The 143,834-nt window shown below is 47.3% G+C and overlaps 1 protein-coding gene across 6 annotated transcripts; it reads left to right on the top strand.

Annotated features, from left to right (window-relative positions):
• The first annotated feature begins 27,082 nt into the window (after nt 1-27,082).
• On the top strand, nt 27,083-130,352 carry LOC149873551 (uncharacterized). Of its 6 annotated transcripts, XR_016442304.1 has the most exons (7): nt 27,088-27,674; nt 54,040-54,115; nt 57,516-58,006; nt 86,618-86,671; nt 107,366-108,114; nt 110,914-111,011; nt 127,318-130,352. XR_016442304.1 is itself a non-coding variant. In XM_090046941.1 (5 exons), exons 1-5 carry the CDS (start codon nt 27,570-27,572, stop codon nt 127,387-127,389), a joined length of 795 nt encoding a protein of 264 aa, XP_089903067.1. In that variant the 5' UTR covers nt 27,083-27,569; the 3' UTR covers nt 127,390-130,352. The 6 variants fall into 6 exon arrangements, 4 of the variants coding, with proteins under 4 accessions (XP_089903067.1, XP_089903047.1, XP_089903057.1 ...); XR_016442306.1 differs by lacking the exon at nt 110,914-111,011; XM_090046941.1 differs by lacking the exons at nt 107,366-108,114; nt 110,914-111,011 and having other exon boundaries at nt 27,083-27,674; nt 86,621-86,671.
• Nucleotides 130,353-143,834: the final 13,482 nt, after the last annotated feature.

Genomic DNA, 143,834 nt, shown 5'->3' with positions numbered 1-143,834 from the left:
TACAGGGATATGAGACTGTTTCTGGCTCCTGGTTTACTTCCATATACTGTTCTGGACCCCCTTGTAGGTTTGAGACTTTCACTTGTGAAGTGGCTTGTTGGGGCCTTTCTGCCTAGTATTAATATGGCAGCACTCACAGCAGTGTCTAGGCATGAGTGTGAATGTGGGCCAAGTTTGTATCTATCCAGCAGCAGTGCACTTAGCCTCATTGCACTGCCCTGCACTGGCTGCTTCCCACACCCATAGCTGCATAGGTATGTCTATGCAGTGGTGCAGTTAAGCTAATCAGTATGAGGGCAGGATGTTGTTACTAGATGCATCTACACAAGACCCTTCAAGCACATCAGATTCAATCTACTACACATTAGCTCAGTGGGTGAAGCCTGTGCTAATGCACAAGTAGATTTAGCCTAATGAGCATTAACATAATTAAAAAAGCATTCATCTGCGCTAATACGCAGTAGTACTGATTACAACACTTAGCTACTGTCATTACAGGTACTAAATGTAATGCACCATAATTATGGCGCATTAATGAACTGCTCACTGTCACTCAGCAGCACTAATTAGCCAAAATTTTCCTTTAGTGGCGCTCCCTTTGCTTCTACAGGAGGAGATAGACATATGCTATATATTTTTATCCGAACAAATAAGTTATTTGAGTTTTTCTTTCCTCTTTGCAGGACTCAAGTTCTTTTACTCTTAGGGGGTTTGGGCCTGTTCCTGCTTCCATACAAGTTGATAGCAAAAGCCCATTGCTGTTCTTCTCCCCCTCCTGTAGGAGAAGGGGCAGGTACAGGATGTCTTGAGCCTTCCAGCATGTGGCAGTTTCACAAGTAAGTGAACCAAGGCAATTCCCAGATGCATGTTTTTTAATATAGATCAATGCATAGTTATCAGCTATGTGTATGGCATTTACCCTAGAACAGGGGCGGCCAACCTGTGGCATAGGTCCCCCAACTGCCACAGGCAGGCTGTGCGTGGGGCATGCAGCAGGTTGGGTCAGGGACAGGCAGCACAGTGGCAGATAGGCCAGGGAATAAGAAAGCAGAGCCTCAGATCAGGCTGGGAGCACAGGGCACAGGAAGCAGAACAGCAAATTGGGCAGGGAAAAGGGATCAGAGTGGCACTTGGGGAGGATGTGGGGCTAATTTGTGGCATGCCTGCCAAAAAGGATGGCCTCTACCCTATTACAGAATCAGTTATTAGAACAAGAATCCAATACTTGCAAGGCTGGAAACGCAAGGTTCAAGGTTAAAGTAAAAAGCTGAAGGAAAGAAAGAAACTTGGAAGTCAGGACTGGCGGTTAATACTCCTTGCACAATCTTAACTTCAGTACAAACATCTCTTCTTCACTTTTTCACCAACAAATCCTTTCCATCCAACAAAATCACAGTATTTCTTCCACACAAATGTGGACTGCCAGTCCTCGCTGCCCAGACTATATATCCTGATTAACCATCCACCCTGCTCCAAAGCACTGTTGTCCTCTGCTTTGACTAAGAGATCATCTCTTCCCCACCATCTACATTCCCACAGTAAGGAACTTATCGTATCACGGTTCATGGATTTGAAGTAAGGATGAGAGAAGGCCAGATGTGACAAAGATACCATATTTATTTGCATTACAGCCCTGCTTGTATAATGGCCAAATCCCTGAGTGTGGCTGCAACATGTTGAGAAATGCTAGCTATGTAATTGCTGCAGCCACGTTGCTGAAGAAACAGACTCAAAAGATATTTCTCTTCAAGGGTGTGATTTGTTGAAAAATGGAATGCACCTATGCAGGAGACCCACACCAAATGGTGCATTAGTGCTGCTGCACATTCAGTGTCACCTATAAGATCATGCAAGATAGAAGAGTACAGATGGATGTTCAAACATGCAGTTCCAACTTTTGTTTAATGTCATTTCTTCCTTAGTCTCACTCCTATCTTGTAACTGACTGAAGAATCTGGGCCATAGCGTAAAACAGGGCTGTCCAACTGGTGGCTTACAAGCTACGTGCAGCCCCCAAGGAGCTAACCTGTAGCGGCCAGACTCCTAGTCTGGGTGTTGCTCCCCCCATCACTCTCCTGCTGCTGGGGAGTCTCCGGGTCCCCCTTCCTCCTCCAGCTTCTGCTTTCTATCGCTGCTGCTGGGGTCAGGGTGCAGCAGTCTGCAGGGCTGAGGGAGCCAGTGGCTGAGCAGTTCAGGGGAACCCTGTGTAGTGTGGGGCACTGGTGTGATACAGTGTTGGGGCTGTGAGCTGCACTGAAAAGGCAACCCATGCAGTGTTGCATGGAGCTTCTCTGCCTGTGCATGTGGCTGTGGGGCTTGCACAGCTGCTGGCCACTCAGAAGTTGGACAGCCCTGCTGTAGGAGATGCTACCCTAGAGAAGATGGGTAACAAGAGTGTAGCCTGGGTGTACAGGGGTTTGTACTCCCCTCTACAAATGAGGGAATTATTGGCAGGTCAGTGTGCTGTAGCAGCCCAGCGGCCGCCTCCATCCCCTATAGAGTTCAGTCAATTACTTAACTATCAATTACTTAACTATATACAGATTTATTATTACAACACAACCATTACAGGATAAGGACATAGATTATATATATGTACAAATTTACAAAACAAATAAAACCTATACTATATATATATATATATGTATATATATGCATATATACACCCCCCCCAATTGTTATTCAAAAATACAAGAGAACAACAGATCCCAGTAAAAAGGATACTGATCAGGAAACCTTATAACTATTAATATACAAGCTATTACTTCAACTTATTTATGTAAACTGTAAGGCACAGTCCACAAATATAACAAGCAATCCTTAGACTACCTGGGTGCCCTCCAGGGCAGGAGCCCCACTCCCAAGGTACCCCTACAGGAAAGGAAGTGAGGGAAAGAAAAGAAAAGGGAGACCCCAAAGTCTCCTAAGTACCCCCTATCACCCAGGAGTGGCCCATGTGGTGCCCCTTCACAACCTGGGGGGTCCCTCCCCTGTGGGCACCCTCTCTCCAGGGTAACTTACTACTCCACAGTTCCGGAGGGTTGCCTCCCATTCTCCAGGTTGAGCTGTGTTCCCTGATGGGCTTTCCTGCTGCCCAACTCTGCTGCCACTGGCCTGGCTTAGGGCCACGTGCACTGCTGTGTGTAGTGGGCGCTTCACTTTTTGCTAGGGCTTGGAGGACCAGGCAGCCTTGTGCAGCACCTGGGCTCAGTCTGCTCTTGGATGCTTTGTGCAGCACTGTCTGCAATGAGCTGCTCCATGTCAGTAGCTGTAGACCCGAGCCACCTCAAGCGGTTCCCAGGGTCTCTCACCCTCCATGCAGCACTTCCTGCACTGAGCTCCTGATCTCGTGCGGAGGTTGTGGACCTGAGCCACCCAAATGACTCCAAACATCCTGCTCTGTGCACTGGTCTGTGCACCATGTCTCTGGCCGAATGCCGAAGGTTGCAGACTCAAGTCACCTCACACAGCTCCCAGGGTTTGGATGCTGTGCACTGTGCTGCGCACTGAGTGCCTAACCGCTGGAGCCGTCCCCCACACCCCACTGATGAAAGTCTTCAGGGGCTCTTCCGGGCTGCTGCTTGGCCCTGCTGAGCAGCTCTCCTCAGCTCTTCTAAGCCCCACTCTCCTCTCTTCTCTGTCCCCGACACATCTTCCTCGTGCTGGACATGCAGCTCCCTTTATACTCTTCAGGGCTCTGCCCCAATGTCTTCGGACCTGACAGTGTTGCAGTCTACAATCAGGTCCGCAGGAGCTCCTTTCCCGCTCCCCTCAGGAAAGGGGCAGACTTCACTTCTCTTGCTGTCTCCTGATTGGTGGATGGGCTCCACCAATCAAAACAGCCTGAGCCTCAACCCAAGCTCCAAAAGGTAAGCCTGCTACAAGAGGATAAGACTAGCCTCACTGTAAAGACTTTCACTTGGAAGTGTCATATTCCTTATAAATAGGCAGAAAGAAAAGCAAACCCTTCCTCGAGGACAGGGCAGATTAAGGAGCAGCTACTACAGGCTGTGCTTAGAACCCCAATTCTGGAGCTGCATGATTAGCTCATTCTCAGCTTTCACTAAAAATGGCTCTAAGCCTTAGAGATGCAAAGAAAAGCTTCCCCATGTGAGCTGGCCATCACTGGGACATGAATGAGTCTCAGCTTTGACCATTAGGTTTCAGAAACCAGAGGTGAATGCCCAGTGGCAGCTGGACACTGCCCTGGGTACCGTGGCTTTCACACCCCATTGCTCTGGTGCAAAAGCTATGCAGGGTGAGGAACAAGGGGGTCAGATCCATTTTGTTCTCCACTGCAGATGCAGCAGCCCCTATACGCCCTGTCTCTGGCATCATTTGCACAGGTTAATTTGCTGTGAAAGTACTCCCCAGACCAGGAAGGAGAGTCTAGCACCAGGAGCCCAGACTGGGTACATATGGTTTCCATCATTCAGAGACTGGGCTGTTGACTGGGCTGTTTCCATCATTCAGAGACTGAGACAGTGTGGGCTGTTGTGCTTAGATGCTATTGTGAAGAGGGAGGTATAAATACATAGCTAGAAGATACCAGAAGCAAAATAACATATCTTTGCGTCTCCCTCTGAATTTGTTCGGGTAGTACATTTAGAGATAGCAAGCATGCCCTAAACTATGGATAAATCATACATATATGACAAAATTAAGTAAGTGTATGAAAAGTCTTTTGAGAAAAGGAAAGAGAATCTAGGCCCCCTGCCCCCACTCTTTCTCGACAAGTGTCCTAAACCATAGGCTTACATAGTCTTATTCTTTTTCTCTCTGGCCACATGAGTATTGAATTATTTCTGGACAGCAGCACAGCTTCCCTCCCTTCCCTATTCTCAGGCTTGATCCCTCCCTCAGAACATGAAGGGGCTAGACCCCAAGTCCTCTGTTTCCTGTGTGGGTGACCTAGTTGCTATCTTATTACGGAAAGATAGGAAGCAGCTCCCTCCTCCTCCGCTCATGGCTGTGGCAACTGTGTGCTGTGTAGAGCTCACACTGTGAACGTCCACTGGATTAGGTCAAGCAGGGGAGTGCCTATTCTGAAAACCCCAAACAGGTGTCCATGTGAACGAAATGCTGAGCTACTCTGCCCTGCTGAGATGGTTGAAATTCTGGGCATGCACACGTGGGGAAAAATGAAGAAGTTTAGTTACCAGGGGAATGTTGCTGGTGAAAATATAGAGGCCTACAGACTTTATGTATCTAATGCATTAGATACTGGGTGTTCTGAGGGTCACACTTTTAGATTTAGGCACTGAAATCTGCCTGAGAATATGATATAGGATGAATATGATATACAGAATGAAAAAGGACTAAGCTACGTGGGTTAGCTTTCATGTGCTGAAGGCCAAGAGCACACACCTTAGCAGGTACTGCAAAGCAAATCCCTGCCTCCTTTTACCTCCAAAGGCCGCATCTACATGAGACGCTGACTGCGTAGTTGTTACTGTGTTACTGTGTAGTCATTTAGTACTTGTTTATACATATACTTGTATACAAGTATTGTATATACTTGTATACAAGTACTTGTTTATACATATACTTGGATACAAGTACTAAATGTAGTACTACAAGTCATGCCAAGGAACAGCTTTATGGAACATGATGCTGACTGTGCAGAAACTCATGACTACTGTGCAGTAGCGTTGCATCATGCATCCTGCCACATGAGGCTACTGCGCAGTAGTCACGGGCTACTGAGCAGTTAGTGTCTCCTGTAGACGCAGCCACAAAATAGTTTATCTGCCCACACCCAAAATCCCACTTTACCAACCGAAGTCCTTTTGTGGATCTGGAGCCTGGTCCTCTAACGCCAAGACCCTTGGCCTCCATTACCTGTGCTAACAAAAAACATCTGTTAGAGGGGTTAAGAATCCTTATTTTTTCTAAACAGCAGATCCCAGCTAGAGGGCAAACTGCTCATCTATATGTTGTAGTCATTATGATTCATGGAACAATCATTACCTGTTTTTAATTAAAGTATTTTTACAAAGGCTGCACATCATTTTGTAGGTAGTGAGACACCAAAAAATGAGAGAAACACGGAGAAATTTAAACCGTGGTGATTTTTTAATGAATAAAAAATGTTGACTAATTTTCTTCAGATCTTGCACATAAAGCTTTCTTTGCCCTCAGAGTAAACATAATACATATTATAGCCAAAGCAATGATCCTAGTAAAAAAGACAGAGGGTCTGAATAATGCTTTTTAAAAGAAGTGGGTTGTAATCTTTACTGTAAAGGTATTAGTTTCTTTCTATAAGTAAATAATACTGACCCTACCAACCTCATAATTTCTTGCTCAAGGTGCTTGGAAGTCTTTACTAAGCATGGGTGGTCAATTTTTGAATTTTGTTTCTCATCTGAAAGATGGTACTTGTAGTAACATGTGTCAGGTATCCAGGTTCCTGTAGTAACACGTGACATTTTTATGGAGAAATAGGAATGGTTCCTTAGTTAGAGATACAGCAAATTCTCAGAGTTCAGTGCTCTAAAGTGCATGTGCTTTGGCAGATCTATCTCTCTATTTGCCTCTCATAACCCTTTATCAACACTACCATCTTGTCTCAGCTCTTGTCTTAATTTGATTTTTACCTCAGCTGCCCCTGCTGCACTGGGTTATCTATGTTGGTGCACTGTGTTTGCTGTGGACTCAGAGGGTACTTGCCTAGTTGAGGAGAGACACCCAGTATGAAGAGGAAAATAACTTGAATCTTCTCGGCCCAGTGACAGTTGAATTGTGGAGAGAATCATTGATTTTGCATGCTCTGAGACCATTGTAAAGGGCCCATTATGATAACATCAAGGCTAGGGACAGAAGTTGAACACAAACTGGTTTAAGTGCTCAGAAACTGGTTTACACCTGTAACAGAACAGAAGTTCAGTGCATATAAACCAGCTTCAAAATGGCTGAAACTGGCTTAAGTAAACCTGGTTGACTGTAGTGTCAGACTTAATTGATTTAGGTCAAACCAGTTTATGAAACTTCTGTTCCAGACCCCTTCCTGGTTCAAGTTAAATCACAGTCCCCCAGCATCCCAGCATGCTTTGCAGCCCTGGGCTGGGCTGTGCTGTCTGCTTCAGAGAGAAGGGCTAGCCCTGCCCTCCTGCTCTCTAGGCAAAGCAGTCTGGACTGGCTGACCAAGGGCGTGGGGGTGGGAAACCTGGCTGGGTACCACAGCTGGGTCTGACTGGCGAGAAGGCTGAGGGGGGATCTGGTGGCCATCCATAAACTTACCAGGGGGGGACCAGCAGGGAATGGGAGAGTCCTTGTTCCCCTGAGCACTTCCTGGAGTAACTAGGAATAACGGCCACAAATTGACTGACAGTAGGTTCAAGCTAGACATCGGGAAGCACTGCTTCACAGTCAAGGCAGCTAGGATCTGGAACCAACTTCCAAGGGAAGTGGTGGTCACTCGTACCCTGGCGGTCTTCAAATGGAGGCTAGATAATCACCTTGCCGGGGTCGTTTGAAGCCAGCGCTCTTTCCTGCCCATGGCAGGGGGTCAGACTTGATCTGCTCAGGTCCCTTCTGACCCCACCAACTATGAAACTATGAAGGGGGGGGCAGCTCCTGCCAGACCTGTCCCTGCTGGAGCGGAGGGGGCAGGCGGCGGGGCATGGGCAGGCAGGCACAGGCAGAGGGGATGGAGGGGGGTTTAAACCCCCTCTCCCGCTAGCATGGGACCCCAGCCAGGGTCTGCTTGGTAGGGGGCTGGCAGGAGACCAGCAGACTCCACCCCTCCCACCGCTGGCAGAGACCGAAGCAAGCAGTTGATAAGGGGGAGGGGGCATAATTCCCCTCAGCCCTGCCAGGCCATGAGGGAGGGCGAAGAGGCTGGGGAACCGGGGCTGGAGGGACTGGTCCCCTGCCACCTAGGAGCACAGGGTCAAGTCCTGAAGGGTCAAGGCTGAGAAGTGGGAGGTGTTGCCAAAGACCTGATACAATCATCACACATATGTGCTGGAGATGGAGCTAAGGGAACCAGATGCTTGGGCTGATGTGATCAAAGAAAGCAGAGAACTACATTTACATGATAAAGCAGAACCTGTAAAAGGTGAAAAGGTGGGAGACTAGAATACCTAAGCAGAGACAAATTAAAAATTATTTGGGGAGACTGAGCACATGCACACACCCTCCCCCACAAACAGGCAAATTTGTGGAAGGGCCGTTGAGTGGGGAGGGCAGATCGAGGTCTCTGCAGTCAGGGAGAGTGTGGGACACAGGCAGGGGCAGGGTCTGGGGTGAATGGGGCCCTGGCTGGACCAGGTCATGGGACAATAGGAGCCCAGGCAGCTTGTCCAGGGGTGCAGGGGGGCTCCTACCACTGTGTGCACCCCGGCAGAGGCCCAAGGCGCATGTGTCCCCACAATTTGTGCATGGGGCGGAGGCGGCTGCTGCCGCTGTGGCAGCTGCCTTTGAGAGCCATATGCATCCTGCTGTGGGGCAGGCAGGGGCGCAGTGCAGCCCAGCTGCAGCGGGATACACATGGCATCTTGCTGCTCCTGGGACAGTGGCAGCTGCCTCTGCCCTGTGCACAGACTGAGGGCACATGTCTCAGACTGTCCCATGACCCAGCCCAGCCATGGCCCCATTCATCCCACCCCTGAATCTGCCCCACTCCTTCCCTCAATGTGGGGGCCTCAATCTGCCCCCCTCCCCCAAGCCTCTTTGCCTTCACAGAATAGATAGACTTATACTTGCCTTCTGTGCTGGGCAGTCAGTGATCCATGTGTCAGACTGTGATCCTGGCTGCATGTGCACCCCTCCCCACTCCTGCTACAGCTGCCCAGAGCCCGCAGCTGGGCTGCCTTGCAGCCCTACCCGCTGCCCTGCACTTGGGGGAGCTAAGCCTCATTAGCCCCAGCTTTCCACCACCTATGCGTGAGAGTCCTGCCAAAGGTGCTATAGGTGACAAGCATACTAATGTCAAGGCACCTGAGGGGCAGAAAGGGGTGCAAGTACACCTCTACAAACCCAAGTAGAGATGAGGCCTGTAGGATCTCCACTCCAAAACCTAAGACCACCTGCTGGTTCCCCAAGAAGGACTTTCTGAATACCTTGCTGTAAGGAGACACACTGCCTTCAGGATTACTTAAGACTTGTGCAAGGCTTTCTCTTGTCTTTTTGGTTTATTACCTTCCATTTTGTTAGATTAAGTTGTGTGCACTCTCACTGTGTTTTACTGGGCTGTATCTTAGCTTAGGCAAAAATTTTTGGTTGTTCTTTGTTGTGTGTTTGAGGTTACAAATTGCTGTGTTTGATACATGGTCGCTTCAGAAAAAGGACTATTCTTGTTCAAGCTTTTATTAATTCAGTGCCAATATCTTTTCCCCCACCCACTCCCTCCTCAGCCTGGCAGGAACTGCCCTTCCCTGCCTTGAGCAAGGTGTGGGGTGGGGGCAGAAGCTTGGCAGGCACTGTCCCCTGCCCAGGCAGACCTGGGTTGGGGTGTTGGGGTCCTGTATGGGCCAGGGAGCAAACCTAATCCCCCACCCTCCAGTGTGCTGACCCTGGGTTGGGGCCTGGCCATGCCCCTTCCGCTCAAGCAGGGAGGAGGGAAAAGCCTTGGAACTTCAGTCCCTTCCCTTTGGCAGTGGGTGGGAGGTGTGCTTTAGCACCCCCCAGCTTCTGGCCTGGGTCACTGGAGGCATGTGGCTGCATTTCTTGAATCAAAAATGTCTGTTCACTTGCTTCTCAGATTAATCTCTGCAGCTTAGACTAACCTGCAAAGACTGAGTTGATTCAGCCTTAAGCTTTTTGACTGTCTGTACTTAGCCCAAGAGACCAGAGCAGAAGTCAGTCAAGAACATAAGAAGTGTCATACTGGATAAGACCAATGGTCCGTCTAGCCATCTAACAGTGGCAAGTAGTAGATATTTTAGAGGCAGGGTATATGAATAAGACATAACTAGAGCAGGGTTTGGCAACCTACAGCCTGCAGAATCTTTGGATCCAGCCTGCAGAACCGTGGCATGCTATGTGGCAGCTGGGTGCCTGGGCTGTAGCGGAGAGGGAACTCTCCCTTCACCAAGCCAAAGCTGAGTGCCTGGGGCTCTGCCCTATGTGCTGCACTAGAGCAGCACGGGTTCCAGTGGAGGGGGGCTATCCTTGCGCTGCACCAAAGCTGCGCAGCAGGGAGAAGCAGTGGAGACAGTGAAGCCTAAGTACCTGCCTGCCTCAAACCTGAGCTGGGTCATTTTGGGCCCCTACCAGAAAACATTGCTGATTTCAGGTCTAGCGTATGCATCTCCTGTTGCTCCCTCCCTGTATGGCATCCAGCATTATTGGTTTAGGGATGTCAGAGGACTGCTGTATTTAAAGGCTCCTGATGGACCTGTCCTCTGTAAATATGTCTAATTGCTTTTCAAACCTAGTTATACTGTCTCCCTCTAAAACTTCCTGTGGCAATGTGTGAAAAAAAAAAGTACTTCCTCTTGTTTGTTTTAAGCCTACCTCCTGATAATTTTGGTTCATGTGCCCAAAAAGATCTTTTACCAACAAATGCCAACGTCCGACTACCAAATGTGATGGGCTCTGCAAAGTTCCTTTTTTAGGTGTATCAAGGAGAAAAAGGAGGCAACTGGGGAATTACAGGCTTAAAGAAAAGGAGGCCCCCAATACCTTTGGTTGAGCCTCTACCTTTTATTTTGCAGACAATTTCTTTCACTCCACAGGCCTCAGAGACATACAACCACATCTTTCCAACCAGCATCTGATCCTGAGTTGATTTTTCTGTGACCTGGATGTGATGTACATACACCCTATTATACTGAGATTTGGATCCCAGTCTCCAAACCTCAGGGAGTCCTTCCCCTCCCCATGAGACGCTCTCCCCCATAACTTGGACCAGAACCCACCAAACCACAGCTGGCCTCCCCTTTGCCATTTCTCCAGGTTAAAAAACAAAGCAGTTGCCCTGAAATGTACATTTCAAAAATGGAATTAATAATAGATGGATGATGGTCATAATGAGAAGCCAGGGCACTGCTAATGGGTTCTAGACAAGGCTCCCAGTAGATGGGGCTGGAAATGTATGTAGTGAGAGGCCCAATATGGAAGCAGGCATGTAGCAGAGTGGGAACCTTGCTGAAATCACTCCAGTGATTAAAAGAAAGAAGCTCTCTGGACTCTGCCTGACTGTCATGCCAGCTGTGGTAGGAGTATAAATACATGGGAAGGTGCGGGGACAGCAATTGTCCTGGTCCACTATTTGCTTGGAGACAAATGAATGGCCCCATGCCCTCATGGGGCATATGTTCCTTATGGTAGGGCACCTTCCCCCCAGGGCACCCATTCCACAGCAGGGACCACCGAGACTGTCTTAACATTTTGCTCCTCTACCTGTGCTGCTGCAGATAGGGTAAGATGTTGGCTGCTAGGAACCCTGCTGATGCCACACATTGATGTAGTGGGTGTATATGTTATAGGTCCTCATCCCTGTGCCAGTTCCCAGAGGAATGAGTCTGGGAAAGCAAGACTGCTTTAGTTCAAACGTTAGCTCTCCAACCAGCAATGACAGAAGATGGGTAGCTTAATAAAGCCAGATGTGTTATAATAAAGGTGGGGACATACTGCGGTGCTGCTAAGATGCTGGTCTTTATTACCTGGAACCAGTCACATGGCATAGGCCAGGATTATGAGAGACTGCACCCCATGGTATGATGGCATCAGTGGCAGCTGCCCCCAGTGTCACAACTTCACTCTGTCTTTTCTCTTTAAAAACATATGAAAACAAAATATATCAGCCAAAAAAAACCCCACATCAGACAAATAGCTTTGTCACTCGGACATATGTAGAGCCGACTGGACACCTCTCAGTTCCCACCACCTCTGTCCTGCAGTGGCTTCCCAGCCACATTCCCTCATGCTCATGTTTTCTGTACAGTTGTTGCACTCAAGTTTTTTGTGGGGGAAAGCAAACCCCAACTTCACTGGGCTTGGAAAGGGGTGGAAAGTGTTGTAGGTTAGCTAGGGTGTCTAGCAATATGGGCTAATACCGCTGGCATGGAGCCCTGCCTTGGTTTTGCCCAGAATACTGCCACAATCACCAAATTAAAGGTAAAGAAATATAACATTTATTAGCAACAATAATAATACTCATACAAATCTACTAGTATATATACATTTACTTTACAAGAGACACCACAGCTTCTGCAGCCAGCAAACAAACTAACACTCAGACATGCTCACATGTACTAAAGACCCCCCTATGGGTTTGGTAACTCCACAGGTAATACAGTAGGCTCAAGCTCTTCTCCTGTCTCATCAGGGAGAATAAGGCATCTCAGGACTCTCTCTTCTCACTATGGAGACAATTAATCCTTGGGTAAGAGAATGGAAATGTTCTTCTGATAGGGCTCTGAAGCCCTTCTCTCTTTGCTATCATCCTAGAGTAGCTGGACTACTCCAACATCCTTAACCAACACGCTCTTCTCACCAGTACGGAGACGCAGGCCTTACCCTTACAAAGAGATCCCCAGATCTCCAGAGGCACACAAGGACACCAGAACGTAGCACCGATGGAGATCACCACTCTCCCAAAAAACATATCTTTGCCTATATCTGCATGTAAAACCATTCGCAGCTCGCAGTGCTGGCCCTTTGTTACATGCTCCTGCTATGGCTGCAACGCTTCTTATTACGCCACTCAATGTCACCCAATCAAATCGTGTTGCCATTTGTCACTCATACAATTTTTCATGTTACTTGCTCTCAATCAAGGGGACTGCTTGCATTTACTTCAGGATTCTTCCCACCAATTGTTATGGTACTACTTGCACATGCCTGCTTCTCCTAAATGGGTCAACAGGTGAAAAAGTTACTTCTTCCAGAGGGTTCCACTATGCATGCACACACCTCATGGTACTGAAATTTTATCAGCCTACACAGTCCCATTACAACCTGGAATCATAGAAAATTAGGGTTGGAAGGGACCTCAGGAGGTCATCTAGTCCAACCCCCTGCTCAAAGCAGGACCAGCCCCAACTAGATCATCCCAGCCAAGTCTTTGACTAGCTGGGTCTTAAAAACCTCCAAGGATGGAGATGCCATCACCTCTCTTGGTAACCTGTTCCAGTGCTTCATTATCCTCCTTGTGAGAAAGTTCTTCCTAATATCCAACCTGACCCTCCCTTGCTGCAACTTGAGACCAGTGCTCCTTGTTCAGACTGCTCAGTTGCTGAAATGGGTTCATCACCTCATTTGGTTGACCTACCCTTGTTGTAGCTTCTAAAGGAACTGCATCTTAGGTGTTTTAACCTCTTAGTGAGGATAACCCAAGAGCAAGAACACTCAGTGATGGGCAGGACCTGAGTCCATGTGAGACACCTACTCAGGGCTAGCGCATGAATTGCCCATTGTATGCCTCTGAGCTCATGATACAAAGAGCAATGGGGTAGGCCATGTTACTTCTGTTGTTCACATTACAGTAGTGCATGGATGTCTCGCTCTTCCTTTTATACTACACTGACAATATTTTTATTCACGTTCTTCTCACAAACAGTTCTTTCACCCCATTTTCTTCTGACAGATCTTGAAATCTGACCGACGCCAGTGGGCAGCATGTTGGTGTCTTCTATCAGTAAAGATGATGGAGTTGCTCTGGGGTTTACCTGATTTTGGCTCAGGGTCCCTCTCCAGGACAGCTCCAGCCTCACTTTTCATCTTGGTTTTGCTTCCCTTTGCAGTGCTTTTTCTGTGAGGGGCATTAAATGAACCTCAGGGCAAGGCAGAGGTTGGAATTAAGCTTTGCAGCTTCTCTTTCGGTAACCTGCTTTGGTGCAATGAAGAGAGATGTCCAACAGATGGTGCTTGAACCTTCTGGCCTGGAGTGTATTTCCCATAAAGCCTGGGATATTCAATTCAGAGCTTTCTCTGAAGAGTGGGATGCACCTTGGCTTAGTGAGTGAGGAAATGGAGGCAAGAGACCTGTTTAGAGAGTGCTGTGGGACAAATACATTCCTGAATGAGTCCTAGAGGAATTAAGCATCACTCCTCTCACAAGAATTCTTTGTCTGGGCCTAATTGGTGCATAGGGTACCCCTACACATTATTAGCTTTCCTCAGGAGATTCCTGATCTTGCATCTCAAACAGCAGCAGTGTGAGTTGCAGCGGGTATCAGATTGTTCCTTTGGGGCACAACAGGCAGGAGAACAGAGAGTATCTTGTGCCCCAAACTAATCCTTGCTCTACAATCTTCCAACTTCTGTCCCTCCCTGGTTTTCCTGCTTTGTCATGGCTCTGTCTAGGGAGCACTTCTGATGAAGGAGGTGAGGTGCAGAGGGTTAAGACATGTCCCTCCCCAAGACAGTATCAACCAGCAACATGGATCTCTCACTACATTAAGCCACGATCCTGGCTCAGCTTGTATCACTCTTGGCTTGCCCATTTGACTGCAATGCTAGATTTGTCTCTAAACTAGTAGTTTTCAACCTTCTTTCATTTGTGGACTCCTAAAAAATTTTGAATGCCGGTGCAGACCCCTTTGAATTGTAAGTGTGGGTATTCACATACTTTTGATCCACATCTTTCACGGACCCCTTAGACATAGTTTATGAACCCCCAAGGGTCCATGGACCGCTGGTTGAAAACCACTGCTCTAGACAGGGAGTTTGCTGCTCACGTCTTTTCAATCTCCATTCCATCCACATGCCATGCAGAGAACAGGATTGGTTGCAACTGTGAACTGGGGCCCACTGGACATTAGAATTGTCTCCAGGCCTGGGTAGGGCTGGTTGTGATGCTGTACATGGGGATTTTGGAGTGGCATCACAGAGTGCCCAATCTGGGAGTCACAGTGCTAACCATTCTACAGTCACTTCTCCTGTAAGCTCCAGCGCTTTCTTCCAGCATGCATCAGGAATTGTGCTCTTCTCAACCTTTTTGGAATGATGCTGGTACTTACCCCTGGGTTTTACTACAACATCATGCATCATTCACTTCCTTTCTGTTTTTGTGTGTGAAAGATGAAACTTAGCCCCTGTGATTGAGTTTCGCTTTGAGATTTAGATTTGGTTTGAACCCAACTTCCAAATCAAAACTTAAGAGGTGAGAAACCCACAAGAGCCAAAACCAAAACAAACCAGGGGAATAAACTCCCACCCTCTACCTCCCCTGTGCAAAATGAAATTTCTTTTCTACCTAGGAGAACTTTTACAATCTTTGAATTCTCCTCAGTCTGAAGAAGGATTTTGTATCCAAATGTTTACAAAGAAAGATTTTTTTTTCTACTATTTAGTTGGTCTAATAAAAGATACCACCTCTGACCCAAGAGCTTTGTTTATCTCTGTTTCTTAGACCAACACAGCAATAACTTCTGTACTATTCATTCCATCCAGAAAGAGTACAGACCAACTACAGATGCTCCCTCAGCCTGACGAAGGGTATTTGTACCCGAAAGCTTGCAAAGAACAATTTTTCCAACTATTTGAGTTGGCCTAATAAAAGATATCAGATTTACCCAAAGAACCTTGTCTATCCCTGAAACATGGAAGATATGATATCTAGCCATTTGGAAATGTAGACTTCATTGCTAACTGTGATGGAGGGTGTCTCAAGGCTGGGTCACGATTTCAGCCCGCCCGCCTGTCTCTGGGCTAACTACCTGTCATGCCTTGATGGTAATCGTTATGAGAGATGTCACTAAGGCGGGAGGCTACCCATTGCTTTCCCTGGTGACAAGGGCACACACAACTCTGACCTTCCCTTATTGTGTCCCATGCCTTGCAGATGACAACCTAAGTTGATGAATAGTTCCAGCCTAAAGCTGGGGCAAATTCTGACCCTTGCAGGGCCTCTAACATTCAACACATGCACTCTGCCCTCCACCAGGCCTCTTTCACACCATCTTCTCTCACAGGGCCTCTTGTACTCCGCCTGCTGTCACCAGGCCTCTCACTTCCCAGACCACTATCAACCTGCCTTATACCATGAAGCATGTCAGGTTCCCCCTCAGGCCCTACTCTATATGGCACTTTGGGCTTTGCTACTCACTCTCCAGCCAGGGTACATGCAGCACTTCAGGCCATCTGCTAACAGACCTTACTCTACATGACCCACAGCCTTATGCCATACTCCAGGCTGAACGCAGCCATTGGCCCCTCTCATGCACAGCACTTTGGGCCACCAATGTGTACCCTACTCTATGTGGGCCTTCCCCTTCACTGGGGCTGCACTCTCTCTGCCCCCTCACTGAGGCCACCAGGGTCTTTCACCCTATAGGGCTCAGGTGCTTCTCCCAAGCATGCCTGGCCCTCCTAATGCTGAGGTCTTTCACCATGTGAGCTCTGGTATCTCTTTCTAGGCGTGCCTGGCCTCATACCGTTGGGCTCTTTCACCCTACAGGCTCAGTGTGAGGGAGTGGGGCCTAGGAGCGGCCGTGAACTCCCTAGCACCCCCCTACTGTCACTTAAGGTGGACTCAGCACCCTCTGTTTCTCGCCCGCCACATCTTTGCTGGTAATAAGTTTAGATGGGAGGCTGCCTCTATCCCCTGGTGAACGGTGCGTGTTACTACCCCTGCTCCATAAGGGGTGCCTCAGCGCACCCTTGCCTTAAGGGCAGTGCGTGCCTCCTACCTCCCCTTTAGCACGCTCCAAGCCTCGCAGCTGTTCTCTGGACGTTGTTTGGTCCCTTGCCCTCTGGCGCCCTCTCTGGCACCCCTGGGCCTATCACGCCCTGGTGCCCCTCTCTGGCACCCCTGGGCTTGCCACACTCTTGGCGCCCCGAGGCTGTCCTGCCCCGGCACCCCTCTCTAGAACTTCTGTTGTTACCAGTGTCCCTGGGCCTGGCATGTAGCTGCCGCCCTGCTACCGGCGCCCCTGGGCCTGTTGCGCCCTTGGGCCACCACTCAGCCTGCTGCCCCACTCTGGGGCCTATGCCGCACTTCCCGTGCTGAGGCTACAACCCCCACTCACCGAGCACCTCTCCGGCACTCGTCCGCTGTGCCGACTGATGCACACGCTCTGTGACCCCCGCTGGGCACCAGGAGCCCCCAAGCCACTGGGGCGCTCCTGTGAGGCCTCCTCACGCCCCTACAGCCTCACCCAGTCCTCCGGTTCTAACCATAAATAAACCAAACAGTCAGCCAGCCGGCTACAACACAACAAAAGGCCTACCGGCTTATAATCCAAACTTCACCCAGTGCTAACTCTCAGTCATACTGCTGTCCGTACTCTCTCTCTCTCTCTGCCCCCTCGCATCATTGCAGCCAGTCAAACCACCATCAATGACCCTGCTGCTCAGCTCTCCCACCGAGCTGCAGCTCCTGCAACTGGTAGAGGGGAACTGCTGCTAGGCCCTGGCCTGAGCTGTTATAAAGGGCCTGGCCCTGCCCCCTTCCGGTCACCTGACTGGCTGGTTGCCATAGCAACCCACAGCTGCACTGTCCTGCTGATTGCCATGTCTCCTTCCACTTATCTAAGGCACAAGACACCTCAGTGCTCCTGTGACACTCAGGTGCCTCTCTCTAGCCCTATGCCTGTCCCTACCTCAGGGTGACCCACCAGGATGTGGGGGCTGGGGTTTTAAGGCACCCCTACCCCTCTTTCACTGTGGAGGTAACTGGCCTGGCATTTCTGGGGGACTGTCCCACTACAAACAGCCCCACCAGACATACCCAGGACCAGGAGTCTCCTTCTATCCCCATAGCTCCTTCCCTTACTTCCCAGATGTTCCAAGCAGCAGCCCAGCCAGGTCATAGAATCACTGAGTTGGGAGGGACCTAGACAGATCATCGAGTCCGACCCCCTGCGATGGGCAGGAAGGAGCACTGGGGATGGGAGGGGTCATAAGACCCCAGCCAGGTGCCTATCCAGTCTCCTCTTGAAGATCTCCAGGGAAGGTGAGAGCACCACCTCTCTGGGAAGCCTATTCCAGGCTCTGGCCACCCTTACAGTGAAGTAGTTCTTCCTAATATCTAACCTAAAACTATCCTCCCTCAGCTTGTGGCCATTGTTCCTGGTGACTCCAAGGGGGGCCCTGGTGAACAGACTTCCCCCGAGTCCCTGCTGCTGGCCCCTGATAAGGTTGTAGGCAGCCACAAGATCCCCCCTCAATCTCCTTTTGCGGTGACTGAAGAGATTCAGGTCCCTCAGCCTCTCCTCATAGAGCTGGCCATGGAGGGCCTCAACCATACGAGTGGCCTCCTCTGGACCCTCTCCAGGTTCCCCACGTCCCTCTTGAAGTGCGGCACCCAGAACTTTGCCCCACAGCTTGGTGTCATCAGCAAACTTGAACAGGGTGCTCTCCACACCCTCGTCCAGGGTTGCTAATGAAGATGTTGAACAGCACCGGTCCAAGGACCAAGCTCTGGGGGACTCCGCTGCCCACACCCTCCCAGATCGACATTGACCTGTCCAACACCACCCTCTGGATGCACCCCTGGAGCCAATTTGCCACCCATGTGACCGTGCATTTGTCAAAGTCCCTCAGCTTGCCCACCAGAATTGGGTGGGACACTGTGTCGAAGGCCTTCCGGAAGTCCAAGATGACGACATCAACTTCCTCCTTCATATCTAAGCTCTTTGTTACCTGGTCATAGAAAGAGACCAAGCTAGTCAGGCAGGATCAGCCTTACACGAACCCATGCTGGTTACCCCTCAACATCGCTTCCCCTGCAGGGCTCTCACAAATGTGGCCCTTGATAATTTTTTCAAAGACCTTCCCCAGGATAGAAGTGAGGCTGACTGGCCTGTAGTTGCCAGGCTCTTCCTTCCTCCCCTTCTTGAAAATAGCGACCACATTGGCATTTTTCCAGTTCTCAGGGACTTGGCCCAGGCACCAGAAGTCCTCGAACAGCCATGCCAATGGCTCTGCAATGACACCAGCCAATTCCCTCAGCACCCACGGATGAAGGTCATCCGGGCCCGCTGACTTGGATACACCTAAGTCCTCCAGGTAATCCTTAACTAGGTCTGAACTAACAGTCGGGGGACTCACATCCTTCCTGGGCCTCTCTACGCTATCACCCGAGAGCACCCAATTGTCAGCAGACAGGTGCATGGAGCCAAAGAACTTGTTGAAGAGTTCTGCCTTCTCTCGCACGCCCATCACCGACTGCCCTGCCCTGCCTCATAGGGGTCCAGTGTTACCCCGAGGTGTTGCTCTTTCAGCTGTCAGCAGCAGGCCGCTGCTCCACTCAGAGGGCCTGGGTCAAAATGGAGGCTGCTCCATCCCACTCTTCCAATACCAGGGCCCTCCTGTGGTCATGTGCTAGCTTCATCAAAGCTAGCCCACACCCGCCAACTGCCCTACTGCAAACATTAAAGTGGTAGGCACTAAAGGTACTCTGCCACACTAACCAAGAAAAAATAAATGTTCACCTCCTTGTCTGACATTGGACACCTCCAGGGACGATGCCTGCCTAATCTGCACATCACAGAGCAACACTCCTACAAAGGGACTCTGAGGTACCCAGGAGAATAAATTTCCACCCTGTACCTGCCCCGTGCAAAATTAAGTTTCCTTTCTATCTTGGAGAATTTTTACAATCTTTGAATTCTCCTCAGCCTGAAGAAGGGTGTTTGTACCCAAAAGCTTGCAAAGAAAGAATTTTTGGGGGGTACTAATTATTTGGTCTAATAAAAGATATCGTCTCTGACCCAAGAGCTTTGTTTAAAACCAAAACAAAGGCATACATGAAACCTTAGGATCAAAACCACCAAATTCTTCATAGCTGTAATATTTTGATTTCTTACTGAGCAACAGATGAGACTCCAGCCCACTTAGAGAAGTGGTTCTCAACCTTTTAGACTCAAAGTACCCCTTGTTAGACTCAAGGCACCTCTCCGTAACTTCTGTGAATTGAATGGCACCCCATTACGAAAACAAATATATTGATTACAGTGCTTATCTTCTTGCAGAGGGGCAAGGTAGTGGGGGTGGGGAAATAGTCAGGCAGGGACAGCCTCAGCCTGCCCTTACTTCCTTATCCCTTCACACTTCTTGCAGCATTCTTCAAAGGTTCCCACGGTACCCCAGGGTACCTCAGCACCCTGAGAATCACTGGCTTAAAGCATGGGCGACTGGTGCCTCCTGAGTCTGGGGGGGGGCACCTGTAGATGCCGCCAGCAGTATTGGTGGCAGGGGCAGAGCTGGCAAGCACCTCCAGATGCCGCCAGTGGCATTGGCAGCAGGGATGGCCCTGTCGGGGGTGTATATGTCCCCCCATGGACTCCCTATGTCCCAGGCTCCCTAAGCCTATGGCTTAGATCATGATACCAGGAACCAGGAAGCATAACTTCTAGTCCTTTGTCTTCCACCAATCTCTTGTGTCACCTTCAGTGAATCACTCTTTCTGCACCTTAACTTGCTAGTTTAGGGATATTACTGCTATTTATCCACTGGTGGAAAATATTTTGCTGTCTTTGAATGAAAGTCAGACTGGGCAGATTCTGTAACCCATAAGGCAATTAAGGAGCAATATCCCAAAAGCCAATGGGAACACTTGTGGGAGCAGTGGTCCTGCGCAGGTAAGGGCTAGGACAGACAACAGTCACTGTAGCCACAGTAGTATATCTGATATCAGTTTTGTACACTGGTGTAAACTAAACGAGTTTCAGAGCAGACAGGCTGTAGCCAGATTCCCAAGTAGCAGGATGTGCTATTATAGCACCATGCCACAAGAGGGCAAGGTGCAGGAAATAGCTTGTTTGCCTATAGTAGGAAGGGGCAATTATTTTGGCTGGAGGGTTATTTAACAAGTTTTGGTGAATTGTTGAGAGCCACACAAATAAAATTAACAGTGAAGTTATCATTTTAACAAATTATAGATATAAAAAAATCCAAATCATATGTTAAAAGTCAAACATCTACTATAAAATATTTTAATTGTAGTTCAAAAATATTTTTTGTCGTGATTTATGTTCATTTCCTAGCCCCCTGGATCTGCTTCCATGTCCCCTATGATCTGGGAGTGCCTGTCCTGTTATGATGTTATCCCCCTCCCCCAGGGAACAGCACCCTTCTTGCACCCATTTCACAACCAGGCAAAGTGAGGCTTAGAGGTTTGCTGACTGTTCCAAGGTCACACAGAGTAGCCATAGCAAAGCTGAGCCCACATCTCCTTGGTCCCATCCTCATCCACCCTCAGCAGGGGGCTGAAATGCCCCAAACTTCGCAATATTATCTTGATCCTAAACTCTTTCTCCTCTTCCAGATCTACTGGGCTGGAGACATAAGCTTCTCCTTGTACCTCCCCAGCTTCTCTGCTGGGGCTCTGATCCCCTTCCTTCTCCCTCCTTCCCCAGCCATGAGCCTGCCCCAGCCCTATCCTGCAGGATGGGGAAGATGAAGCTGACTTGGGATCTGGGCATGTGGGACAGCCACGCTGCGAGCACCCTCAGCACCACCACAGGCTCCCAAGCCACAGAGAGACAAGGTGCTGCCAGCCCAGCCCGAGTGGCAGGCCAGGGACTGAGCACAGCTCAGGGTGGGCAGGTGGGCAGGGCTGCTTCCACCCAGGGTCCCCCACAGCACCAGCATAGGCCTGAGTCAGAGCTGCGGGGGCCGCGGCACAGCTTGCCCAGGGCCTACCTTGTGATGCTGGTGGGCAGGCAGGCAGGACTGCTTCCACCCAGCATCCCCTGCAGCACCAGCAGAGGCTGGAGCCAGAGCCACTGCTCACACTACCCATCTCTGGGCTGGATAGAATCAATTGGTGGGCTGCATACAGCCCACAGGCCATATTTTGCCCACCCCTGACCTATAGCCAACATCTTCCCCCAATCTACCACTGATTCTGGGAGGAAAATTCTACACTGGATTGAGTGAACTTGCCCTGGTTTGGGGGTTTATGTCATTTGTTTCTCCTTTTTTTTTGCCTTGATATAAAGGCTAATTATACTGGGAGAAATAACTCTCCTGTTCAGTCCCTGTATAAGCAGCGGGAGCAAGTTTATACTACTCATCTTAAATAAATCATAGGATTACACACAGGAGTTTTTACCTGTAGTTTTGTCCCTATGTACAGAGAATATAGCCAGAACAATCTAGACCAGGGGTTGGCAACATTTTTAGCCAGAGTGCCAAAATCACCCCAACCTCCGCCTATGCCTCAACTTGGTGTGCCAGAGATGGGGGAGCTGCAAGGGGCCCAATCCTCATTGCTGGCAGTGGCGCATGCTTCCAGGTGGATAGTGAGGAAGGGGCCAGGGTTACCCTGCCCCAGCTCCTTCCCTGCCGTGTGCTGTGAGCCGTGCATGTACTGTCTGCCACCACAGAGCTGGTGTTGGGGCTCTGGAGCCCAGCACAGCTGTTTGCAGCCTCCTGGCTGCCTTCCACAGCTGGCCTGGGCTCTGGGCAGTTGTAGGAGATGGCTGGAAGGCTGCAAACACCTGTGCTAGTCTGTGCAGGCCCAGCACCAGCTCTGTAGCAGTGACAGGTGCACATGTGCCTCTGGGTGGACTGTGGGGAGGTGCCATGGTTGTGCTGCCCCAGGCCCTTTCCCAGCCATGTGTCCAGAGGTGCACGCACAGCTGCTGCAGCCATGGAACTGGTGCCAGGGCTGCAGAGCCTCATGCAGCTGTTTGCAGCCTCCTGGCTACAGCCAGCCTGGGCTCTGGGCAGCTGCTGGGAGAAGCTGCCCAGAGTTGAGGTCGGCTGTGGCGTGCTGAGGAAAATGTCCTTGCGTGTCATCCTCTCGCACACATGCCAGGGATTACCGATTCTTGATCTAGACACTCTTAGTACTTGCTGAAATAAGAGTCTATGTGAGAAAGGACTGTGGAATCAGACCTGGTGTCAGGACAAATATTATTACTATTATTGGTCTGTCTCAGATTCAGGCCTTGTCATAAAGGCCCTGCCCTTTACTTTTGCATGTTTCATTAGCAGTACTGGCCCTGCAGTCATGTTAAACCCTAGCCCAATACTGAACCTGTTGCACTGATTTTATCACTGTTGTTCTGCGCCCTATTGGGCCAGTGCAGGGTTAGACGGAGGCTGTCAAGTGTCCACCTGTCAGATGGCAGGTTCTGTAGTATCTGGCAGACTCTTTGGAACAGTTGTTATTTTATCCCTTGCTCTGCCCTGAAGCAACCAGCTGGGCTCTGGAACTGCCTATCTGGCTTCCTGGAAGGAAATATGAGCAAGGCCAGTCCAAGCCCAGTGCAGCCCAAAAACAATCAATTTTTGTAACAAAAAATTACAGTCATACCCTGTAATTTTAGCTGCCTGAGTGTAGCCCATTCTCCTTATTCAGGGAAAGTGCCTAATTTTGGCTCCAAGGCCTAAACTAGGAGCAGCAAAACCTTCAGGAGCTGGTCGTATCCAACCAAGAGAATCCTTTGCAGTGACATTCATCAGAATAAGAAAACAAACGGGGGCTTTCAGGCTTCAGGGCATAAGCTGATTACCAGCAGGGAGTCAAGAATAATTCTTGCCCAGTGTAATATAGTATTGTTCACATTTGTGGAGGCTTTATGCCTGCCTCTGGTATTTGGTATTAATCTTTGTTGGAAGCAAGATGCTGGATTAGCTGGACCAGTTGTCTGGTTCAGTATTCCTGTGCTCCTGTGTATGTGTAATACACAGCAACAAATACCTAAGCCAGTGATTCCCAGCCAGGATGCTATGACGTCCTTCAAGGAGGCTGCCAGGTACCACACAATGTCAGCACTGTGAGGTGTGCAAACATGATTCACAAGATATGTGAATGGAGTCCAGAGCGTTAAAAACATCCTGCCCTGTTGTGGTCTTTCTGAGTTCTTTCCAACAGATGAATTGCTCTATTATTTTTCTGGAGCCAAAAAAAAAAAAGAGTGCAAGCTAAGAGGTGGCATTTTCTGCAAGTTGCCTTGAGGCTATTGTGGGGTGCTTCAAGTTTAAAAAAGTTGAGAGCCACTGACTTAGACACAGAAATAGATCCAGGATTTTACAAAGGGGTGTGTGGGAGCAGCAAACGGTATTGCAAGAGTTTTAGCCACTAACCAGGATGGGCAGACTTTACTGTGGGGCAGCAGCTGGGGATTTTTTAAAGCCCCAAATGAGGTAAGAATTCTTCCCTTTCCCTCCCTGCTCAGAGACATGTTGCCTCCCCTCCCCTTGCCTCCTTCCCCTACCTGCCACTGCTGCTCCCCACTACCCTAGGGCTGAGAGGTGCTTCAGCTGGGCTGAGTGGGTGCTGGGCTCAGCCCAAGACAGTGGTGGGTGGGTGGCTTCTCCTTCATCCTCCCCCCGCTTGCTCCAAGGCTGGCAGGGAACACCTGCCTGCCACCACTGTCCTGGGCTGAGTCCAGCCACCATTCAGTCTGGCTGGAGTAAAACAGGAGTCTCCCTTATTTTTAGGATAGCGGGGCTAGTGGCAGTGGCAAGTAGGGGAGAGGGAAATGGGAGTGGGTGTTCCTGAAAGGGGACATGCCTCTGAGCACAGAGGGGAATGGAGGGAGGGAATTCTTACCTTCTTTGGGGACTTAAAAAAGTTCTCAGTTGCTGCTCCTGCTGTGTGATCAGAAGTGGGGTGGGGGTGGAGGAGGGAGGACGTGCCCATGCCTTTACCAGGATTTGCTAAAGTGTAGTTCTGGACCCTGATTCTGATTTCTGATCTTTTTAACCCTAGACCAGAGGTCAGCAACATATGGCCCATGGGCTGCATGTAGCTCATGGGGCTTTAGGGCTTTCCCTTTGCCTGTGCCTGTACTGAAGTTTGGCAGTGAGGAGCTGGCCCCTGATTCTGATTTCACTGGGCACATCTACACGTTCAATTAATGCATTTTAGGTAATGCACATTAAATTTAGTACCTCCATTGTGAGGTACTAGAAACATGTGCGTCGGCCTATTCTAATGCACATTAGTTAAAGAACACTTTCTTATGATGCTTTAACATGCATTAAAATAGGTTAATATCCATTAAAGTGCATGTGTAGATGTACCTGGTGTAAATTTGGAGTTTCTCTACTGGAGATATATTTGAGAATGAATCAGGCCTGTGGAGTGTGATATAAGCAGAGTACTTCTTGCATGCAGTGCACTAGATGCAGTTGTTGAAGTCCTCTGCATCCAGCACCATGTCAGGGTGCTCCACTGGAAGAAGAAAAGGTTTTGTGATGCAGCTATGGCAACTATGGTGTCCCTTTAAGAAAGATCCTTTGCTAAGTAGAGCTGAACTCAGTCCCTTTCCTGTGAAACTAAGATGTCCTTTCACTTTTCCACAGTCAGCAGTTTATCAGTTCTCTTTCCTTATCTTGTTACAGGCGTGTTGGCTGAGAACAGAGGATTGATATTTTAACTGCACAGGGCTTCCTTGCGATTCTTACGCTGGCTGAGACCTTCTCTGCATTTCAAAACTTTTCCCAGAAGGAGGTGGGGGTGAAAAGCCTGATTGGTTCAAGGGGTTGGTAATAGGCAATAGGGCCTTTCACCTAGAACTTGATGGTTTAAAGCCAGAGTATGCTGGTACTTATGGAAAATCCTGTGTCATCATTACAGATGGCCATATGGTAGCTTGTGTGAAATGTATGGGGGGTTTCCCATGAGCTCCAGCTGGCAAAAATACCCCTGTCATACTACTGTTAACACCTCTGTGGGCAAGACCACAAGTGGGGTCCAGCAGAGGCATAATGAACAGGGTTTGTGCATGGGAAAACCCTGCGGGAGAGCGGCAGGTAGGGGGGAGTTGTCACCGAGCACTGAAAAACCAGGGCAGTTCTGAGAGTGCGGTGGGCAGGGCACAGGGGTGTTCCCTACATGAGGGACTCAATACCAGTCCTCGGCTGCTGCTGCTCGTCCTGCTGCTGTGGCCGAAGCATAATCTGACTGCCCAGGCTGTTGCTCTGACAGCAGCAGTGTGGTGTCTGTGTACCCAGCAGCTGCTGAGAGAGCAATTCTGTGGAGCTGCCTTTGCTGCTATGGTGCCAACTCTGCTGTGGTGGGGGGCAAGTGTGACGCCCTTCCTAAGTTCATGCCTGAGGCTGCTGCCCCACTCACCCACCGTTAGTTATGCTACTGAGATCCAGGAGAATGGGTTATGGATGCTGGACAACCCTCTTACCCTGGGAAGGGGGATTAGGTAAGTAAGTCTTGTCACTGCTCCTGCTGTACCTGCTCTGGGGAAAGAAGACTTCTGCTGCTAGGCTGTCCATGTGGCACAAGGTCAACTGGATGAGTCAAGGGGTTGGCAAGGGGCTATGAAATCTTTCAGTCCTGGGCCAGAGGGTGAGATGGTTGCTTCATGTGATGGATCCTTCTCCTGTGTGGGCAGACTGCTAACAAATGTTCCATATAATGCCAGATACGTCTGTCTACCGGACAGAGTCCCTTTCCCCTCTCCCCCACTGCCTGCTAGATAATATGGACTTCCAGGCACTTCCAGTATGGGCTAATTCAAGCCAACAGCCTGGCAGAGAAAGGCTCTAAATCCCATTAGCAACCCTAGAGCCATTCCAGCCTTCAGACTCAGAGAGGGACTCCTTCATGAGCTCTGCCTTCCAGTATCCTGGTGGCTGGGCTCACACGATCCTGCCTGCTCAGCCTTCCTAGAAGCTCCAGTCTTTCTCTTTCCAGAACAAGGGCCTGCTGCTCCTGAAAGTAAAATAAAAGGAAATCCAAGCATTTTCTGTGTGCCAGGGGGAGGGGGGCTTGGAGAGCTGATGGGTTTCCTGGATTTCAGGCCCTACCACGTGTGTTGCTTGCTGCTATAAAGCATCACAGGCAGCAGTGTGATACTGTACAGCAGGATCAGACTGGATATGAGAGAGAAGAGTAGGGACAGTGCTAGCAGAAAACCACCTTGATGCTTCTGTTTCTAATTTTCCCTAGCTATAGAAACAGTTCCTTCTGCTGCAGGGAATGAGCTCTCCTGAAATACCCATATGCAGACATCCCCCTTCAAAGGCTTATCGTGGGAGGGGGTGGACATGGGGAACCTGTTATCTTGCCACTCCAGGATCCTCTCAGTGGCTTGTGGGGAGGAAGGGTGGCTCTGTGCCCCCTTCGGTTTCCCTTTAAATGGAAGCCCTGCCCACTGAAATTGACACAGTCCTCCTTGACTGGCCAATGGGAGCCTTGGCTGGGTGTTCTGTTTGTTACAAGTTTCACATTGCTGGAAGACAGAGGGAGAAACAGAGAGCTAGTGTGTGTGAGAGGGAGCGTGGATGAGGGGGGGAAGAGGGAAAGGGGGGGTGCGACAGAGAAAGAGAGAGGCGAGAGATGCCTGTTTGGAGCAGCAGGCATCAGGGGGAGAAAGAGATGGCATTTTAGACCATTATCATGAGCAGAGCCCAGGGCCTCTGCTGAAGATCTGTTCCATCTCTTAATAAACACATATTGCACCAAATGTCTCCTGTCCCTGGCAGGACCTTGCCAGCTGGTACCTTCACTCCTTCTGAAGCCTGAAAAAGCAAGGGGAGTTTAATTTTCCTTTTTCCTTTTCCCATTGAAAAGGGAGTTACATAGATATATATTTTAAGGAGTGTGGGGGGGGGGGGAGGGAAGCAGGGACAGAGCTGGAATCAGGAGAGCTGCAGATTTGCTCCTTTTAGGAGTTCTGTGTACCTGGAGGTGCTGCATGTGAGCTCTTCTGAGTTCCTCCAAGCCTAGCAGCAGCTGTAGATGTGTGCCTGTGTGTATGCTTAACCCTTTCTTGGCTCCTGGGATTAATACCATGCTGAAGATCCTCACTAAAAAGCTCAGGAACCAGAGTTTGAATGAGATTCAGCCTTTCCAGCTCAAGGTAAGAGAAACTCTGGGCACTTTTATTTGACACCCTATAGTTAATTGATAATAGGGGTAATAAAAGCTATTCACTTTCAACATTCAATACTCTGGGTCAGTTTCCTCTTGCCCAGCTCAGAGTGAGTCATGGTAGGCACTGGCCTGTACTATATGAATGTTTTTAGCCTGTTACTTTGAACATAGGGCTACCTTTGCCAATACGGCTTGTACTAGAGAAGTGTGGGGGTGGCGGAGAATGGAGGAAGAATCATACTAGCTTTTCAATCTAGTAGTAGTATAAAGTAGTTTTAAGTGGTGCATATTTTCATGCTGGGATAGTTACTTTGTAGGATGGGATAAGTATGTGTGTGCACATGTGCACATGTATATTTATAGTGCTATATATCTATTTATATTGCTGTTTATCTATATCTAATCACCAAGTAATGACTAAAGATCTAAGCCAGGTGGAAAGACCTTTCTTTTGAGTACTGTTTCATTTCTCTCTGCCCCGGCTTTGAAGGCCTTAACCAGATAAAAAGTTTGCAGCTTGGCACACTTTGCTGATCAGTTCCTTTTTCAGCCTTTCTGCTTTGCTTCTTTCATTTTGTAAGGGAAACTAGGGACAGCAAGCTAAGGACAATAGATATCTAAGCCCTTTCCTGCAAAATGCAAGGAGGAATTTATTGACCACTTGCAAAAACATGGAACGGTGGTGGGATGAATACAAAAAGGGCCAGATTCTGATTTGGTGAAATCAGTGTAAATCTGGAGGAACCCCTTTGGAATCAATGGGATCACCCTTGATGCACACTGGTGTCATTGTGGGTAGAGCCTGGTTTGAAAGCAAAGAAGGGTGCTGTGAGAAGTTGTAGGCCTTACTGCTGACTCTGGGAACTGGGGTTGCCTTTGCACTGGCTTACAGTGCAGCCTTTTGTATGCATTTGTGCTTCTGTATCATAGCTCTGGTTAAGTGGGTTGTAACTTTATAAGAAATGGTCTGGGATTTTTTTCAGGGTGCTTTGTGCTCCATGCATCTCTTTCTTCTTTGCTTGCAGATTCTGTTGCTTTTAAGGAAGGAGGGGGTACAACAGCCCTTAGAAGGGGAGTTTGTTGGGACACAAGCAGGGCATTACTGTGGAGTTGTGATAGATTGATCCACTGCAGGACAGGCTCTGTGCAAGGGCACTGAGTGGTGGGGGGAAGCTCTTGCTAGAGCTTTTTCTCCAGGCCTTTTTGGTTGTAACTACCTCTTGTTTTTACACCCTGTTTCTCATTCAGAAACTGGAAGGTCTCTGGGGGCTACAAATTAGACATTCAGAACCTGTCTCCCATGAGGGCCCATAAAGCTTTTAGGAGTCTTGTTCACACAGAGAAACAAGTGTGCTTGTATGTGTCTGCATGTGTCAGCAGCCATTTTATTCATGCTAGTGCCAACTTTTGCTGTGCAAACAGGTGGGCTGCATTTTTGCTGTCCTGTTGAAAACCCAGCCTTCAATTTGCAAGGTGTCTTCAAAGCCTGATGCACAGGCCTTTGAAGGTGCCATTGCAACCTGGTGTGGTTTCTGCTACAATGACTGGCACAAATATGCCTGGGCAGAAAGCCAGATTTTCCAAACTGTGGGTTCAAATATCCCTTGTAGGTCACAGGGGAACAATGAGGATGCTCAGCACCCCAAGGAGGGGGAAGTTGCTTCAGCCCAGAGTTCTCAGCTGCTTCATGGGGCAGCATACTGTACTGTCCTTTGTGTGTCCAGCCAGATCTCTTAGCTCGAGTGGGCTTGGAGGGAAAGTTACAGAAAGGACACATGGAAGGAGCTGTTCCTGTGTTGCACATGACACAGGGATGACAGTTGTGCCCAGTTTGTTGCACATCCACAGAGCTTCTGGCCCCAAACAGGCCTTCTATGTTTTAAACCCTTTACAAGTGTATCCATTTCTCCTTGCCCTTCTGGATTTGCACTTTTTGTAGTATGCGGGATGCATAGACTGGTCTTATTTGGCTCAGATTACTTGCCCGAGGCTGTTTTGAAAATCTAGCTTCCAAGGTCTAAGGGTTTATGGTGGCAATGGGCTAAGCCCGAGTAGACCAGCTGGGATAAAATAAGAGGTGATCTCCATCCAGAACCCAAAACGACCAACTCCTGAGGTTTTGGGTTTTTTTAAAAGGTTGGCTGTTTTTTGCCTCTCATCATACCTTGTGTCCACACTTTCTGACGTAACGGAGGTATCTTCATCCAGGGCCCAGGCGATTGCTATATGTCTGGCCGTACTAGAAGTAGGCAGTATTAAAGTCTGGGGAAACTGTTTTCTGGTCTGGATTACCAGTTTGGAGAGGCTTGGACCAGTGCATTTTGGTGCATCTCAGAACAGAAGCTCTGAACACCTAAAGCTCTCCTGTTGGCACCTCCTTTATTAAAAAGCTTTCTACATTTGACCCGCATCTCCCTAGTGGCAGGCCTTAGTGAGGATATGTGCTGCTGTCACACCAGTTGATAGACTTACTACTGGGCAGATGTTTCTGTTCTCAGCCCGGAAGTCCTGGGCTCTGTTTCTCCTCTCAGTGGTGATTTCATACCTATGGCCACAAGTCCTTTACACAAAGCTCTTCATACGCTTTCACCTGTGTTGCCCAGTTATCTGGCATTATTTGCTAGAGATGAGGCCTAATTCCTAAACTGAAATACAAATGTAGAGCTAAAGTCCCATCAGAATGCCTAGCTTGAGGTGTCATTTTTCATTGCAGTTGGTGTTGGTGTCTGTCTGCTCTGCAGTAGCAGGGCAGGTGAGAGCTCTCTAGGGGAGCAGTGGGGAGTGAGGAAGGGAGTTTGAACTGGTACGTGTCCTACTGACTGAAGCAAAGGCGAGGTTTGCAAAGGAAAGGGAAGGATTAAGAGGTTCTTTTTACATTGCATCTCAGGAGCTTTTGGAGAAGAGATGTAGCCAAGCAGGCCTTACCCACTCACTCTGTCACAAGCACCAAACTTGGAAATGCAGGGTTGAAGCTATTCAGTGGCACTCCCTGCATGATAGACAGGGGTCTCAACTTATAGGGGTTGGGCACTACAGTTCTGGGTTTGATGCATGCAAGTAGAAGCAGATGGGCATGGCCTGCTGAGGGGAGTCCCACCCCAAAAGTGCTCTGAAAGTGGTGTAGACACCCACGGGGGCCAGGGCACTCATTAGCCGGGCCTCCATTAGGCTTCCAGTATTGCATCCCAAAAATTAGGCATCTTAAATGATGGCAGTTGTTTTCACCTATGCTTGTTGCTGTGGAGGCTGCTGTGGGAAATTTAGGCCAAACTGTACAATGCACTTTTAAACAAAAATATGCCTGGAAGTGGCACCGACTGTTGTACCTAGACACACAGAACAAGTGAGATACTGGTAACTAAACACACAAAAATGTACAGTGAGAGGAGAGTGGCTAATTCTGGCTAAACATATCTGCATTTCCACTTGTGAGACTTCTTTTGTTCATACAGATGCCTTTTTTTTTCATCCACAGTTAACTGTTTGTGCCCCTGCAGGCAGATTTAGAATGAATGGGTTGCATTTCAGGAGGGTTGCCAACCTGGATTGCAAGCTGTTTGGGGCAGGGAGTGTCTGTCAGCTGCATGTCTGTACAACGGCCATTGAACCAGGGCCTTGTTTAGTGCCCCTGGGTGCTATCACAATGAAATGCTTGGTCTCTGATGTGCAGAAAGTAATTTGTCAGAAGGTGTGATTGATGCAACCAGCTAAGCCTTTTACTAATACTGTGGCAATACTTAACTTCATGGACACAGTGATTCCTGAATCAACAGCAAAAATAATATTTGAACCCGTAAATATTTTTGAATGATCATGTATCTGGAATATTAATTTCTGTTCTGAATGTAGTTGCTCTGTTTCAGCCCATGAAGTGAAGGCAGTACTCCTCTGGTGCTTTGTTCTAGCCTTAAATTTACAATGGAGCAGTATGCTGTGGTCACTAAAGAAGTGACCACACCAGCTGCTTTCCTTACAGGCCTACACCAACCCTAGTACATTCCCTCCATTCCCCATATGGCAGAACCTTTTATTGGGGTTCTAGTTTCACTTTCCTCCTCACTTATTCATTTTCACACACCCATCCATGGTCCCACCAAGCCTCGGGACCTCTTGCCAACCTCCCCCTGGCACTGGCCAAGCTGGCTGTCTATCTCACCAGGAAGGAGGCTCTGGCCGGGAGGGTCCCCAGGGACTGCAGGGCTGTTTTCCTGGGTCTCCTCTGTTTCCCATCTCCGAGCAGAGCACCACTGGGCAGTAGCCACTGGCTCTCTGGCTGCCTTTGAGAGTTGGTTGGCACTGTCTGGGGTTCTGTGCTCACCCTAAGGGTGCACTTTTTTTTTAACCTTTGACCTACCTGCACGTCCTTTTGTCATTTTTTGTCCCCAGTATTTAGTTGTTCCTGTCCCCACTAGTCCCCCCCCCCCCCCCGGTTTGTAGGGGCTACTACGTTACATGGCCCATGCCTTAGACAGGACAAATAGGCCTACTCTCAACCAGTATAGCCATATCATCACACACAGCAGTGCTCTTACTCCTTCATTTATATAGTGATGCTAAACAGTGGGGGTAGAGTATTTGCTTTCTGAGTTTTCTTGTAGCCTTGTTGCGTTGTGCTCAACTATCCCCTGGTCTCTTATCAGAGTCCTTATTCAGTTGTTGGAAATCTTGATCATTTGTTTCCGAAAGAGGTCATTCCTCCACCCCTTTCTGTTCCCTACTCATACACACTTAGCTCATCCCATCACGCAGAATTCACTTCCTTAAGATTACCAGGCTCAGCTGTAAAATCATAACCAGAGAAGTTCTTCTTTATTCTTAGTTGGAAACTTTACACAATACTTTGGTTAATTTTTCATTTCAAGAATTACATTTTGTGAGGCAAGAACCCACAAGATACATGCCTAGATTTAAGCCTAGGAATACGCATAGGCAGCATTCTGATTCCCCTTTTTGCACCTAAAAGGCAGTTTTTATGGCCTTTTTGGCGCTTATGTGTAGCTTGCTATATTGGATGAAACGAAGCAGGGAAGTTTCTGTTCCATGGGAAGCATGGCTACAGGGAAGAACCCAGGCCTGTTTCCTCCCAGGGTAGCAGCCACCTCATCAAGCCACAGACACTAGTGTGAATGCAACCCTCTGGCCACTCATCTCCCTTACTTGGCTGTCCTGGGGACCAGTTTCAAAAGAAGCACTGGATAATGCCTGCCCTGTGGCATGGTGGTTAGAAAATCCCATTGTTGCTTGACTTCAGAACCTGGGAATTTAAGGAAAGTAAATACTGAAGGACTGGAAAAAACATCTTGAGAAATCAGTAAAGCTATCCCAAGTTATACCTCATGAAAATACAGGTGGGATCTTTCCAAATCAATTTCTTTATCCACATGTCAAGAAAAGTCCTCAGATACTGACTCATGATTTTTTTTAACCCTAGACCAGGGGTCAACAACATATGGCCCATGGGCTGGATGTAGCCCACAGGGCTTTAGGTCTTTCCCTTTGCCCATGCCTGTACTGAAATTGGGCAGTGAGGAGCTGTGCCCTTACTGCTGCCATTCCTCCTAACCCTCCTGCCACCCCAGCTGCAGTGTGGGCCCAACTTCAAGCTAGTGGGGAGCTGTTCCAGGGCCAGGCAGCTTCCAACTGTGCCTGTACTACAGCTGGGAGGCAGGTGTGGGGAAAGGGAGAAGTAGCAGCAGCATGGACACAGCTTCCAGCTGCCTGGCCATGGTTCAGTTCCCCACCAGTTGGAAACTGCATCCACACCGATGCTGGGGAGCAGGGGGTTGGAAGAAGTGGTGATGTGGGTACAGCTGCCTGGCCCTTGCATGGATTCAGGCAAAGCCCCTTGCTGCTGATGCGCTGCTAAAACCCCCTGGCCCATGTTGGACTGGCAGGGGCAGATTAATGCATAGGCTTATGGGGCCTGGGCCCAGGGGCCCCTGCCAATCAGGGACCCCCAGGATACTAGGGCAGCATGGCCCAGGTGGGCACCCTGACTGCGGGCATCTGGGGCAGGCAGCATGTGCCTCCTCCCCTCCAGCCAGGACAAGGCTCCCTGTGGGCGGTGGCAGTAGGTTCCTGGGGCTGTCTCCCTGGAGGCAACATGGGCAGCCCTGCTCCTGCTCCCACTCCCACTCCCTGCAGGTGGCTGCAGGCATCAGCGCTGCTGGGAGAGGATGGGACTGCCCTGTCCTGCCCTGGGGCTGGCAGAGGGGCAGGTGGACAGCTGGAGGCAGAACTTGTGCCCCCATCCCCCTCCCAGCTGGCCCTGGTCCCAGCCCGTCCCACAGTGCTGAGGGACCACGGTTCTGGCTGTGCGATGCCTGCCACGTGGAGGGGCCAGGCTGGGGCCACGGTCACCTTCACCTGAGCAGCGCTTGCACCCCCTGGTTCTTCCCGGACATGCCAAGAATGCCAGGTGGGCCCAGCCATGGCCTCCTGGCAGCCGCAGAAGAAACCTGTCTTCACCGGGTTGTGGGGCCTCCAACTTTCTGTTTGCCCAGGACCCCAGAAAGTCTTAATCTGCCACTGTGGACAGAAGCGAGGTTGTTTCTATGGCTTATAAAGGTTGCTGACTGCTGCACTAGACAATTAAAAAAACCCCACTAGGATACTTTTCATTTTGGTTTGGTGTGTGGTGCATTTCTTTTTAATTTTCTGTTCTGGCAGCATTTCAGTGGATCCTAGGTGTTGTAAACCTTTCTGCTTTTTAACAAAACATTTATGTTTTGGCCTTGGATCGCCCTGACCGGGCCTATTTAAGAGCTACTGTGTGGACATAATGACTACAAGATCTGCTAGGTCAAATACAGATGCACCATTACAAGCCAACATGGAGCAGCACATATCGTATGTTTACCATAGTTATTTCCTTTTCCAACTATCAGAATAAGAAGTGTATAAAGAGAAGGCAGGACAGAGTACATGTGACTGGGTGTCCACTAGGGCAATGGGGCAGGCTTTTTCTGGCAGGTGTGATGCACAGTAATCCCTCCCCAAGTGTCACTCTAATCCTCTTCTCCTACCCAACCTGCTGCTGTGCTTTCTGCTCCCCATGCGTTGAACCTCACTTGATCTTCTGCTCTGCTTTCTGCTCCCTGCCCAATATACCACTGTGCTGCTTCCCTTCTCTATGTGCCACACATGGAGGCTGCCCATGCCACTTGTGACATATGTGCAGCAGGTTGGCCGCCTCTGCTCTAGGGGATTAAAAGAAGTTGACAGCTTCAGTGTGGTATCCTGTTCCTGGGAGAGAATGCCCCCAGGGTGAAAGGACTTGTACAAAATTATGTTCCTTTCCCAATCTGAGGGGAAGAAGGATAGGCATGAGAGTCCTCTTCTCTGTTCCCCTACCCTCCCCCAACCCCATGTCCCCTCATTAGCTTAATTTAAATTCCTCAGCTCCTGTATTCTGTCATTTCTGTTAATAATATAAATTTAGATGTATATAATGTCTTGTACTTCATAGCGTTTTGTGGACAGTGTTCATACAAGAGTTGGGGTGCAGCCCTCTGTAGAGTGGAGTACAACAGACAGCTGGCACACAGCATGCTGCACTACTGTGTGAAAGGACAAAGGACACTTGGACAAAAAACAATTTCTTAAAAAAAGAAATGCCCTGAGCTCTGTAATGTGTATACAGAGCAGACAAAGAACTTGGTTTCTAAGATTTCCATGGAGCAAGCTGCATTGATGTGCCTTGGCGAGCTGATGAATTGAACTGATGCTACCTGGATTTGAACCTCTGGTTTCAATTCAGATCAATGGGTTTGGCCTGATGATTAAAACAGGAAGGGGTCCCCTCCAGCTTGCTTTATTCAGAAGACTGCCACCTCCTACCCTTTCCTGATCAGGTCATTTTAATTCTTCACGTTATTTTCCGGCTGGAGCAGGTTTTGGGAGTTTTTTTGAGTGATGATTTTTATTATCTGCATTGGAGGCTGCAGTTTGCAGCTTTGTACATGAGCATGAGGCTAAAGAGGAAACCTTTGAAGGGGTACTGCCTTCATTGAATGGGGAATATCCAGTCTGAGAAGGGAGTGCCAGCTGGCCAGCTGGTTGCTCCAAAGTGGTGGGAAAGTGTCTGCATTTCAGCTTGGGGGAGGGTGAGAAATCCTCCTTGCCCTGTCACCTAATTATTACACATGAAACAAAGTGTTTATCACAGACAGTTGTCTGAGATCAACTTTGTTACTCATGAGCATGACACAAGACAGCATGGCTGCTAAGAACGCATACTGCTGTTGGCACCCTGGCGAGGGACAGACATTATACATAAACCAGTTAAAATGATCAGAAACTGGTTTAAACCCAGAACAGAACAGACATTAACTGCATATAAACCAATTTGAAAAATGGCTGAAACTGGTTTGAGATAAACCTGGTTGAATGGAGTATCAGACTAAACTGATTTGGGTCAAGCCTGTTTATGCAATGTCTATCCCAGACCTCTTCCTGGTTTAAATTAAATGAGAGTTCCCCGGCATCCCGGCATGCCCTCTGGGCTGGGCAGACGCCTCCCCTTTGCTCCCTGGCTGGAGCTCCAGCAGAAACTTGCAGGCACAGTAGGGTCTGCCTGGCTTCTCTGTTCTCCGCTTTCTCCCTTCCGTCCTCCCCCCAACCTTGCTGCTTAAGCAGGCATCCCTTCCTCCTCTCTCCCACAGCATGGACCATAGCCAGCATGCGGTATGCTAGCTAATGCTGAGAGGTGTCTGTGTAAGGCAGACAGGATAGTGTCTACTTAGGGCTTTTTAGAGCTAATCAACAAGTCAGCTGGTAATATCCCTGCATTCCTTCCTTTGGAAAAAGCTGTTTAAGAAGAGGTTGAATTAATGAGTGAGGCTTTGTTTTCTGATGGGGTGCTAAAATGCTGATAACAGAGCTGATAAATGCTCTGTTATCAAGGAAGGATGGTGGGGAACCCCTTCCTAATCAGAGCATCCTGCTGGGGCCTGGCTATGCCCCCCTCAGCTCAGCACGGTAAAAGAGAAGGGAGGGCTGCTCTAGTACCCTCCAGCTTCTAGCCTGAGCCACTGCAGGCATGTGCCTGCATTTCCTTAGTCCAGAGGGGATGTCTTCATGGTTACAAACTGATTCAGCCTATCCAGGTTAGACTAACCTGCAAAGATTGAATTAATTCAGGCTTAGGTTTTTGAATGTCTGTCCCTAGCCCCTGGTTGCTGGGGTCGGCAGTGGTGTCAGAGGTGAATGCATTCGTGAGGGAGAAAGCCCAGGTGATGGCCTGAGGGGATGGAGGGATGGATCCATAGATTGTTTGTGAGGATATTTTATCCATAAAACACCCTTTCAGCTGGTTTTTATGGAACAATACTTGCTCAGGGGAACCTGCCTTCTGACTGACTTCAGATTAACACAGCTAACTACTTCTCTCTGCTCAATGAGAGGATTACGATACATCCTGTTTCTCCTAGGCTTCATAGATTTCATAGACATTAGGGCTGGAAGGGACCTCAGAAGACAATTGAGTCCAGCCCCTTGCCCAAATGGCAGGAAGTCAGCAGAGGTCATAGGATCCCAGCAAGATAGACATCCAAATGTCTCTTGAAGGCGTTCAAAGTGGGTTTTTGAACCACCTCCGGTGGCAGTCCATTCCAGACCTTGGGGGCTTGGACAGTAAAGAAGTTCTTCCTGTGTCCAGCCTGAAACTGTCATGGAGGAGTTTGTGACCTTTCGATCTTGTCATAATTCCTCTTTAAACACCTGCCCTGGGAATCCTGTTGTTTGGGACAAACAAACTGTTTAGCCTATTCCTCCACACCTTCTCACCATGCTCTGGCACTCCCACCCCCTCCCCCATTTTTGGAAAGCAGGCATAGTTGGCGAGCTGGGGACTTGGCAAGTGGGCGTCTAGTTTTGAGACTAGGAATAGATGGTCATTTGAGTCCATGGCATTCTTCAGTCAACCTGCAGGCATGCCACAGCAGAGTGGGGTGGCTCTCTCGTGCAGAGCAGTGGAACTTTTACTTTTCACCTGAGAAAGCAAGTCGAGGGCTGTAGCTCAAGGGGTTTCATACTCGGTTCAGCTGGCAGCCAAATTCTCTGCCAGCATCAGGGGGTTAACATAGCAGCTGCCAGGTGTAGGGACAGGCTCATGCTGTTGTACTGTAGCTGCTGCCACTGGCCAATTGACAAGGGTAAATTCAGCAGCAAGAAAAGGGCTAATGTATGGCGGAGGAGAGGCGGGGGTGAGAGGATGTCTACCTCCTGTAACTCTTAACTCGCTGGCTGCTCTGTTAACTCACTGAGTGCTGCCTGCACCAACACCGTGGTTTTGCTGACTATGGTAAGAAACCCTTTCACGACAGCCATCAGCTTTGGGAAAATCCGGTGAGCCAGATGACCAGCCTCTGGGGGGCCGTATCCAACCAGCAGGCTATCTACTTGTCACCCCCTGCTCTAGCTCAGTGCATCCTATTTGCAGTGGTCACCCTGTTGGCTTGTTGGGTTACTAGCTACCTCTCTGGTATAGCCTGAGTCTGACCTGTAAGGATGTTGCAAATCAAAAATGATCCCAGTTTGTTGTGGGTATGGCTGGGTTGTGCTGCAATGTTTGGATGTAACTATGCAGTCCTCTGACACACAAGCCTGTTTCCTCTGGACCAGACAGTGTATGTGTGAATGGGAGGGGGTTTTGACTGGCTCTTGTGCTTAAAGTTCAAATTCTCCCAAATGGAGAGCTAGTGGGAGAGATCTAGTGCTCGGTGGAAAGGATGTGGAGCCCACTAGGGTCACCTCAAATCCCCAAGGGTCCTGTTTTCCAACAATGGTCTCTCATGTGAGCTGAGATTGCTCAGTAACTAACAGGCTCTGAGTTTTACTTCAGAGACAACTTGCTCAGACACACCTGAGGACTGATCCAGGATGACAAAACATACAGCTCACTTCTCCGTGAAATACTAGAGGCTTGATGTAAATCGAAAGAGGAAGGAAAACTTGCATCCAGTGGTCCCCAGAAGGGTTAAACTGGGATTTATTTGGGATGCCAGAAACATCTGTGTTGCTTGGTACAATGCATTTTCCAGTCTGACTGTAGGATACTGTTACTCGTGTTTGTGTGTCTGACTAATGTGATTCTGCACGGCTGAGTAGAGGTGATTGTCAAGCAAGATCTCCCAACACAGGGAGCTTCTTATCAGCTAATAAAACATCCCTTGGGGTTGGCAGGTGCCCTGTCTAGATCTGAGAAGGGGGTGGGTGGGTTGGAAACACTGTTATCAATTACACTATTTGTGCCAAATGCTGTAAGGTTGTGATTGTGCTTGTTTGACCAAGGGGCCCAGGATATATTGGGGAGTCATTGAAAATTGTCAAATGAGCTGATGTCCTACCAAGTGATCTGTGCTCAGCACAAATATTTAATAAGCAGGTTAGGGTGGTAATGTGGATACTTGTCCCAGAGGAGGTGGCAGTGTGTGTATTGAAAGTTTGGGAACCAAAGGAAAAAGTAGGGTGAAATTCTCTGATGGCAGCAGCACCTTTCCTCTCCCCTACTCTGTGGCCTCATGAATCGATGTTAGTGCTGTTAGAAGTACTGAAGTTGGCATTCTCCAAGTTCGAAGAGCCGCTTCTCCCTGTTTCCACCCTTTTGTCAGCCTGTTCAAAATACATCCCCTCAATCAGCTGGGGGGGGTGGATTTAGGAGGTCTGCAGGCATCACCCATATCCTTTTCCCTCTAACTTTTTCCTTCTGCTAAGTGTGCATGGCAACTTACTGTGGAGTCCTTCCTATGGTAAATCCCCTCCCTGGTTCTTCCTGAGCTTGCAACCTGCTGTCTGTGTGCTTGCATGATGAAGGAAAACAAAAGGAGGAAGCTTGTCTTCCATGACAGTCCTTCAAAAGGCAGCATGAATAATCCATAAGTCTTTCAGCCACATGAGCAAAACTATGAGCTTTAAAATACAGAGATGGACAGAAACCTATTGTGGGGCTCTATTAATGGCTGGCCAAGGCCAGGGTATGCTGGGATATTTTCTTCAGGCTGGATGTGAAAGGATGGGGTCTATCAAAGGGGCTTACTAGAAACCAGGTGCTTGTATGCGACAGGGGGAGACGTGGGACAGTAAGCATGACTAAAAAAGGCAAGAGTAGAATCCGACAAGTCTTTTCTTGTCCTTGTGAAATTGCTTTAAGAGTGTGCTGGCCAACTTAGGCTACCAATGTGTGGGCTGTGTGAGGACGCTTCTTCCTTGCTCTTCCCTCTTTTGGATTTTCTAGTCACCATGAACTATGGTGAATTCCACGAACCCCTGAGTTTGGGCATTATAACCTTGTTCTGACCTTCAGGAAGGACAGCCCATAGGTTTGAGGGAACTGAGTGTTATTTATTGTTATTCACCCTGCACAGTGGGGGTCAGAAGTGTGTAGTGCATAGAACTGGAGCAGTGCAAGTGTCGTTGATCATGTGGCCTTCCAGAGTTTGTGGTCGGGGGATTTAATGATCTAATGCCAGGAGGTGTCAAAGAGCAGGTTCTTGCATGGGCAGGTTCTAACACCCTGTAGTAACAGGCCCTTCAGTCTTGTAAAAACAAACTCAAGGGAGATGGTAACTTATGGACAAAGCCCTTGGTGAGGTTCTCCCTTAGCTTAATTGCTAGAAGTTGGTGGTCAGATCCCTGGTCAATGGAACTTAGCATAGTTCTGCTGTTTGTATCAGCTGAGGTTGTCACCTTGTGTGTTTGGGAACAGATGATCCTCATCACCCATGGAAATGATGTATTCCATGCAGATATGGACCACAGGATCATTAAAGCTAGGTGCCACTCTTTTTATGTTTTGGCAGTGTTGTTGCAGTGTTTGGGTCCAGAGAATATGTGAGAAGCAAGATGTATTGCCTAATAGGCAAGGCTTTGGGCACACAATGTCTTTCCCCAGCTCTTCCTCAGGTTTTCTGAGGAAGGGCATTTCACCTCATCTGATCTCTCACCCAACTTTGGAGGTGGTCCAAGATATGATGTTAGACAATTTTTGCTTCTTACTTTTTCCAAGAGCAGCAGTGACACTTTCTGAACTAGTGTCCCCCTTCCATGAACAATGCCCTGATTGATGGTCCCAGCCTGGGAGTGAAGGCTCATTGGGAAGAACGTTTGATTTAGAGATGCTGGTTGTCCCTCGTGAGCTGGGGTTGGGAGGTAGAAGAGAGGGCAAGAAAAAGTCTGTTGAGAAGGCAGGGAATCAGACTGTGCATTGTTCCTTGATGAGCCATATTTTTGACAAGTTATTCAACTTCTCTCTGGTAGCCTTGCAAGGTACAGGCCCAATGGCTGCACTCCTTTCAGAATGCAAACTCATGATTCACCCCACTTTTACATCGGGACTCCCAGGTTTCAGCAGCCCAGTTTACCAATCGCCTCTCTTCAGTGGGCCCAGTTAGGTTGTGCAGTGGCTACAGACTTCTCTTTGAGCATTGAGGACAAGAGGCGAATAAAAACATTTATTTATGTGTCCAAAGGAGTGCAGCAACTGGAGAGAAAAGAGTAAAAATATCAAGTGGTCTATGTGCATGTGTTTGTGTGTGTGCCCCAGAACATCTTACCTTAGCTAGGCCTTTCCCTTGCTCATTATTTAGGTAGGCCAACCTAGGCCTGGTACTCCTGCACTGCAGGGGATCAAATTTCAGTGTCTTTTTCCCCTTCAGCTTCAGAGCTGAAGCTTTTAACAGAGGCATAACAGGGCAGCTGCACACCCTGGGCAGCAGTGGCATGGCCAGCTGCTAGTTGCAGTGGTGTCTCATTTCATTTTATTTTTTTTAGCCTCCCATCGGAAGTGCCCCCCTCCCAGTTACACTGCTGGCTTTTAACAGTTACCAAGTTTTTTGTTCAAGGATACCCACCGCCACCTTTTCCTATCCCCTCCCCCTCCCACCTGCTGCCCCCAGATCTACCAGTCTTTTTGTTTCACAAAATGTGTTCCTCCCCAGGAGAACCAAAAGGTGGTATAGTTCTCCTGTGCAATATGAAGTTTTGTTTCTACCTGGGAGAAATGTTATGATCTTTGAATTCTCCTTTGCCTGACAAAAGGGATTTGGGCCCAAAAGCTTCCAAAATCTTCTTTTGCAACTATCTAGCTGGTCTAATAAAAGGTATCACCTGTACCCCAAGAGTTTTGTCTGCCTGTGAGGGGAGCAAACACTCAAAAGAATTGGCACCCGCATTGTTTAACTATCAGAGACTGGGCTAGCTACAGCCATTGTCAATCCTCTTGCATCTGTGTAAAACCACCCAGGACAGAGTTAACTGTTTGCAGCCTTGTAGCAGGCAGCATGATAGTATTCAGATTGCCAGAGGCACACGTCATATTCATAAAAAATACAGTTGTCTCCCACACTCTTCACAATGTGACAGGCCTGACGGAGCAAGATCCTCAAGGCACACATGGGCTCAGCCAACCTGTCATTGGTTTCTCCAGCTTAGCCAGATGGTGGCCCTGTCAAGCAGCACAATCTGCAAGGGTTACAAACACCAGGGCCGAATGCCGCCTGTTATGAACTAACGAGCGAAGAAGTTTGAAGGCAGAGTGGAAATAATAAGAGGGGAAAGCTTTCTTGAATACTTTCCTTTTTGAAATCGTGGCTACTGATGGACCACTTGCAAACCCAGATCCTGGTCTTCCTTGGCTTCAGTATGAAGTTCTGGAGCATGAACCAGATACTTGGATCCACACCCCAGCTCTGGTTCCTTCTTTTTGGTTTGTGTAGTAACCCATTACAAGCCACTTCCTTAGAAGAAAATGATGCAAAACTCAAAAATGCAAAACAGGTGAGATTAAAAGAGAACTTGGTAAAGAAGGAAAATGAGGCATTAATTTGATGGACTGATTGCATCACTCCTGTTTCCATCTTTCTCTTTGCCACTTCATGGCTCAAACCTGCCCTGTGGCATCACAAGATCTCACTTGCTTTTCCCAGCATCTCTCTAATCTAGGGGTTCCCAAACTTTTTAAATGCGATGGATGACACATTAACTGAATATTTGGTGGACACCTCCCTTCCCATTTGTAATTGTACGACTTCCCTGTGTCAGTAATCTCCTACTTCGGAAGAATTCTGTAGGGAAAGTAAATAATAAAGTATGGCTGCCTTTAATTCAGCTTAGCAGCTGAGATGGAAAAAAGCTAGCCCCATGTGCCTTCTTTTTACTGTGGTGTTTTTAGGTGTCTGTCACCATAGCATCAGCAGTAACACTGTGGTAGGGCTGAGCCAACAAGTGGATGAAGTAAGAGCTGACCAAACCCCTTTGCTTGAAATCTAAGGGGCTGGGGTTTGGAAATGCGTTTTCCATTGCTCAACATCAGTGTAATCACCAGCTGGACTGTGGCCCCTTTGGCCCTCTCAGACAGACGCGCCTTTTTCCCTTGCAATCCGTGAGAATGGTCAGCTCAGCTTAGCCTCTGCATAGGGTGCAAAACTGGGCCTTAGTTTAGTAGGGCCTGGGGAAAGAGCTCTGCAGCCCAGACCACTGAGATAAATTTCCCTCTAGGAAGCCCGCAATTCAGCAGGGGGCTGTTACAAGAGGTGTCTCAGTACTGAAACCCTACAGTCTACAGTGCAGGCTTAAAGCAGTCTGGGGGCTGTAGGCTAAGGGTCTGGGGGAAGGGGAATTTATGCACCTGTAGCAAAACCAGCCATGCCAGCCTTCTGCTGTCATCAGTTTGGATGGAAAAAGCTTTTTCTTGAGGAAATGCAGAACCCTTGCAGGGGACAGGTCAGCTAATAAAAAAGTGAGATAGAAGTTGATATTAGCAGTTAATACTTGCCCCTTCAGTCATGAAGTTGGTTTATGTCATAAATGTATTTATGGAAGTCCCAGCTTCCCATGGAGACAACAGCCACACCATGGGGAATCTTGCAAAGAGTGGCAGCTGATCTGGCTCGTGCACCCGCACATGCAGACACTTGTATATTCCTGGTGTTTCTCTCTCTCTCATCCCCCCTCGCTCCAAGTGCAGCCACATGCATGCCCAGGTACTGACATATAGACACTTTCCCACACAGTCGCGTGGTTCACATGGAGGACCAAATGTAACCCCATGCTCACATTTCCACATAGACAGGAACAAGCACTTACACGTGCTATGTCACTCCCTGATGCACTAGGGTTCCTACAGACAGCAATAGGTGCACACTCCCAGAAGACACTTCCTGTTGCATTAGTGTACTAGTCGGATGGGCACACAGACATACCTGCGGTTGGATGCATCATGGTCCCCACACTCAATCCCACATATAGCGTGGGTGTACACGGGTATGTACTCCCTCTTCCAATTGAAGGGTATTGTTAGCTGGCAGGTATGCTGTAGATGAAACTGCAGACTACTCACAGTTTCCCTCTGTCCCAAAAGAGCCAGGCCAGGACAATCTGGAACTTAACTATATACAGATTTATTGATATACATATACACAGGGTCTAGGGAAGGTGATATTAACATGTACTTGCATACACACACACACACGCTCTCGCTCTCTCTCTCTCGCTCTCTCTCCTTATATGATGCTTTATTCCAAGGATCACACTACCTCTAAAGGCACCGGGCCCTGCACAGGTAAGCAGCTGATCTGGGCCAGGTATCCCACAGGAGAGTACAGGTGAACAATAGGTAAGTATAGGTAAACACAAGAAAACAACCAATAAATACAGATAATTCCTAAACTTTAAACCCAGGGAGCCTTCTCTTGCTTAGTCTTCCCTTGCAGCCTCACCACCCAGAGCAGCTTCCCCCTTCTCTGTGGGAAACCCCTTGCCGTGTAGCTCACAACTCCATTGCCCTGGGTGGGAGGTGTCCATGTTCTTGCATACGAGCTGGCCCCCTCCTGTTGAGGCCCAGCTGCCTCTGCTCCTTTGGGTCCGCCGACCAGCGCGGGGCCCTGTGCACCGTTGTGTGCACCGAGGGCTCTGGCTTCTGCAAAGGTTTGGAGGCCCAGGGTCCTTGTGCAGCACTGGGGCTCAGTCCACTTCCGGACCCTCTGTGCAGCGATATCTGCACTGAGCCACTGGCCCCATGCCAGCAGCTGCAGACCCAAGCTGCCTTGAACAACTCCCAGGGTCTGGGCTCCATGCACTGATCTGTGCACTGGGTCCCTAGCTGCCTGCCAGGAGTTGTAGACCCGAGCTGTCTCGAGCAGCTCCCAGGGTCTGAGCCCCATGCACTGCACTGTGCAGCGACTGGGGCTGGAGTATTGGACTGGCACGTGGAGGTCTTTGGGGCTCTTCCAGGTGCTGGCTCCACCTGCCAGACGGCTTGTCTCCAGCTCCTCTGCTGCCCCACTCCCTTCTTCGTCCCCAGACGCATCTGCAGTGTACTGCACGCAGCTCCTTTTATTCTCTTTGGAGGCTCCGCCCCCCCCAAGTTCTGCCGGACCTGTAGAGTACAGGTTTAAACCAGGTCTGGGGCTCTCTTTGCCATAACCTGATTGGTGGACGGGGTCCACCAATCACAATGGAGATTCTCTGAGCATGGACGTGCCAGGCTGTATTGGTAAGCACACTAAATGCTCTCATGCTGAACAAATGGGGCCTGAGGACCATGCTGGACAAGTGAGGTCTTTGGAAGAGAGAGAGATGGTTATGTCACCCTGCTGCTGTCCCTCTTCAGCCTCCCCTGCCTCATAAGAGTGTAAACTTTCCTCCTCTTTGGTAAATTCCCTGATGATTATCTGCCGAGTAACTTCTGTTCACCTGGTAGTCACTGGATCCGCTTATGATCAAGGACTAGACCAAGGAGAACAACACATTAACAAGGTGGCTTTTGTCCCTGTTGATTGCAAAGCCTCTTCCTGTGTTTAAACCAAACTCTATTAGGGATCGGCGAAAGACCTAACGTGGGGGAGCAGATTACCTGTCATGTGCCTACCAGGGCAGTGCTGCATTTTCCTCTGAGGCTGTTGGTGCTGGCTGTTGTTGGAGACAGGCTACTGGACTCAGTGTACCGTGGATCTGATATAGTATGGCAGGTCTGAAAGTCCTTACTGAAGCTACCATCACCCCCCCTTGTGCTCAGCTTGCTGTTCTTGGAGGTGACTTCCATCCAGCGGGGAAGGAGCTGCGAGCACTTCCTGGAAGAGAGGTCTGGAGTGTGGGAAGGGCATCATATCATGGAATAGCTATTAGCTTTCCTGGTGAGATCATGTGTGGGGGTTTCTAGGCAATAAATGTTTGTTTGCAGTTCCATCACCCATTCACCCTACTACTTTATTTCCCAAATTTTATATCAGAAATCCAGAGAGGCGACTCAAGGCAACCAACTTATATATGACATAGGTGAGGGAGAACCTGGCATAGAAAGAGACATTCATATAGAGGGAGGGCTAGTCAAGGTAATGGTGTGTTTCATGGCCCTCAAACTACCCAAGGATGTATCAAATGCCCTAGCTGAAGGCAAATGAATGGAAAAGGTGCCAGCTACGAGATACAGGCTGATATGCAAGGGAAGGATGGAAACCAAAGATAACGTTATTAATACACTGACTTGCACTAGTTTTCAGATGAGCTTTTAAACAGTTGCAAACAGAAGTGGTTAAATGCACAAGAATGTTCCTGCAAATCAGCATTTGTGTCCACGCACCAGGGACTGCGCATGCAAAAGCCTGCATTTGTCTGCCTAATAGGCACCTCCTGCCAGAAAAAGGCTTACAGAATGACTGCACAAATGGGCATGCAGGCAGGTTTTGCTGGTACTTTTTCAGAGACTGGCTGAAACTGTGGGCCTGTATGTCTAATTTCTTTATGCCTGAATACACAGGTTCATAGGAAGCTTTCATTTTATTTGTTAATATCAATGTGGTGTGATAACACAAGTCTGCCTGACTTCAGACATGGAGGAAGTAGCGACTTACACTGCAGAGAGATGTCCCTGCACTGTGGCTTGTAAACTTTTCTGCATCCCTGATATGTGTGAGCTGGAGACTTCTATTATACTGCCTTCACATGCAGAAGTAAATGTTGTTTATGTTTCAGGGAGCAAAGGAGCTAGTTGGTACCCTTGATTTGAATGAAATTTTCTGTCACTTGGATGTCATTATTCAGTTTTTGTGACATGGACAGAGGTTACTATACAGGCATGAGTTGTGCAGTGGAGGATAGGGTTGTGAGGCTAATGCAGTGATTCTCAGTCAGGGTGCCACAGCACCTTAGGGTACCTTGAGTCTTTTTCAGGGTGCTGTGGAATGCCGTGCAATGTTAGTGCTGTTAAGACATGCAACCATGTCATGCAAGATAAACCCAGAGATTTCAAATAGGAATGTTAAAAAAAATCCTGCCCTATTGTGGGTTTTCTGGGTTCTTTGCGACAGAAGAATTGCTCCACCACTCTCTTTCTGTAGCCAAAAATCAAGTGAAAACTAAGAGCTAACATTTTTCAAAGGGTACCTTTACTTAAGCAAGGCGTGCCTTGAGTTTATCAAGGGGTGTCTTGAGTCAAAAAAGGTTGAGAACTACTGAGTTGATGCCATTTTTAATAGAATGGTTCTTAAGAGAGCACAGTCCTATGGGCAAATATCAGGAGGATTTAGGAAAGAACATCTTTTCTCTATTTGCTACGGGTTGGTTTATGCCTTGTAGTATGACTGCTTGTAACTCTTCCACAAGACTTGCTTGATTTTAAAATTTTACTGTAACATTGGAAATGTTAATTGTCCAGATAAAAGTCTAATCTTTTTGTTTTGGGGGGTTTTTTCGGCTTGCAAAGGTCTTGGTCATCATGATACCTTGGGGCAGTGAGTTCCATAGGCTAATAGTTTGCTTGCAGAACTGCCCCTCTGTTTGAGTTAAGGCACATGCCTTGGATGGTACTGAAGGTGGGGAGGCACCTCGTACTGCTGCCTGTAATGCGTCAGTTCTGGAGATGAATGGAGGATTTCAGTTTCTGGGTCTGTCAGTCGAGCACTTTACCTGAACTGTCCATTTTTTGATTTAAGCTGTAGAGGATTTTACTAAGCCAAAAATAGAGATTAACAAAACTAAAATACAGGTTCAGCCGGGCTGAATAATAGCTAGAGGTCACAGAGCGGCAACAAGATGTTTGAGTGCCCTGGAGGAGCAGCTGCACATGGGGTAGAGTCACTGGCTTTGCTGCCAATGGTGCAATGGAGGCCCAGCCAACAGCATAGCTGCTGCTATCTCTGTCCTGTTTCTCAACCCTCTCCTTGCCACAGCTGGCTCAGTGCCCAGGCCTGGCGCCAGTCATCTCCCTGCCCCCCACAACTTCATTATGCTACTGAAAATCATGTCTTCAGTAGTGTAAAGTCCAAAGAGGAAGAGCAATTGCTTTGGTCTATGGCAGGGTACAACTGCACTAGATGTGATAGGCTGAAACTGAGCAAAGTTACAATTTAGGCCAGTGGTATTCAACCTTTTGACCCCAAAGGCTAGATAAGTGGCACCAGGCTGTCCACTGGTCCTTTACACCAGAATCGGGCCTGGCCCCGTGTACCAGAATTAGGCCCTGCACTACCCAGATCAGCTGTTGTCCTAACTGGCTCCCCACCACCCCAGTCAGATCCATGCTGCCCCATGGTGGAACAGCTCTGGATCAGCTGGATCAGTTTTGCACTGTCCCAATCTGTCCAGCACACCCAGCCTAACATAAAAAGCCATGCTTTCCAGATCTGCAGGGCTCCCCATGGGTCTGGAAATTTGGCAACAGGGGAGTGGCAATTAATGCTACGACATCTCCCTGAATGCCAAGTACTGGGATCCCTTGGGAGCCCCAGTGGTCAGAAGACATGGCTTCGTGGGGTTGAGCACCCCTGGTGTTGGCTGAATGTCAGGTGGAGGGCCCTGTGGGTGTGATCAGCTAGCCTGTGGGGTAACTGCCAAGGGGAAAGCAGGGAGATAGAAAGGATAACTTATTTTTCACCTCTAATTGCTATGTTTCTGGCACGGAAAAGTGAGTGGCGGTTTTGCAAATGATACGTGCAGCAAGTGCAGTTGCTTTTCCACAACTAGGGCTACAGACCTGGCTGTGTCAGTGAGATGATTCCTTTTTGAGTGTAGAAGCCACATCCCTCTTGGGAGGCATTTATATTGCAGTATTTATATTGCAGGACTAGATGATCTCCTAAGATCCCTTACAATCCTACTTTTCCATGATTCTATGTGAGCTGCAAGTGGAAACAGCTCCATAGGTTTAGTTTCCTAACCATTAAAAGCAGTTTAGCATCCCCAACCTTGAGCCGCAGCAAATATTATTTAGAGAAGGATTTGGCAACCAACTTGCAAAGCCATTGGGTCCAGCCTGCAGACATGAGGCTTCAGTAGCATTTGGTGGCTAGGAGTTTTGGCAAGTCACTTTCCTGTGCTACTGTGGGGAAAAGCAGTGTTGGCACCTGGGTCATAGCACCTACCCAGTCACCCATCTCTGACCTGAGCTAGATCCCTCTAGCCCACAGCCTAAAGATGTTGTCAGCCTCTGGTCTAGAGAAGCATTACAGGAAGTTGAAGTTATTTTTGCTTTGAGTATGAAACTGGTGGGAGGGGGAATGTGGGGACGGACATAGTAGAGGCAAAGTAGCTGTAAAAGGATTTTGTGTTGTGTAGATTGAATTTGTATTGAGTATCTCACAGGATCAGAAATAATTCACAATAGTGAAGGCCAACCTCTTTGGCAGGTGTGCCACAAATTAGCCTATACCCTCCCCAGGTGCCACTCTGATCCCCTTCCTCTACCCAACTAGCTGTTCTCCTTTTTGCTCCCTGCCCTGTGCTTCCTTTCAGATCTGCTTCTCTGCTTTCTGTTCCACACCCTGCGCTCCCTGATCATCTGCTGCTCTTTTTCCTGCCTGTCTCCTCCCCAGTGTACTGTGTGCCACACCAAAGAGGCTGCTTTTGCTAATTGTGGAACGTGTGCCATAAGTTGGCCACCCCTCATGTGTAAGGCTTTCTAATCTAAATCACTGGTTCATATCCAGCCAGCCATCCTTGTTAATTATCTCACATCATTATTCTCACTCTTTGGCTAAATACAGACAGTCAGAAAACCTGAGGCTGAATCCATAGGTGATGTTTGCCACCAGATCGACTGCTGAGGGACCCCCTCCAGTCAGCAATTGGCCACTGGTGCCCCCCCAGGACCAGGAGGCACCAGTCGCCCATGGCTGAATTGATTCAGTCTTTGCAGGCTAGTCTAAGATGCATAGCTTGAACCAATAAGCAAGTGAACAGACATTCACTTTTGATTCCAGAAATGGAGCCACATGCCTGCAGTGACTCAGGCCAGAAGCTGGGGGGGGCGCTAGAGCATGCCTCCCTGCTGGGCTGGAGCGAACAGCTTGGGCCAAGGATAGCTTGTCCACCTTTAAGGGGGAGGGAGGTGTAAAGCATCCTGGGATGCTGGAAGACCATGAGTTAATTTGAATCTGGAGGGATTTGGGACAGACGTTCAATCAACTAATTTAACCTAAATCTGTTAAGGCTGATAGTACATCCATCAAGGTTTATCTTAAACTGGTTTTGGCCATTTTGAAAGCAGTTTATGTGCATTAAACTTCTGTTGTTTAACAGATATGAACTGATTTCCAATCACTTATACCGGTTTATGTGTAATTCCTGTGCTGGAAGTGCTAGATATCACTGTCATTCTTTGAGGAAAAATGCCAAGGATTGATTTGAGGTTGCACAAAGAAATGGGGCTGAGACCCCTTCCTGGGAAACTTGGGTTTGTTCCGGTCTCCACCTTGCCTGGGAGCAGCATGAACTAATGATGAGAGGTCTTGGCTGGGTGGCTTGAGACTTTTAGTTTCTGTTTTTGGCTCTGCTGCTGTCTTTCTATGCGACCTTGAGTATCAGTTCTCCCTTCATCACCTTTCTCCTCCCATCTTTTGTTTAACAGGTAAGCTGTGCGAAGTAACAACTGCCTCGTAGTGACTATGCCTTTCATGCACAATTAGCTGTCTATATGAGTTACTCTTCTTGAGTTAGCTGAGCTTGGGTGAGAACAAATGTGTGGTGAAATGACACTCACAGTGCTGCCTCCGTACTGGTGCTGCACTCACCTAGATGTAGCCCTAGGGCTTCCAGAAGTGTAGCCCACAGTTCACAGTGCTTCAGGGAGCTGAGATGCTCTGATATTCGTTCCCAGTTGGTATTGGTATAGCTTGTTTGCTGTTTCTGGGCTCACGGTGGGAACGAGGGTGAAGACATTGAAGGGCTAGCAGTACTCAAGTGGAGCTAGTTTGTATCTGTACCCCCAACTAGTCTCATTAGCAGCTGATGAGTTGTGTTAACAGGACTTTAGTCTATTACCCCTGACAAGCCTGTCAGCCTGAGTTAAAAATACACCTGAGTTAAGAGGTTTTTGTGTGTGGACGGGACTCAAATTAGGGTTTAACTCTGCAGTGAGTTTAAGGCTAAAATGTGCTTGACAGCCTGTAGCACAATAAGGCCTCAGTCTCTGGTTGGGGCCTTGAGGCACTGCTCTACTGTAAATAACTTATTGTATCTGCTCAGCCTACAAATAGAGGACTGTTAATTTGGCGCCTCTCCTCAGTAATGACCTTATTAGATAGTGCATGTGCATGCATATATACAATATAATTTTAGTTGTTGTGGAAAAACAAACAGCCACATTTATTTCAGTGGTATTCAGACTGGAGGAAAATCCACTTTTCCTTCCCTCAATCTCAGTGTGACAAGTCCTGGAAAATTGCAAACATCATTAAAGAAGGAAAATATTTTCCTGCTTCTACCAGGGCATCAGATTTCAAGTGGGTAGGGGATGAAAACAATGTCTCTTTAAAAATGAAATTATGGGAAGTGGCAAAATAGCGTGGTCGACACAGCACCTGTACCATGTTCAGTGTTAGCTCTAGGCCTTCTCTATTGCTCCTGTGATTCCTTTTTATTTCACTTTTTTTTTTCCCATATGTGGCCCATTTAAGTACATTTCCTGCTTTTCTGCTTGTGTGTGCATGCATCAGTTGGGATGTGAACTATCATCATTCTTGTAGCAGTGGTGTATGTGGGGGTGGTTGTGTATTAATATAACATGTATTCTCCCTGTGCCTCCTTGAAGTTTAAGAGGTGTTTAAAAGGAAACAATATCATTTTCTCCCAAATATAACTCACAATTAACCTGTAGAACTAGTTGCCATTGGAAAATAACCATGGTTAGAAGCCTAGGTGGCTTCAGAAATGGATTTACCAAAATGATGAATAAGAGGAATTATTGTAGTTATTTAAAGTAGTACTAAAATGCGTAAGAGATATAAATTTGTATTCTTCTGGGTGACTGCTAACTGCACGAGGCCACAAAACCTTCTTCTTGGGTCAGGTTATTCCATAGTAGTCCTTCAAGGGTGGAGGTGCTTGGAGATTTTTCATCTTCTTTTGAAGCATCTATTGGTGTCCACTGCTAGGACATAATGCACTAGGTAGACCTCAGGTTTGATCCACTATTGTAATGCCTGTGTATATGTTGAAAGCGCACACGTTTAACAATGTGATAGGCGTGTAGATAGACATGTAATGTCCAACAGAGCATTAGCTGTGTTCCATCTCTTGAAATGCTGCCAGAATCAGATCCTGGTCCCTTTTCCAGCCCATAACAGGCACAGGAGCTAGTTACCAAGTTTGGATTTTTATTTTTAAATATGTTCAGCATTAGAGAGTGGTTGAGTGAGATGGTTTTGGTTTTGACCCATTTGTTGGCCAAATGCAAGTATATCTGGAATTTTCAGCAATGTGAAATGTCTGAGTCCCAAATGTCATCGGGGTGTACAGTTTATGGCACGACAAATCTTTGTGGTGCCACAAACTGCATGTGGCAAACATTAAAAAGTGCCCTGTGCTGCACATTTGCAGTGCGAAATTTGCTATTGGGATTTCTCTGGTAAAACTGCCCCTCTCCCCCCCAAAAAACCAAACCAAACCAAACCAAAAACCAACAACACAAACAAACAAACAACCCCTCCCCCCCCCAAACCCGACACAAAAAGCAGTGCAAAACATGTACAACAAGTGTGTGCCGACACACGTGGAAGCTGGGCTATCCAGAGTAATGCTTTGGCTGCCGGCCAGGCCTTCATGCTTCCTGACTTGTGTCCCTGATGCTCCAGACCACCAGGTAAGACTGCTGGCTCCAACCTCCAGCTCTCCCTGGCTGAAGAGCCAGGAGGAGCTGGGCAAGGGCAGTTTGCTCGTTGTGGCATAATTTTGTCCTGCAACTAAGGCCACATGCAGGGGAGTGTGTTGCAGCAATTTGTGCCGCTGCAACCACGGCACTCTTAATCCAGGAAAAAAATAGTGGCAAATGTGCAAACCAGATCCTGCCACATGGAGCTGTCCAATCCCACTTTGTGGGGCCTGTTTGTCTGGGGCTTGAGCTCACCCACTTTTCGTGTTGCACTTTTTTTTGCTACTCTCACAACTCACTCGTGTGCCACAGCACACCCTTTGGGGACCACTGATTTGGACATTGTCCTAGTGCCCCATATGGTAGGTATCAGAAGCAGATGAATTTTCCAGTACTGTGCGCTGGTAGGAGATAAGTGTTTATTTAGTGACAAGATGTGTGTTTTTGGAGATGTGGTGATACGGGAGGTGCGGTAACAGTGGGTATTTGGGTTTAGGGAAAATGAGAGGTGTGTAGGGTGGCATAGCAATGTGGATGTTCCAATATGGAAACATCATATAAAATGCTAATGGTCTTTTTTTAAATTACCTCTGCCTATCAAATCCTGTGGGTGGTTTTAGAAAATCTGCAGAAGGATTCAAGGTTTCTGTTATAGTCTGTAGATTTGGTAAGTAAATTACGTTTCTGTGGAATCCTACATGTACCATCCTTATTCCATTATATCAGACTTCTTCCATAAAGGGTGACATGGCGAGTATATACTTACATTGTTAATGTGTGCAGGTGTCATCATGAGAGGAATCAGGGCACATATATAGTGTAGTTGAGATGATGGCCCGCATGAATTTGTGGGTGTCTTGTAGGCTGGGGGTGACAAGACGTGTCTGTGTTTGTGAGGGGGAGTTGGGGAAGTAATTGTCCCTAGGGGAGCACAGGTGGGGACAGACCTAGTGTGGTTGCAGGTTGTGTCTTTTTTTAAGGGGTTAACTAACAGGGTGTTGGTGTGTATATATGGGGAGAGTTGGAGGTGGAAGGGGGGGAAGTTGTGAGTTCATGTTGGGTGCAGGTGGCCGGGTACATGCTGGAGTGGAGTGGAAGCTGAGGTTGGGGAAGAGGATGTGTATGCAGGTGTCCTGGCAGGCATGTGTGGTTTGTTGTGTGGATAGCTGCAGGACATGCAGGAGAAATGGCTGTGTGCAGCATCACGGGCAGTGGGCATCAAGCATTTAACATTAATGATAAAGCCTTTCTCTTTTGATTTTCCCCTTAGATCTCCTACCCCCCAAGTGATGAGGACAGTGACGACTCTGAGGGCGAGAACCAGGAACTTGCTCAGATTGACAGAGGTAAAGCAAGAGGATGGGTAGGAGGGTTCAGGGCTGCTGTTGGTAGATGCCTGCCTTCTAGTTCATGTTATCCTAGCTACACCACAACCAGTTGTACAGTCCCACTATGTATCTCCCCAGGGGACACTTTGCATCAACTCCCATTTCCACATGCATCCTCCTTTGCATGGCAACTTTTGCTCAGGAGAGGCCTGATGGCTGCAGGGGATTCACCAGGATTGTAAACAGGTGTTCAGAAGGGCATCAGTTGTCAGGATTGTTCTTCATTTCCCTGTACATGTATACAAGTACATAATAGGGCTCATTCCCTGATGCTCTGATTGAGTGGATTTTGGTCACTTCACCACTCTGGGACTGTGTATGGGGCAGCCCAGCCCCTGAGGTAGGAAGTCAACAAGACTGGCCCTATAGGTAAAATGTGCAAGTGTTTCCAGATGGGAGCAGAGGTTGCCAAACTGTTTAAGTTGTTTGCTAAGAAAGGTGAATATTGGGCAGCGACTAGAAGCTCAGGTCGGTGAAGGTCTCAGGGCAGGGTAATGACAGGGAGGAGAACCCAGTCCCCTGATTCCCAACCCAGGACCCTGTCTAGTGGACCTTGCTGATTCTTTGTAAGCTGCATACAACACAGCCTGTTATTATATGAATCATACATCACACAGACTGCTTCATTATTAAGGTTGCAAAATCAAGCACACCAGTGTTAGGAAATACCTAAACTAAGATGAACTCTGCAACCTAATTTGGCCCACTTTAAACATATGCATTATGATCCATTATACAAATACATATTGTGTCCAGAGGGACACTGCCTCAATCAGTGCCCAGGGTGGATGGTGCTCAGGAAGTGAGCAGCTTTTCCAAGTTTTAACCTTATCATTCATGGTGTGGTCCTAGGTTTTATTTACTGCACACTGTTTAAATCATGCTCTGAAGACTGAATTAGTAATTTAGTCACCATCTTTTTTTATCATGCTCATCTCTGTAGGGCTCTAGCAATTTACAAACACGAACTGACTTATTTTCACAAAACCCCAGGGAAGTATAAGGATGGTCTAGTTTCTGTTTTAAAATGGGGAGCTGAGGCACAGGAAGATCAAGGTCAAAAGTATCCACCGATTGTGAGTCCCAAATTAGGTACACCACAGACCTATTTTTTTTAAGAGTAGCTGGCATTAAATGACACTTTGCATATTCACTGCACATGTCCCATTGCACGTCACGTTCCAGAATATTGTTAGGCACCCAGAAACAAGGAGCATGCAGTTAGCAACCACCAGTGAAAAGTTTGGCCGTAGCGTTCTTTACCTGACAGTCCATAGGACCTTTGTGCCTGAGCTAGGGATCCAAAACAATTCTCCAGGGCAACACATGACTGATTTTGGCATTAGACCAACCTTTTTCTTGCTGCAATTTCCTGTTTTATTTGCTACTCACCTTCCAACTTGTGCAAAAAATGAAGCAGGAATCCTACAGTCAACAGTTTCCTTGATATACAACTCTGGTTCATTCCAGAGCATCATCTATTCTGGGTCGTGAAAGATGTAAAGGTCTTGCAGAGAAAATAGGATGCGATTGTCCTAGGATCAGATCATCATGGATATGCACAGGGAGGCTGAATTAAGGTAGCGCATACAGCTCTAATTTGGGAGTGCTTGACATTGCAATGACTATTTTAGGTCTTTTTTCTGTGTGTAATTTCCTAGATAAAAAACCAAATATACAGAAATTCCATTGTATGGATGCCTGTAGGTGTTGTCAGTGGTGTTAGAAGCTTTAGATCTACCACAAAGGCTTCTGAGTGAGTGAGAGGTTGTTACTGTGGCCATGTGTGTGTACACGAGACACTGACTGCGCAGTAGCTCATTACTACTGTGCAGTAGCATTGCGTGGCACGAAGCATGATGAGACGCTGCTGCACAGTAATAACAAGTTACTGCACAGTCAGTGTCTCCTCAAAGCTGTTTGGCAATGCTACTGCGCAGTAACTCTGGTTACTGTGCAGTCAGTGTCTCATGTAGACGCAGCCTTTATGAACCAGTGCTAGGTTTCTCAGATAATTGTGAATAGTAGATACTTGCTTGTGTAGTGAAACATGAGGAGCATAGCTTCTGTTCTACCTGGCCTTAATTTGACTTCTCCCCTGTTTCCTTCAACTTCTCCCTGTCCATGTCCCAGCGGTGTCTCCTGGTTTCAATCTCATTGTTTTTGCCTACTCTGTCTCTATGCCTCAGCTTTCCTATCCCAGTCCCAGTCTCCTTCTCTATTGCCCTCCTTTCTTGTTCTTTATCAGTGTCTCTTTCCTGGTTTTCTCCTGCCCCAGCTCCCAATCTTCTTCATCCTGTTCCAATTTCCACTCTACCTCATCCCATCTCCCACCGTCCCTTTGTCCTGCCAGTCTCCAGTCTTAGCTCTCCCATCCCTCTCCCTCAGATTCCTTGTTCCAATTTTCTCTTTTCCCAGCAGCTGGCTTTTAGCCCTTCTGTCTTCAAATCAGACAGTTTCACCTACCAAGCTGCCCAGGTCCAGCAGGTATAATTGGTACCATAACAGAAGCAGATTCATTACTGTCACTTCTTGGCCATGGTTGCAGTTGCAGCCCCAGACTGGAACATGCTCAGTGTGGATGGAAATTCTCAGGCCAGAGACCAGCAAAGTCTCCATTGAGCATGTGCAAATTGTGCTTTTGTCAAAGGGTCATGAGCTGGCTAGCTTTAGACAGATTTTCACAAGGACAGCAGAAGCCATGTCCAAGGCACACAAGCTACTCCTTTAATAGAAATCATAGAGAAGTAGGCTGGAAGGGGACTTCATGGGTCATCTTGTCCAGCCCCTGCCTGAGGCAGGATCATTCCTATCCAAACCAGCATCAGATCTACCAAATGTCAGATCTTTGCCCCACACCTCCCACATCAAAATACTTAAAATTTCATAACATTAAAAGAACAGAGTCTGAATGAAATGTTGGGCAGCCTGAATAGTACATGGGGCTGGGAGTGCACAAGTAGCTCCAAAAAACACTAGCCTTTCTGCTGAAACAACAAAATACCTCTTTTTAATCAACACAACTTGTATGACCTTCATCTCATTTGTGGCTCAGTCACTGGGAGAGAATACCATACATGTGCTCAGATATTTGAAACCAGCATATTACTTTGGAACATAGCTTTTTATTAGATTCAGGAAGTGAAACTGGACAGCTATTGTCCAGTTGGCTGTTGAAAAATTTATGTCCAGTAGCCAGCCTACAGTAGAACGTGCTCTGTGGAATTCCATGCTTGCAGCAATGAGCAGGGAGGTCACTTGGAAGAGTAAGGAAAGCAGATCAGAAGACAGTAGATCCAGTGGCACAGCAGGTGATTTACTTCTGTCCTACCATGTATGTTTTTCCTCCTCCTGTCAGAGAGAAGACGGAATTGTAACCTGATGCCCTTAGCCACCAACCAGCTCCAGAACCAGGAGAATCAGTGCTGCAAGGTGCGAGCCCTTTTCCATGCCAGCCTGGATCGCCACAGCTCAGAGGAAGAACTGGAGCGCATCAACCGAGAGTTTGCTGCTGAGAAACGGAAGTGGTCACAGGTCAGCAGGCTAGCCTGTTGTAGCGATAGCAACAACACATCCTCCAGTGATGAAGAAGTGAAGAACTTGTGTGGCATGACTTTCCGGCCTGTGGTGGAACAGGCAGACAGCCTGCATGCTAGTCCAAGCCCGGTGCTGTTCAGTGCCTCCCCACCTAAGAGACTCCAGCCCTTGGTTCGGAACCCAGCCCCCAGACCTTTGATCTTCACAAGTGTTGGGGCTGGTTTTGAGCAAGTCATGCCTTGTAAGAGACACCGGCAAGGATATGGGGATAAGGTCAGCCGGCCCAGCCTTGACCTGGAAAAAATGCAGCAGGTAAGACTGAATTACTCACAAAAAAGTTGGCCTCTCTTGAAAAGCTGCCACTGTGAGCAGAGGGTAAAGAGAGGCTTGGTGACAGGTATGGTATAGTGACACCATACATTGCCTGTTTTTGCATGGGTGTATAGCCAGTCTATTCCAGCCTACAGTCACATAAGCAGTCTATAGTCACATAGCCAGTGTACTGCAACTTGTTCCAGAATATATTAGTTCTTAGCTATACCAGGATTTTCCATTTGAGGTAAAGTATAAGTTGCATTGACACATAGTTGATTAGTGCTGTTTCCATCCAGTAAGAGGGAAAGGGTGAAGGATACATGCCATGCAGTTCATGGCACTACAGAGCGTAAAATCCAGTTTGGTTGTCCTCAGTGGAGTTACATCTAGTGTCCTCAGTGCACTTTTACCGTTCTGTTCTTCTGGTGCAGCAAGTAGAGGTACCCCAAGATTATTTTAAAAAGTAATAAATAATAATAATTACTTGTCCAGTTTAAAAGTAGTTCTGTACATCCCTCTCTACTGGAGGTGTACCGATACATCAGTCCCATATGGGATCAGCACCAGTGTAAGGAAAATTAACTGCATTGGCAGTTGGCTTTTTTGGGCTGATGTCGCCGATAATGTGGCTGATAAATGCCCTGTGTGTGTGCAGCTGCAGCACAGCCTGCAGGTGCCCAGGAGTGCAGTCTGGCAATGTGAAGAGTAGCTGGGCCCTGCTGGTAAGTCTGTTGTGAGGGAAGGGGAATGGTGAGGGAAGAGGTGTAGGGGGCAGACTGAGATAGCAGTAAGGGAGGGAGTGGGGCAGGGGCAGGCACTGTACAGGCAGGGTGGGGTGCAGGATGAAGCCACAAGTGGGTTGTCTGGGGTGGAGGGGGCAGCTCCTGCTGCTGTATGCACCCTGGGAGGGCATGCGGGGCATGTGTGTGGCAAGGGTGGGCTGCTGCTGGCTGAGGCTGGGGTAGTGCTGGGCTCTTTCTGGCAGGGGGTTGGGCTGGGCTGTGCTCAGGGCAGGTAGTGGTGGTGCTAGGTGGGGCTAGGATGAATTTTGGGGTGGTTGTAGCTCCCCCCATATCTGTTTCCAACACCGCCGCCTCCTGCCCCAAGTGCAGCCTGGCCAAACCCCCCACACCAGGAAGAGCTTGATGCCACCCCAGCCCGCAGTGGCACCTCACTCTCACCCTACATGCAGATCCAGGGGAACATGGCCCCCATGCCCTCCCGGGGTGCATGCAGTGGCAGGAGCTGCCTCCCCCCTCCCCTGCGTCCCCTGGACAAGCTGCTCACGGCTGTGTCCCCTGCTCTTCCCTGGCTGTGCAGCACCTGCCCCTGCCCCAGTCCCACTCCCTCCCTCACTGCGGGGGCCTTGATCTGCCCCCACCTCCCACACCCCTTCCCCCACAACAGACTTACCAACCAGATGCTCTCCAAGCTGCCCAGCTGCATATCAGAATTTAATTGATATCAGCTGATATAGCTCATTAAAAATCAGTCATTGGTGTTGCCCCAAAAATTCTCTATCGGTGCACTCCTACTCTCCACACTTCTTGGTCCCTGGTTCTTTTCTCAGTCCCCTGGGTTTACAGTGGTAATGGAGTTATTCTAAATTTTCTCTAGGCTGTATCTGAACAGACTTAGGTCATGCCAATCATTGTATTGGCTCTTATAGTCTGTGCTCAGCAAGAACTATAAAGCTGATACTGTACAGGGTGAATACCTGCTTCTGGTAGGATTGGCCACACTGTCTGATCTGTGTTTCACTGGGATGCTATTGCAGTACTGAGTATTTCAGCTCTATACCTTATTATTTGTCTTTTTTTCCTGTACTGTTGCAGTGTCAGTTTTAAAATCACACAGGGAAAAAATGGACATTCTGGGTCTCCAGGCACCTGGTGACTCTAGTTGAGTGCAGAAGAGTCAGGACAGAAGTTCTGACTTATTTCTGAATTCCTTGCATTTCAGGCTGTAATTCAAACTATTCTTGCTCTGTTGGTTGTCTTAGCGGGGCTGGGGGAAAGGGGCACTACATTTAACCTCATTACCACTGCCCTTGTTAGACTTGGAATGTGATCCTGCTGAAATGTCTGAAAGAGAGCTCAAATTTGTTCAGATTTCTTCTTTAAAAAGATCTTCAAGGAAAGAGCCCTTCTCCCATGTTCTCCAACAGAACACTGCCCCATCACAGTAGCTCCCTGTCCCCACCTTGCTGTGTATGCATAAAGCATATGTTTCCAGTACCCAGACTCATGATTTCAGGGTAGTTCCCAATTCTCACTCCTCTGTCTGTCTCTCCTTCCCACCAAGCCTCTCCTGACAGAACACCTGGAGGGCCCAATTCAGTATTTCCTTGCACCCAAAACTCGCACTGATATTCACAGTTGTTCTAGGTGTTCAAGAACCATTAAATCAATCCCTTCATATTTAGAGAAGAAAAAGAGAAGAGTCTCTGTCCAGCTGAGTGGCAAAGTGCCTTAATTTCGGAGTTGCAGGGGGTGGGGTGGGGGCAGGGGAAGAGAAGGACCTTTCTTTTGGAAGATAAATTTGTTTTAGGAACCAATCTCTGTTTCTGGGCATAGTATAAATTGGTTCTTCCCTACCTCCCGTATCAGCACCATAATTAGGAATGTGCTGGCAAAGGGTGAACCCTAGGCAGTACTTTTTCAAGTAAGCTTTCCAACCTGCTGAGGCTTTTCAGAGCCAATGAAGTTGAGTCAAGGGATCACTGTGGAATAAGACCGTGAATCTCAGACCAGATGACAGGGTGCAAAGGATCTCAGCTAAGCAAGTTCTCTTTGGTAGTCAAATGACTGGATGGACTTGAAGTCTGAATTTGCCTTTCCTCTCTAGAGATGTGGGGCCTCTGCCTTGCAGTTATGGGGGCCAGGTATATGCTATGGGAGAGCTTGCTTTTCTGCTTGCCCCCCAGCCTACAGATGAACAAAGGACTTTGTTGTCCTAGTTTGTCAATCCAGAATCTTTAATCAACACTGAACAGATGCAGTTTTAAGAAGATTCATTCTGGGCGGATGCATGGTCAGGGCCCCTCAGCTTGGCTGTGCAAGGTGGGAGCACTGCATTTTGCCCCAGTAGAGTCTGAACAAAGGGCAGTCCTCTTCACTGTTGCGGCTGACCAGTCTTGTAGCCTCTTCCTGTCTGATGCTGCGCATTATTTTTTGGGAAATGTTTCATGTTCCAAGCCAAATCAGCCACATCAATTCCAAATCTGTGAGTCAGTCAAGAACTAGAAGTGGCCCTACTACCGGCAAACCTCCTCCAGCCCACCTGGGGCTTCAAATGCTTCCAAATCCTTGGGGAAGCATCCTATGTGCAGGCCCAAGCTCAGAGGCTTGGGGTTTGGATGCTCCTGGGGTTTGCTTGCCCTTAGCCACAAGGCCCCAGGAGCGAGCTAGGGAGGAGTCCCCCATTTCCATAAATTGGGCATAAAGCCAAGATCTTTCCACTGGAAGTGGAAGTGGGAAGTTGGCTATAAATTAACTCCGTGGGTACTACCCTGTTCCAAGCAAGCACTCACGCCAGATTCATCCCACCCAAAACACGAATATCCAGCAGAAGCGGAAAGGAATACCTATGTGTCCAGCTGCCAGGAGCTACACATTTGGTACACAGGAGCAAACAAGCTCCTGTGGGGTGGATTCCAGAGGAACTCCAAAGGAGGTGGGTTTTCCCCGGGTGCAACTAGGAAAACTGCCTTGGTGGTCACAGTGTTTCCCTTGCCCATTTGATGCTGGACATGCTGAGTTCAACAAGCTCCTTTCTTTATGACCCCTCAGACTGAAAAGCCCAGAAGATTCCTCCCCATTGACTCCCCTCCACTTTTCTCTTAATTAAATTGAAATGTCCTGCCTCAGTGTTTGTACATAACCTCTCCCAACTGCTCTTTGATTACTGTCTTTGGGCAGCACTCTTATTATATGTAAGCCAAGCTGTCAGCCACACACCATTTAAGGAGGTTGTCCATGTCTCTCACAAAGGTTGGGGCTACTTCTGGCCGCTAGGGATGCGTGTGGAGCTCCCAATGGCGCTAGGAGCAGGAGGCAAGGAGTAGGGAGGATAGGGGGGAAATGCTCCCTGGTGTGTTGAAGGGCTGGCTGAAGCAAAAGGAAGCTGAGATCCCACAGAGGCTCCTTGGAGCTGCTGAGCTGGTTCCCAGAGAATGAGACTAATTGGTCCTGACATGCTGTGTAAACAGATAAAGGGAAGCAAAGGGTCCCCCCTCCAGGGCTGTGTAATGGGACTCATTGAAGTGTCTTTGGCTCTTCGAGAGGCAGGAGCTGGATTTTAGCAAGCAGTGCGTTTCTGTGCAGGACTGCAGTGGGAGCAGAACATCTGCTTGATTTCTCACTCCTTGTTTTCCTGCCCGTATTGCTCCTCTCGCCTTTTAAGTGTGGAGAAGAAACTGTGGTCTTATAAGAGCACAGGACAGGGAGCTTGGACTCTCGCATGCCTGGCTTTGCTGATGAATTACTGTGGGCAAGTCAGTACCCTTCTGTTTCCCCATGAGGGCAAGAAGAAAAAAGGATATTTTGAAGGCTTAATTTCTTACTAAAAGGAAAGTGTTTCCAGATACTCAGCTTCAAGGGGCTGCGGGAGAAGAAATATTATCCGGTGTTTTAATTTGGCTTTTATCTTTGAGGGAAACTGAGCTCTTATTGTTGACTCTTGTAACCTTTCTTATAGGGGGGTGGGGGGGGAGATGGACCTTCAATGAATAGGCAAAGCAATATGGAAGAAGCGTTTTAATACAGAATGGGAAAGCCCGTGGAAAACCTCCTCTCCTTTGACTGATGAGATCAGTCTTTTCCTTTGGAGTTCCTATGGAATCCACCCTACAGGAGCTTGTTTGATCCTGCGTATGTTTGGCATCTGGACACATAGGTATTCCTTTCCGCTTCTGCCGGATATTGGTGTTTTGGGTGGGATGAATTTGGTGTAGGGGGCAGCACTGAGTGCTTGCTTGGCCACACGTACTGCTCACACATGGCAGTGGCAAAGCAATTAGTGGGAGGTATGCCTGGATGACAAGAAGAAACTGCGCTCCAGTGTGTTTGGAGTGCGGCATGGGGCCTCCGGCTGTTGAGTGCTGTGCATTCATCTAGACTGCATGAAAGGGGGTGCAAGGGGTAATGTTTTACAAATCCTTACAGCAGCTGGGAATTGCCCTGGCCTGGCATGTGGGGACCAGAAACATGTCCCTGGATAGAGGATCTATGAGCTCTAGAGCCCTCTTCACCTTGGGGTTGTCCTTTTGAATCCAGCCCATGTTGTTTTTGACTGAGAATTGTTACCATCTGCTAGCTCTTCAGCTGCAAGACCCTACCACCGCAGTTGGTGCTAATTTGCCGCTGTGTATGCAGCACTATTTTTTGAGGTCAAATAGCAGACTTCAGTCTCCAGGGCTGTCAAAGCTGAAATTCTCTGCATTATTCCCCATGTTTTTTGTCTACAAGTACAGCTTCACTTCCAACTTGGAGCAGTAGTATGGAAGCCACAGCAATCCTCGGTGCATCAAGACAATGTCATGATATCTGCTTTTTGGTAACCCCTTGCCCTTGAGTCCTGCATTTAGTTTCTTCTACCTTGTGTACTACAAATGCTAGTCATCAAATGGAGTCTCCAAATTCCAGCCAGCATTCTGGGGTGACACATCTGGCAAAATGCGTGCCCTCCGGGATTTGAGAGTGGTGGACTGGTCTGAATCAGGACCGTAGAAGCATGGGACTGAAAAGGTGTATTAGTTTGGCTTATCTACCTGGCTGCAAGGATAAAGTTTGGCAGCAGAGAGAATATGGGGTATTAAATGGTTATGGCATTAACCACGATGAGGAATGGCCAAAGTCTTCATTCTTCATCTTTACAGAAGAGGCAGAGAGATGTTGGCTGCCCTGTTCCCTTTTGGTCCACTGTTTGCTCTAGAGAATCTTTGGCTCAGCACCCTCCGCTCTGATGTCTGGTTACCAGATCAGGGCATTTACAGGCTGACACCAGGCAAGGGCGGGAGGGATGCCATTTGAGAACACCCACGCTCTGGGAAGTTATAGAGACTCAATGGGAAGGGTGCGGACAGCCCCACCCTGCCTCAGAGGAGGTGATTATATGTTTGCCAGACAGCAGATATCCTTGTTTCTCTATGCCCTTTAAGCACTTGTTGGATGGTTATCGTGACCTGGTGCCTGGGAGATGTTTTTTGTACAAACACATGCAAAGTTCTTGTGCTCTGACAGGCCTGGGTGAATCAGAGCAGGCAGAGATCTGCTCACTAGGCTGGGTGTCCTGAGGTAGCAGCAGCTTGTTCTGATTAAGAGAGCAGTCTCCAGGAATAAGTTACAATTCTTTTCTCCCCAGGAAATGAGGGAATGGTCTTGTGTGTGTACACATGTTTGCCTCAGTATCTTAACTTCTGTAGTGTAGATGAAGCAAGAAATAGGTAGACCTCAATATAGCTAATCACAATGAATCCTAATTTACCAGTTATATCAAAGTAAAATTATAGTTCACCCTTTCTCTGCTAGTATTTGACAATTTAGCTATCACGTTGGGAAGATTCCCATCTTTCCAAGGGTAGGCATGGCATTTGGCTACTCCTTCCAAGTCCATAAGCTTCATAGTTTACAAATCCCTTCACAAGCTGGATATACACTTTTGCATGCTTTGGCTGTTTGCTTCATGGAGTTAACGTGGTGATCCAGAAGCATGTAGCAAAGTTGGTACCTCAGAGCATTTTTACACATGCTCTGGGAGGTGCTGGTGGGTACTTTAATTAGCGAGCAATGATAATTAAAAGTGTCCAAGTGTCACGTGATCAGCATCCGAACTCTGTGCTGAAAAATGGTGGTAGGGTGCTTTGAGCTAAAGCTAACTGAACGAGCTTTAGTTCAAAACATCCTGCCGCCATTTTTCAGCACAGGGGATGCTGATACATGTGACTCTAGAGTTTGCTGAAGAGTGGTAATTTCTGTGGTCCAGCAGGCTTGATTGATTGAGTCTGCTCCGACACACTGGATTTCCAGCACATCAGAGCCTGCTGCTTGCATTCTATGGGAGCCCTCAGTTCCCAAATGGACACAAATGGGTGTCTACATTTCCTAACATGGCAAAATCTTCTCCAAGAGGAAGCCCCTCACATTCAGTTGCCAAGCCTGTTTTCATTCAGGCATCTTGTCGAAGTTGCATGGGATTCGCTTGATAAATTCTGCACAGCTGTAAATTCACACTTGTGACACTTGAGGTGGGGTAGCTTTGGGGCTGGCAAAGCTGCTGAAGACAAGGGTTCTACAGAAAGGTGTGCACTGGAGCAGTTTAATGTTGCTGTATGTAAGAGCAACAGACGAGACACGGGCACACATGCAGAGAGAGAGAACACACTGTACCCAGGAGGTGATACGGCTGTATATTTACTGAGCGTATCTTTAACGTAAAACTCAAAAGCAAAGCTGGAGTGCTATGTTGAGTTCTCACTGCCTGAAATAACATTCTGACTTTGGTGATGTGTGCAGTTGGTTGTGGTTTATTTATAACACCCAGAGCCCAAATGCAAAGGTTTTAAAACCCATTTATTCTCAGTGTAATAAGGGCTCTTGTCATTCCCTGCATCACGCGGTCAGTCTTTTTTTTTACTTTTGAAGCACTTTTTGAAGGAGTGGGTCTAAACTGTAAAAGGGTAGAATTGATGCCACCCTGTCAAATACTTTCAAAGCTTTTGAGAAATATATAGGGAGTCAGTGTAAGCACTGCTAAGGCAGAATCCCTTTCTGTTAGGGTGCTGAGAGGCGTGCAGGCCCCTGCTGTAACTCATGGTGCTGTATATAAAGTGCCATGAGTAAGACTGGCCCCTCTCATCCAACAAACGTTCGCCTGTTGGGTGAGAGGTGGGGGGAGGAGTGGGAGAGGGGATCAAGCTCCACTTCAGAGCTGATCAAGCTGAGGAACCTGTCTGTAGCCTCTCTCCCCTGGTGCTCCCTCCCTCCCCCCAGCTCTGGTGCTGTCTGCAGAAAGGGAGGGGGCAGCAGGGTGTGGCTGGGGTTTGTCTGGCCTGAGCTGGAGGGGGTGAGGCTGGGGAGGGGAGGTCACAAGGTAGGGGGGGCTCCAATCCACCTGCCCCCCCACAATGAGACCAGGCAGATCCCAGTCAGCAGCTCACTCCTCCTCCCTTCTCCCCCCTCCCTGCAGACAACACCCAGGGCAAGTGGATTGGAGCCACCTGCCCTGATCGCATGATGGGTTGACCCTAGGGAAGAGAAGCTCCCTAAGGCACTCCAAAGTGGAGCACCTTCATCTAATCCCTCATTTGATGAGGGTTTATTTATCTCACAATCAGCCACTTTTAAAGCACTCTGCAGCTGTGCACATGTCATGGCACAGCTGTAGAGCACTTTCAAGGGGTGGCTTATGTGCAAATATAACTTCTGTCTGCGCCTTTAGTTTCTTTTCTCTGTATTTTTAATCTTTACCATAATGTTCTTTTTGGCTCTGTAACAGAGTGAGTGACAGGAGTTTGAAAGGTATTTTGTATTGCCATAATCTTCCCCCCCCACTCCACCCTGCTCACTGTGCTTTGTAATCTCTCCTATTACCCGCAGATGCTTTAAACATTCTTTGGAGAGACCCTAGAGATAGGTGAAACCATAAGCCACAAGAGGTTGCAAAACACTAGATTTTTATCTCCCATTGAGGCTGCTGGGAGGGTTAGAAGGAGAAAGCAGCACTAGTTAGTATTCATTGCTCAATCTTCAGTACAGAGCTCTGCTTTGAACTCAGTCACTGGTTCATTTGCCGTCCAGACTACAGCTTCCAAATCACTTGTATTAAAATACAAACATGAAACCGCAAATAAAAATATGTCCTACCTGTTATCACCATCATTATCTCTTTCACCAGATGGGATTTGACTCAACATTTGAAAAACCCTCCAGTTGCCCAGTTCATTTTAACATTCTTGCTAATCAATTGTGACCTCCCTTCCTCATTAATTTAAGGGTGACCATATAATTTTTCCTGGTAATACTGGATTGTAATGAAATGACAAACTTGTAGCTGGTATATGTGTCTGTAACTGTAAATATAATGTTGACTTCTGTGGGGGTCAGAGTTGCTCAGCTGTGTTTCATGGGCCATCAGTGGCTACAGCTACTGCTTCACCGGGATTTCTCTAATAGCTCAGGTTTTTAAAGACCCAGGCTATAAGAGCAGCAGGAGCAGTGTTGTGCTTCTCTTGTCCTTGTGACATTTTAAATGTCTGTGATGTAGCAAAAATGTAGCTGACTGCTACAGATCTACTCTGGTACTTTGGGTCCTCTTGATGGGTTGATCCTACCTTTTGACTCCTGTTTAGCTTATGGGACAAGCCCCTAGCTTTAAAAAAAATACCATTCCATTAACATAGAAAGAGCCAAAATGTTGAATGAGAGAATGAAATCCTAAAGAAGATCCATGTTATAGTAAAACATTTACTGAAACTAGAAGGACTGGAATTATCAGGAGGACACTGCCTCTGGACACTGGGGCACATGGGTAATCAATTCAGCAATTTTTTGCCAAATATAGGAGTTGACCTGGATTGGAAATAGGCACTGGAATATTCCAAGGGGGTCTCTACATCACTCAAGGTAGCACCATGTGGAGCTACCCAAGTGGCACTGAAAGCGCTTGATTCTGCACAGGAAGCAGTAGAGTTGCAATTGCAGCAGTCACAGTACTGTGCAAATGTTTCTGGAGTGCTTCTGGTTTGGGAGCTAGCACCTGTGGAGCCACCCTGGGTACCTCTTCACCCTGCCTAAGATCACTAAAACAAATTATGCAGCTGAGCAAAGAAAGCCAGCACTGGTGGCAAGAGGATCTCTTTCACTGTAAGAAGTATAAAACAGCATTGTGAGTGTTCACTGCTGACACCTGTGGACAAGGATAATTGCTAAAGCTTGGTGCTATATGGGCTTGAATGTATTTCTATGTAGGGATGGATGCTGCCTACTGGCTTGTCCATACCACTGAAATATATTAGTCCTACGGGGTCTGATTCCTCACCACCATGCATAGTTGTTAGGAGTTGGCAGAGTGGGTTTAAAATACTTAATGGTGTCAGAGGTTGCAGCCAGGAAAGTCCCATGCTTGAAGTCATAAGGTGCCAGACAATGTAGTATCTGGCCCTCTTGGGTTCCTTTGAGGTCATTCAGCCAGGGGTGTGCTGGGCCCAGCTGTTAACGCTCACATATGAGATCAGACTCCATCACAGCCCTAACTGCTATTGCCTGACCCCAGCCAGCGAAGGATTGTGATGTGCAGCTCTGGGGGCCCAGGCAGATGTAGCCCTGTATCCTTGCAGTCAGGCTTTGGGCATGTCTCAGGCAGCCAAGTGACTACTGTGGGGAAGAGTTCTCCAGACACAGCACTTAATGACATGTTGTTTAAATGGATTAGCTCACCAGAGAGGAAGATCTCTTTATCCTATTATCCAGAAAGCAATTCCAGCATGTTTCCCCTTGTCATTAATATGTATGTGATGTTGTGGGGAAAGGGGATATAGGTGCAAGCAAATGCTGGGAGAGGAGGGTGTGTGTGGACCTTGTTACACGTTACGCTGTGAACCACACAGGTGTTGATCAGTGTTAGTGCTAGCCTGGAGTTTGTAGTGGTCACGACCTTAATTTAGAAACCTTCTCTGACTGTCCCCTATCTGGACAGCTGTGACTTGCCACTAGACTAGGCCTGGTGAGCAGGGTCAGGACTAGGAGCTGTAGCTATGAGTACAGCCCTGCTCTACAGGTAGAGGTGTAAGAGATACTGGAGGACTTCAGCTTGGGCGGCACATCTGTGGGGAGTGGCCACACCTTAATGGACCAGGAACTGGGTTGTGTGGATCAGAGATAATCCTGCCCTGGAGTGGCATAACTTTGAGCTGCATAATGAGTGCTTAAAACCACTTGAAGATAATGTGCAGATAATCCAGGGGTTAGGAGCTCCAGGAGCCTCCCAAAATTATCGTGTAATAAGACCTTATGGGACAATTGGAGCAGCCTCCCTGGGCACTGACTGATGGCAGGTAGGGTGCAGAAACAACAACTGCTGCTGAAGCTGCTCAGTTGTACTGGCAGCAGTGATAGCAACTGGAAATTGCTGCTGCCCTTGCACGTGGCAGTTGCCCCAGGTGCCCGGCTGTGCCATTATGCCTCTGATATATGGTGAACAGATGGGTATGGTCCAGTATTTTCCTCTAGGGTTGTTCTTTGTTTCACTCTTCCCATCCCCTGGAAGCTCCTGACGGTGTGAGATCTGGCCCCTTTGGTGTGTTACTTGTCCTGGCCTGTAATTTCTTCTGCAGTACTTGGGTATTTAAAGCTCTGCTCATGTGTCTGCAGAAGTGAACCTAAACCTTCCTAAAGAGGCATAGTTGTGTGAAGGTTAAAGGCTTGCTAACATTCAAGGGGGGTGTCTATGTAGTTGGGGGTGGGGGAGGAAGGAATGAAATTTCATGCCCTGTGTTCAGACACTGCAGGAGCCCAAGCAACCTCAGCATTTCGGTATCTTCATGTTTGTTTGTTTTTTATGTAGGCTTGTTTTGGCTTCACCCAGATGTTTATGCAGTCAAAATAGCATGAGATGTGGCCTCCTCAAAGCTGCTTCACAATGCAGGAATTTAAATATCGTGAAGACCAGATCCTGTGTGTGTGTGTGTGATTCATCCCCATAAATGGTGCTTTACAGCACTAATAAAACTGGAGCCCTTGCAAATTCAGTGGGCTACTTAGTTCCCTGGAGCTGAGGAGACCATGCCAAGCTGCAGTATTGCCAACCCAACCGTGTTGAAAATCATGACACAAACTCTTAAAAATAAAGAGATTTGGAATGTGAATCATGAGATGCTATTTTTGAAGTGTGCATGTGCAGTTCCCGGGGCAAAGGCAGCAGGGAGCAGAGCCCCAGCCTGCAGTGGGCAGCCTGCCTCTGCCCCATGCACAAAACTGGGGGGGCACATACCCCCTCCATGCCTCCTCCAGCCCCAGGGCCCCATTCACCCCAGCACCTGTCCCACTCCCTGCCTCACCACGGGGGCCTCGATCTGCCCCTTCCGTCTTCCTCCTTCCCACCTCTTCCTCTCCACAGACTTACCAGCCTGACACTCTCTACGTGCAGCAGAAGAAAAAATCCCGAGATTTGATCTTTCTATCAGGAGATCTTGAGTCAGAGTTAATTTGACTTGGAATTGTGAGTCTCATAGTTTTTTCACAAGACTTGGCATTACTGAAGCTGCTTTTCTCATTTCTTCAGTGTTAGGCTCCTGGAAAGGCTCTGCTATAGCTGAGAGCACCACAGGGGCTGTTGGCAGAGTTATTATGCTCCATGAAAAGGTCTCAGAGGAGCCATTCTGCTGACCAAGGATTGCCTCACGCTATGTATAGTCCAGCATCTCTTCTAACAGCCCTTTCACTCCCACATGTGTCCTCTGTAGGGAAAGGAGTGCAGGTGCAAGCTGTTTTTATGCCACCTGGCAGAGTGCCTGTATGTAAGCTGTCACAGTAGGGCAGCTTTTTGGGCTAATGTGTGCTACTCCAGAGGCCATTAAACAAAGCTACTCAGTAATGCTACTCATAATCATTCAGGAAACACAAGTCATGGCTGCAATCAATTTAATAGATTCAAATCTCTGTTTTTTATTGACTGGGGTTGTTTGCCTACTCTGTGTGCACATCCCCTTCTTTCTGCTGGGCAGAGCCTGGTCCAGGATATATATGCTGGCCATGCTGGCCTTGACACCTAAATAAGCTTTCCCTTTAACTTATTTAGACATCTTATTTAGGTAAGCGCCTGTTGGCCCCAGAGCAGGAGTTCTGAATTCTTCTCCTCTTGATGGCCATATAAAAGGTCACTATGGACATGAGAAGGAGGTCCATACTCTGGTTTCGCTCTCTTCCAGGGCCTGGAGGTACCATGGGCACCAGACCTGAGAACGCTGCCAGGGGAGCATTTGTGCTAACACTGTAGTTCTGTCCCTGGGCTCATGTAACCAACAACCCAAACATGTTGGGTGGGCCCATTTTGGGCCTTGTGAGTAGGATACGCCTTAGAATGTCCTCCCTTCTGCAGGGATGCAGTGGCATTTCAAAAGGAGCGGTAAAATGGTGAAGGGGATGAATCCCTGTTGTCATAATGGCACTGCCAATAGCAAAAAAAAAAATGATGGGAGGATTGCAGCCCACATTGGCTGTTTGTAGACATGCTCACCATTTTCTAAACCGTGTTAACTGATTCATGTCACACAGATCGAATCAAATTTCAATTCGAATTAAAGAGTAATAGATAATCATCGACCATTAACCCCTTAACAGGTCCAATGTGGAGCATCTGGGTCTGGGCTTATACGCTTAGCACTTCCAGTTGGAAGTAGTTAGGAGGCAATAATAAGCCTGTTTAAGTGTTGTTATATTGTTCCAAACCTACTGACAGTTATCCAAAGTGCTGTTGGACAAGCCCTTTGGGTGCAATTGATTTGAGTGTTGATGACCATCTCAGCCAATGTGTTGCAAGAGGGTTTATCCCCTTCTCCCCAGACCAGTAGCCTGTGTGCTTGGCCAGGGTTGGGGGCTTAGCCAGGATACTGATAATTAGTCATGGTGAAGTGTTGTTGGCACATTTGACTTTGTAATAGTGTTACTTTTTTTCTGATAGCCTCTGTGTTGCAAAAACCAAATTGCGTTTCCCTTGCAGGGACCGATATTTGCAATGCTTATCTGCCAGGTTCTCAAGGACGGTTTTTCCTTAAAGAAATGTGGTATATACATGCTAATTAATACAGTTTAAACTGCCTACTTCAGACTATGCATTCAATGAGGATTAGTTGATTTGGATTGGAGCCAATTTTAATTTGGACTGCAGATGTCCATGTATATACAGTGATGGCTGTAGTCTGAATTAAACCTAGAAGAAAAATGTAACTTCTATAAACAACCATCTAAATCACAACTTGGCCAGGTAATATTACTGATGGTCTCTGGCTGTAAATGCAAAAGTGAGATTAAGCACAGAGATATCAGCTAAGAGTCTGGACATTCCCTAGGTACAGCACTGGGGCTAGGACTGTGAATCAGGGGAGAAAACATTAATTAAAAACCTGTAAGCTTTTTCCCACGAGCCCATTCTATGCTGCTGGCTTTAAACCTAGAACTCTCTGTATTTTGGTAGGGTCTTGGGAAGAGGAGAATTGTCTGAGCTGTGACTAATTTGGATCTGATGAGCAAAGGTGAAAGGGATTTGATGAATCCTTTCCCAAATATTATTTTTTCACCTTGCAGGTGCCTGAATTTTGAAACGGGTCTACTTCCATATGCAAATGGGGGTTTGTTTGTTTAAGGTCTTAGAGAAAACTAAGTAGGAGCTTTAGGATCAAACAGAGAGAAAACGGATGGATCATATGACATGCCTTGTAGATCAATGGATTTAGGCTGTCAGACCAGCGGGGAAGTGAGCTGAGGACTCTCTAGCCAGAATGTCCTGTCCCTATCCTGAGAATACAAATCTGAGGGCTGTTAGTAGTGGAGGCATCATTGCTCATCCTGTCTGTTTCAGCTGTGTGTAGGGCGATGGGCTGTACGTAAGGATCCAAAATAATTTAAAGAACATATGTCATAAAGACAACCCAGAATCAATACAGATTCAGAGTCACCCTCTCATATACTGAAAACTATTCCCTAAATCAGTTGAGGTCAACTTTGTTTGGCCTGTATGTCACAAAGAAAGCCCCATCCCCTCCCCGGATGCCAGTCTGATTCCCTTCTGCTTGATCCATTGCTCTGCTCTCTCCTGCCTTCCTGTTCTATTCTTCTGTTTTCTCTTTCCTACCAGATCCATTGCTCTTCTCTCCTCCCTGCCTTATCTGCATTATTCTCCATGCTGTCTGCCAGATATACTGCATGCCAAACAAAGCGGCTGCACATACCACTTGTGGTATGCATGCCATGGGTTGGCCATCCCTGCCCTAGGTCATAACTGTGCAAATTGGTAACTGTAACAGCATTAGCCTTTGATTTTTGAGTGCCTAACTTCACTGATCCCTGGGGGGTATGATTTTTTTTCAGAGCTAAGCACCTAGAACTCTGATCTTCAAGGAGACTCCATACACAGTAAACTGCAGTAGAACAGTGTGTGCCTTGCAAGATATCCCTGGATGCTAGGGGTAATGAGATCCAGAAGCACTCCCACTTTGCAGACCTTCCTGACTGAGGGTGGCTCAAAACCCTAGGTTACTGGCAAGTTCTGCTACCTCTGCATATGCCATCTTCATTTTGCAAGATGCAACTGGCTTGCTGTCATGCATAGAGTAGTGCCGTCATGTATAGAGTAGTGCCTTGCAGAAGTGACCTTGGAGTTAACGTAGTGACTTGTGATGTAGGAAAGCAGCATTTTAGTATGTTGTGTAGCTTCTTACACTGTCCTCATCAATATAATACCTAAGCCCCTTACTGTGGCTTATGAAGTGATGTGACTAATGACTATCAGGGTGGGTTTGTTTTCTTCTTTTCCTTTTCTCTACAGTTTCATATGCGGCAAAGCAGTTGCTCCACTGCTCTGCCATTGACTCATTATTTGACCTTGAGCAGAGCTGGATAATCAGCCAGGCAGCACACGTGAGGAAGGTAAAAACGGTGTGCGCACATGCACACACTGGGGGCTGCCTTGAGAGTCTGGGAACATGCAAAAGCAAGCAGGGCAGATTTGGTACTGCTGAGCTGTCTGGTACTCTCTCTGGTGCCCATCCTTGCTAGGTCCCAAATACGATTACAAGGGAGGACAGCAACATTTTGTTTGCCTTGTGCAGCAAAAATCCTCACACTGCTCCTGGTCTTGGGCAAGTCATATACACTCAATTTTTCATAAATGGCCTCTTATTTTTGAGTGCATAACTTCACTCAAGCCCCTACAATTCTAATCAGATTCATGGACAATGCTAGGATCTCAGTTCCTCCTGAAAAACATATGCAAGATGCCACCTGGAAGCTGAGGCCTGGTCTACACTTTATTTTTTGGCTGACAAAACTCAAGCTCTGTTATCCCTGTTCAGAGCTGGGATGGGCAGAGTCCTTTCTTCCTACCAGTACTGATCTGACTGAAAGGAAAGCTTCTTCTGCCATCTGGTAGCTGGCAGAAGGTGCAGGCCAACACTCATCCATCTTCTGCTAGTCATCACAGTCCTTCAGCAGCTGGTGTCTTTCTAAAGTGCACTTTGTGGCCTGCTGGCCAAGCTGTTGCAGTGCAGCTGTGTGGATTTGTCAGCAGTGCGTTGATATGCCCAGGCTTTGGCAGCTTGGCTGTGGCAGTTGTTGTCTGCTGCCAGCGTTGGTAAGTGTAGACCATGCCTGGCATGCCCAGCTCTAATGGAAAATCTCTCCATATCTCAGTAACCCCATCCAGGAAAGGGGATGGTGATACTTCCCTCCCTTATGCAGGTGTTGTGTGGCTGACTTTCACAATGGTTTCGAGGTGTTCAGATGCATGGTAGAAAAGGCATAAATAACAATACATACCTGAAATGGAGATACTGTCTTAAAGAAGTTTGACAGTATTCCACAAGAGAGATCCAAAGCACTGCAATTTGTGTTACTCCAATTTACAGGCTCTTTGCCAATGTATTTTTCACTAAGATTACTAGTGGGATGACTCCTCTGTGGTCTTCTCAATAGCTCCTCATTAATAGCTCCTATGCACCCTGGGCAAGGGGATTTTGGCCAGCAAACCTGAATTAGTCCATACTCTTTAGGAAATTCAAGAGAATCTTTAATTTCCAGACTCCAGAGCTGGGTAGAAGAGACATCATATTGGAGATGCAGTGCATCTTAATACTGATTTGCAGTGTTAACACCAGACAGGGACCCAAATCTCAGTGGGCATGTCTACACATGCAATTAATGTGATTGAATATACTCTGGTTTAATTTGAGCTGGAGTAAACTAATCCCAAAGTCACCATCAACCCATGTGTTTAAGCTCAGTAATATACTGCGCTGCTGGATACTACTTGTATCTGATGGGACTGATCTGATCAGCAGCCCAATAAAGTAGTCTAATGCATCCTAATTGCCTTGCACAGGTAGATAGTGATGTCTTACTACACAGCAAATTAGTCTGCTGCAAAATAAAGCATCTCTTGTAGACATGCCCAGAATTGGACCTGATTTGTTCTTGCTTTTCGTCATAAAGCCAGTGTATCCAGCTGGTGGGGAGTTCCTCTAGTGTAGGAAGGCACCTGTCTAGAGTAGAACAGCATGTAGGGGATCTGTGCCATTCATTTTTGCAACTACCTTTCATCAGGCAGTTACGTGCCACTGAACTCTGGCTTTTCCCAATATTAGAAATAGTGCTAGAGAGCATAGGCATCCTAGCATAGATTAGGGCAGTCCTGAGAATTCAGGAGTGGGAAAAGTATTGTAAAGCTCACCTCTAGTGCAGGGAGGTAGCAATAAATACACTTTGGTGTCTGTGGCTGCCTTTACACAAGACCCTGCACAGTCATTACTGCCCAGTCATTTAGTAGTTATATAAACAACTACTAAATGACTATGCGGTAACTGGAGTTACTGTGCAGTCATGCCGAGGAACAGCTTTTTTGTGATGCGGACTGAGTAGTTGCTTGTGACTACTGCGCAGTAGCAACATGTCACGCTTCCTGCCATGTGATGCTACTGCGCAGTAGCCACAGACTACTGTGCAGTCAGCATCTCATGTAGATGTGGCCTGTGTTGAGCAAAGCTTGGATGTATCTTGGAAATTAATACAACAGTTTTCTGGCTCGGAGGCTAAAGAAGCAATTTCATCTGCATTTATTTTTCTTAATCTGAGTTTGATTTGGATCCTAATAACCTGGTGTAAATACAGTCAGTAGAATTTTCTCCCAGGTTTACACCAGTGAAGTGAAGATCAAGATCTGACTTTTTATTCTCCTTTCTCACGCCTTTTATTTTGCATTACAGACTCTTCATTAAAGCCAAGCCAAGAATGCCTATACACTCACAACATTGCTCCACGCTGCAGTATTAAAGATTCCTTGAAAATGCGAGGAAATTGCTTGTCATTCCCAGGCTCATGAGAAATTTCATTCAGCTTATGGCTGTGAGAGATGAGCAAGTGAGTGAGATGAAGACAGACCTGGGGCCTGATACTCTGCTTCCCTGTACAGTCATTTATGCCAGGGCAAAGCTGGTGTGAACTACTGCCACTCTTATTTGGTAGCTCTGTGTCTTTGCTGTGGCCTAAGTGACTGTAAGCTGTTCTGGTAACTAGGCCCCAAGGTCTCCTTATGGAGAAACTTTGGAGTCGCAAGGAAAAGAGAATCAGAAAGATCCAGGTCTGAGGCTGAACTCTGAGCATGTTTACTTACACCTTATTAGATAATGCCAGGCACCACCTCCATGAAGCTTTATCCTTACTGCTCGTTTCTGCTTCTCATGCAGGATGTGCTGAAACTTTTGATGTAGCCACTCTAACCTGAGTGCATGAGACTGAGAGAGCCTGAGTGTGGTACTTGGCTGCCTGAGTGTGTGCCTAAAAGCAGCTACATCACAGGTATTTAGCGCCCAGTAAGTGTGGCGTGGGAGTGAGTGTGAAGTGGCAGTCCAATATGGTGCATTTGTAAGAGGGTCTGTGGCTGTCCTTGGTCATGGGAAGTGGACAATTCCCTTCCCCTCAAAATCTTTTTTTTTGTTCTTATTTTAAACAGAGTCCTGCTGAAATCCCCTGTATTGGTGATGGAGTGAGGCTGCTGCCATCCCTCTTTTTGCATAAATGATGCGGGCATCCTGTCTCTCCCAACCCCCACGCCAGCCTGCCTCATGCCACGCGGTGAGGTGTAGGTGGAACTCGGTCAAGCAGAAGGCTGTAGCAGCAGCACGCTTTACAATAGCCACTTTGTGCTGTGGCCTGACCTCATCTGTCCACCACGCTGCAGCTGCTCCCTGCTCCTGCATAGGCCTTAACCCTCAGCACGCTGTGCCAGACACAACAATTGCAGGGGGCAGGAGGGATTCTCTTTGTTTCTTGGAGGGGGCTCTTGTTTGGTAGGTTGCTGTTCCCACTCCGACTGTGTCTTCATGGCATTCCTGGGGTAAGGCTGAAGGGGACCAGTCAGGCCCCTGCTCTCCTGGAATGCCTGCAGATACAATGAGGGGACGCTGTGTCTTTGCCCTCGAGGAAGTGTCACCTTGGTGCATGCTGCCTGCCTCAGTCTGGCAGCTGAAGCTCTTGTTTGTGAAGCAGATTGGTGTTACTGAAAAGGACAGCCCTGGGAACTTGAACCCTGGGCAAGGAGAGCTTCTCCCACCATATTGCAGCAGCTGCCTCCTCGCTGTGGTAGGCCAAGAGGAGAGCTCCATCTCGGTGACCGCATTCAGTCCTTTGCTTCTCCAGTAGCACTGCTGAAAAGGGAGCAATTAGGCGCTGTCATGGTTGTGATGTGGACACCCACACTGTGGAGGCAGAGGCCCAGCTCCTTTCACATCAGCTACCAAGGAGCTATTAGTGGGTAACAGCTGCATTACTTCGGGCTGTTGCGCTAGAGGTCCCCATACCAAACTTTTTGTTAAGCCACCGGCTTGCTGTATCTATCTACACCTCTCTCTTGCCTACCTGGTGTTTTGCTTTCCCTTTCACCCTGACATCATCCATAAGAGGGGAGACTGAGGGCTGCCTGTGCAAGAGAAGGCTGCGAGGTGATCTTGTGGTTGCCTACAAATTAATCGGGGGGGACAGCAAGGAATAGGAGATGCCCTGTTTACCAGGGTGCCCCTTGGGGTAACTAGGAACAGTGGCCACAAACTGACAGCAGATTCAGGGTAGACATCAGGAAGAACTTCACAGTAAGGGTTGCCAGAATCTGGAATGGGCTCCCAAGGGAGGTGGTGCTCTCCCCTACCTTGGGGGTCTTCAAGAGGAGGCTGGACAGGCACCTGGCTGGGGCCATCTAACCCTAGCGCTCTTTCCTGCCCAGGGCAGGGGGTTGGACTCGATCTGCTAAGGTCTCTCCTGACCCAAATAAACATCTATGATTCCCACCTCTCTGCAGGTGAGAGTTTCTGCTACGGTTTAAAAAGTACAATTGCCACTTCTTGTATAATGTTCCGTGGATGCTGGGTTATCTAAGAAACTAGGATGGGAAAGGACCACCCCAATCACCAAGACTTGTCCCTGCACTCTCAGGGCATCTACATACAAAACATTTGTCCAAAGGGTCTATCACAACATCCATGCCAGCCCCTCTTGTACACTACAGCCACAGAACATTGGATAATCAGACAGACAGACAAAGGCAACCCCTACAGTGGGCACAGGAAGAAAGCAGGACAAATAAGGGTGGCAGCATGTGTGATTTGCATGTGTCTCCTTTGTATGTCTTTTTAAAATCATATTTTGTTCTGTATATAGTTTTACACTAGAAATTCAGGCCTCACCTGCCTTATTTCCTGAAAGATTCTGTGGACCACTGGAGAAGTGGTAGGTGTTTAGATGCATTGACAGTATGAAAACCAAACCCTAATAGAAGCCAAGAAGAAGCGACTTCTGTTCAGGTGACTTAAAATTCTGTGGTTCCTGGCAAACACTAGTTAAGTCCAACACCCAACAAACACCCTAATGCCATCCATGAAAGGCCAGCAGTCTTCTCAGAGAGCCTTTCACAAAACTGAGGAAATGCAAACCGGACATTCCTGATGTCATGTCAAAGGTCTAGGCTACACACAGTGTTTTGCTGCTTTTGTTAAAGGCATTGTTTTATTTAAACAGTTTTCATGAAACTGGCACAAACCATTCTTAAATTGGAACAAGCTTAGTTTGTATAATTTCAGGGTAACTTAATCCTTTGCTGATTTAAATTAAAGTGATAAAATTATAATTAAATTGGATTAAGCATGCCCAGGGAAGTTTGTATCATTTTAAGTAAAGTGATTGAAAAGCAAATTTTCATTAAATGGTATACAACTTTTGTGCGCAGACGAGCCCTTGGCTGAAAAACAAGCAGCACAATATAGCCTTTTATTTGGTTTTGTTTTGAGTTGTTGGGATACTGAAACCAAGACAAGGTTTTCTAAAAATGGTTTTATGTATAAAAATGTGAGGCTGTTGTCAAGTGGGCCTGAAGCGAAGGCTGGTTTTGAATGTGCAGTGTGATATTTTACACTTGTACATTTGTTTATAGGATGTCTAAACTGCGAGTGTATTGGAATATTATTAACCCCTGCAGCCTTCCTTTAACTGTTTGTTGCCATCATTTTACAAGCTTGCTTTTTAAAAACAAATGTGTTTTCAAATGACTAGATTTGAACATTCATGCTAATTATCATTGGAACCTTAATTTAGGGGTGTCCGTATTTTTTGTTGGTTAGATTGTAGTGAAATGACAAGCTTATAGTTGGTATGTATGTCTGTAGCAATAAATGTATACCTTTGACTTCTGTGGAGGTCAAAGCTGTTTAGCTGTGTTTTGTGGGCTGTCTACGGCTATAGCTGCTGCCTCACTGGGACTTCTCCAGTAGCTCAGGTCTTTAAAGGCTCATGCTGTGGGAGCAGGGATGTGCTTCTGTTGTCCACATGACATTTTGAATATCTGTGATATAACAAAACTGTAGCTGACCACTGGCTAGTTGCAGTGTTATATTAAGGAAATATGTCCCGCTCTTAATGATTATATTGCATTGCTGCTATTTTCCTTTAAATCCCGATCTGGGATAGAGGGAGTTGCTGGGCTTTGAGCATAGAGTGGTCTCATGTAGGAGGTGGAGTTGGTGGGAGGATTTCTGAGACTAAACTGATACTGCTGTGCGTGGAAATTTTAACCCTCAGGTGGCTGACCCAGTCTTACCTTCAGAGCCGGCCTCAGAGACTTTTGAAACTTTCCTTCCATTGTTTTGTTTCCCCCTTTGGAGCAGCAGCCACCAGCATGACACAGTACTTTCTATCGTGCTGGTAACTGTAGTTCTGGTTGTAAAGCATGCAGCTAATTTGAAGCCAACAGGAGGGATTTTCTAGTTGAAATGAGGGGGCTGGGATTAGGACAGGTGCCACTTTGTATTCCATTCCCTTTCTGCAAATGGAAGAAGGATGGGCTTGCATCAAAAGGCAGGCCTTAGAACCAGGATGCTGTATTTTATCCCAGCTCTGCCACTGATATGCCTCATAACTGAACACAAGTCACTTCTCCTTTCGGTGTGCCTCAGCTTCCCCAGTTACACCATAGGAAATGAATACTCCCTCGGTAGGGTTAATAGCAGGGCTAACACAATGGATGCTAAATTTGGTGTGCCTCCTTTTTGCTAGGCCTGTTCCCCCTGGCTTCGTTGGGCTTGTTTCCCTGGCTTTAGGTTACTATATGTTACACAGCCGAATGAATGTTCATGTCTGTACCTATATGCCTTTGAATTAATGAGCTGCTGCTTCTCAGAGCTGGGGTGAGACATGGAAAGCTCCGGAGAGCCAGGATGAGAACAGTCTGCCTTGGAAACTCCCTGCATTGTTGCTAGGCAGCAGCATGTTTTAGCTTCCTAATTTTAAAGTCAGTGCTCAGGCTTGGCAGTGAACTGATCCTGGAAAAGGAAACTAGGGGGATGTAAAACCATGTAAAGATGCTGGATGTTGTTTCTTAAATGGTGGCTCTACCGTTCTAGGGTGCTGGACCCTGCCTGGCAGTGATGGTGATAGGAGCTTGTTGGGAGCACTGCAGCGAGTGATATAATTGACTGAAAAAACTGGGCCCAACCTTTTTCAAGGTGTAAAAATGATAACTTGACCCTCCCCCCCCTCCCCCCCATTTCATGCCCTCTGCACCACCAGGATCTCACAGTAGAGATGAAGCACCGCAACACACTTACTCTTGCCTTATTCTCAGCAGAAGCTTAGCAGGGAATTCTGGTAATTTTAGAGAAGCGTCTCTCCTGAGATTTGGGGCCCACTTGAGGTCCTTTCATCTCTAGATTTTACTCCTGTACCTGAAGGAAGTCCGACTGGCAGTAAACCAGAGAGATCAGGATCAAATGACACAAATTTATGGCTGTCTAAGAACATCAAGGCTGTCACTGTACTTGTTTCACTGTGGCTAGTCGGAACATCATGGTAATTACTGGGATTTAGTGTGAATGGTTAGTCCTCCCACTTCCACAAGGAGAATCTCATAGATTTCATAGACATTTGGGCTGGAAGGGACCTCAGAAGATCGAGTCCAGCCCCCGCCCAATGGACAGGAAGTCAGCTGGGGTCATAGGATCCCAGCAAGATAAGCATCCAGTTTGCTCCTGAAGGTGTTCAGTGTAGGTGCTTGAACCACCTCTGATGGCAGGCTGTTCCAGACCTTGGGGGCTCGGACAGTAAAGAAATTCTTCCTCACCTTGGGGGCTCGGACAGTAAAGAAATTCTTCCTCATGACCAGCCTGAAACGGTCTTGCAGGAGTTTGTGACCGTTCGACCTCGTCATCCCTTGGGGCGCTCTGGTGAACAAACGTTCCCCCAGATCCTGGTGGTCACCCCTGATAAACTTACAGGTGGCCATCAGGTCACCCCCGAGCCTGCGCTTTTCCAGGCTAAAGAGCCCCATGGCTCTCAGCCTGTCATCGTAAGGTCTGCTTTCCTGACCTCTGATCAGTCCAGAGAAGAGCCACGCACATGATCAGAGGTCAGGAAAACAGACCTTAAGACGACAGGCTGAGAGCCATGGGGCTCCATTGTCTGTGAACAGTAGAGGGCATATGCTCTAACTCAGTAGTCCTGATTTTATTCAGTAGCGTCCGTCCATCCACCCACACCCACTTTCAAGTCAGTTCATTAAAATATGCAATATTTATTCAGGTGCTTATTCAAGTGGTTCGGTATCTGCAGAGGTCTTAGTTCTCCTCAGACATTTCTGTGCCCAGTGTTGGTTGGAGGCCAAACATCAGGGTCCTAGGTGTCCCCTGTGCTGATCTGAAGTTGGCTAGTGGGAACAGTGTCTCTAGATAGGGTGGGTCTACACTGTGGAGGTAGTGCTAAGTCGCACTGCCCACCTGCTCCCAGCGTGTCCAGCAATGAGGTGGTAAGCATGCTCTCCTGGGTATCCCTGGCACTGTACTTTAGACCCGGGAGTCTGACACATTCAAGAGCAGTGGCACGGGTCATCCCCAGAGATGTAGTGCGTGAAGCCAGAGCAGGTGGGTGGGAATTGTTTTCTTGGTGGTGTGACTGATCTCTTTGCCACTGTGGCATCAGCATACCCATAAGTGCCCGGATGGAGTAAGACGGGGCGCTTATGAGTGGGACCACCTGAGCCAGTCAAATCTGCTCAGAACTGCCTTTTGAGAACAGATTGGGCTTCCTTACAAGACTTTGCTCCTTTCAGCTGTCGAACTCGGAGTGTTTTGCAAGCATCCTCAAGAGACGGCTGTGTATTATTGGCCCCATTTTACAGAAGTATGGAGAAATCAAGCATCTTGCCCACAATCACACAGTTGGTAATACAGCTGAGACCAGCACCCAGGCATCCTTTCATAAGAGCATGCTCTGCTAGGATTAGGACTCAGGAGTCCTAGCTCCAGCTGCTGACCATTTCTATCCTGTTGCAGCTTGTCCCATTGAACCCAAACAGCACAGAGACTTCTGGATTCAGAAGAACCTCCCTGTCCCCCCAGGCAGTGGGAAGATACAACGTGAGAGATCACAGTGGTTTTATGGGAGAAGCTTGCGGTGGGAATGAAATGCTCGGAGACCACATGACTCCTCACTTTGCCATTCCCTGCACCCATGCAGCCTGGTTGTAAAAGGATATTCAGTCCCACTATGTTCCCACTGCCCCCACACTTCATTTTACTGAACAGTCATGGCGGGGTGGGTCTTAAAAAATGCAGTAATCTCACAGTAAATACCAACCTTACAATAACTCCCTTGCAGCAGCACTGGGAATGGAGCTCTGTGCTTTTTATAGGAATTCCCAGAGAATTGCTTGCTTAGTTGGATGGCACAGGGTTAGTTCAGCAGTTCTCTTTGTTTGCTTCCACCCAGTTTGTACAAAACCCTGCAGGAGTCCCTTTAGGTTGGGAACCTTGGGACTCCAGTAGCACCACAGTCTGTGGTTCCAAGTCAGGCTTCTGGTACAGGAGCTAATACATGGAGCTACAATCAAGCTCTTTGATGAATCATAAAAGAGGTGTTAAAATCCACTAGGGATGGATGCAAGCAAGCAGCTAATTGTACTTTTTGAATATTAACTAATCAGGCTTCACAGTGCCTCCGTGACACACTCTGGAATTTTAAAATGCACTTTTTCTGGGTCCAGAATAGACTGAATTCCTTTAATTTACAGAACAGACATAAAGATGCATCTCTTTTCCTAGGTATCTGGGGACTAATGTGGTGAAGAAAGCTGGGTTCTGACAGCTATGGGCTGATGTTGGTGGCAGTGATGGGTGGGATTTTTGTCTTCCCTTTTCAGGTCTTGAGAGGTTGTAGTGTTTGTACTAATGTTGCAAAGGTGGATTTACCTGCAATACATTATTTAGAACTGGTTGGAAAGAGGGTTTTTTCCCAGCAAAATTTTTGTCAGAAAAAGAAATGTTCAGAAAGATTTGGTCAAAAATTGGGCTTTCCCCATGGGAATTTGTTGTTTTTTCAGAAACAATAAAGCAAATGTTTTGTTTCAGTTTTACAAAATAAAATAATTGGGTTTATAGTTTTCAGGAGGGTTCCTCTGTGTTTTGGTTCTGTTTTGTACAGGACAAAGGAGGGAAGGGTAAAACATTTGTGAGAAAATAAGGAAAAACCCCCACTTTTTCATATTGATATCATTTAAAAGGCAATGTTCAATAGTCAGTAACACTTTTCAAACTAGTAAGTGGTAGAAAATGATCAGAAAGTGGACAAATCCATTATTTCCAAACTAAAAATATTGAAGATTTCTCCCCAGATTTTTCATTTTGGGAAAATTGATTGAAAAATGATTGAAATTTAGTTTTTCAGGAAGCATTTGTTTTTGCTAAAACCCTATTTTCCAACTAAAAAAGGTTTCGTCATAACTGTTTTGATTAATTCTAATGTTATTCAACCATCAAATGCCTTGGAGCTACCTCATAGACAACAGAGATAGAGCTGGGACTTGAGTTGTGTGGAAGCCTATTTTTGTCTCCATCACTGCTTTCTGTAAAAGGCATCTTCTGCAAAGGTGTGTGGTTCCATATGATGACCAGTGCTTTTTTGATATATGGCAAAGGCAGCTAAAGCCTTGGATGGGTGCTTTTTAAATCAGTTCTATAACTCTAAATAGATAAATACGATAAAAACAGATATGGATATTAGGACAATCCATACTTACCATAGGATCGGCTTTTCTTGTAAAAGAAATATAAACTCCCACTTCAGAGCATAAGGCAACAACTAAGAGATCAGAATTAGGAAGACACTTTCACTATGAGCAGACTCTTCCACAAGTTTTCTTTATCCTCATAAATCCCCATTTGTCTTGCAAATTCTTGTCAAACATTTGGCATTAGGCATTGTCAAAAGACTGTATCTGAGATGGACCACTAGACTGGAGGGTACTGTACTGGGTGGGCGAGTAGTTTGTTCTGATATGGCATTACTCCGCGCTGGTCTGGTCCTGCAGGGAGCAAACCAGGAAAGCCAAGGCTGCAACTGAACTCCAACTAGCTTCAGGCATCAAGGACAACAAAAAGTCCTTTTTCAGATATGTGGGGAGCCGGAGGAAAAGCAAGGGCAACACTGGACCCCTGCTGAACCAGATGGGGCAACTGACAACTGATGCCCAGGAAAAAGCCAACCTATTAAATAGGTACTTTGCATCAGTCTTTCATCAGTCCCATGGGACGCCCATGCCTGCTATGGGACAGGGAAATCTGGGTGAGGGGGATCCCCTACCCTCCATCAATGCTGACCTTGTGAAGGAACACCTTGAGAAGCTGGATACCTTCAAGTCAGCCGGCCCTGACAGTCTGCACCCCAGGGTACTCAAGGAGCTGGCGAGCGTCATAGCCCAGCCCCTGGCACGGATCTTTGAAAACTCCTGGCGCTCTGGTGTAGTGCCCGAAGACTGGAAGAAGGCCAATGTGGTGCCGATCTTCAAGAAAGGGAGGAGAGTGGATCTGGCTAACTACAGGCCCATTAGCCTGACTTCTATCCTGGGGAAGATCTTAGAAAAGTTTATTAAGGAGGCCATCCTTGAGGGAGTGGCCCAGGCTAACATCCTAAGGGGTAGCCAGCACGGGTTTGTTGCGGGTAGGTCTTGTTTGACCAATCTCATTCCTTCTATGACCAGGTGACCTATCACCTGGACAAGGGAGAAGAGATTGATGTCATATATCTTGACTTCAAAAAAGCTTTTGATCTGGTATCCCATGATCACCTCTTGGCCAAACTGCCCAGTTGTGGCCTTGGCTCCACCATGATCCGTTGGCTGGGAAATTGGCTTCGTGGTCGGACCCAGAGGGTTGTGATTGATGGCAGTCGCTCATCATGGTGCCCTGTGACCAGTGGGGTCCCTCAAGGCTCTGTCCTGGGACCCATACTGTTCAACATCTTCATTAACGATGTGGACATTGGAGTCAGGAGTGGACTGGCCAAGTTCGCCGATGACACCAAACTTTGGGGCAAAGCATCCACGCCAGAAGATAGGCGGGTGATCCAGGCTGACCTGGACAAGCTCAGCAAATGGGCAGACGAGAACCTCATGGTGTTTAACACCGATAAATGCAAGGTTCTCCACCTTGGGAGGAAAAACCTGCAGCACCTTTATAGGCTCAGCAGTGCTACGTTGGTTAGCACTACAGAAGAAAGAGACATTGACCACAAGATGAACATGAGCCTGCAATGCGATGCTGCGGCTAGTAAAGCGACCAAAATGCTGGCGTGCATCCATAGATGCTTCTCGAGCAAATCCCGGGACATCATTCTCCCCTTGTACTCGGCCTTGGTGAGGCCGCAGCTGAAGTACTGCATCCAGTTTTGGGCTCCACAATTCAAAAAGGATGTGGAGAAGCTTGAGAGAGTCCAGAGGAGAGCCACGCGCATGATCAGAGGTCAGGAAAACAGATCTTACGATGACAGGCTGAGAGCCACGGGACTCTTTAGCCTGGAAAAGCGCAGGCTCAGGGGTGATCTGATGGCCACCTATAAGTTTATCAAGGGTGACCGCCAGGATCTGGGGGAACGTCTGTTCACCAGAGCGCCCCAAGGGATGACGAGGTCAAACGGTCACAAACTCCTGCAAGACTGTTTGAGGCTGGACATAAGGAAGAATTTCTTTACTGTCCGAGCCCCCAAGGTCTGGAACAGTCTGCCATTGGAGGTGGTTCAAGCACCTACATTGAACACCTTCAAGAGTAAATTAGATGCTTATCTTGCTGGAATCCTATGACCCCAGCTGACTTCCTGCCCTTTGGGCGGGGGGCTGGAATCGATGATCTCCCGAGGTCCCTTCCAGCCCTAATGTCTATGAAATCTATGAAATTCTTATAGTCTGATTTTACATGACTTCTTTTCTCCATATGGAAGATAATAGAATATAGCTGTAAAGTAACTCCAGGCAGTTTGTGTTGACTCTTTGCCCAACATCCTGGTTACTAATCCATGGCTTCTATTTCTCTTTCAGAAGATGCTGCTCAAGAAGAACTGTGGAGCAAAGACAAGAGTTATTAAAATTCGTGTAAGTTGCCCATTTCTCTGTTCCCTTCTTGTTTCTGGTATGTCTGAATGTGGTACATCCTTTTGAACCTTTGCAGATAGGAGAGTCTTTGGAAATGTCTTTTGTGCACATGTATAAAAGGTGCTAGTCTGGAGGATTTCTTGAGGGGCAGGAGGGGAGGGGAACAGATAAGAAGTAGCACAATTGAGGCTGGGATGCTAGAGGGGATAATAGGCTACCAGACGTTCAGGCCCAAAAACTGTGGGTTCCTTGAAAAAAGGAACCTTTTCAGTCATGTAATTACCCAAAACTTCTGCCTCTGCAGAAGGTAGAGCTAGTTCTGCAGTAACAGGGACATTGCTAAGAAGGAATGAGATGTATTTGTAGGGTTGCAGGAGCAGAGAGTGGCTGCAGATTATGACTGAAGGGCATCTGCAGAATTGCATAGGACTTGGGTCTGGCATAGGCAGAGAAGGCATCTGCTGGCCCGGATTATCTAAGGTACTCATCTGCCCTTAGCTATGACTGTGTTACTGGGCAGAAACTGAGGTACACAGGGCATTTGTACATGTGCTTGTGCCACAGTGTTGGGCACTTTTAAAAGTGCCCGGCGCTGTGGCACACACATTTGTATAAATGGTGAAATGCACATCAGCGCTAAGAAAATGGTGGCGGTGCACTTTTGAACTAAAACCCATCAAAGGAGTTTCAGTTCAAAAGCGCACTGCTGCCATTTTCTCGGTGCTGACATGCATTTTGCCGTTTATACAAATATATGCGCCGCAGCACCAGGAGTGTCAGCTTGTATACAGAGCAGACTTCATTAATCAAGTCTGCTGCAATGTGCTGGATCTCTAGTGTGTTGGAGCAGGCAAATGTATGTGTATGACTGTCTAAAGGGATTAAGGACCAGATCCAGTTTGGTTTTGGAGGTGTTTACATTTTAAGTGCTAGGACAGCTACTGTCCAGATGCCATCCTGGAAGAGCAACTGATTTGATCAGCTTCAACAGGAGAAGTGGAGGGGGTCCCCAACCAAACTATTCATATAGGTTGGTGATTAGGGGACTCTTCTGAGAAGTAGGCAGTAGTGATCCAGGACAGGAAAAAGTGGGGTGCAGCAGTGTTAGAGAGCTTGTTGTGCATACATCCAGCAGCCAAGAACAAGAGCTGTCAGTGGCAAACCGGTGGGAAAAGAGGAAGTGACCATACCACCACAGCTACGCCTGCCTTTGATTCCACCCCTGGAAGTGGGAGATGTGGGTCTGAATATTCTTAGTCTGAGGAAGTCCTCTGACCTCAGTCTTGACTTTCTGTGTGAGTGCTCTAATGGCTTATCTGTTGTGGAAAAGGTGGATAGCACCACTACTGGTACTGTTTTTGAGCTGAACTCAGCGCCGTTGGGGTTAGGTGTGCTCAGAGCATGCCTAATGGAGCAAGATCCTCAAGGGATTTAGGAGCCTCCTCCACTGGGAAATTTGGCTGGGATGGAGCGGCCCAATTGGATTAATTCTACACAGGCTTAGAAGATTAAGTCTAGGCTGCTTTGGAGCTTAGGAACCAACATTCGGCTTAAGTCAGGGACCAAACTGGCGTTGGTGCTAAGTGCTTTGTGCCAAGTTACAAAGAAAGTTTGAAGCATAGGAGGGAATTGACCCTGTATTTCCCTAAGTCACTATTTAGTGGTCTACACTGGACCTTCCTCCCCCTCTCTGAGGAAATGATAGCTTTGAGGTCCAATGGCAGCAGTGCCTGGGAGGGTTTGCACAGTTCTCTCTTAATGGCTGTATTGTGTGTTAACTACAGGTGGAAACACTTTATTTTCTCTAGGGCTCCCATCCACCTACTATCTTACTCTGCTTACAGTGCTAATACTTGATTTAATCCCAAGGTTAATTGGTTTGATTTTGTTCACTAGTATATTGGAGGGCATTGTGATTGATTGGGGCATGACCTTCCAGACTACAGCATTCCTGACACTAAACCAAGTGCTACGAGCAAGCAAGTCCCATATGATCCTCAGAATATTTGTAACGTACAGGCAAAAATAACACCCTTGACTAACTGGAGAGAAGAAAACAGATGTCCCTTGAGATAAAACAGCCACTGTTGCTTCAGTAATTACAGTCAGCAATTAAGATGGTCGGGGTGAAGAATGCCAAATGCAAACCACAGTGCTTGACAGATGTTTTGTGAGATACCCCTACTCCAAAAGCAAACTGAGCTGAGAACTGGAGCTCCAGCAGCCCACCCAGTACTCTGAATTTCTGCAACAGAGTAGCAGGCCACCACTTCCCTCTACTAGTTTGTGGGTGAATTTAGTACTTCTGGCAGGTAGGGAGAGAGAGGCCATGTACATATTGAGCAGGTATTGCTCAAGCTTCCCATCTGCACTCTGAGGCACTGCCGTCCTGCCTTCTAGGAACCCTGACTCTGACCTGATATAACTCTGATCAGGCATCTTTATCTTAAGCTGAAGTGCATCCCCTTCTGTTCCAGTCTGAGCCGCTGGAAAGCTCTGTCAAAGCAATGCGCTGCACCAATTTCTTGTTACTGAAGTATTGTGCTCCCTCAAGGCTGCACCTGTCCCGCATACACACCGTCTTCTTAGATTTGGCCCCCACATTTTGCCATCTAATTACCATATTCCTTCTCTCTCTGTCTTATGTATACGTGCACACATGCACACATACACATGTGCGTGCGTGCACGCAGGCTTTCAGCCTGTTTGTCTCTGTCACTGGCCTATGGTTAGTCCTGTGCTGCTGGGGTAACGGTTCCTCTTGGGTCTCAGTTATACCTATCAGGGAAGGTGAGAGAATCAAGTGTAAGTTTCCCCTGGCGCTGTGAACTCATTACTCCATCTTAGTTTGTATGCCCTGGAGAATCTGAAAGACTGAAGTATCCCTCCATTCCCTACTGAGTCTAAGTTAACTCTTACTAAAATAAATAAGCACACCCTTCTGACATGTGACATGAAATTCATGCTTCTTGGATGGCAGCTGAACCAGAAGACTCTTAGGGTGCCTATACATGAGCAGCAAGGCTGCTCTGATGCACTGTAATTACAGCACATTGGAGAAGGCTCGATTAATCAAGTCTGCTGGAGTATGACAATTAAGGTGCTCCAGAGTCCAGTGTATCAGCATCCCCACACTTAAAAATGGTGGCAAGGGCACTTAAACTAAAGCTCATCAAACACTGATACACAGGACACTCTGGGAGCTGTATCTAGGATGCAGCTCCCCTGTACCTCTGATGGAGTCTTAGGACCTGCATGGCAGTGTGCAGGAAAGGCAGCCAGCTCCATCACTCAGGGCTTCCCCTGGTGGCGTGCGAGTGCCGGGAGTTGCATGTGCACCACATGATAAAGGTGGGCTGGCCTGACTACACTCCTTGTCAGCATATGCAGTGCTGGCTGGAGCTGCAAGATGCTGGGTGGCAGCACCTGTCTGGGCCATGAGCGCCCAGAGTGCCCACCACCTGCTGCTGTTACTGCCGGTGGTGAAGGCTGTGCACTGTAGGGGGAGTGCATGGAGGGTCCCCACACCCCCCACCCTTTTTCACACCCCACAAATACCACATACCCAAACCCTGCCCCTACAAACCTCCCCACCCCACACACACACACCTCCCCCCCATATACAAAGTAAGACTTTATTTCTGAGTTATGCAATCACCTCTGTATACAGTACGCAAACACAAATCATGACAAAAATATTTTTGTAATAAAATTAAAATATGTCATAGTAGGTGTTTGGCTTTTAGTATGTGATTTGTGTTTTTTTCTGGTTCCAAGATGGCAACCCACCCCCCTCTCCCTCTTCCAGGGAGCAAGGGGAGGGACTTTTGGTGGCAAAAGTCAGGGGTTAGAGGCAGATCTTCCAGTCCCAAGATAATGACCAGGGGGCGGGGTTGCCCATGTGGCCCTTGACAGTAAATGTCCCTCCAGCCTAAATACTGGCCCGCCCCTGGGCTAGACTGTCAAGGCATTCTGCTGTTTGAAGGTGCCAGTAGGCACTTAGGGCTAATTCCAAGTATGGGCTTGGGCACCAAACACAAAATTTAAGCACCTAGATCCAAAACTATAATCTAGAACTTCCCCATACAGTGCCTGTCTAAGCTCACTGGGAGCTTTCCAATTTGGCTTGGAAGCACTTTAGGAACCAGGAATTTTTCTTGTGTGCATGCCTAGAAATGCCCCAGCTTAAGCAGCTGGAGCAGGGATTGTTCACTTAAGTTTAACAAGAATCCAGAAACTGGGCATTGTTCTGATAACATCCCCTGAGAGACTTGTTCTGGTAGCAGTTCTCAGAACACTTACCCGTAAGATTGGACCCTTCACAAAATGCAGTCATGGACACTTCTTTTTTTTGAACGTGGTGACTTGAAAAGGACGCGGTGATATCCAGTTTTTGTGTAATGGCCTATGAGAGTTCTCACCCAAGAAGTTGGAGAACTGGGTTCTAGGTCTTTTCAGCCCAAGTGGGTTCAGATCCATATCTCTTACCCCCCAGGAGAGTGCCCTGACCATCCAGCTGGGGGCACACTCTGTCCTTTGTGTAGAAGCTAGGGTACTGTCCGGAAAGAGTACAGGATTCATAGGACCAGAAGAAAAGGGGGAGCTTGATTCTATAGCCGAGTAATGGGATAGTCTCCTGGGTGATAATCCAGTGGAAACCCTGGGTTTTGATCTGTGCTATCAGGACTGTTTATGCCTTTTATGTTACACAGTCACTGGATAAGAAGCAGAAATGGTCCTGAGAGCACAGACCAGAATGCAGGACATCTCTCTACTCAGAGTTTCTTGGTGAGCAGCAAAGCTCCCCATTCAGCGTGCTGCCTCTTCTGAATCTCACTCGGAGGTGCCTAACTTGTCTTGTGCAGAAGGTGGGAGCTTGGAGCTTAAACCTGGGTTTTGGGATGCTGCCTGATGGGGGCCAGGTGTTGCTGTGTCTAACTTGTAGGTGCCCAGGTCCTCTAATGAATCTAGTCCTAGCTGTGATTGGTAGAAAGGCCAACGCACCTAACTGTCATTCATCTCATTGGGCTTTGGGGCCTCGTCTTCTAGGACACTTTTGTAAATCCCACCAAGCTTTATCTTCAGGCACCTGAATACCTCTGACTATGTCGCTCTTTGCTGGATTTCTCAGAAATGGAGAGTTAGAGGGACATAAAACCACTAAAAAGGAACCATGGGAATGAAACCAGTTGGGCACCTATACATGTGCTGGACATCTGCTCTAATGTGTGCTAATTAGCATGCATTGGAGCAGACTCAATTAATCAAGTCTACTGGAGAATGCAAATTGGCATGCTCCAGCAGCCTCCACTTCGTGTGTGTTCAGCATCCTTGTGCTTCAAAATGGTGGCAAGGGCATTGAACAAGCTTTAGTTAAAGTGCCCTGCCGCCATTTTGAAACACAAGACACTGAATACACATGACACTGCAGGCGCTTTAGTGGTCTTTAGTGGTTCTGAGAGCTGCTCTAATTAAAGTGCCCCTCCCCCCTCCACCTGGGAGCACATGTAAAGACACCCAAAGAGTCAACCCCAGTTTTGCAGGCCCATCATCCTTTGCTCATGTTTTCACAATTTTTCTCTCTGGAAATTAGGTCTAATCCTGTAGTCAAAATGAGACCCCAGTTTATTGGCTGACAAGGGCTTTATACCATGCCAGTCTACAACATCTTTACCTGAATGAGGGACATATATGGTTTGCTGAATATGTCCCAGTGTCGCAGATTCAACATTGTGACTTCACTGTAATATCTAGCGGGCAGACAGTAAAGAAATATGTTACAACAGAGGTATCAAACTCACTCTGCATCCTGAGCTGGATCTGGACTATGAAGACGCTTCTTGCTTGCTGATCTGGACCTAATGGTAGCAGTGGTGCAAGCCCTGGCAGGTGAGCAGTGTGGGGTTGGCACCACTGTTGCTCATCCCCTGTCACTGAAGGCCATCACCAATATGGCCCTGTTGTCCCAAATTCTGTGGCAGGCCCTGCCCCTGCTTACCCTGCCCCAAATTCAAGTCCCTCTGTGAGCCCCACAAACCAGATCTGGTCTGCAGGTCATGTTCTTGACACTCCTGCTTTACAGAGTGAATTACAGTAGTGTAAAAGTGATGTAGCTATGATGGTCCAGAAATTACATGAGAGGCAAGGATTTCTTATGGTGATATCTTTTATTGGACCACCTGGGCTTGGCTTGTTGGGCTTATCTTGTTCTGGTAAGACCCGATGGAGAATGTTTTGTATTCAAAAGTGTATACAACTCTACAGTTGGTCCAATAAAAGATCTCACCCTAAGAAATCCTTGCCTTTTGCATAGCGAGTATGGTGATGCATAATTATCAGAGACATGTGACTCAATGTCTGAGCACAAAATTTGGGCCTTCAATATTTCCAATATTGTTGTTTGTACTACTGTAACATGGAGTGGCCCCAGTCACAAACCCAGGCCCTGTTGTGATTGCAAATTCTTATTGGCAGTCCCCTACAAACTTTTGTGGCGCGATAAGGAGAAATCACAAGAGTTAGGCTGAACGGCAGGCAGGCAAGCAGGGGAACAGTACTGCCTGGATTGAGGCTCCCTGGGCTCTGTTTCCAGTTCTGCTGAATGGCTTTAGGCAAAATGACTTCACAGCGCTCTGCCTCAGTGTCCCCCTCTGTAAAATGGATACTGTGATCCCAAACACTACCTGTTTGGAGACTTAGAACTGTAATGTCAGTGCAGCACTTTGAGAGAGTGGACACCAAGCCCTCCATGACAGTGGGCTATGTGCTTGTGATAGCTGCCGTTTTAGAAACAGCAACCTTTTCATAGTTTCATAGACGTTAGGGGCTGGTAGGGACATTTTATATGCATTTGCTGTGTTCTGACATTTTGGGGCTCCATTGTCATGTCATCACAGTGTTGTCCTGTCCCGTGTAATGTTATGATGATGTGGCCTCAACCCTAACTTGAGCATGTGCTAGACTTGTTGAGCAAAGATCAAGTTGAGTGGCAGTGATACTGGCCTCCTGCTCTGGAGTGCTGTGTTAGCATTTGGAAATGGTTCTGCTTCTTGAAGCCTTTCTGGAGCAGGTTGACCCAGCCTGGATTTTGCCTTTACATGTACTTTTTCTTATCCAACTAGCTGCACTAAAATACCACTCAGTAATTGTTTGTTGCAGTTCTGCTTCCCTCATGCCAGCACAGGAGTGGTAAGCTGCAGCCTTCTTAGCCTGCTCAACAATTCTTCATAAGCAAGGTGATGATGGGTTACTAATGTGGCAAGGATAAGAGCCTAGATGGATTAAAGCAGAGATTAAGAAGAACCTGAAGCATCACAGCAGCATGTCCTGGTAGGAAATGTTTGTGGGAGCAGATCAGAGGGGTCAGGACCTGTGGTGGAAGAAACTATACTCCAGAAAGTTTATAAATCTGTATAAATCTAATAAATAAACAATGAAATAGGAGGATCGCTACCCACAGACAGACACGCAAATAAATGGGAAGCAACTGGTGTGTGAAGTAGGGGTGTGTGTTTAGTGGATACATGTACTGTGGTGGGTGTACCTGTGTACCACCATAGATAATGGGTATGTCCATGCATAGTGTGCAATAAAATGTGTTGTGCAAAGTGGGCAATGTTTGTATATCTGGATATGGGGGAGAAGTATGTGTCCTCACTGTTATGACTATAGAAGAGCACCGTGGTGAGCATTTGGGAGTGGTGTGCATGTGTTAGCTACATATTTCAACATCCTCTAGGCATGTAGTTGTGTGCATGTGACAGGTGCTATTGGATTGTCTGACAAAGGCTCCTGCTTGATGGCATACCTCTGTGTTTAACAGTACTGCCAGTTTTCTGTGCCCTGCCTCTCACGGCTTGCTTTGGTTGATAGCCCTATCATCCAGCCTTGTCCTTGTTCTTCTCTTGTGCACTCTGCTTGAGACCTGACAGAGATGTGCTTATCTCAGCAGGCATAGGCTTTTAGAAGGTACAACCTGCAAGTCCCCCATGTGCCTCACAAGCTCTAGCTGGGGCAGGCAGAGAGAGAGTATGGATTTCAGAGCCCATCTGATAATGCGCCTGATCGGAGAGATGTCCTCTGCAATGTGAAAATAAAATAAGTATTTAAAAACAGAATATAAACCATTTATGTTCTTGCCTTGATGTTATCATTGCCTGAGAACACCCTTTGCTTGGACAGGATCCAGATCCTTGGAACAATTTCTCTGCCTCTTATCTTTGGTGTCTGCATCCTAACAGGCCATTGCAGAAATGTGCTGTGTTCCCCCCACCCTGCCAAACAAGGGGACCTTTCAGGCTGGAGCTCAAGGGGAGAGACACCAGCCTCAGCTCTGTTGGCAGAAGTCCGGGCTAGTCACAAGTGAGAGGCACTCCAGGCAATGGAACGATAATGGGGCAGATCTCTCTGCTTCTGGTGCTGCAATGAGGAACAAAGCTGTGTCACCTTCCAAGGACTTGATGGGTGGTAACAGGTTGCACACACATACATCCCCCCCATACCACCACCGTCCCCACCCCCGGCAACTGAATTCAGTAAAGCTTGCACAGTACCACAGGATCCTTTTCTGACAATGGTTTTGTGCATTTAGCCTCTCTGGGAGATGGATACCTGTTATGATCCCCATTTTACAGACAAGAGGACTGAGGGACGGACAGGGAATAGACTGGACCAAGGTCAGTCTGGGAGTCTGGCAGAGCCTGGAAGAGAACCCAGTAGTTCTCAATGAGGAGACCTCGATCTTCGGCTTTTGTTCTAAGACCATCCTTTATAATACACTCAGGAGTGAGATAGGCAGGAATGGTTTTACTGATAAAACATCACAGTTCAGGCCACCCATGTAGTAGAGCAACCCTTCCTTCTGTCCTGTGGCAGTTCTGCCATCTGTTGAAAGGGACTGCAGTGTGAAGGGCAGGAAATGCCCATAATGATTCCTCAAACTCTTCTCAAGTTTGTCATTACAGGATTGAAACTGGCCCAGTTGCCAGTCTCACTGAGCTCTAGCCAAGTTCAGTTAACTTCAGAGAAGAGCTGGATCCTCCCCAGAGACAGGGAGGATGAGCATCCTGAATTGTTTCAGGTGCGTAACAATTTACAGAAGCCATCCTGTGTACCATGAAGGCCACTCTTTGAGTCACGTGACTTGGCTGTGAGGAGGGTCACAGTACGGAAATGTGTGTATGGCAAGTTTCATTGCTCACGCTGCTTTTCCCTATACTTAAAAAAAAAAAAAAAAAAAAAAAAAAAAAAAGGCTTAGTGCTGAGAAATAGTTCTGCCCTGGAGACTGCAGGCCTGTATCTAGCTACAGAACAGAAGCAGCAGCTGTATTTCCATCCCACTACACCCCAGATTATGTGCCCAAACCCAGACCTGAGCAAGAGCATCAGTTGGGGTGGGGATCATCTGTCTGTTAATGTAGGCCCAGATCTTCAGCTGGGGTATACTGGCAAAGCTCCATAGAAAGTATAAAATCTTTTCCAATTTATAACAGCCGAGTTCCTCGCAACTTCTCTCAGCCAGGCCACTGAACAGCTTTGAAGTGGCGACATGCTCACTGTTTCCTGTGACCCTGTATGGGTAATCAAGGAACAGCTCCCTACTTAATATAAACAGTGTCTTTATTATAGCAGTTTCTTACAGAGCTGTTACAGGGCCTGCTGTTCTGCCCCAGCCTCTCTACCTCTCGTTTCACTTCCTGCTCCTCCTTCGGACTCCTCCTTTCTGCCGCTGCTGGTTTTGCCTCTGAGATCCATACATGTCATTACACAGGCTGAAAGCATTGGTACAATGTTACTATTCGCTGAGATCCCTGCCCCTTAAATTGGAGAATTCCTAACAAAGGATTTTACCCTCCATGCCCTCCTTGCAAAGTTCAAAATTAGCTGAGCACAGAATGCTGCATCCACTAAAATATCCAAGTGGAGAGCCCAGACATTGTTTTATTTAGTGTTGTTTTTATTGGATTTCATTGTAAAGTTGGCTGCTAGCAAAGTTCAGCCAATCTTATTCCTGTCTGTCATGGCCAGGGGAAAGACAATCACATCTCCTTTCTTCTGCTTCATTGAAAAAAATAATTTTATTGCAACCCACTCTATATACATTCTTGCTGCCTATGCATTTGCTCCCACTAACTAAAGCCTGTTGTGGAGTGATTCAGAGCTCTGTACTACTTATGCTGCTCTATTATGAAGTACAGAGCATACACTAAAGGATGGGAAGGTGGAAGTCCTGGGTCCTATTCCCAGCTCCGCCAAGGAGTCTCTGTATTATCTGGCCCAGGTTTGCAAGCCTCAGTGATTGACATGGTGGACAGAGGCATCCAGATGACTAGCTGATCTTTCAAAGCAAACCACTCATAAGGTGCCATTGCTGAAGCTTGCAAAGGTTTGCAAAGGTACAAGATTGAGGAAGTGGGAGTGGTGCCAAAGAATCACAGAGCCTAGGACAGGGGAAGTGCAGGTGAGGGAGCAAGAATGGAAAGGGTCTAGGGTCTGATGGGATCACAGGTGGGCTGGGGGCAGAGACCTGTAGAGTTCGATAGAGGAAAATGGAAGAGGACAGGGGTCACACTACTAGGAATGGAGCTTCTGTGGCTCCTTGGCTGAAATCATGTGTTGTTTCATGACCTGTGGTACTGTGGTACTTTGTTACTGCATTGTTTGGTGCCAGGAGCTGTAGAGGTCTACATCAAAGTTGACAGAGCACTCTCTATCACTACATCCACAGCTGCTGTTGTTGCACCCAGGCTCCCCTTTGTTCAGGAGGCTGTGGGAACGTGGCTGCCATTCACAGCCAGAATCCACAGTGGTGTAATCTTCCCTTCTCATACTTCTTGCCATAATCTGTCCATCTACCACACTTGGCTGCCATGACAGGTAGTTTGCCTGGAGGCAAGTACACTGTGACAGCCTGTGCCAACAGCCTTATTATTTCAGGAGAATTTATATTCACTTGGCAATTTTAATTTTTATTCTTTCTAAATGCAAAAGGATCGTGCCAGGCTGGCTGATTGCATGGGGTGGTGCTATGCTAGGCTAATACAGATGGGAGAATGGGGTTATTCAGCAGTACATGCTGTTGGTTAACTAGGCAAGAAAATTGACCCTATTGTACTTCAGGTTTCAGGGTCGGTCTCTGAGCTAAACTAAAAGAGACTGAAAGGGTCAGGCCCAGGCCGTGTTCCTCTGTGGTGGATGGATGTCCTTACCAGAGGAAGTGGCTGGAGGTAGCGGGGGCAGAGGTGCTATTGCAACAAGCAGGGATGATCCTATGAAGCTGTAAGAGGGAGACTATGGGCTGTATTGTATCTTGTCCAGGTATGAGTCCAGAAACTCTCATCTTGTGTTCTCTCAGTCCTAGTGCTGTGAGAATGCAGGGCTTGCTGTATGAGGAAGAGTCACACTGGGGACATCTTCGTGAGACGCTAGCTGCACAGTACCCAAATAATACTGTGCAGTAATACATCACAGCGTAAAGAGTGCTAATATGCTACTGCATTAAGCTAGTGCACCGCAGCATCACTAAAAAGGTGTTTGGTAGTGCACAGTAACTCTGGTTAGTGTGCATTTATTTAGTACTTGCTTATACAAGTACCAAATAAATGGACAGTATCCACTGCATAGTAGTGTCTCATGTAGACACTTCCAGTGTGATTCTGTGTTCCCACTAAATGCATTCTCTTTCCAAAGGAAGCATAGGGTTCAGAACACAACTTTTCATTTAAACCTCAGAACACAGAGTTTCGCAGGCGCATTATGCTGCCCGAAAAGTACACCTTTCTAGACGCATTGCCTTTCCTTTCATCACATTTCTTCTGGCTCTAGGATGAATGGGCAGGCTGAATCAGAGCTTGCAGTGAGCTTTCTCATAGGCATGGAAGTGTACCAGAAAGAGGGGAGAAAACCTGTCTCTTAGGTTGGCATCAGCAAAGGAAAAGCCCTAGATCTGGCACATTTCCCAGTCTGCCTGGTCAGGGGTAACTGTGCATAAAAGACCTATTCACACTCTTTGAAGGTCTCCAAAGAAATTTGTATATTGTCCAGTTGCTAGTCTGGAGGGCTGCTAGTTGCCACCTGACAACTCTGCAAATACATTTGCAAACATTCAGTGGTGGCGAGGGTGGAATTTATCAGGGACACTGATGTGTTTATGTGACCTTAGAAAGCTGAACTGACCTTAGCAATGCTGCAGTGCAGTGTGAAGTGAGTGGTGGGCAGCAGGCAGCCCTCAGATAGTGGACTAGTCCAGGTCTCTTCCTTACCATGGGCTCAGAGAAGGGTGCAGAGAGAAGGGAAAGTCAGTGCTATGTCTGAGAACAGCAGAACTGGGTCAGAGCTGACAATGCCTGATTTGGATTCGAACTCTTTCAAGTGAGGGAGTGTTATATACAGAATTTCTTTTTCTGGGGGTAGTAGAAAACACGTTGTTTACATATAACCAGGGGTTCGAAGTTAAGTTCTTTCATGAGCTGTGTTTTGGATGTTGTCCCAGACTAAGTTAAGCATGTGTGGGGGTGATGGAAAGGAGGTTGGGGCTTGTGTTTGTAAAGCCTCATGGTCTTTGATCTCCAGATCCCCAGCTGGTGTAAATGGCCAGAGCCCCATGGCAGTGAAGGGAGCTGCAGCTGTTTACACTGGTGGAGGATCTGGTCCCATGTGTAAGCTATTGCCACTGAAGCAGGAAAGGAATTGTGAAGGAACTGCCTTTCATCTGAGAGTCGCAGTGCATGAACACCCATCCATCAATCCTCACTGTGTGCCTCATTTCCCTAGGTTAAAGATGAGAAACTGAGGCACAGGAAAGGAAAAGTAGCTTGCCCAGGGCTTCATGCTAAGTCTGTGTGAGAAATGGGCTGAGGCCCAGGTGCCTTAACTCCTGGCCCATGATCTCTGATCTTATACATCAAAGCTGAAGTGTCACTGTTGTTTTCTGTCAACCTGACAGGGGGGACAGACAGGAGAGAGAATTTGTGTTAAAACTACTGCACCCACAAACACCACTGTGTGGATCTAGGCAGCCTTACATGAGACTCATCTGCAAACAGAGGAGGGGGGCCTTCTCCCCACCCCTGACACTTTCTATGGAGGGCATCATGCACAGTCATTTCCTCCTTTGCAAAGCCTCACTAGGGCCTTTTTCTACAGTATCTGGGAAACCTTTACAGATTGCATTCACCTTTTGTTCCAAAGGCCTTTACAAATGAATCTGTTTAACAAAGCACAGGAATACGTCAGAACCACATAAGTCAAGGAGTGAGAGACTTCTGTGTCCAAGTAAAACTGCCAAGGGAGCTTTGGCAGGTTGTGTGGATTGAGTTGTGATCTGGCCAGAATAACAGGGCTAACTCCCTTAGTTTTATGGAAAGCACCAAGGACCTCAGTTTTACATCACTTCCAAAAGTGGAAATCTCCAGTACAGCTCCTCCTATCAACATGCTGTGGCATTAGATGAATAGTGGCTTCATGCTAAGTACAGACAGTCCAAAAACCTGAGGCTGAATCGATTCAGTCTTCGTAGGTTAATCTAAACTGCATTGATTGAACCGAAAAGCAAGTGAACCAACATTCACTTTTGAGTCCAGAAATGCAGCTACATGCCTGCAGTGTCTCAGGCCAGAAGCTGGAGGGTGCTAGAGCACAGTTCCCTGCTCAGCTGCGGCAGGCAGCTTGGGCCAAGGCTAGCCCACCCACCCTGCAAGAGGGAGGGAAGGTTGTGGGGGAGGTGAAAAGCATCCTGGGGTGCTGGGGGACTGAGAGTTTACTTGAATCTGGAGGGGATCTGGGACAGAAATTCAATAAACTGATTTAACCTAAATCAGTTAAGTCTGATACGACATCCATCCAGGTTTATCTTAAATTGGTTTCGGCCATTTTGAAAGTGTTTTATGTGCACTGAACTTCTGTTGTGTTACAGATTTGAACTGGTTTCCAATCACTTATACTGGTTTATGTGTAATTTTTGTCCCTAGCCTTAGGGTTTTTTCATCCTTTTTAGTAATTTCCCATTTAACTCTACCTGAGGCGAGTGCTGCCGCCCTGAACTCCAGATGCTTCCCCCCCACTCATTTATTCTTTTCCATGGAGAACATTATTGATGCCTAAAGTAGAGTATGGTCAGGAAGTGAACTTGGGCTGCGATTGCAAATTCCTCTGCTTTTAGAGAGCTGCAGATCTGATTTACATCAATTTTGGATATGTTCTGTAATCTTTAATTGGTGTGGTGACACTGGTTTGCTTTGGAGGTAATATGTCCAGTTGTTATCCAAGGTATCTTAAGGTGAACTTAATTGTTAATGTTTCAAGCTGTGTTGTTATCTGCTGCATTTCTTCAATGCTGCTAACAGTTTGCAAGTACGTGCATGTGAGAGGAAACATGTCTGAGAGAATATATATAAAAAGTGTGTATATTATAAAATATATATAAATGTGTGCTTGTGAGTAACGAAGTAAGTGTTCAAGTGTGTATAAGTGCATGCATTGGTGAGTGTGCCCAACTGAAGCTGTGACTTCTCTGCAGTTAATTCAAGTGATCTGCCTTTTGAGTTAGCTCAGCTCATGTAAGGGGCACGCAGAGGTAACCAGCCAGCTGCACAAGACTGATTAGATTAGTGCAGAGTGACTACACCAGCAGCTGATGAGTTGTGTGAACTGGAGCTGGAGTCTATACCCCTGAGGGGCTGGCTTGAGTTAAAGGCACAAGCAAACTTGAGTTAAAGTTGTGCATGGGTGTGGACAGGACTCAACACAGTATAGAGACAAACCCTGTGACAGCATGTGCATCCCTGTGTGTGTGTGGGAGGGAATGGGGGGAGGTGGCAAGTAGGAGTGATCAGGACACCTAGGTGCAGGAAGGTGTGTCTATCCATGTGACCATGTGAGTAGGCATGCCCATGCCAGTGTACATACAGTGTACAGTTGCGGGTAAGCACACACATGTGTGCAGCTAGAAGCAAACTTCCTTGCCAACTGGTATGTGTGTGCAAGTGGATATGTAAGTGTTCGAACAAGCATGTTGCCCTTCTGCCAAGAGCCAACTTGTTGCATCTCAGCCTGCACTCCAGGGCTAGGGACAGACAATACACATAAACCAGTTTAAGTGATCAGAAACTGGTTTAAACCTGTAACAGAACAGATGTTCAGTGCACATAAACCAGTGTAAAAATGGCTGAAACCAGTTGGAGATAAATCCAGTTGAACGTAGTATCAGACTTAACTGATTTGGCTCAAACCGGTTTATGCAATGTCTGTCCCAGACCCCTTGCTGGTTTAAGATAAATCAGGCTCTGCCAGCAATCTGGGTTGGGTGGGGCTTTCTGCTTCACAGCAGGGCTGGCCCTCCCCTCCGCTCCCTGGCTGGAGCTCCAGCAGAGACTTGCAGGCACAGAGCATCTGCTTGGCTTCTTCCTGCTAAGCAGGGATTATCCCCCTCGCCCCTCTGCCTTACATAGACATTTCAGCATTAGCTAGCAGACCACACACTGGTTACGGTCCAAGGTGTGGGAGAGGACAAAGTCAGACATGCCTTTTGGAGCTAATCAACAGGTAGTTTAATGTCCTTCCTTGGAAAAGCTGTTTAGGAAGAGCTTGGAGAGAGACTTTGTTTTCTTAATGGGTTGATAAATACTGAGTTACCAGTGATAAACATTCCCTGATGGGCTATTGGCAGGGGAGGGGTGTGGAAATAATAAGAGTGTCTTTCTGGGGCCTGGCCAAGCCCCCCTCAGCTTGGCTCTGTAGAAGGGAAGGGAGGGCTGCTCTAGTACCTCCTGGCTTCTAGCTGAGCCACTGCAGGGATGTGCCTGCATTTCTGAAATGAAAAGGGAATGTCTGTCCACCTCCAAATCAGTTCAGGCTTTTCAGGTTATACTAACCTGCAAAAATTGAATCAATTCAGAATCAGGCTTTTTGAATGTCTGTCCCTAGCCCAGCTGCTTAAATAAATTGCTTAACCAGTTTAGGTCCCTGGTTAATGATTGCTATTAGCGGGCAGCCCGTAGGAGGCTGGGCTCTGTGAGAATCTCCCAGCTGCCTGCAGTGCCATGAGGGTGAAAGCACTACCCTTTACATCAACTGCAGAGTGTCTGCTTTGCAAGGATCCTCCACAAGAATAAGTCTAGATGTTGCACAGCAAGGGCTGCCAAACAAGTTTATGGCAAGCCCTACCCAGGCTTGCCAAGGCAGGAATGACTCACCTCTCCTTCACTCAGTCTCACCTCACCTTCCTTGTGGTGTGCTGGAGGGTGCCTGTGGGAAGTACAGTTTTGTAAGGAAAGCTCCCCGAGCAGAGGAGGGCAGCAGGCAGAACCAGGAGGTGACTAGGTTCGCTTCTCTGGTAATCCTCCCAATCTCTCATCTTTCCGGGAGGAGATTTCTAGCAGTTCACATCATGCTGAGTATTAAGGCAGACCATCTCATGCTGTGCTTCCCAAATGATCTCACAGATGAAGCAGGGGTGGGCTTGGCCTGGTCAGACCTAGGGTTGGGAGACTGAGTGCCAAAGAAAACTCCAGCTTCTCAGGAAACATGAGCAATTTACTTGAAGATACCCCTTGTGCGCTACTGGCCGTCTTGAGAATGGGCATGAGCGAGAGATCCTGACTGCTGGAGGTTATGAGCAGTTGCAGAGCTGTTTCTGCACTGATGCAGGTGTCCCAAGGACGTTCCAGTTAGGGTACTTGCAATCCACTTCAGAGCTGGCTGCACTTCAATTGTGGGGGAAATAGTACATGCAGTACAGTCCGTGAAGTGTCTTTGTCTCACAGGTGCAACATGAACGTATGATTTTTCATTTTTATTACCTGGGCCTACTAGGCAAAAAATCTGCAATGCTGGTCCCAGTGTATAAGGTGCTAGGCATAAAAAAAGGCAGCCCCTACCATGCAAAAGCTGCTACCCATTTGAGCGTGGTGAGAAACAATGGCAGTTTGCTGGGGAGGGACAGAATAGCAACAGATTGGTTATGAGCAGCAGCCACCCTGTGATTCCTTCCATTGCCAACATTTTCCAGGATTTCCACCCCACCTCTGCCCTTGCCTAATGCTGTGCTCTTCTGGGTGTGCTATGAAGGCTGCCTTGCCCTGCACGGAGAACCAAGAGCGCTACCTCAGGGCTCCTGTATGCCCCCAACATGTGAAGAGTTTTGTGGGTGACTTTTACATGTCCCTTGGGCCCCTCTTTCCACTGTCTTCTCCTGCTTCCTTGTTCTTTGGCACCCACCAGAAATCATCTCATTCAGACGTCTCCCTTAATCCCATCTGACATTTCAAAATGGAGGGCACTGCCAGGCCCTTTGTTCCTTTTCCCTCTTGGCATTGACAGGCCGTTTCTCTGCTCAGGAGAGGGACAAATGTGCTGATTTATTCTGCCCCTTAACTCTGAATAGGGGTTGCTATGTTACCCTCCAGCTCCGAGGGCTGCCAGAGCACACACCATATATAACCCACAGCAGGCGTCTGTTGAGCAAAGGCCCTTAAATCTGCCTCTCTTGTTTCTTGTGCTGGCAGCCAAGGTGTCAGGGGGGATGGAGCAGGGCATGATTTTCTGGCTGGCTGGAGCTTTGGATAGAGCTGATGCGAGGCACAACATTGGCATCTTCGGTCCTGAAGTGCCACCTCCATTTGTGGAAGGGGCAGCTGGGCATGCAACACACACACATTTGTGTGGTGTTCCTGTAAAATAAGCATTGTCTCTTAGTGGCAAAGCCAGGAACAGCCCTGTGGGCCCCAGCTCTAATTGCTGCTGCAGCTGGGGAACAGCCTGGATGGTCTAACTGGTCTTTTCCTTCTCTAAGCTGTAATGACCACATTGGCTAGTTCAGCTGGCCGGAAAGCTTGCAAGGAAAGGTTGCATGTTTCTGACCTTTCAGTGCTGATTACAAATTAAAATCTGCAGGGTGGAGGGCAGGGGGGATCAAAGATTATGGTCACATGCCGCGACAGCCACATGTTAGACATGACCTTGAAATGTCAGAGGTCACATCTCTGTACCAGGAGACAAAAGAGCTGCTAATTGTTTCTAAAAGCCCTAATCCCTGGACAAAAGGGTCTTCCATCCAGGCTGGGTGAGAAACACTTGCATTCAGGAAAATTACAAGCCCTTGGAAGGGGGCACACAGAGGAAACTGCAGGGAGACTGGAGCCTGCTTCTGAGCCATCAGGCCTATGGAGAGCTAGGGAGCGGACTGATGTTACCTTCTTTCTGCACCTGATGCTCAGGACAATATCCAAACTCCCCTTGATGTCAGTGGGAGAAGAATGGGAAAGCAAGAGAAGATGTAGGAGGAATATTTGCATGGGTTTATATCTAGGGGAACCCAAACATGTGACACTGTGGCACTCAGAGGTGCCACACAAATCCTTATGAGGCTGTTCTAGAGTCCAAGACGCATGCTCCATTGGTCATGGGTGGAGCTAGGATTTTGACAAGGTGGGGGTGCAGATGCTGTGACACATCATCGCGTATGACACGACACAGTTTTTTCCCAGTTAAAGAGAAACTAGAAGCTTTACTAATATGCTAGGGTGCTATCACTCTTTTATTCAGTTTAAGATCAAAGCAGAAACAAATATAACTTGCAATATGCACTAATTTGCTAAATTAGATACAAAGGTAAAAAACAAAAATCAAAACAACAGTAAAAATAGTCAAAATAGGTAAAAATAGTCAAAATAGATCAAAGGTATTGTGTCATGAGTCCTGCAGTCATTATAGTTAAATATATGTCTCTTATTCAGATTCATAAAACAAAATCTAGCCTTCTTGTGTACCTTGCCAGTCCTTCAGTATTTCACTGTGGGCACGTCTATGTGTGCTTTTATGCGCGCCTAAATTTAGGTGATTTAGGTGCACATGTACATGTACACGTGCTAAGGCGCATTAATGCAGTATGCAGACTGACTTGGGACTAAAGTTAGTCCCAAGTTAGTTGACATACACAGCGTTAATGCACCTGAGCACATCTCACATGAGTTAAGGCGCTTTAGCTGTTCATGCCTAAATTTGGTACCTGCTTTTAGGGGATAATTTATGTAGACCTTAAAAAAACCCAAACAAACCAAAAACCTAAACCAAAGCCCAGGAGATGACTGGAGGAGACTGCACCTCCATAAGATGGGGGAAGCCTTATTTTAGCATTAAAATCCCTGTTTCAGTTGTGGCCAGAAGAAGAGTTGGTGGAAGTGCAGGTCCCTGCGCTGCACCCCAGAGGATCTCCCAGGAAGCTGTATTCATCTTGCATTGCAATATGGTACCCCTCCTGGATCTCTTACTGTGTTCTTGGTCTTGCCATGCTGTTGAGGCTGCAGTGACAAGAGAGAGAAGTCTGTAGAGCCTGGGCTGTGAGGCCATGATAGGGGTCCATAGAGAGCAGTGAGCTCCAGCCAGGCTCTGGGGTCTTTCTCTGAAAACAGACTCTCTCGAGCTCTGCAGATAAGCTCAGCTGCTGAGTTTACGTCATCCCCTCCAGCCATGCCCATGCTTGGGCTGTCTTCGACATCTCCGTTGCTTTACTGTCCACCTCCCCCCATTTATAAACCAAGTAGACTCGTTCTCTGGAACATGCACTTGTGTCCAAGACTGGAGACTCTGTTTAGGAGTTCAGAAGGGCAGGCATGCTGGGTATCTCTGTGACAGGCTTAAAATAAGGAAAGGCTTGATTTTCAGAAGTGCTGGGCACCCACCTCTTCAATGGATTTTCCATGGGAGTTGCTGTACCTTTCTGAAAATCAGGCCTGGCCATAGGAACCTGTTTGTAGTGAACTGATATACCCCAAGTCCCTCTATTGTGAAAATACACAAGGATTGCAATGCATCGTCCTGTTTAATCCCTTGGTTAGAGTCAAGCCTTCCCAGAGAGTGTAGAAGTAGTAACATCAGTATAAAAAGAGTTTGATGCATGAATGAGCATAATACAGATTTGACAAACCAGTTGACATAATGAGTGAGGTGAGATATGTTACAGAGAGAACCTGAGAGCAAGAGGGGCTGGATTAGAGAGCTAGGAAGACTAAAGAAAGTTTCAGGACAAATGAAGTACCAGTTCCAGAGAAATTAAAAACAGATTACATAGGAACTGAGAGAGTCTGAGAGATTTGAGAGTAAGGAGATAAAGATGAGCCCACTCTGCAGAGTCTGGAGCCAGGTCTCCAGTATTTTGATGTATCTGGATGGGGTATTTTGAGTGGGCCTGTATCTCTAAAAAAAACACTGACTGCAGTAGTAGATGCTATTTCTATGTTATGATACGATCTGGTATGCAGCGAGTGACTGGGATTTTACAGGATTAGCAGGGGCTATGATGAAATTTGACCTGCCAGCTCAGTGCCTGTGTCAGGTCAGGTGACCCTGCATTTAGCTCCCTAATTGTGATGCCTTCTGTTCTGACCCCATAACTCAAAATCTAGCTCTGTGCATCCCACTGCTCTTTCTTGCTGCTGCATTTGTTAACTCCTACCAGTGGCCAAGTGTCCTAATCACATAGGGGCCCAGGCAGTTTCAGTCTTGTGAGGGTGACATGGTTTTGAAAAAAATGGGGGAAAAACTGCACTTCTCGTGCCATTAGTTGTATGTGGCCTATGATACCTATTGAGCAGGCATGATTCTGCCCAGCAGAGGATGGTGGGCCATGCAACGACTGGCCAGTTCACTGGTTGCAGGTGCCTACGCAATGACATCTTCCTTGTTTTACTTTCCATGCAGAGTATCAATGGGAGCCGCCCACCACCCCACTTTGTATATGATCCATCGAACTTTGCCTTCCGGTCCCTCAGCACCTTGAAGCCTCTGAGCCCGATCGCTCCGGTAGAAGAACCGTCATGTGCCTACTGAAGGAGATTCTCCAAAACCTCAGGAACTGTTGTACCAACTACCTGCCTGGCAGGGGTGGGGAGGGTAGGAGGGCGGAGGGAGGGTGTGTGTGGGGGGTGCATCTTTGCAATAACAATCTCTCTGGCAGCAGGAAACAGGTGGCTTGGCAGCAGTGCCTGGTTTCATATCATCAGCACATCTGAAGGGTGGCGGAAGGGGAGAGTTGCTGTTTGCAATGAAAAGAGCACATCAGCTTCATGAACTACAGGGAAATCTGGAAGACTGCGAGAGGCATGAGGACATGCTAGGAATATGTAGCCCTAAAGGGTTAGCAGATAGTCACTATGTTAGATGGCAACAATGGCAAAAAGGCATGAGGATGACAACTGCCTTCAAATCTGGTAGATTTTTTTTCCAGATGCTCTGCCTTATAATGTCTTGCATTTGGACAAGCTACATCCCCCAGGCTGAAGCATTCTAAGGCTGGAGATAAAAGTTATGGAGGGCTTCTCATGAAGTGAACTGGGCCCTGCTACAATGCCGACAGAATTAGGATTATTCTAAATTCTACTACAATCAAGGAGGTGTCCCGTTGGAGTAGGAGATGGGGATTGGCATGGTACAGACTGTAGGCGCTTGCTGTAAGTGTTCTCCATTGGAGGTGTTGGTTTAATCTAAAGGTGGTTAAAACAGGAAAGCAAAGAGTAGCAGGGTTAGGGGGCATCCTCATAGGCTCTGCTGGGCTTTGCTGTGGAATCTGAAGGGTCTATATGCTCAGCCACTCAAGGAGGCTCAGGCATCTGCTTCCAGTCTTCACACAACATGGCAAGAGCAGAGAAGCTAGTGGGGTTGCACACGCAAAGGGTTCCTCTCCTCAAGGACTGCATCTACACTAGAGGAAGTGCAATGCTTGACATCAGGTATTTCCCCTTCAGTTTCCCCACTCTCCCCCTTCAACCCCAATGCTGATCAAAGATGTCATGCAGTATAGCTGGTGTCATGCAACTTGATCAAGTCCAGTGTCCTGGGAAGCCTACTGAGCCCTTGTCCTGCTTTGCCTGCCTTCCTCGTATGGATGCTGAACTCAATGAATTCTGGTCACATGAACAGAGCAAATCTTTCCCACACTGGCAGGGGAACCATGGATCAGGTGACTTGTTGTTAACCTCCTTTGTTGAAATCCAGCAGTTTCTCTAAGGTATCACGTGCTGTTTGAACCATTTTGGGCCTCAGCACTACTGAGACTTGCAGCAGTTTTTGCTATCCATTGGGTGGCAGTGTGGTTTTGTGCTACCATGGTACAACTAATTTGGGGATGCCCTTGTCTGTCTTGGCTGGGAAGGGATGTAAGGAACCTCCCTGTGCTCAGCTAAGATCTGATCTTGCTTCTCATTGTGGTGCCAAGAGCAGACTCTCTGCACTGTGAGCAAGAGGCCTGGCCAAATGGGGAAGGGACAATAAGCTGCATCCACCTGAGAACTGAGGCAGCCAACTACTTCCCTGCAGCAAGAGGAGTGAACTGGAAGGATTGCAACTTTCTGAAGCACTTCTGCTAGTTCTAGTGTGGAGATCTTTGATATCTCTTTACCCAGTGCCCAGGGGACAGAGCCCACCTCATAAACCAGTATTGCAGGTGGCACCAACTGGGGCGCTGCATTGGGAATTTCAGTAGAGAGGCCAGAGACCAAGTAGCTCAAGAGAGCCTGATCTCTCCTTTCAACCCTGAGGCTGGTTGCCACCTACTCAGGTTGGAGCCGAGACACACAGTTAGGGGAGGGCTGTGATGGGGAACCTTGTATTACTTTTGCCTTTTTCCTACCTGTTCTGTGGATAGGAGACTTCATGGCAGTATCTACAGCAGGGATTTGGGCTGGAGGACCACTTAATGCCCATGTCCACGCGAGTGTGGACATTTGGTTCCTTGGAGACAACTGGCAGTGGGACATCTTGTGCCGCCGCTAGTTGTCCCTGGGGAACGCCTGTGCCACATGCCCTCAGGCAAGTTACCCTGGGGTCCTGGGGGCATCCTAGGGTGCAGCAGTGGTGATCCTGCTGCTTGGAGCCTGGCTGACAGCTGGAGAGTGGCTCTGGCTGGCTAAGCCTCTGGTTTTGAGCAGCGAGCACTGCCCCTGCATGCACCACTCTGCTTTTTTTTTTGGTGCGGATTTTTTTGACCCCTGGATATCTAGGGGTCAACTCCCCTTCCCCACAAGTGCTTCTTCTTTGCAGCATGGAGAACAGCTAAATGTAATGCAGGGCCATGCTCGCCTGGACACGGCCAGTGAATTTTTTGTGAGCTGTTGAGGGCTGCACATACAAACATGTGCACGCATGCACATACACATATGCACGTGTGCTCCCCACAGCCGGGCCAGGGCTGGGGCCAGAGCACCAGCAGGAGCACTCCCTCCTCCCCCCTCCCAGCACCTGCCAGCTGGGGATGTAGGGGTGGAGCCTGAGCATGGGCCTTCATACTGTCCTACCCTGCCATCAGGGCTCGTGGCATACACACCTCCTCCCCCCTCTGCCCCCAGCCCTGCGGCTCCCAGGAGTCCTTATGGCAAGGCAGGACAGGACAGGGTCCAGGCCTGCAGCCAGGCTCCATCCCCTATGGGCAGATGCTGGGTTCTGCTGGTGCCGCAGGGGTAGAAGCCGCCCTGCTCAGGTGCCGTACAGTGCAGTGGCCAGAGCCACCAGGGCCAGAACTCGGCTCACCCAGAGACTGCTGCGCAGTACCACCAGCTGCCCTCAGGCCAGATACAATCAAGTGGTGGGCCGGATCTGGCCTGTGGGCTGTATTTTGCTCACCCCTCATCTAAGGCCTCCTTCACCAGCATTAACTGAAGGAAGTAGTTCTCATTTATTTGCTGGGGGCTTCTGTTGAGAGGGAAAGCTTTGCTGACTGCCAGCACCTTTGGTGTTTGAGAGAAGATGCTCTTCCTTATTTCTCCTCCTCCCTCCAGCAGGGGTACTTGGCTTATTCCATTTCCATGATACTTATGAGCTTTAATCACAGTCATTCCAACTGGAGCAATGCATGGTGAGAACTATAGCCTCCTTAGGCCACACCTTTGTATTAAAGACAAAGGTAGCTATGCCCTGGCTCTCTTTTCTGCTAATCAGATGCCACAATGGCCCTTTATGCTAAGGCTTCAGGCAATGCTACTGGAATCTGACCCAGGAAGGCACTATGCCTAGTGCTGAGGAAGCTGTTCTTATTGGCCTAAGAGGTGCCACATGCTACTGTCCCACATGATATTCCAAGAGTTTGGGTAGAGTTTCCAAGAGTAGAAATGGAGAGCAGAGGATACCTGTCAATATTGTTGCCTTTTAGTACTTTTGTAACTTTTCTCTCTTTTCTTTGTCAATCAGAAAAAAAATAAAGTTAAAGTTTAACAGCTGCTCTGTTCACCCTAGTTGTTGAGCTGTCTCTTTACCAGGCCTCCAATTTCTCATGCTTGGGTTCAGAGGGGAAGAGAGACTTAACACACACCTGGGTCCTGTTCTTAATGCCTCCTGCAGCCACGAGAGCTAGAAGGTAACGCTTCGAATGTGAAAGCTGAGCACCTTGGCTGATTGCTAAGCTTTGAGGAGCTGGGGATTTAAGTTAAATACCAAATATTGGGATTGTGGTGGTGACATCAAGAGAGCTGGCAGTGCTGGCATATTAATTTATTACCTGGATTAAATAAAATAACAATACACTAAGCTCTAACAGTAATAATAATAATAGTGATGATATCGGATGGTTCTTGTATAGCACTTTTCATCTGCAGATCTCAAGAGTTCAGCATTATTCTTGGGACAGGTAGAGAAACTCAGGCACAGGGAGGCAAAGTGCCTTGTCCAAAGCAGGCCAATAGCAGAGCCTAGAATAGAACAGAGGCCTTCTGAACCCTGGTCTGATGCTTTGTCCATTACACTTCACTCTCCTACATTTTGCATTTCTGTAGCTTGGTTCATTTTACAGTGCCTAATCACACACTTCACCCAGTGCTGGAAAGGTAGTTTTAAATGTGTACGTTAAGCATTTTATGGCTGTAACCAGCTCAGCACAGCTCCCTTTGGGCACGAACTCCTGGGTAGCCCCTGCTTCAGAGTAAGACCTTCCTTGCATTGCACACAACTGCATGGAGGTTTTGTTTGTGGTTGAGTAGCTGGGCGATTCTTATAACTTCTACTCTGAGCTTTTACCCTGCTACCCGTGTCTCTAACTAGGGACCTGCAGGTGTTTCCCCTCAAAACAGAAAACAGATCACTGGGGCTCTGTAGAGAAAGCAAAGTTGTTATGACCTGGAGCCTCATGCTGTGTCCCAGAAACTTGGCATTCTGCTGCATTAACTAACCTGTGGGGAAGTGGATGCAGAGAAGAGTTTTTTAAATGACTGGGGAACCAGGTTCTGTATGGATTTGAGTGGAGGTACTCCTGACTTTTACTAGCATGAAAGAGGAGAATCAAGCCCAGAGACCTGCCAAACCGAGCTGTTATATATGCAACCTGACCAGAAACCTTTTAACTAGCCCCACTGCCAGGGCAAACTGCTTGAGGTGAACATCCAGCCTTATGGATATGCATCCAGACTGCCCAGCCTCTTAAGTTTCATTAATTCATACAAAAATCTGCTTACTCTCTGTTTGACTGTCCATTGGCTTCCCTAAATCTGAGCTCTGTCCACAGATCACCTTAATATGAGTGATGTGAATCATGATGGCAAGAGATATACCTTTTACAATAGCAACACACCAGGAAGTGTACTGAGCTTTAAAAACAGGTTTCAACTCTACCTGGCATTTCTGAGTATCACCTGGCTATCTTATCTTCCTAGGAGTTAGGAAAAATACTCATGTACATCCAAATAACTCCATGGAAGCCAGCATGTCATTGAAATCAGAATCAGACCCAGTACAATTAACTGGGTGTGTCTACACATGCAATTAATGTGAAGCAATAAACTCTGGAGCTTATTGCTCCTGGGGCTGCCATTTGAACATTTGAATATGTGCCTGGGACTGCAGCACACTGAGCCATGTTGGAGCAGCCCCAGCTGACAGGGAGCCCAGCCTGCTCCAGCCATGGGTTAGGAGGGGGTCAGTGTGGCATCCGGAGCCCCACACCACCGGGCAATGCAAATGCACCTGATGCTGCAAGGAATGGAGGGAAACCCTCACATCTGCGCCCAGAGTTTGAGCAACCCACAGAGCTCCACAAACATGTGGGGGCCATTAGCCAGGGTGGGCTGGGGATGAGAAGCATGGAGCCTGCTTCATGTCCTGCCTGGCCCTTGCTCCGAAGCCTGTTTTTGCTTTTAAAGGGCCTTGCAGCAGGACTGTGGGCTCCTTTCTAGAAGGGCTGGATTGGTGGCTTGCCTGGAAGCTCCAGCCTCTTTCAGGATCAGGCCCCTCTTTTATACCCACTCCACTTCCACCTTTGCAAGAGCTCTGGTAACAGTGTGCGTGTGTGTTGGGGGGGAGGATAGTGATGTGCTGACCCCTGACCCAGTCTGTGCCTTCCTCCCTGTTTCTCCTTGTTGTGGAGCAGTGACCCCTCATGTGAGCCTGAGCCATTCTGAATTAAACCCACCTGATGTGCAGGGTATATATGATCTGCACAGGGTGGGGGAGAGCTGTCCTGGTTCAGTGGGCAGTTCCCTGCTAACTGCATGCAGATCGGGGCCAGCCAAGCTGGGACAGCTCTCCCCCACCCCACCTGATCTCCCCCTGACTGGGACAGGGCTGTTGGCTGATTTGGGACAGGTCTTACCTGCCCTGAGAAAAACCCGACTTAGCCAGGCAGCAGTGTAGCCCCCTGCTGCCTGGACTGATTGGGAACAATTTGCTCTTGATCAGCAACAACACATGCAGTATGGCACATTAGTTAATGCATCATTTTTCTAATACCTGTATCTACAGGTACCAGAAAATGGCACATTAGATTAACCTACTATGCAGTAACTGCTGTGCATGTGTAGACAGTGACACTTCACTGTGCATTAGATTTGTTTAGTGTGCAGTAAAGCGTCTCATGTAGATGCACCCACTAACAACAAAATTTCCTTCCAGGACTATCCACTCCAACCAACACTTGCATAGCGTCACAATCAAGTACAGAGTTAAAGAGCGTGTTTTAGGGCTGAGGGTAGAGTATGTTGTGTGTAGGATACATGCTTGTGAAGGGCAGGTGTGTACGTGGAGGAGCAAGTGTGTTCATACTGGGTTTGTACATGTGTAGACGTGTGTAGGTTATGTATTGGTAAAGAGTGTGTTTGTAGGTGGATCTCATATAAAAGGGTGTACCTAGTGAGGTTTGTGTACATGTGGTGGGTGTGTTTTTAGAGGACAGGTGTATGGAAGTGTTGTAGAGTGAGTAGATGAAGTAGGTGTGTTTATAGGTGGAAGGGTGTCCATGGGGTGTATATGTGGATGCAAAATACTGACAGGCTATGGATGTAGTGGGGCGCATTTGGTGTTTTGGTAGGTGATGGGGGCAACAGTAATAGAAATTCTTTGTTGTTATTTTTCTGGCACCAACAGTTTGTAGTACTAGCTGGCAGACTTTGGCAAGATTTACCACTTGTCATGTCACTAAACATCAAACTGAATCAATAGAAAATAATTGAAGTCAATGGAAATCTTTGCCTTTGACCCTGGGAGAAACAAGATCAGGCCCTTAATGGAAAACTGATTAAAAACAAGGGTACCACATCACAAAATGTACTTTTTGTGTCTTCTGACCAAAGCACTTTGCATAGATCACAGCCAGCTAACATGATCTGTTCAAGGCCTGATCCTGCTTTCATTAAAGGTTGTGTGAAGGCTGGTTTCCAAAGCTCTGTTTTGTCAGTTAGGATGTCTTAGTAATTTAGGGCCTCACTAGTGACTCTGCTCTTGAATCTTGGCTTAGAAATGGCAAGAAATCAATGTATTTTGTGTATCAGCTAGGAGGTATATATGTGAACCTGGTGCATCTGAACAAGAACCTACTTGTCTAGCATTTTGGCAAAGAAGGAAGGGTATCCCTCAATGTTAATTCACTCCCCCATAATGCAAGTGCCAGAGAGAAAATCTACAGATGCTATCTCACACTCAGAAAGAGACATAACATCAAGGAAAAGAAGAAATTAATTTAAACAGCAGGATTATGGGCAAATATTTAGTAAGATTGTAATAGACTTTTTCAAGGGGCAAGAAACAAGACAAGGAAATAAATAGAGAATGAGATTTTGAGAGCAAGCTAATAGTATCGCTGTAAGTTAGACTGATGGCTCTTGACCACATGTTTTCAGTTAGCCCGGGACAGGATGTGCAGATAGCTCCGGACATATGAGGAGCCCAAAAATCTGTTTTCCTTTTTGTGGCTTCAGCATATCATTGCCCGCTATAATAATAGCTCTGTCTGTTAGTGGGTTAGCTAGTATTGATAGCCTATCCCTATCCAGCATGTTCACAGCCTAGTAGCTCTGAAGTCAAATGACTGGAGGAACTGAAACTGCCATGAGGACCAAACACCAAGTGGAAAAACAAGACAAAGAGAGTGTTTTCTGAAAGAGTCCTAAAAACAAAGGAGAAGAGAAACCCCTTCTATTAGCAAAACTTTTGGCATTTGCCATCAGAGGAAATTTTGTTTTCTACGGAGTGGTCCTCAGGGAGTTTCATTCTACGCCCTAGGTTGCCACCAATCTTTGTAGGCAGCATGAGGAGGATGGGACAGACTCCAGTGTGCTGTGTAAGAGAGGGGTGGTGAGACTCTTGAGTTCAAGTCCATAGTCTGTAAGGGGGCTGGTCTACTGGCCATAGACCTTTCTGTTCCTGTTTCTCTCTTCCCAAACCTGACTGCTTCTACTCCAACCCATCCCAGTTTTCTCTCTCCTCCCCTTTAGCTCCTCATCCCAGTGTCCTCTCTGGCTCCATTTCCCAGTCTCTGCTCAATCAATCAAATTTTCCTTTTGGAGGTTTTCAAAATGTTCCCCTTCATCTGAGTCCCAGACTTCTCTCTACCTTGGCTCTTGGTCCCATTCTCACCATAGGCGCGCTTCACAGGAAGTCTATCTCCAATGGAAAAACCTTTCTCTGAGCTCCGCCTTTCCTCTCCACCTCCTGTTGTGTTTCAGTGGTAGTTTCCTTGTCTGCCATGTGAGAGAGCCAGGTTTGATTCCCAAATGTGCATAAAGCTACAGTCATTGAGGCACTGAACAGCGGGACTTGGTCTGGCCTTTGGGTAATGTCAAAAGATGGGGGTGGAAGGTCTGGACAGCCTCTGCCCCTCTATGCTCCTGTATAGGTGCATGTATTGATGGTCCTGGTGACCTCTCATGTACATCATAATCCAGAAGAAATGACAGTTCCCTACTACTACTCTCCTCTCCATACTTTCATACTAGTCCCGCTCTATGAGTTTGCCTCCTGTCTTAGCTGTAGTAAAGTTTTAACGTGGGCGAAATAATGTATGCTTCCCTAATTTCACTTTCAAATACCTGAGCATTTCCAAAATAATTTAGCTGGAGTTAAAAATGCACTAAGGATGACTTCATTCGTAACAGATAAGGTTGGGCAAGGTTCTTGGCAGCTGAGAATTAGGTTTTAAAATGAGACGTGTGGGTGAACCTTAGCTTGAAGCAGTGCTACAAATTCAGCTGTCACAGAGGAGAATTCCAAGTATAAAAGTTCCCTTTTGTCCAAAATGCCTTTGTAAGATCTTCTTCAGATGGAGAGCAGGTTATTGGTCCCTTTTTTGAGAAAAAGGCCTAGCCCTTTTCCATCCTTAAGTCCCAAAATAAACCCACCACTACTTACTGGCAGGGCTTTCTTTTTCATGTTCAACACTGATAAATAATCAAGACAATTATATTATATTCATTGCCTACTCTGGTGGAAAATAATTACAACAATTACCACCCAATTAAAATGCTGCTGTTTCTCCTAGTGTCATTAGCATGTACCAAACATTTTGTTCTTGTGGTTTAAAGTGCAGTAATAGCACAGTCCAAGTGCAACACCCATTTCAATGCAACTTCCCTGCGTAGCCAGCTTCCCAGCTGTGATTACCTCTGCCTCCTCTGAGATGTGGTTAATCTTCAGTAAGGCATCCGATGCACTTCTACCAGAGGGGGAGCGACTGTTTAGGCTGTGATTTACCTAATTTACTCTGATAATAATGGAGCTGGCTGTGTAGCCATCTGTCTGCTTTACATAAGTCTTCTGTCCTCCCTCCCCCATCCAGCGCATACAGAGTATAATAGTTGTGCCATTGGGGCAGAAAGAAGGGAGAGAGAGTTTCACCTCAGTTATGGTCCTCAGTGCACTGGGTACAAATGTTGCTACATCCCTTGCTGCAGTGCTCTGGAATGGCAAGAAATGCACCAGGACTCTTTTGCATTAGTGTCCTGATGTGACTGCCAGCAAGGTTGCCAGCGATGGGGCTTTCTGGATGTGTTTCTACCAGGGACCAAGCAGAATGCCAGCCGTTCATTCCATGCAGGCCACCGCCTAGGCTGTCAGATGATGATCACTTTAAGCCTCTGCCCACCTAAACCTGGATCAGACCTGGTTATGTGCAGGTAGAAGTTCTCTATTCCCACAATTAAATCCTGCCATGACATCCTGATCTTGCTCCCCAGTTGCCTTTCAAAACAGTTATCCACAGGCTCAAGAGGCATCTTTTGCTTTTTTCAGGTCCCCAGGCCTTTGTGTCTGATATTGACTTCAGACAACTTGTCACCAGCCGGTCATGGTTTATTGCTGCAGTGATAATAGTATTTCTATAGCAACTGCCAGTAGCATAACCAGAGTAGGGCTAGACCTGCACACTAGCCCTGGGTGCTGCTTTAGAAATGGGGCCAGAATGACAGCTCGTGGGGAGCCTGTGGTGGTAGCAGCAGCCAGGAGCTTTGAAATCCCACAGTGAGTTCATGGCTCCTTGCCCCACTCCGGTACTTGGAACCCCTCTCACCCGGTGTTTACAGTAGACCCCCCGATTTATGTGATTCTGACTTGCGTGTCTCGCATTTGTGATTTTTTTTATTAGGCCCAGACTGAAAAATGCCCCTTGAGATGCATGTCATTTGCATATATATGCAGATGCTTGTGAGATCTGCATATATATGCGCATATATACATGAACGCCTCACAAGATTTGCAGGCAGAATCAAGCGGATCTGTGCCGCCATTGTGGTAGCGGCATCTCAAGATGCATAGTTGAGATGCTAGACGCACCTCCTAAAGGCGATTCTGCCAAGAAAAGGGGGAAAAAAAGCTATGACTAGGGTATGTCTGGGGTACACAACCCCTCACTATTTTATTATTTCCTATGGGGAAAGTTGTCTCAACTTACACAAAATTCCCCCAGAATGCAATACTTGTATAAATCGGGGGTCTACTGGAATGTCATCTCTATCCCAGGTTGCCAGAATTGCTAGTCAGATGTCTAGCACTAACAGCCCAAGGACTGAGAAGGACTCCATGGGCATTAAGGAACTCAGCCTCAAAGCATCTTGGGGAAGGCCAGGAAGTGTTTCAATATCACTGATGAAGCAATGCAGGATCTGAAATGTTCAAGACCTGCCCAAGGCCATGCAGGATGTCCAGGGCACCGGCAGGGCTAGAACTTGCAACAATCATGTCACGTTCCTTGAGAGCAAGCAACATGACAAATGATTCATGAAAAACAGACCAGATAAGTCAATCCATCAAAGCTACCTGGATCCACTATCCATACCTCAAAGCAGAAAAAAGGAATGGGGTCTATGCAATAGCTTCATACTGAGGGACTGGATGTAGATCAGCTTCTCTGCTACTCTGTGGCCTGACAGGAGCCACATCTAGGTTTCTCAGGTGGGTGGCCATGCCAGAATTTGGGCCTAAGTATATCCTGCCCAGAATTGTAAAGGGGTGACTCAGTGTTACAACAGGGAATTGTACTGATTAAACCATGGGAAGAATTGAGGCCTTACAGCCTAATTCAAAGTCCCTGAAGGTCAATACAAAGACAGAATTAATGCAAAACTTCAGTTGGATTTACATCTGGCCCATATACATAAAACCTACATGTTACTGTCTATGATGATAAATATTGTTTCAACTGGGTCCTTATGAAGCATTTAATGGAAAAGCCCAGTCATTTGTGGCCTATATAATGTTATTAAAATGTACCCACAATATCTCTTTCAAAGCAGACATTAAACAAAAGAGAGGAAAGAGACAGAGACAGGTCAACAGTAATTCAATACTACAACTGCCCGAGATCACTCAGTAAAACTGAATACATAAAGAACAGAAAAAGTATTAGAATCATAGAATCAAGGAAAATTAGGGTTGGAAGGGACCTGAGGAGGTCACCTAGTTCAACCCTTTGATCAAAGCAGGACCATCCCCAACTGGATCATCCCAGCCAAGGCTTTATCTAGCTGGGTCTTAAAAGCCTCCAAGGATAAAGAATCCACCACCTTACCCTCCTAGTGAGAAAATGTTTCCTAATATCTAACCTAAACTTTCCTTGCTGCAACTTGAGACCTTGCCCCTTGTTCTGTCATCTGCCACCACTGAGTACAGTTTAGCTTCATCCTCCTTTGAACTCCCCTGCATGTAGTTCAGGGGCGGGCAATTATTTTGGGCAGAGGGCTGCCTACTGAGCAGGAACAGCCCCATGGTCCCAGGCCAGAAGCCTCTGCTAGGCAGGGCTTCTTTTTTGGGGGGAAAGGGGGAGGGGGCAGGGCTGGGCAGGCAGGCTTTGCTGCTGGGTCCTGCCACTGGGTTCCCCTGGATCTTTGACGGGCAGCCAGGAGCAAATAAATATTAATTTTCTAAATTTTTTACGGGCCCCGTGGGCCAGATAGAATGGCCTGGTGGGCTGCATCTGGCCTCTGGGCCATATTTTGCCAGCCCCGATGTAGCTGAAAGCTGCTATTAAATCTCCTCTCAGTATTCTCTTCTCTAGACTAAATAAGCCCAGTTCCCTCAACCTCTCTTCATAAGTCATGTGCCTCAGCTCCTTCACCTTTTCCATTGCCCTCTCCAGTTTGTCCACACCCTGCTGCACTCTCTCCAGTTTGTCCACACCCTTTTTGTAGCGGGGGCCCCAAAACTGAACATAGTACTCCAGATGTGACCTCACCAGTGCTGAATAGTGGGGAATAATCACTTCCCTTGACCTTGCTGGCAACACACCTACCAATGCATCCCAGTATGCCATTAGCCTTCTTAGCAAGAAGGGCACACTGTTGGCACATATTCCGCTTATTGTCCACTGTAATCCCCAGGTCCTTTTCTGCAGAGCTGCTGCCCAGCGAGTCAGCCCCCAGCCTGTACTCATTCATGGGATTGTTCTGTCCTAAGTGCAGCACTTGGCACTTGTCCTTACTGAACTTCATGAGGTTTATTTTGGCTCAATCCTCCAATTTGTCTAGGTCACCCTGAATCTTAGCCCTACCCTCCAGTGTACTTTCCCCCCATCTTGGTGTCATCTGCAAACTTGCTGAGAGTACACTCTATGCCATCTTCCAGGTCTTTGATGAACACACTGAACAAAACTCACCCTGAGGTACTCCACTTGATACCAGTTGCCAGCTAGATAGTGAGCCAACTAGATTACTACCCACTGAGCCCAACAATCCAGCTAGTTTTCTATCCATCTTACAGTCCATTTATCCAGCCCATACTTCCTTCGCTTACTTGTGAGAATGTTGTGGAAGACCGTATCAAGAGTCTTGCTAAAATCAAGGTACACCACATTCACCCATCTCCCCACATCCACAGAGCCAGTCATCTCAACCTGAAGGCAATCAGGTTGGTCAGGCATGACTTGCCCCTGGTGAATCCATGCTGACTGTCCCTAATCACCTTCTTCCAGTCCAAGTGCTTACAAATGGATTCCTTGAGGATCTGCTTCATGATTTTTCCAGGGACTAAGGTGAGGCTGACTGGTCTGTAGTTCCCTGAATCCTCCTTTATCCCTTACTTAAATATGGACAATATATTTGCCCTTTTCCAATCATCCAGGATGTCTTCTGATCACCATGAGTTTTCAAAGATGATGGCCAATAGCTCTGCAATCACATCAGCCAACTCCCTCAGCACCCTCAGGTGCATCACATCCAGTCCCATGGACTTGTACACATCCAACTTTTCTAAACAGTCCCTAATCTGGTTTTTCACTACTGTTAGTTGCTCACCTTCCCCCCAAACTATGTTGCCCGGTGCAGTAGTCTGGGAGCTGACCTTGCCTGTGATGACTGAATTGAAAAAGGCATTGAGTACTTCAACCTTTTCTGCATCTCTGTCACTAGGTTGCCTCCCCCATTCAGTAAAGGACCCACACTTTCCCTGATCCTCCTCTTGCTACTGACATACTTGTAGAAACTCTTCTTGATACCCTTCACATCCCTTGCTAGCTGCAACTCCAATTGTGCTTTGGCCTTCCCAACTTCATCCCTGCATTAGGCTTGTGCGAAGAGGCTCATACTTGCTTTGGATTCAGATTCGGCCAGTTCAGGGGACAGTAATCTGATCCGGTGATTCGAATCACTCTCCCAAATCGATTTGGCCAAATTTGGTTCGGAGATTCAGCTGCTGCCAAATCAGCTGAATCTCCAAATCAGGCAGGCCCATCACCTGCCCGCTGTCCCAGCCCTGGCAATGGCTGCACCCCTTGACCCAGCTCCCAGCTCTTTGAAAATAAAGCCCCGACTCACCGGGTACTTCCAGGCAGTGCAGGGGAATCCCCACTGCCCCTTGCTTTCCCATGCTGCATGGGAGGCTCTGCCATAAGACCCCCCCCCCACTCCCCCATTCCCCCTGCCCATGGCTGCCCCAGAAACCAGTGAGTGCAGGGGTTTTGAGGGGTTTTTTTCTGAAAGGGCTGGAGTTGGGGAGGCAAGGCAGCCATGGCGGGGGGAGGGCTGAGAGAGTGGGGGGTGGGTCAGAAGGCTTGTGGCAGAGCCCCCTGCATGTTGTGGAGCAGTGGGGGGAGGGAGCAGCAGGGATCGCTCCCCACCCCCACTGGGCAAAAGCCAGGGAGGGGGCTTTTTTTAAAGCACCAGGAGCTGGGGCAGGCAGGGCAGCCATGGGGGAGGGGGCTGGGGGAGTGGGTGGAGGTCATGGGGGCTAGGGAGAAGGCAGGGGATGGGGCCTGGCAGGGGTCCCCCATGGTCCCCTCCCTGCTCCTCCAGCCCCACCTCCCCTGACCCCTACTTACCAGCATGGAGTCCGGGTCCAGCTCCCTGCTGCAGCAAGCGGGGACTGCCCAAATCATCAAAGCTCTCTGAATCTTTTCTGCATCAATTCGGAGCGTTCTGAATCAATTCAGACCATTTGATTGGTTCTCTGATTGGATTTGGATTTGAAGATTCAGCCACCGACTCAAATCAGTACCCAAAGCTTTGCACCACCCTACCCTACATGCCTGATCAATGCTCTTATACTCCTCCCTAGTATTTGTCCAAGTTTCCACTTCTTATAAGCTTCCTTTTCATGATTTAATTTACTAAAGAGTTCCCTGTTAAGCCATGCTGGTCTTTTTCCACACTTGCTATTCTTCCTGCACATCAGGATGGTTTGTTCCTGCACTCTCAGTAAGACTTCTTCAAGTACAGCCAGCTCTCTGGTACTCCTTTCTTCCCCAGACTGGTTTCCCAGGGGATCCTGCCCATGAGTTCCCTGAGTGAGTCCAGGTCAGCTTTTCTGAAGTCCAGGGTCTTTACTCCACTGCTCTCCATCCTTCTTTTCCTCAGGATCCTGAACTCAGTCATCTCATGGTCACTGCTGCCCAAGTTGCCATCTACTAGTACATTCCCCACCAATTCATCCCTGTTTGTGAGCAGCAGGTCAAGAAGAGCACAGCTCCTAGCTCCAGCACTCGCACCAGGAAGTTGTCCTCTGTACTCTCCAAAAACTTCCTGGATTGCCTGTGCACTGCTGTATTGCCCTCCCAGCAGTTGTCAGGGTGACTGAAGTCCCCATGAGAACTAGGGCCTGCGATCAAGAAACTTCTGCTAGTTGTTTGAAGAAAGCTTCATCCACCACTTCTTCCTGGTCTGGTGGTCTGCAGCAGACCCCCACCACAACATCACCCTTGTTACTCTCTCCTCTGACCCTAACCCAGAGACTCTCAACAGGCCTGTCTCCAGTTTCATACAGGAGCTCTGAGCAATGATATGGCTCTTTACAGAGAGTGCAACTCCTCTTCTTCTTCTCCCCTGCCTGTCCTTCCTGAACCGTTTGTACCCATCCATGACAGTGCTCCAAGTCATGCGAGCTCCTGCCAAGGGTTTGTTATTTCAATCATGTCATAATCCTGTGACTGTGCAAGGACTTCCAATTCTTCCTGTTTGTTTCCCAGGCTCCATGCATTTGTGTTCAGGCACCTAAGGTAACTAGTCAATTGTCAAATTTCTCAGGAAGAATGAGAACACCTCCTCTGCTGCCCCCTCCTGCTTGCTCTTCCTCCAGGGCACCCACTTCCCTACTTGCCTCAGATGGCTTTGGCCTCCATCCCCCAGTGAACCTACTTTAAACCCCTCACTAGGTAAGCAAGCCTGTTTTGTGAAGATGCTCTTCTCTCTCTTCATCAGGTGGATCCCATTTCTTCCTAGCAATCCTTCTTCTTGGACTATCATCTTGTGGTCAAAGAAGCCAAAGTCCTGGTGGTGACACCACCTAAACATCCAGGCAATCAACTTCAGGATGCACCTGCTCCTGCCTGATCCCTTTCCCTTGACCAGAAGGATTGAAGAGCCACCTGAGACCCCAACCCCTTCACCCAGAGCCCTGTAGTCATTTCTGATCTGCTCAGGGTCTTCCCCAGCAGTGTCATTGGTGCCCACATGGATGAGCAGCATGGAGCTGGATGAATCTTGGTAATCCCTCCATGACATCTTGGATCTGGGCTCCTGGCAAGCAGCAGACTTCCTGAGACAACATGTCAGGTCATCAGATGGATCCCTGTATCCCTTGCAGAACGGAGTCTCCAACCACCACCACCCATTGCTTCCTCTTGGTGGTGGTAGTGGTCTCGATTCTTCCCATCTTGGGGATCCTTGCCCTGTCCTTTGCACTGATGGAACATGCTCCTCTCCCTCTGTTGCTAAGGCCCCATATCTCTTCTCCAGACAAAATGCTGCTGATGGAGATGAAGATTTCTGCTTGCTGCCAGAGACCACGAGCTTCCAGCTTCCACCTTCCTGGGAGTCCGTGTCCTCTCACTTCTCTAGCACTGCCTTTGGCAGTTCTTCCTTCACAGTCCTGGAGGTCTCTGTCAGCATTGAATCAATTAACTCCTCATAACAGAGGATGCTTTGGAGCCTCACCACCTCCTCCTGTAGCTCTCTTGCCTGTTCCCTGAGAGACACCACCAGGGGACAGCACTCACATCACAGGCAGTGCCCCACCTGGCTGTCACTGGAAGGAACCTGCAAGCTGCCATCTCCACAGCACCAAACCTGGACCTGGGTGGAAGTCTTGATGCTGAGTGGTCCTTCATGGACAGGAACCTCACAGGTGTAAGCAGAGGCAGTGGCAGAGGCAATGGGTCCAGCATTGCAACATCCTCCAGCCATTTCCCTGGGTCTCTTAATCTGCCTCTTCTTTCTTACTGCCCTTCTTCCAAGCACTCTTTCCCTAGCCAGCTCACCTGAAAGCTGGCCTGTATACTGTTCCTTGGCCCCAAAGAGTTCCTTTTTCCCACCTTCCTCACACCAAGCTGAAAGTGGAAGGAGGAGGTAAACTGGTCTGCAAACTGACCAGTGAACTGCCTGCAAGCTGCTTCAGAGGGATCAAGCTCTAAGGTGAGCTGCTTCTTCCTTTACAAAACCTAGAAAGAGAGGTGACATGGCAATAACTGTAGCAAGGCAGTTAGACACCAATGCCATGTGAGATCAAGAGTTTCCCAATACATTTCTCTAGGCGCGTCTACATGGGATGCTTACTGTGCAGTATCCTAATAACTTTGCACAGTAGCATGCCAGTCAAAAACTGTGCTAATACATTACTGCACAGTGTTGTTAGGCTACTGTGCAGTAAGCATCAAAAAACCCCTGTGCACCGGTGCTACTGTGCAGTAGTGCAAGTTACTATGCATTCAACTAGTACTTGGTTAACCAAGTACTAAACTTAATGTGCAGTAACTAGAGAGCATTAATGAATGTGTAGATGCACCCTCTTTGTAGGAAGCACAACTTGTATTGTGCTTCATACCTTGTCTAACCATATCAGTACTCATGTGGCCTTTATTACCATGGAGCCCTAGAATCATTAAACGATTTTATAGACTTTTGGTTCCCCTGCATGGTGACACATTTCACAGGATAGGGTAAGCCACTTGCGTAAAGAATTCTTAGGTACAATGAGTCATTCAACTGAGATCTTCAGAGTCCTAGTCTACTGGTCTGAGCAGAAGCCCAGGCATCTTGGTCAGGTACAGACATTACACTTTTATGGGTATAAGTGATTGGAAACCAGTCTAAACCTGTAACAGAACAGAAGTTTGGCACACACAGGGTGCATCTACATGTCCCTGTATGGTGTGTTACATTGACATAGTGATTACACGTCTACATATGATCACCAGCTATATTGTTGCAGTGGCGCACTCCCTGGGTATAGTGCTCTGTTTTGGTGATGTAGCGGCAAAATTTACCTATGTGCCCAGCACAGTAACCACCCATACTGTGCCGTGCTTTAGTACTTTGTTTTAGAAAAGTACTAAAGGAAGTACTAAAGCACAGTGCTGTAGCACTGTTGTGTTACAGCGATGTGTAGATGTGCCCTGCCCACAGATTGCTTTAAAAATGGCGGAACCCAGTCTAAGATTTGGTCTCCCTCTCACCCCATCAAAGTGTTGCAAAAAATTGCAGTCCGTTTCTTGGAGGCCACTAAAATCACAGACACACATACATCAGATGGCACAAAAGGTGTATTTGCAAATAGGGTCAGAGCAGAGTCAAAGACTCAGATTACTCTGAATCCACCAAGGAATTTTTGCAGGCTGTATTTATCTTTTTCCTCCTGGGCACGTGTGCAGAAACAGGAACTCTTACAGCTCATTTCCGTTTCATACAAACATATATGTGATTACATCACTACATCCATCGCATGTATATTATAATTAACTACTTAAGTATGCAGGGCGGAGAAATAAATATGCATCAGCTAATTGAGCATGCTCAGAAAGTTCTATAGGTCACCAAGAGTTTAACACCCCCCCCCTTCAAGGACACAGTCAGTTGAATTCCAGCTTCTGTAATCTGCATGAGAAAGACTAGGAGAAGCTGGGGGAGAGTCTGTGATTTAGTATAAGAAGAGCTGTGGCAAGGCTGGGCAAGGAGAAAAGTCCTTGGCAGTGTTTCTTTCTTATCAGGCGCAAGATGCAAGCTGTGCATTTCTGACAATACTCCATTTCTAACAAAAGGGTGAATGTGTGTTCTGTTTGCTATCCATCTAAACTATGCCACTTATAGAAAACTGCATAACTTAGATCGATTCTGCCTTGGGCTTTTTGGTATGTCTGTACCTAGCCCTTATATTTAATCAGCTGAGGGTCTCTGGTCTACTCAGCTCATATTGCTCTTTGGTTATGATGAATCATTTGTCATTCAATAACAAAGCCCTCCAGCCAGCAACCTGGATTAGGCCTGATTCTCAGAAGTGTTAAACAAACACAAAGACATAAAGAGGAGCCGGGAGTATTCAGCCTGTCTGAAAGAGTAGTCCCTCTGATCCCAGAAGATGGACATGATTTCTCCCCTTTCAATGTGAGGAAATGCAAGGTGTGACCTTGAGGTGTGTACTCTCTGCTCTCCTTGTACTCAGACTGATACTTTCCCCAAGGATGTGAAGGCCTAAGTGCTCACTAGGAAAAACTTATGAACTTGTGTCCACTGGAGCAGCTCAGTCAGTGGCTCTGCCTTCACTTTCTATTAGCACAGATTCATTTAACATTGCAGACATGCTACCTTCAATGGAAGGCCACTGGCTGTCTTTCTGGGAGCCATTCATGGTGAAACTGTTGGTCCTCAAGGCTCTGCCTTGTGAGAGGGAAAGCCTGAGAGCAACGCTTGGCCACATACTTAGGATCCCTCTAAACTCTCAATCCTGTCAAAAGGTCAGGGTGGGGTATGGCAGAGTGGGAGTGAGTGGACCAAGCTTGTTTCTCTGGGTTTTGCAATGAAGCAGCATAGACACAGACAATGCCTTCAGGTTCCAGAGGGATACTGTGGGACTCTGTATCAGGAAAGACCAATGTTTATCAATCTCATCTATGTATCAGTTTGATATTTGTTCAGTTTCACCAAACTAGATTCATAACCAGAACCACGTAAATCCTTGAAAACTCCAAGATAGATTTAAACTGTGGTATGTGAACTGGGGCTTGGTGGTATTCACTTCTGTCTATCAAATCAGGAACCATTTGCAAAGCTTAAGTCCTCCCTTAATAAAGTTCCAGGATTTTGACTCGGGACCATTTCTACTGATAACCTCAGCAGCTCTGGAAGAATTAGTCTCTAGGGCACCAGCTATGGCAGGTGATGAGAATTCAGTGCTTTTTTAACTCCTTCCAAGCATTACCTTCTCTATATACCATCCTGGTTATGTACCTGACTATAGAGAATTATCCAGTCATGTTAAGACTAAAAGTTTATGCTGTCAGTGAAGACCTCAAAATATTTTGAGTAGTATTTTGTCCTTTCTACATGTGAACAAACAGAGCTTCAGAGAATGTAGATGACCCACTCAAGGTGACATAGCAAGTTAGTGGCAGAGTTAGATAAAGAAAACAGGCAATCTGCTGCCCAGGCCTCCTGCTCTAACTAGCAAACAAATTTCCTCCTTTTCATTCCTCTTCCTTTTGCTTTGCACAGCAACAGAAGGTATCTGGAACTGAGACCTGCACATCAGCTGATCAGCTTTCAAGAGTAGGCCATTTCAGATGAGAATCATCCCACACTGCCCACAGATGTTAACAGACAGCAGATGGAGGAAAGAATCTTGAATGGCTGGAGAGGAAATCACGTTTTTCCTGACACGTGAAAGGAATTTACATGAAGAGATGCAGTGTTGGCTGCAGGCTGGGCATGCTTGGCCAAAACCAAGACATCCAGGACTGTTGTTTTTATACTGAATTTCCTCTGGTGGCTGACTTGGAATTTACAACTGTGGCAGAAATGGAAATTGAGTCGAGTGGGTAAAGTGTGCATTCTATCCAGGAAGCTCTAGACAGATACTGCTAGATGATTAACCATCCAAATGACTTCCAGATAACTGGCAACATCCCCAGCTGGAGTTGGATTAAAATATAAATATGTATTATAGTGCCTGGGTCATGGGAATCTTGCCTCCTTGTGCTTTTGTTTATGATTTTTTGGCTTGGGGCACTACAGTCTAGATGTATTAATACTAGCAGGATAATAGCCATACTTGGCACTCATGCACTGGTAGTATTGTACCTCCAAAGATCTAAGGCTGCATGGCAAAAAGTGCCATTATTACCATTTAACAGATGGAGAGGCTGAGATGGAGGGAAGTGTAAGTGATGATCATACCCCAAGTCAGTGGTAGATCTGGGAACAGGAGCCAGGCCGTCTTCTCCCCGATCTGGGCTCTGGCAAATAATATTGCCTTTCTGCACAAACCAGTTAGATTACAGGAGAGCCAGCAATTGCCTGCCAAAACTAATTTTTTTCCTGGAAACAATCAGGTAGAGATGGATCTTTTAGGCCTTAGTCAAGCTAAGCTCCTCAGAGGTACAGCCGTGTTCTTGGTGTTAAGCTTATCAGCTTTTCAGAATTGCACTAGAGGAAAATTTGGCTGTTACCTAGGTGCAACCCCCACTGTCATCTGTCTTTGGCACCATGTCTGTAGGTGCTGCACCCATGAAAATGAGGGTGGCTTTTACCTGAATAAGAACTGAAATATTTGACCATTTGGGTCAGGTCTCCAACTGGTGCAGAATGATGGTGGCATCCGGTGGCATTCAGGAGCATAGAACTGTACTGGTATATCCTGCTGGTCTCATCCTCTGGGTGAAAAACTTGGTCTCCAGAAGCCAATGGGAATTTTGCCTTTGTTTTCCCAGTGACGCTGGGGACAGGATTTAACCTTTTCCTTTCGTTTGTGGCTTAGGTTTGCTCTGTGTATTCACAAGAGGATGCCTCCATCTTGGCATTGTGCCTTCAAGAAATTGTAGCCATAAACTTTCCATTCCAGGCATGCTGGGTGGGATTGATTTTGGCCAATTGCTGCATCTTCTAAAGCTAGCCTTTTGGTGGCTTAGGCTGGATGCTTTTTGATGGGACTTGATCTGAGGCAGAGCATTTTCTCTCATTGCTGGGTTGGCTGGATAGTTTATATAATGCAAAAAAGTGGGTCATATTTCTTGCCCTTTCAAATGAGAATTTTTTTCATCTCGACATCATTTCCCATCTCTTCCCTCTGTATCTGGTAAATAATCTTGGATTCAGGCCAGAAGAGTGAAGATAAAAACATGTAAGATGTAGCTTAAATTGTCCTTTCATGTTGTGAACTCAGCTTAGCTAAGCCTCTTGGTAGACACACTCTAGCACAGACATGAGAAAACATTGCTGGGACAAAACAGGATTACTTTCTCTGACAGCCCACTCTCTCAGATGCCGCCAACTTCAAGGAATCAGCAAATGAGACCTGGGGCACAATTACCACTGGGTTTGCACAGCAAAATCCCAACTGACAAGGTCAGACAAAATTACCCTATTTTGTCTGGTTTTTGTCTGTTTTGACCATGTTAAAGGGTTTGCAGCATATACTGTACAGAAACAATACACTCCAGAAGGTGTCTAGTGTGATGTACTATATATACAATGAACAGCCCAGAGAAAATTTTAAGTGCACCCTACAAGTATGTGTCTCACTTTCCTGAGATTTCCCTTGCTGTAGTGTGTAGGCCCATATTGTGTGATTGTTTTGCAGAGGGGGCAAGATGGGATGGGGGAGGAAGATGGAAGCCATCTGGTGTTAACATAGACTGTACCCAAAGGATTTCCCATTGTGTAATCAGTTTGTGGAGAACAAAAACAAGAGACACAGAACTGGTTAAAAATGCAAATAGCTTTGGAGAACTCAGCTCCATTCGGTAAACCCAGACTCCAATGGGGCATCAATTAAAGTCAAGCCCCCAACAGAGGTGGAGATAAAGGGGGAGGTTTGCTGAGTTTTTTCCCCCCTGTACTTGAAAACTGTTGACTGTGGAAAGTCGGTGGCTGGAGAACATCCCAGAGGTGGCATCAGGCTCAGCCTCTGAGTTAGAGGAGCTGTGAGTTAGGCTCAGCTGCACTTCAGCTTCCTTCCCCATGCCCTGCCAGCCAGGCAGCCAGCAGCCATGGTCCAAACTGGCGTATCACCCACTCAGCTGAAGGAAAGGTGAAGGGATCGTGAGAAAATGAGACTCAGCCTGGCTGCTGTCAGATCAGCTGCAGTTTCAATATTACAGTGAAATAATAGCCCCCAGGCTTGCTGCGGTCTGCCTTCAAGATTGCTGTGGTAACAGTCAGCCCTGAAGGACACTGGAATGATAGATGAGCCGGCTACCTCCTGCTTTTGCCTGCAGGACCTGGGGACCATTTACAAAACAGATAACTAGAATTACAGCTGAGTAAGCTGTGTGCTGCTTTAACCCTATGGGGTACAAACAGGATCCAGTCCTGTTGGGCGGACAAATGCCAATTGGCTTGGGTCCTTCTCTGATAAGGTGACTTGTGGCCCTAGCAGCTGCTGGACTCAGTGCCTAACCCTGCACCATGATGGTTAAATGACCTTTTGTATGCCTAACCCATGTCATGTGATTGGCAACAGGCAATACAAACTCAGTGTGTATCCTCTTTTATTATGTGGTATCAGAATTAAATTTAATCCAGAAGGCATAGTCACACTGCTTTTGACTATTTCTGGGAGTGAATTATACTGCAGAGAAGGCAGGTGAAATCTTCTAGGCTACATGCAACAGAGCCAGGAGTACTGGAAACCAGCAGGATGTCCCATAACGTACTCCGACATGTCCAGATTCCATTGGTCCAGAAAAAAATACCTGTTAGAAAAGGCACATTCTCACTGCAAGAAGCTGGCTGCCACATGAGACCACTAACCATCACCATACAGTCAGAGGTAGCAAAGCCAAGAGCTGTGACAGTTTGGGCAGTTTAAGGGATACAGCCTTGCCAAGCCCAAACATTCAAAAATCCTGAGCAAGACCCAAAATGTCATTAAATTGGTGTACAATCAAGGGATTGTATACAATAATGTAGGTTGGGGTCTATTTAGTCACCTTACTTTCTTTAGGTTAGAGTACACTTAAGTCATGTTTTCAAGTTTTTCTCTGTAACTGTGTGGGCCAGAAACTTACTTTTTTTATGAAAGCTGAGATTCTTTCTCTAAGAAATACTCCAGATGTTGAGAGATATGACAAACTTGCAAATGTTGGCAATGATGTAGATAGATTATTTAGGGATTAATTTATTTGTTAAATATAACTGATAATACAGTCCAAGCGAGGTTCCTTTTAAAAAGAGACTTGACTTAGAAATCTGGATATTTTCAAACCAAGTGACAACTCTATTTTCTACTCTAAGAGTTGGCAAGTGGTGAAAGGATGGGTATGCATCCAGTTAACAATAGAGGCATAAAGACAGAATGTCCTGGTAAATTCAGGGCAGAGCCCAGACTTGCTTGTAATAAATGTACAGGCAATTGCCATACAACAGAAATGTGTCCAACATCAGAAGTGCAGTGTCTTGCAGGCAACTGTTTTGCAAGTGTGTGTTGCTCTCAGCACAAAATAACAAAGTATTATAAAAACAGAATAGTTGTATGAATCTACTATTGGAGAACAAGGTTAGGATGATAAAGATGGTGTAGAAACAGAGTTCTTGATTAGTTCTCTCAATCTTTAAAAGAAGGCTCTGCAACAGGTTGGTCTGTGGTACATGAGGCAAGGCACAAATAAATGCAGACTGCCTTCCTATCATTCAAGAAGGCAGGGCTAGGTTAACTCTGTATCTTCAAGTTCATGGGAAGGCTCCTGTTCAGGTTAATGGGCTTTGTTTCTTATCACTCCTCTGCACCAGAGTCTGTGGCTCTGTATGTGGTACATGTATTCTGAAGGGTAGTATGAAGCAAGGAATAGGCCTGTTGAAAGCTCTTGAATAAAGGGCAGAGGGGAAACCAGCAGGGGTGATGACACAGTGGGCATCTGCTATCGGTAACCAAATGAAGAGGAAGAGGTGGATGATGCTTTCTTTAAACAGCTAACAGAAGTTTCCAAATCACAGAACTGGGGTCTCATGACATCTGTTACGAGGGAAACTCAGCAGTGCACAGGCAGTCCAGCAAGTTCTTGGTTTGTGTTGGGGATAACTTTTTGGTACAGGTGGTGAGGAGGCCACCTAGGCAGGAAGCTCTTTTCAACTTGCCACTCACCAACAGGCAGGAATTAGTTGAGAATGTGAAGGAGGAAGTAATCTTGGGTGACAGTGACCATGAAATGATACTATTCAAAACCCTAAGGAAAGGATGGAAGGAGAGCAGCAGAATAAAAACACTGGACCTCAGAAAAGCAGATTTTAACAAACTCAAGGAACCGGGGGGGTGGGCAGGATCCCCTGGAAAGCAGGTCTGATGGGGAAAGGAGTCTAGGAGAGTTGGCTGTACTTTAAGGTGGCCATATTAAAGGTTCAGGAGCAAGCTATTCCAATACAGCTAAAGAAAAAGATGTGCAAGAGGAGACTGGCCTGGATAAACAACAATCTCTTCAATGAGTTGAAATTAAAAAAGGATTCCTACAAGAAGTGGAAACTGTGTCATAGTACCACAGAAGAACATAAGAGTATTATGCAGGCATGCAGATTGAAAATCAAGGCGGCCAAGGCATGGTTTGAAATGTAACTGGCAAGGGTTGTAAAAGGCAATAACAAGGGATTCTACAAGTATATCAGATGTAAGAGGAAGACCCAAGAAACTGTAGGTCTCTTGCAGTATGCGAAAGCAATCTAGTTATGGAGGATGCAGAGAAGGCTGAAGTGTTTAATGCCTTTTTAAATTCAGTCTTCAGGAATAAAGTCTGATACCAGATGACAAGTCATGTTGGCAGCAAAGATAGGGAAAGAGGCAAACAGCCTAGGGTAATGATAGACCAGGTTAGGGATTGCTTAGTCAATGACTTGAAATTACTTTCAAACAGGGCTGGATGGGATATATCTAGAGCACTGAAGGAATTGGCTGTGGTAATTTCTAGGGCTGTGTGAAGCTCTGGTCCCTGATTTGATTCGGCAGAGATTTGGCTTGATTCGGTGGCCGAATCTCCGAATCCAAATCAAATCAGGAAACTCATTAATCTCTCTGAATCGAACTGGAACCCTCTAAATCGATCTGGAGAGATTCAGAAAGATTCGGAAATCTGGACAGATAGACAGCTTTAAATGTTTTTTCTACATCCCTCTAGGTAGCAGGCGGCTTGTGAATGCTGCGATGGTGGGGCACATGGAGTGTACCACAGCAGTGTGGGGGGCTCCCCAGTGCACCTGGCAGCAGACCCAGAAGTGGACCAGAAGCACTTCTGGTCCGCTTCCGGGTCCGCCGGGGAGTGTGCAGGGCCCACCCCCACGCACTCTCTCCTGGCTTGGTGACTGGTGTCTCCTGAGTCTGGGGGGGCACCTGAGGTCCCAGCTGATTGCCAAGCCATGTTACTACCTCAAGGTATGTAGAAAAGACTTTTAAAGCTGTGTCCATGTCTGGATCAAATCAGGGACAGTGATCTGAATCAACGAATTGAATTACTGTCCCTGATTCGGGCCAAATCCGAATCGAATAGGACCCGCTTCACACACCCCTGGTAATTTCAGAGCCGTTGATTATCATGAGAACCTGTGGAGATTGCATGAGTCTGTGGGTGACTGGGAAAGGGCAAATATAATGCCCATTTTTAAGAATGGGAAGAAGCAGGATCTGGGGAAGTGTAGACCAGTCAGTTTGACCTCAGTACCTGGAAAGAGGATGGAGCAGGTCTTTAAGGAATCTATTTTAAAACACCTGAAGGAAAACCAATGTCATCAGGAAGAGCCAGCATGGATTTTGCAAGAAGAGATTGAAGCCGGATGTTAGGAAGAACTTTCTAGCCCTGAGCATAAGTAACAGCTGGAACAGGTCACTCAGACTGTGGAGTCTCCATCACTGGAAGAGTCTAGGTGCCGATTACACAAATGTTTGTTTGGAATGGTTTAGATAAGGATGGTAGCCTTGGGCAAGGGGTTAGACTGTAGATGCCCTTTTGATGTCTTTTCCAGTCCAATTTTTCTATGGTTTGCATATAAGCTTCAGTGGCCCCAGCTTTATATGCTATGGCCAAGAATCCCCATAACATGCCTTTTCCTGCCTCCAGTATCCTCCCACTTTCACAGCTAACAGTGGGGCTTGCAGCTCCTCTCCAGAGATCCAGTGAGGTGCCTGGGAAAATTTATCATCCATGCCTTGCTGGCTGCTATGGCCCTACATGCAGCCACAGCAGTGAATAAGGGCCAGATGGCAGGGCCTTAGAACCTTAATTATGAAGAAAAAGAAATACAAAGAAGAGGAGATGAAAATGAGGAAAGAGGGACAGGAGAAGGTAAAAAGGAACGGTGGTTAAGACAGGACAGAGTGAGAACTGTTTATATAGCATAGACTGGATGAAAATGGTGCTTCCACCCCTGGCAATGATGTCAGAGGCGACTCAGTATGGTGGCCTGTTGTCAATATTTTAACAAGGCAGCTCCCATAGAAATAGCCTTCACCTTCACCGACAATCAATCCTGCCCTCCAGGCGGGTGTGTGTGTTTGCAGAGAGAAGCTGTGAGAGATATGGGTAGCTCTTCGTTTGTTTTCCCATTTAAACAAAAATGCTTTCTCCTAACCACAACCAAAGAAGGAGGCAGCAGTGCTTGGCAAGCAAAATCACAGTAAGTGCACTTGCTGGAAATGTTTAGACTTTGCTCCTGAGAAGGATACTGAGCATAACAGGAGAACAGCACAGTGCTCGGCAAGGCCACTGGAAATGTGTGTGTGTGTGTGTGTGTGTGTGTGTGGGTAAGGGAGGGAGGGAGGAAGCGTTCAAAAAATATCAGCAGTTGTCCATTCCCAGTGCAAACATTTTTTTTCTTCAGCCCCAGGGTCAGCAGCTTGTAGAAAGGAGGGGGGTGAGGGGTGAACTCACCAGAAGCTAGGAAATCATACCAACCTCCTTTTCACTATGGCAGCAGCATTTAAAGTAGTGCGTTTGAACCTCCCCATCCCTGGTCTCTGGTAAAATGTACAAGGAGTGATGGGAGTAAGGACTAGAACTCAGGCTTTTCTAACCCAAGCTGAGCATCCTAATCCCAAGACTACAGAGTCAAGTTGTGGCTTTGCCCTATGAACCTTGTATTCCTTTCTGCACAGCGATCAGGCTTCAGCCTAAAGGTTTAGGGGCTTGAGCCCCCCGTCCCATCCAAGCCCACCCTTCAGCCTGGAGGTTAAGTCCCTCAAGCTGAAGAGACAAAATAAAACTCAGGTTTCCCACCTGCTAGGCAAGGCTCTGGTGTAAAAGGTAGATGATGACTAGCCACACTTTAAAAGAAGAGTGAGCCTTAATTAATTCCTTAAAAGCTTACTTGTAGGCACCCCAAGCCCAGGGACTTAAGAGGGTTGAGGCACCTCAGCTGTGGAGAGGTGGGGGCGGGAGTTTAGATGCACCTCTGCATTCAGCATTTCCCTTTGACCAGAAGGTAGGTGTTTTGGTTTGCCCTTCTGAGAGCAATTCTCATGCCCTGCATAGGGAGTCTATTTTGGATCCCACTCTAAAGGTTAGATGCCCCAAAGTTAAACATTGCAGTGTCTAATGTGTACATGCCTAAGCCTTTCACTGGATCTAGGCCCAACTGACATATCCAAGATCTTGTAAGCAACCTTGCAGACCAGGAAAGTCAGCTCAAATCTACCATGTATCAGAATAATGCTCTAATCACTGGTCCAGACTTCCTTCATCCATTCAGTTGCAATGTTAAAATGAGGTGTTAACACCATTGGGTACCAAAAGTCCCCAACAAATTCAGGATTATTAATATCCCTCTCCTGGGTGAAATCTAACTCAGGTGTGGTCAGTCTGGTTTTCTAAAACTCCCCAGGCAGTGTCAAATGGAGAAATCAGCCTACTTTTTCCAGTGGCGAATGATTTTTGAATGCCTCAGTTTTTGACCCCAAAACAAATGTGCCAACCCTGCAGCCCCAGAAACTGGCCCAAGAAGCAAAGCGGAGTTCCCTCTTCTATACACATAATCACAGGGTTTAGGGTCGCAAGCCAACTGGCCAAAGGGAGGGCATAGGTAAAAGGTAAAGAAACACCAACACTGTGGTCACATATATTCAGTGCCTTAATTTCCCCCACACAACTCCAGAGGTGTCCCCAAATAAGCCTGTAGTCCCTAGAGAGCTCAAAGAGCAGCTTGCAGTTTCCCCCAAGTCTGAGCCCAGCTCCTTCAGTGCACAGTCCTGGCTGCCCAAGGCAGTGAGATCTCCAGCTCCACTGTGCACTCCTCTGTGCGGGGCTGCCCAGGTCTCCTGTGCACACTGCTCTCTCTTCCCCTAATTTCAGCCTTAAGCTTCCTTATCCTTTTTTCCCTTGCCTCCCAGCTCCTGGGGGTTTCTGGGAGTTGCAGTCCAAATTACAAGTCAGCATAGTTCTGCAGACTGCCCTCCAGTTCTTCCTACTGTTACACCCATTACATTCACAACACACATCTTAAATTAGCTTGACCTTTAGAAGAATTTTCTGAAAAACAGGATCCTTAGCAGTGAGGTCTGTCAAAGCCAAAGTCAGCAAGCCCACCCATTCCTGACAGCCCCTCAAAGGAGTGTGGGTCCTATAGCTCAGGGCACACAAGAGAATGACGTGGCTAGCACATATCCAGCACCTATATGACTCCCCACCCTGAATGACCAGATGCCCATTTACAATGGGATTAACCAAAGACAACCTTTGGCACAGTCCAGAGTGAGGTCTGCACGTGTATCTCTGGGGCTGTAGCAGTCTCAGATTTGGTACTGCAACACTAAGGGGCCCAAAATTGCTGATCTCTAGTATTCTTCTTCACTGGTCTTAAATTGCTGTCTGCTCTGTGCTATAGAGCAGATGCCACGTTCCATCCCAGAGGTGGCTGTGCTCCAATTGTGGGTGAAGCGATCTCCTCTCTGTGCCATTCGTTAAGCATTTTTGGATGAACTATAGAAATGCAGAATCATCTTAATGACTCCAGCGCTTTGGGAAATTTTTACAAAAGTCCCTAACTAATCCAATCTGACTTCACATTTCCTCCTTCAGCATTTCTGTTCAAACACAGCAAAAGCTTGTTAACTGCAGTGTGGCAGGGTGAGCTTGCATTCCCACACTCAGGATTTAAAAAAAAAAATGTTTGTGAAGTTACACATCTCTTCAAAGAATTCATTTGCTAGCATCAGGGCCCATGGCACCATCCGCTAACAAAGCCATGGTGAAAAATACAATCCTCTGAGTTCAGAGCCCTGGAGGGCAGCCATGTTGAAATTATGATTAAGTGCTTTGGTCCATGTCTTTCATTACAGCCTGCCAGATAAATATTTACAGCTGACCATGGGAGGAGGCGGAGAAGAGGGACATCTGTAAATTCTTTGGATCCCTGCTGCTTTTGAATTTATTTATTTTTTCCCCATTTCCATCCACATGCCACCATCTTCTTTTTTTTAACTCTAGGGTAATCAAAGAAAGGCTGTTTTGAATGTATGAGAAACAGGGACTATTTGTAAAAGGCCAAGAGGCAGAGGCAGAGTCTGATCTCAGTTGCAATGGTATAACTCCAGAGTAACTGTTGAAATAACAGTGATAAAAGTAGTGTAACAGAAAATAGACTGTAGTCCCTGGGCTACTGACCTGATTTGGAGCCAGTATGACACCATTGAATCCTATGGTGTTACTTTCAGATTCATATTCTATACAGCCCAGTATATCATATGGTCATTTATATCAGTATAAAGGCAGTGTGTAAAATGCTAGCAAATCTGCATGCAGCTGGTATTACACTGATGTCACACCTAGGTAAATGATTCCTACCATTTGGCTTCTATTTTTAAAAGTCACTTGAGTGATATTGGACAATTGATTGAAGATAGCTTAAAAAGCCCACATTTTCAAAAGTTCTGCCTCCTTTGCCAATCTGCTCTCTTGCAGATCTCAAGCTGGGCATCCAGAAACAGAGGGACCCAGACTTACTGATTAACAAAAGTAAGGCCCTGGAGGCTCTTTGTATGTTGACATATGCAGATGTGTCCCCTTCTGAAACATATGCAGGAATCTGTAGCTATAAAAGTAACTGCACCACCCTATAATCGAGCCCATATGTGCCTCTCTTTTCATGGTGCACTCAAGGGATTTCTCTGAGTTAAGGCAAGCTGTGTTTGAAAGCACTGCTCAAGTTTACAAAATCAAATTCAAAGGGACCCAAAAAGGCTACTAGCAGAGGTCCAGAACTACTCCTCTCCTCCATAAGGCTGGAAGCATGAAATGCTAGGATGAGAACCCAAACCACCTGAGCTGGAGCTGAGCTGTCATCAGCTGTCAAAGAACTTCCTGATATAATCAGTGAAAGCTATAGACATGGACCATTGTGGCCCTGTCATAGCTCTAAGGGGCAAGCTTTTAAGTGTATAAAGCAGGCCTCGTGTTTCTGCCTTGTTAAGCAAGGTCCATAGTAGATAGTTGAACTTTTGGAGGTAACCTGTAGGAAATATTGGAATAGTTGAAGATAAAGATAACCTGGGTAACAAGGCACTGGAATAAATTTGCAAGTGTACCTATGTATGGCTGACCTCTGTGGGGGAAAAATCAGAAAGGCCCACTATATGCCACAAGCACTAGTTTACAAGCTGCTAATGGGGATTCTCCTCCCACTCGTATTATAGCAGCCAGTGTGTTTGGGGGCAGGCGATGCTGAGTTTTATCCTTGTGGTTTGTGGCAAGTTTCCAAACGACTCAAGAGCAGCACTGCAGTCATTGCAAAGTCCCAGGTTATGGTAGCTTTCTTACAATATCATGTGGGAAGATAGTATTTTGTAGAAGCATCATAAATGTGCATGGGATTTAATGGGAGACAAAACCCCTGCCTTGAAGGCTTTACAATTTAAATCCAAAGAGTTTAGTTATAAACCAACATCGTGAATCCAGGAACCAATCTCAGCTCTGAAAAGATGGTTAATTAGTAAATCAAGACCTATATTAATAGTAATATTAGAGTTGACTCTACTAAGTTTTTCCAGATTAATACCAATGCAACTCATTTGGAATCTCTAAATTTGTACTAGTATAAAACTAGAGAGCTGCAGTGGACAATCCAGTCATTGGCATTGATGAAAGGGATAGAAATGAGAGAAGCCTTCCCATCATCTGAGGACCTGGGAGAATCAGACTCTTCCAACAAGATGGGATGATGTCACAGGTCACTGACCTAGATTCCCAACAGAATCTCCCACTTGCTTACATCAATTCAGACTTTTGACAAGGATTTGAGTTGTATAATCAAATTCTCTGGTGTTTCCCCTGCTAAGGCTCCCAGTGGTGACGGCACTTCTTAGAGTGCAGAGATGGATGTGAATCTTCATCTGCAGATCATACAGATGCCCCTTGAGACTCCAAATGTGAAGAGAGAAGAGTTGTGTGGTATGCAGCTTTTAGAGTCTGAAAAAAGACAAATATCTATAGCTCTATCCTTTCCTCCCCTCAGTCTCCCCGTCTTGCCATTTCTCTCTCTTTGTCCTTGACCTATCCACTTTGTTTCCTTTTGTCTGGAAGCAAAGCTTGCCCAGTGCTCCCTCCTGACTTGGTGAAGTATTTTTTCAGGCCAGCCCTATTCCTGGAAACTGCACACAGGACATTGAAAAGTTCCTGAAATATCTTGAGTTCCCACAGCTCATCATGTCCTGGTGTCTGCTCTGTGTTCTTTGGGATCATAATGATCTGCTGGAAGAAGGTAGGGCAAGGTGCTACCTTAGTGACCAACTGATTCAGAGACGCATGAGCTTTCATTGGCAACATACTATTTCATTAGATGGTAACATCTGGTGAAGTTGGTTGTTGGCAAGAAAAGTTCATGTCTCTCATCCCACCCTGCCTACCTTCTGCCTGACTTCAGACTAACACGGCTATAATGATGTTGAATCATAGAATCATAGGACCAGAAGGGACCTGCAAGATCATCAAGTCTGGTCCCCTGCCATGAGCAGGAAGTTATTGGGCTCAGATGAGCTCAGCAAGGTGCTTGTCCAGTCTCATCTTGAACACCTCCAAAGATGGTGACTGCACCACCTCTGCTGGGAGTGTGTTCCAGATTCTGGTCACCCTTTCAGAGAAAAAGATTTTTCTTATGTCCAATTTACCTTCAGTTAGCATATGCCCATTTGTCCTCATCCTCCCTTGAGATGCCTTCCTGAAGAGTTGCTCCCCTAGATCTTGATGCTCACCCCTGACATACTTGTAGGCGGCTATCAAGTCACCTCTCAGCCTTCTCTTACTGAGACTGAACAGGCCCATTTCCCAGAATCTTTCCTCATAGGGCCTATCCTCCATGCCTCTAATCATGTGGGTGGCTCTTCCTTGTACCTTCTCAAGCTTATCCACATCCTTCTTGAAGTGCAGTGCCCAGACCTGGACACAGTACTGCAGCTGTGGCCTCACCAGTGCCAAGTAGAGAGGGAGGAGCACCTCCCTGAATCTGTTGGCCGCACATCGGCTGATACATACCAGAGCCCTATTTTGCCTTCAGGCAATCTCATTGCACTGTTGGCTCATGTTCATCTTCCGGTCTACTGTGACCGCCAGGTCCCATTCAGATGCTGTGCCAGTCACTGGACCACCACCCATTGTGTAGTTATGTTGAGGGTTCTTCCTACCCAGATGAAGAACCCTGTACTTTTCCCTGTTAAACCTCATCTGATTCTATTCCACCCAGAAATATAGTCTGTCAACGTCATCCTGAATCTTTGCCCTATCCTTGGAAGTGCCCACATCTCCCCACAGCCTGATATCATCTGCAAGCTTAATCATTGAGCTTCCCACCCCCTCATCCACGTTGTTAATAAATATGTTAAAGAGCATGAGTCCAAGCACCTATCTGTGGGGGACACCACTGGAGATGGCCCTCAGGATGAGGCCATCCCATCCCACTCTCTGGGATTGGCCTCTAAGCCAGTTGTCCACCCATCTCACTGTAGACTGGTCCAGCCAGTGTCCTCCAGTTTGGTTGAGGGAATCCCATGGGAAACAGAATAAAAGGCTTTACTGAAGTCTGGGTAAATTACATCAACTTTGTGTCCCTTGTCCAGATGTTTAGTTACCTGGTCACAGAAGGACACCAGGTTTGTCAAGCATGATCTACCCTCGACAAAGCCATGCTGTTTGCTTCTTAACACTCCATCAGTTACCAGCTTGTAACTGATAGCCTCCTTAACAATTTTTTCCAAAATTTTACCCAAGACTGGACGGTCAGTAGTTTGCAGGGTCATCCCTTTTCCCTTTCTTGAAGATGGGCACCACATTGGCCCTCTTCCAGTCATCAAGGACCACTCCCAAGTTCCATGACTCTTTGAACAACTTTGCCAGTGGCACTGCTATAAGCTCAGTCAGTTCTTTCAGGACTCTCAGATGCAGATCATCTGGCCTGGCAGACTTGAAAACATCCAAGTGTTGTAGGAGAACCCTTACCTGTTCAGGACTGATTTTATGTAGTCTGTTGTCTTCCCCATATTCCCTGTGCCTCTGGTCAGGTGAACATTCCCCATTTGATTTAAGGAATACTGATGTGAAGTAGATATATAGGAGTTCTTCCTTTTCGCAGGGATTGACTGTGGGATGCCCCTGAGTATTCAGTAAGGGTCCCACAGTGGAGCCCGATTTTTTCTTGCTCCCTATGTATCTATAGAAAGGACTTTTTGTTGTTCTTTATTCCGGTTGCCAGCTTGATCTCCATGCCTGCCTTGGCTTTTCATGTCTTGTATCTGCAGGCCCAGGAGGTGCTACTTCACTGTCAGGGTGGCTAGGATATGGAACCAACTTCCAAGAGAAGTGGTGCTGGCTCCTACCCTGGGGTCTTTAAGAGGAGGTTAAATGAACACCTTGCTGGGGTCATTTGACCCCAGTACTCTTTCCTGCCATGGCAGGAGGTCGGACTTGATGATCTGCTCAAGTCCCTTCTGACCCTACTAACTATGAAACTATTCCTCTCTCGTTGCTGAATCATTTTTCCATTGTTTGTATGCTTCTTCTTTCTTTTTCAATAGTTCCCTAACATCCGTGTTGAGCCAAGTGGTTGTCTTGGCTCCTTTCCTGCTTTGTGTCCACACGGGGATGGGCGGTTTTAGGGCAGTGAGAATCTTCTCCTTAAGGAAGCACCACCGTTCCTGAACTCCCAAATAATCCAGTCACTGGTCACAGAGGGCTTCTCCAACTAGCCTCCTGAGTTTGGCAAAGTCTGCCTTTCTGAAATCTAAGACTTCTGTTCTGATGATTGATTTCCCAGTCTTACGGTGAATGGTGAACCTAATCAGGTTGTGATCACTGTCACCCAGAGTACCACTAATCTTCAGTTATCTATCATGTCCTGCCCTTTGGTCAGCACTAAATCCAGAGTGGCTTTCCCCTAGAAGGCCCTTCCCCAACCTGTGTCAGGAACAGATCGTCTATTGTTGCCAGGAAGTTGGAGGTGTTGAATGGTCCTCCCAACAGATGTCAGGGTAGTTGAAGTCACCCATGTAAATTGTGTTTCTAGTGCTAGCTGCCTCAGTCAGATCTCTGGAGAATGCCTGATTGCTCTCCTCTTCTTGGGAGGGAGGCCTGTAGTAGACTCCCACGATCAGAGCTCCCTCTCCTGGTTCCCCTTGTATCCTGAATCAGAGGGTCTCAAGGGACCCTTCCCTGCTGTCAAACATGACCTGCAGGGAGGGGTACAGCTCTTTCATGTAGAGGGCCACACCTCCTCTCTTCTTCCCAACCCGATCCTTCCTGTAAAGCCTGTAGACTTCAATATTCACTGCCCAGTCATGTGTGTCATCCAGCCAGGTCTCCATCAACCCAATTAAATCAAATTCCTCATCTACCAGAAGGAGTGCCAGTTCCTCTTGTTTATTTCCCATGTTTCTGGCATTCCCATAAAGACACCTGAGTTCTCCACTAGTTGCCTCAGATTTTGTCATGCTGCCAACGTCTCAAGATCCCAGCATTTATCTGGATGCCTGGTGCTTGGATACCCTCCCATGTATCATTGTGGCTAGAGGATTTGTGTACAGTAATAGGACCTTCTTCCCCACCCCTGGAGGTGCCTAGTTTAAAACCTTCCTCAACAAATCAGCAATTCTTGTAGTAAAGAGCTTCTTCTCTCTGGTTGTGAGATAAATACCCTAGCATGTAGACCGCTGAAATTAAACTTTGGCATACCAAGGTCAAGGTATCCAAAGCCCACATGGTGACACCATCTCCTAAGCCTGTGATTGACCTCCTTGATGCACTCCTCTCTCTGATGGCCACAACCTCTGACTGGGAGGATCGAGGAGAAGACCAGTTGTGTTCCTAGTTCTTTGAGCCTCACTCCCATGGTCTTGTAGTCTCTCATGATTCTCCTGGGGCTATTTCTTGCCATGTCACTGGTGCCAATATGGACAAGGAGCATGGGGTACTGGTCAGTAGGGTAGACCAGTTTAGGGATCTTCATCATAACGTCTCTAATCATGGCTCCTGGAAGGCAGCAGACCTCTCAAGCAAAAGGGTCTGGACAACAGATGGCTCTTTTTGTGCCTTGCAGCTTGGAGTCTTCCACAATGATGACCCTTCGTTGTTTGCTTTCTGGGGTCAGCTGATCCTGTCCTGTCTTCGGTGTGGTGTGCTTGGATGTGTCTTCCATTGATGGTGTGAGAGCTTCGTAGCTGTTGTGCAGGGTTATTGGCGGGGTAAGTAAAGTACATCGTGACTTCAGGCCTGATGTGACCAATTTCCACCTACTATCAGTTGGGGTATCTTGTTTGAGCCCATTCATCTGCCCAGTCTCCATGGTGTCCTTCTCCAGGTGCAGGGCCTGGCAGTAAGCGTCAATCTCTGCCTTGCGTTCCCTAATGATTTGCAGCCTGTTCACTTCCTCTTGGAGCTCCCTCACCCGGCCCTCCAAAGTTTTCACCAGTGAGCACATCCCACAAGTGGGAATCCTTATGCCCCTGGTCCCAGTATGCATCAGATGTGCCAGGTAGCCCCTGCAGCTTGGAGTCAAGGGCTCTGTCTGCGTGGAGGCTGGGACTATAGGCTCTGTCTGGGTAGAGGTCTCCGAGGTACCAA

Source organism: Crocodylus siamensis, chromosome 1, assembly GCF_052110815.1.
Source record: "Crocodylus siamensis isolate JL-2025a chromosome 1, ASM5211081v1, whole genome shotgun sequence".
NCBI lineage: Eukaryota > Metazoa > Chordata > Crocodylia > Crocodylidae > Crocodylus > Crocodylus siamensis.
The sequence above is the reverse complement of the archived record's forward strand: the minus strand, read 5'-3'. Positions and strand labels throughout refer to the sequence as shown.

What these genes read in the sequence shown, in the direction of transcription:
- LOC149873551 (XM_090046906.1), top strand. Translation starts at nt 27,570, where the DNA reads ATGCTTAACCCTTTCTTGGCTCCTGGGATTAATACCATGCTGAAGATC. An exon ending in TTCAGCCTTTCCAGCTCAAG is followed by an intron (nt 27,675 to 54,039) that starts GTAAGAGAAACT and finishes TTTTCCCCTTAG; the next exon opens with ATCTCCTACCCCCCAAGTGA. An exon ending in CAAGAGTTATTAAAATTCGT is followed by an intron (nt 86,672 to 107,365) that starts GTAAGTTGCCCA and finishes CTTTCCATGCAG; the next exon opens with AGTATCAATGGGAGCCGCCC.